At 38.5% G+C, this 121,896-nt stretch overlaps 6 protein-coding genes and 1 long non-coding RNA gene across 22 annotated transcripts in view; 4 read left to right on the top strand and 3 right to left on the bottom strand.

Annotated features, from left to right (window-relative positions):
* Positions 1-700: 700 nt before the first annotated feature.
* On the bottom strand, positions 701-14,487 carry LOC117300327 (little elongation complex subunit 2-like). Of its 2 annotated transcripts, none has more exons than XM_033784076.1 (13): positions 14,218-14,487; positions 13,039-13,230; positions 12,206-12,335; positions 11,580-11,699; positions 10,509-10,646; positions 9,791-9,916; positions 6,966-9,209; positions 6,470-6,599; positions 5,994-6,078; positions 5,845-5,895; positions 4,871-4,960; positions 3,636-3,808; positions 701-1,531 (listed from the first exon to the last, which is right to left on the bottom strand). In XM_033784076.1, exons 1-13 carry the CDS (start codon positions 14,355-14,357, stop codon positions 1,461-1,463), a joined length of 3,690 nt encoding a protein of 1,229 aa, XP_033639967.1. In that variant the 5' UTR covers positions 14,358-14,487; the 3' UTR covers positions 701-1,460. The 2 variants fall into 2 exon arrangements, with proteins under 2 accessions (XP_033639967.1, XP_033639968.1); XM_033784077.1 differs by having other exon boundaries at positions 11,580-11,696.
* A 183-nt stretch (positions 14,488-14,670) lies between these two features.
* Positions 14,671-23,020, top strand: LOC117300328 (transformer-2 protein homolog alpha-like). Of its 4 annotated transcripts, XM_033784079.1 has the most exons (9): positions 14,674-14,801; positions 15,484-15,782; positions 16,644-16,698; positions 17,030-17,057; positions 17,183-17,283; positions 17,480-17,539; positions 18,097-18,212; positions 20,600-20,780; positions 21,852-23,020. In XM_033784079.1, the coding sequence occupies exons 1-8, from the start codon at positions 14,775-14,777 to the stop codon at positions 20,766-20,768; spliced, it is 855 nt and encodes a 284-aa protein (XP_033639970.1). In that variant the 5' UTR covers positions 14,674-14,774; the 3' UTR covers positions 20,769-20,780; positions 21,852-23,020. The 4 variants fall into 4 exon arrangements, 3 of the variants coding, with proteins under 3 accessions (XP_033639971.1, XP_033639970.1, XP_033639969.1); XR_004520159.1 differs by lacking the exons at positions 17,183-17,283; positions 21,852-23,020 and adding an exon at positions 19,116-19,189 and having other exon boundaries at positions 14,671-14,801; positions 17,030-17,158; positions 20,600-20,687; XM_033784078.1 differs by lacking the exon at positions 17,183-17,283 and having other exon boundaries at positions 14,675-14,801; positions 17,030-17,158.
* Positions 23,021-26,272: 3,252 nt separating this feature from the next.
* Positions 26,273-36,588, top strand: LOC117300326 (tRNA wybutosine-synthesizing protein 4-like). The gene is made up of 13 exons (XM_033784075.1): positions 26,273-26,410; positions 27,100-27,303; positions 27,960-28,152; positions 28,755-28,908; positions 30,100-30,198; positions 30,647-30,737; positions 31,309-31,416; positions 31,705-31,789; positions 32,946-33,224; positions 33,552-34,030; positions 34,299-34,483; positions 35,085-35,217; positions 35,844-36,588. Exons 1-13 carry the CDS (start codon positions 26,375-26,377, stop codon positions 35,994-35,996), a joined length of 2,199 nt encoding a protein of 732 aa, XP_033639966.1. The 5' UTR covers positions 26,273-26,374; the 3' UTR covers positions 35,997-36,588.
* A 2,792-nt stretch (positions 36,589-39,380) lies between these two features.
* On the bottom strand, positions 39,381-72,923 carry LOC117300324 (serine/threonine-protein phosphatase 6 regulatory ankyrin repeat subunit A-like). Of its 8 annotated transcripts, none has more exons than XM_033784066.1 (27): positions 72,705-72,923; positions 66,259-66,342; positions 64,716-64,865; positions 63,890-64,090; positions 63,279-63,366; positions 62,983-63,125; positions 60,404-60,529; positions 59,685-59,850; positions 58,539-58,583; positions 56,612-56,635; positions 55,404-55,518; positions 54,868-54,950; positions 54,430-54,496; positions 53,837-54,046; positions 53,236-53,347; positions 52,402-52,476; positions 51,538-51,739; positions 50,703-50,908; positions 49,793-49,997; positions 48,923-49,010; positions 47,865-47,948; positions 47,367-47,512; positions 46,909-46,950; positions 44,582-44,664; positions 43,982-44,064; positions 43,187-43,278; positions 39,381-42,385 (listed from the first exon to the last, which is right to left on the bottom strand). In XM_033784066.1, the coding sequence occupies exons 1-27, from the start codon at positions 72,759-72,761 to the stop codon at positions 42,153-42,155; spliced, it is 3,210 nt and encodes a 1,069-aa protein (XP_033639957.1). In that variant the 5' UTR covers positions 72,762-72,923; the 3' UTR covers positions 39,381-42,152. The 8 variants fall into 8 exon arrangements, with proteins under 8 accessions (XP_033639957.1, XP_033639958.1, XP_033639959.1 ...); XM_033784067.1 differs by having other exon boundaries at positions 54,430-54,493; XM_033784068.1 differs by lacking the exon at positions 46,909-46,950.
* Positions 72,924-73,741: 818 nt separating this feature from the next.
* LOC117300017 lies at positions 73,742-86,488 on the top strand. Of its 3 annotated transcripts, none has more exons than XR_004520131.1 (8): positions 73,742-73,756; positions 77,377-77,591; positions 78,786-78,916; positions 79,969-80,299; positions 82,397-82,550; positions 83,416-83,584; positions 85,112-85,219; positions 86,008-86,488. It is a non-coding gene; the product is annotated as an uncharacterized LOC117300017 (long non-coding RNA). The 3 variants fall into 3 exon arrangements; XR_004520130.1 differs by lacking the exon at positions 73,742-73,756 and adding an exon at positions 75,611-75,648; XR_004520132.1 differs by lacking the exons at positions 73,742-73,756; positions 77,377-77,591 and adding an exon at positions 75,610-75,648.
* Positions 86,489-107,865: 21,377 nt separating this feature from the next.
* Positions 107,866-117,528, top strand: LOC117299974 (bifunctional coenzyme A synthase-like). 3 transcript variants are annotated; one of them, XM_033783605.1, is made up of 9 exons: positions 107,866-108,013; positions 110,442-110,543; positions 111,178-111,855; positions 112,167-112,387; positions 112,762-112,893; positions 113,585-113,771; positions 115,395-115,642; positions 116,193-116,339; positions 116,844-117,528. In XM_033783605.1, the coding sequence occupies exons 2-9, from the start codon at positions 110,483-110,485 to the stop codon at positions 116,919-116,921; spliced, it is 1,752 nt and encodes a 583-aa protein (XP_033639496.1). In that variant the 5' UTR covers positions 107,866-108,013; positions 110,442-110,482; the 3' UTR covers positions 116,922-117,528. The 3 variants fall into 3 exon arrangements, with proteins under 3 accessions (XP_033639496.1, XP_033639497.1, XP_033639495.1); XM_033783606.1 differs by lacking the exon at positions 107,866-108,013 and adding an exon at positions 109,436-109,583; XM_033783604.1 differs by lacking the exon at positions 107,866-108,013 and having other exon boundaries at positions 110,212-110,543.
* Positions 117,529-117,557: 29 nt separating this feature from the next.
* The window catches only part of LOC117299971 (uncharacterized protein C5orf49 homolog), a 6,925-nt gene continuing 2,586 nt past the window's right edge, over positions 117,558-121,896 (bottom strand). Inside the window, exon 4 of the mRNA XM_033783601.1 lies at positions 117,558-118,824. Coding sequence (XP_033639492.1) covers positions 118,666-118,824 — 159 coding nt within the window. The 3' untranslated portion in view covers positions 117,558-118,665. The remainder of the gene's footprint in view (positions 118,825-121,896) is intronic.

Genomic DNA, 121,896 nt, shown 5'->3' with positions numbered 1-121,896 from the left:
GGAGTTACTTTTAGAGAGGTAAAATGTGTTCTAATCTATCCATCATAGTCTCGAGAGTATAGTTTTCAATGCACAAATTCTATAATAAGCAATAAGTTTGTATTTGTAATCATTTGTACAACACATCTGTATCTTAAATGAGGGTAACAGTGATTTATACCTTAATTTTTTTCCATATCGTTTTACTTCAAGATGTTAAGTCTATGTGTCTAGATGAACATGCCATAAAAATGGGACAAAGTGTAAAAAGAGGCGAAGATAAGATGTTTTGTATTCACATCCATATATGCCTTTGAAGCTTTTGAAATTGGTTCTCTTTCTTGTGGAGGTTTTTTATCCTAATGTCTTCGTTCTGCATAATTAATATACCAATTTATAGATGAAAGTGGTACTTTAAGTCGTTAAACAAAACCGATAACAATCAGTGAATAATAATGTGATATACCTTTCTATTGCCACGTCACAGCACAAGTTTTTGCAAACCTAGGTTGGAAAACTATGGAAAGCCATAAATGCAAATCAAAAACAGCTAGCTGTAGAAACGTTACATGAATATTCAAAAATAGGTTGAATTAGTAAGAAACAAATTGAAAAAATCATAACAGATATTTTAGCACATGAATCTCTACAGAAAATTATGAAATTGCTCACAGAAAAAAAAAAAATAAATAAATGCTTGTTTGTCTAATATTCAACCATGCTAGCCGAGGCTTTGTTTAATGGAAAGATCTATAGATGCAATTCATTATGATTGTAATCATGATAAGCCATCATGGGTTTTGTCATGCAGTAGACACCCTTCTCTCCCAGGGCTACAAAGCACTGGGCTAATCCAGACCAATTGTCACAATTTAGATATTTAATGAGCTCTCAAAACCAGCACAAATTAGAAGGGCAAACTTTATTGGTTTGGCTTTGAATAATTTATCAAAATTTGGATCAAAATAAAGCCTTTTTGAGACTAGGGGACACAATACTGTGTCAGTATTAAGTTCGGTTGAATTTATCTGTAAACACCCAAAGCAATCTAAGTGCACTTCTCAAAAATCGCTTATTAGGTTACTAACGTTAATATTGAGCACAAACGCTGCAACTAATTGCAAATTTTATTAGAACTTTGCAATATTCACGCACTATTGGGTTTGGGTAAATATGTCGGTTTACACCCAAACCAAACAGTGCACTCCTATTGTAAGACTTACTTTTTATAATTGGTTGGTAAATAACATCAATAAATAATATAGAGTTGAGACGTTTGCAGCTTTGTTGTAAAAGCTTGAAAGGTTTTATTATTTAGTGATGAGGTTAATGTCTCATTGCGTGGACACACTAGGAATACATCTTCCTTTTGGCTTTAACAGCTCTATCCTTACGTCTTGCCTACTTTCTGATGAGGGTAATGTCTCATTGGGTGGACACACAACGAATACATCTTCCTTTTGGCTTTGACAGCTCTATCCTTACGTCTTGCCTACTTTCTTTTTCTTCTTCTTTTTCTTTTTCTTGGTTGCAACATTATTGGCAACATCACCTGAAGAGAAAGAAAAAATCAAACATTGTGTCAGAAACAAGCCGATCGATAGTTAATTGTAAAGGTATTATACAGGATGATACAGAGCTAACAAAATAGTGGCAGACACACAAAAAAATAGCTGTGTTAGTCTGATAGATAAAACAAGAAAGGTAGTGGCAGCACTCAAAGACTAACTAATTACATGCTTAAAGACACTGGACACTATTGGTAATTACATGCTTAAAGACACTGGACTCTATTGGTAATTACATGCTTAAAGACACTGGACACTATTGGTAATTACATGCTTAAAGACACTGGACACTATTGGTAATTACATGCTTAAAGACACTGGACTCTATTGGTAATTACATGCTTAAAGACACTGGACACTATTGGTAATTACATGCTTAAAGACACTGGACACTATTGGTAATTACATGCTTAAAGACACTGGACACTATTGGTAATTACATGCTTAAAGACACTGGACACTATTGGTAATTGTCAAAGACCAGTCTTCTCACTTGGTGTATCTTAAAGACACTGGACACTATTGGTAATTGTCAAAGACCAGTCTTCTCACTTCGTGTATCTTAAAGACACTGGACACTATTGGTAATTACATGCTTAAAGACACTGGACACTATTGGTAATTGTCAAAGACCAGTCTTCTCACTTGGTGTATCTTAAAGACACTGGACACTATTGGTAATTGTCAAAGACCAGTCTTCTCACTTCGTGTTAAAGACACTGGACACTATTGGTAATTGTCAAAGACCAGTCTTCTCACTTCGTGTATCTTAAAGACACTGGACACTATTGGTAATTGTCAAAGACCAGTCTTCTCACTTGGTGTTAAAGACACTGGACACTATTGGTAATTGTCAAAGACCAGTCTTCTCACTTGGTGTATCTTAAAGACACTGGACACTATTGGTAATTGTCAAAGACCAGTCTTCTCACTTGGTGTTAAAGACACTGGACTCTATTGGTAATTGTCAAAGACCAGTCTTCTCACTTCGTGTTAAAGACACTGGACACTATTGGTAATTGTCAAAGACCAGTCTTCTCACTTCGTGTATCTTAAAGACACTGGACACTATTGGTAATTGTCAAAGACCAGTCTTCTCACTTGGTGTTAAAGACACTGGACACTATTGGTAATTGTCAAAGACCAGTCTTCTCACTTGGTGTATCTTAAAGACACTGGACACTATTGGTAATTGTCAAAGACCAGTCTTCTCACTTGGTGTTAAAGACACTGGACTCTATTGGTAATTGTCAAAGACCAGTCTTCTCACTTGGTGTATCTTAAAGACACTGGACACTATTGGTAATTGTCAAAGACCAGTCTTCTCACTTCGTGTATCATATGCATAAAATAACAAACCTGTGAAAATTTGAACTCAATTGGTCATCGAAGTTGCGAATTAATAATTAAAGAAAAATTACCCTTGTCACACAAAGTTGTGTGCTTTCAGATGCTTGATTTCAAGACTTTAAATTCTGAATCCGAGGTCTCCGTCACTTCAGTAGAGGGAGCTGTTTCTCACAATCTTGTATAAATCAGTCAATCAATCAGAGGGAATTTATATAGCGCCAAAATCAACCAAAGTTGTTCAGAGGCGCTCAACCTCTCCCCATTACTCGTAATCAAGAAAGGTTTTATGATAATAATTATTTTAAGTAATTACCAATAGTGTCCACTGCCTTTAACTGCAAGAGCTTTTAGCAGCAACTTCCGGCAGACAGTGTTCATGTTTTGTGTGATCAATCATGCACATGAAATAACAAACCCGTGCACATTTTGACTCAATCCAGAATACGAGTCAGTAGAAAGTAAAAAACCAAGCAACTTTTTAAGCATGAACACATTGTTCTTAATTTCAACTGTAACTACTTAAATCAGCTTTTGTGTTTCAGAAGGTTTTCAGATTTTTTCTCTAACGAGATTTTAATAGTATGAACTTCATAACTAGTAAGCTTTCAGACTAAATTTAAACAATGATCTTTTTATCCTTACAAATCCTGTATAATACCTTTAAATAATCAACTGAAATTGAACTAGTAACATAAATAACATTAAAACAAAGAAGAAGAAGATATTACTAAGTTTTACCTTTTACATTTTTTGTCATATTTTTTGGAGGAAACGTTGCTGGTATACGACCTGCCGCCATCTGACTTGGTAGTATCAAATTTGTGTCAAGTGGTAACCATGGCAACAGAGGAGGCGGGCAGGGTTGCATCATTGGAGTATCGATGTGCGATTTGTGTAGATCATAGGGAGACCTGAAGAAGGGAAGTAGGACAAATAAAATGTGAAGTGTTGAAGTTAAATCAATAAACTATTTCAAATGATTACTTTAGTAGTAATAATAATAATATATACTGTTTTAAGTACTTGATTTTCCAGTGGTGGTTGTGGGTAAGCCTGTTTTTAATAAAAGGCTTTTAGGTATTTTTTCCTGAAATATAAACAAAACAGCTCTATTTACATGGATTTTCGGATTGTGGATTGTAACATACATTTTTAAAAGGTTCATAAATTTTTATTCTCAAATTTTGATTAAAACCTGATCTAATTACCAGGATTTTACTGTTGTGGTTGTGGATTGTAATATACAGATTTAAATCAGTGATGTTAAGCTTTGGAAAATGCTTCTCTCTTTTAAAACTCAAACTATTATTGTTGGAAAGTAATTTCGTTGAGTATCTTATGTGCATGTAATTTGAAATGAATTGTGTTTTTTTGTTAATCAGTAAATAAATTGACTGTTTTTTAGTGCAGATGAGAAAACCTTTTTTGCTTTTAACTTGAATTGAATTGACTTGAATTGAGTTTCCAGTGGTGGTTGTTGATTGTATACAGTTTTAAAAGGTTCTTAAATATTTATTCTTGGAATCTATTGAATGTGTATTACAGTTTTAAAAGGCTTGGAGATATTTTTTCGTGAAGTATAATTAAAACCTGTTCTAATTACCTTAATTTTCTGGTGGTGGTTGTGGACTGTAATTTACAGTTTAAATAAGAGGCTCATAGAAATTTGTCCAGAAAAATAATAATTTCAAACTGATCTAATTACCTTGACGTTCCTGTTGTATAAAAGGCTCAGATATATTTTTTTTTCGTGAAGTATAATTAAAAATTGATCTAATATTAATTTTGGTTTTTACCCATACACCGATGTGTGTTAGCACTGTATACTCAGTACTTTCCCGAGTCCTGTGAAAAAAATATCACAGGCAAATTACTCGGGTGGGATTCGAACCCACGACCCTTGCAATTCTAGAGCAGTGTCTTACCAACTAGACTACCGAGGTTGCCTGGTAGCTAGAGGCAGTACGAATTACCTTGATTTTCCGGTGTTGGTTGTTGATTGTAATATACAGACGTGCATATCACCAGCCGAATGACACAGCAAGTAGTGACCTTCGGACAAACTGGAAAAGAAAAAGAAATTCATATCAAAGATTTGACTGAAAATTTGGGATTGTGATTGGGCAGATTATCTACCTCTTTGATCTGTGATTGGTCGATTGAGTTGTCTTTACTGCGTTCAAGATTCTTTTGATATAATATCTGTACAGGGTTTGCACTTTACCTTTTCAGTGACTAGTCCGCAGGAACAGTTAGCTTGTCATTTCACTGGTCTGTCAGCTTTTTTTACTAGTCCATTTTTCATATTAAATAGGGTTGCTTTTTAACACTGAACTAGCCAGCTGGACCACTTGGAGAGAACTTTGACTGGTCCTCAGGTGTTTTAGCTGGTATTTGGCCAGTGAGCCAGTGGAAGTGGACACTATAGGCAATTACTCAAAATAATTATTATCATAAAACCTTTCTTGATTAAGAGTAATGGGGAGAGGTTAATAGTATAAAACATTGTGAGAAACAGCTCCCTCTGAAGTGACATAGTTTTTGATAAAGAAGTAATTTTTTCACGAATTTGATTTCGAGACCTCAGATTTAGAAATTAAGGTCTCGAACTGAAAGCACACAACTTCGTGTGACCATGGTGCGACAAAGGTGTTTTTTCTTTCATTAATATATCGCAGCTTCGACGACCGATTGAGCTCAAATTTTCACAGGTTTGTTATTTTATGCTTATGTTGAGATACACCAACTGTGAAGACTAGTCCTTAACAATTACCAACAGTGTCCAGTGTCTTTAAGGGAGAACGAGTGTACATACAATTAAAAACAAAAAACTACTACACTACTACTACCACACAGGACCAGTCAAATGGTTTCTGCAAGTAAAAATCCACTCTTGTAAGAAGTAAAATTTTTGGAACGTGATGAATAAATAGTTTTGAAATGTTACCTTGTAAGTTTATCCAGTACTTGAGATATCATCTTCATACACTGAGACGGCCTGCAATGGAAAATAATATTAATTACATCTTAGATGTTAAATCCCTGAATACAAATATTTTAATAGCGCAAAATCTATCACAAGAAGTGTCTACTTACTGGAAAGATGGCTGTTCCCAAATGGAACTATGCATGTCAAAGTGTTCCAGCAGTATCAGGTCAGAGGTCAATGCGTTCATACGACCTAAAAGTAGGTACAACAAAATCACTAATTATCAAATTAAACCTTGACCTAGATGCAAAAATGTAATCTGTACAGAACAGGCCCAAATATTTGGCTTTGCTTACCATAAGCGAAGAATCTAAGCTCATGGCAGCAGAGAATTATGCGCTAACGTCAAGCGTATTTCATGTTTTAGCAGGGAATCTTTGCTTGTCGCATGTGTACACCAAATTACTAGTCATTCTTTGCTCACACAGCTAGCACAGAAATTCGGCGCTTGCAAAGTAAGCAGAGAATGGTGATTGAAAACGCAGCATTCGGTGGTAAGCAGAGCCATTATATCGGGCCCAGAATGTTCCGCAACTCTTTACCAATATAAAAAATAAATTCCACCGAAGATATGTTAATGTACCTTGAATGACCTTTGACCCTGGTTGTAGCAGCAGGCTAATCCACAGCTTGGTGAGTTCACTTACGCTTATTTGCTCAAAACCAAAGTGAGGCTGAAACTCCATCTTTGAAAGGATGCTTGTCACTTGACCCTGGGGGAAAGAAGACAAAAGTTGTCAACAGGTTTTTTCACAGATGTTTGGTAAAAAAAATTTTCAAAATGAAAAAGAAGAAAATCAGAGCATACTGATTGCAACAACGGTTCTTTTCAGGTTTGCGGCAATCAAAGCACAATAATGCTTACCAGAATAAGGTTACCAGCCAAACTACTCAGTCACATGTGCAGTTTGTGACTGGTATCCTGCTCATCCTGCTGAGCAGAGCATTTGTAAGCAATATTTTCGGCTTGAAGCAGCTCTATAAATTTGGGTCCAGATCTCACTGACACAATGATGGATGCTCTAATTTTTGATTAATTTTGTTTTCTTGAGTTTTTCTTTACATGAAAACATCCTCACCTTGTTGAGATTTGTAACTCCAGAGGGCGCACTCACCGCATCAATGTCGCTCCTCACTAAAATGTTGAGTTTTCCGAATCTCCACAGAGTGTAATCAACCCTTCCATCCATTTCACTCTTATAAGTAGAAGGATCCTCAACACAAAGGTCACTCTGACCTTGAACACATGGAATAGTTATGAGCGGCTTGGGAGGAGACTGGTTCTCCATCTTGCTACTGTGCAGCTTCTGCTGGAGTTTGAGTATTGAGTCCATTGTAGACTCCTCTCCAGTTGTTTTACTCTGCTTGTTAGCGCGAGTTTTAACAGGTAGCCTTTTTTGAGTTTTAGTTTCATGAGGTTGAGTAATTGCTTGGTGGGAAGCTGTTTTAGAAACTTTGGTTGAGTTTTCATTTTCAATGATAGGCGTTGGTTCTTCTCTGGTGGCAGTGGAGTTGTCTGAAATGTTAGCTATATTATTCATTGTGTCTGATGACGGGGCAGGATCAGTGTTGCTGCTAGGGGGATAGTTTTGATTTTGACTATCTGCAGCTTTTGATAAGGCAGCTACAACTGCTTCTTCACTTCCAGTCGTCACATTCTTAGATCGGAGATTGTATCTCTTACAAGGTATGAGATTTTCTACGTCCGACTTGGGCATCTCCTTGTGGTTGGCATCGGGGGAATGGGGTGATGTTTCCGGATCAGATGGGCAACACATGACAAGTGTTTTTCCTCTTTGGTCCTGAAAGGGTGGAGACATGGGTGACTCAGGTACCAAAGTTGCACCCCTGGCTTGAGGTGTGTGGGATAAGGAACCATGATCAACCCCTTTCTGACTGGGTGGGGGCGAGAGGGGCGAGTCTGTTATGAGCGCATCTTTCTTAGAAATAAGAGATGACTCTGTCTTGGAATTTGGTTTTTTGTCAGATGTGTTCTTTACTGATGAACATGCGCTATCCTCTGACTGTGTAGATGATGTGGGTTGAGTTGCAGTCTCTGGTTGGTGAAGTTTCTTGAGGCGACAACTTCTTCTTGGTGCGGATAATGCGTCTGTTGTCAGCTCACTACTTATGTGCCGTTTTCTTGGCCTATTCGCAGTTCGTTCAGATGCGCTCTGCTGATTCTCTTGAGCGCAGTCTGATTTAATTTCTTCTTGTGGAGTATTATCAACAGAATATTGCTTAAATTGTGTTTTGATGCTGGAAAGTGACAGATTATCTTGGCATTTCCTAATCTGTGGGGACTCAGGATCTGAGCTCAAAGCAATCATTAACTCTCCTTCACTGACATCACTCTCTAAAGCAAATTCATTTCTCTCTACCTTGAAAGTTGACTGGTTTAAGATTGAAACTTCCTGCCTTGGTTGTGCGGAGCTATCTGATGACACGCCGAACATCATACTGCGCTGGCAAGATGTCTCAAGATTTGAAGATGTATGGCTGGACTTTTCTTCTTTATATTCCAGCGACTCATGTGCACTTATCTCGCTATCAGATGAAGAAGGTGAAGTCGTTCCTATTTTGTCATGAGTTTTCTTACCATCTGAAGAGATTATATCAGAGGGTGTTTTGTTCAAAACCTGTGGGCGATTATTGTTGGGTGCTGGAGAATGCGGAAGAATGGATCTGTTGATATTTGTATCACCCAAGATCTCCTGAGTCGTCTTGTCCATTGTAGGCTGACTCTCAGTCTTAATCAAACTGGTGACCAGAGCGGGCTGGTGCTCCTCTTTTGCGATATCAAGACATTGTATCTTTACATCACTCTCTTCAGATGCTCCTCCGGGTTTAAGACTTACTTTAGTTTGCTTTAAAGTTTTCTTGTCTGATTTACAAACAGTTGATCCAAAAGTCTCCAGATTGCTCAAATCAAGCTCCTGACTGTCAAAATAATTGTTGGAAATTTCAGGAGATTTCTGGCTTTCATTTGTTACCTCTTCGTCACTCTCAGAGTCATGATTACTAAAATAACTCTCAGTAGTCGCATTTTGAGTCAGGTATGCACTTAGGACTGCGGAGTGGAATGTTCTACTACCTTCATGGGGGTAGTATGCGTTTGTGAGGGGATCGCTGATGTAAACTGTCTTGACAGAAACTTCTGCGTCTGGTAGCCGAGTTGATTTGACGTGAATAGGAATCTGCCAATTCTTATCAAAATCTGGGGCGTGGTTGTCAGCAAGAGTTGCTAGCGATGCAGTTGCTATGACGACATTGGCTTGATATTTTGTAGCTAACTTCACAACATTTTGATCATCGATCAGCTCCTTCAGAAAAAAAAAAGTCAATATTAAGATTAAATGTCATATCTTAACAGTTATACAATAAACATTGGTGTGTCGGTGTGGTGTGTGGAAAACATCTTAGATGGAAAACTACAACTAGGCATCATGAAGGGAATGTGGTAATTATCTTGGGCCCAATTTCATGGCTATGCTTACTGCCAAACTCTTGGCTTATAATCACCATTCATACTGTGCAACCCATGAAATATGCTTGACATAAGCGCGAAATTTCCTTCTTCCATAAGCACCGATTCTTTGCCTCTGGTGTAAGCAAAGCCATGAAATTGGGCCTTGCTTAAAAGGCAGGCAAGATACTTCACCGAGGCAATGCCTCCTCCATTGCCCCTGGTCATTGCCTCTGTGACCCTTGAATGTTCCAATAGAAATTTACAATTTCCTCATAGACGTGCCCTTTACCAAGGAGAAAATTCCTTGGTGTCCTTCTAGGTGCCCTTGCCCTTTCAAATATGAAGCATCAGGCCTGAAAGGTAATGGTGAACAAAACAGGTTTTACAAAATTGTCAGCTTACATCTTAAACATTTACTTCAAGAAGAAAACCAACCTTTGACTTAGTATCAGTATTTCTGGTGGCTGCTGGCTTGGTTTGACTCTGTATCTGGAAAGCTGTTGCAACATTATGATGAAGTTTTCTGTCAATGGTCGACTCATCTACAATCCTTTGTTCTCCCTGTTCAGTCAAAAATCAAAAGAAATTCCTAAAACCAATATTTTATTAAGAAGTAACAGAATAACAGTCTTATATAGCGCACGTATCTACCAAACAAGGTACTCAAGGCGCTGAGTATATACAAACTTTCAGAAAGATAGGTTATTGCAGTGATGGATTGTGAGACCCTATTATGTAGCACCTTATAAGGGTTTACAAGGTGCTACGGCGCATATAGCAGCCACAGCCAGGAACACCAGGGTGAACCCCTTCTCTTTTCGATAAGTGCACTGGGTTCTTTTACATGTGTTGCACAACACATGGGACCAACAGCTTTATGTTCCATCCGAAGATCGGAGCAATGGTTATGTGTCCTGCTTAAGCACACAGGTGTCACAACTGGGGACTCGAACCAACACTCTGCTGATCAGAAACACCAGAGTTTGAATTCGGTGCTCTTAACCGCTTGGCCACGACACTTCCATGACACTTCCACAGAAGCAACTAGTAAACATACCGGTACAAGAATGTTAATCAATCATGTAGGAGTGATGGTTCTGAATAGAGTCAGTGCAGTATCAATGTCATGAGAGTGCCAAGAGGAATGTCTTACCAAGACTAAGAGACGAGAACCAAAGGTGAGAACAGGATCTGATGGGAAGACGTTAGATGAGACGATACCAACAGTCTGATGTAAACTGTAATGTTGCGGAAGATTCTTCACTCTCTTCTCTTGAGATAGCCAGTGCTTCTAAAACAATTAAAAATAATCCAACATTTTGTCAAAAAATTATATTTACAATGCTTTTGTTGGGCGCAATATTTAAAGTTGTATTTTTTAATTCTTGTGGTGCGCTATTTTGTGACGGCGCAAACTTTGTCCCCTGGCATGATTTTAAAATTTGCGCGGGATAGTCTAAAGTGCATGGTTAGCCAAGATTATAGCTCCGGAGTGTTAGTAGACCCCTCATAAAACTTATTTAGGTAAAAAGCAGGCGGTTCTTTTCAGAACCAAGCGGTCTCCCGAAATCCGCTGTAGTAAAATAAAAAGCAAAACCTAGTTCCAAAAGAGCAAAATCTACACAGCTAGCAATTATACACATGGTGTTGCGGCAAGCAGAATATACATTGTTACCTCACTATGCAATGCCTCTAAAACTATATATGGGTCACTCCACCCGCAAACCGAATATACATTGTTACCTCACTATGCAATGCCTCTACAACTATATATGGGTCATTCCACCAAGTTGAGACACAGGACAAACCGAATATACATTGTTACCTCACTATGCAATGCCTCTAAAACTATATATGGGTCATTCCACCAAGTTGAGACACAGGACGACATACAAGGAACAAGTTGTTCCAGCTCAAACTTAATAATAATAATACCATTTATATAGTGTCTTTTCCTAAGGATACAAAGCGCTCAGAGAATGACAGGAAAAAAACAAAAAAGGGAATGCAAACAAAAACCAAGAGGAAAACCACGACTAGGCAAAGCTTGCAGCATTTAGCCAAGAAAGTCCCGCGAAAAGCTGGTCTCTCTTTGACTAGAACTGCAGGCCAAGCAAGGCGAGATTTACTGATTGAAAAGGAATGTTTTCAGAGACCTTTTGAACATGGTAACAGAGCTAGAACTTTTGGTTGAGTTTGGAAGGGAATTCCACATCCTACTTGCCTGTAGAAACTGCATGGCTTGTGGAGACAGCTGCTCATAGTCCTTAGGGTTGCTTCTTGCAACTCGTTCTGCATATTTCATAAAATCCTGTTGTTCCTTGTGAACCGTAATCTGTAACTTCTAAGACAAGACAAGGAAAGAAAAATATAGTTTTCTGTTTTTTAATTGTCTGCTTACTGCCCAGTTAGTCGATTTTTACAATGTTAAATCATTAGCAAAATGTCTGGCCCCAAAAATACAAAGCAGGTTTTTAAATGATGGTTTGTTTTTGGAGGTCAAGACAGGGGTTGCAGAAATTGATCAGCAATTAAGTTTGGTAAGCAGTATTTCCTGCTTAACAAACTTATGCAATTGTGACCTAGAGGCCACAGATCTAGAGGCCATGACCTCTTGTTGCCCATGGTCTTGGCCTTGATGCCCCTTCAAAAGTTTCCCATGGACTTCAAGATTTTCCAATGGAAATGCCCTTTGTAAAATGAAAATGGCCTTGCCCTCTCAAAATTGACATTCCAGGTCTTATGCACTACATGCGCCAATCCTGCACGCCATTATGCAAGGGATCCATATCATGAATGATGGTAGGAGACTTTGAAGAGGTTCAGGGTAGGACGGGGGAATTCTCTTACCCTCAGTTGTTGTTTCTCTGTGATAAGTTCCGGAGATGTTGTATACCGCGACTGGTTGGAGTGTCGGAGTCCATGTTTCTGCCATAGCGCAATGTAGAGCTGCTGTTGAGCATGTGTCAAGGAGGAAAATCTAGAAATGTAGGAAATATAGGAAGTTTTAAGGGATTGTTACTTCTTTTCTTAAGACCTAAAGGTTATCAAAAAAAGTTAAATTTTGGACATTCTAAGTGCAAACTTACCTTCTATCGAAATGTTTATAAAAACTTTTTCAAATCTTGCCATAGAATATAGGTTGGTCAGTTTTGTGAGGGCCATGTCAGGCCTGGTAACCATGGTTACTGTTGCCCCTGGTCTTGGCCTTAGTACCCCTTAAGATTTTCCAATGGAAGTACCCCATTGCAAAATTAAAATGGCCTTGCCCTTGCAAAGATGAAATTCCAGGCCTGCGCTGTCCCAAGCCAACTCATGCAAACATGAGTGTTCTGAGCAGGTTAATCAATTACAGTACTTTGTTATTTTATTCCTACTGCAGCAGCTAAGCTGATCAACCGTTAGGGGGCACGCAGCGCCAGCATAGCTGCACTGTGGAGCTTCCCTTGCTGGCAGCCCCCTGCTGGGTCATTGGGTAACCCGTTAGCCATGGATGCATCTCGTTCGCTCGATGATTGTACTTGCATTGTATCAATAAAAGCAATTGCAAAAAATAGTTAATGGCCTGACGTTTCGACCCTAGCAGAGTCTTTCTCTTAGCCTTTGAGCCTTCTAGGGTCAAAACATCAGGCCATTAACTATTTTTGCATTTATACCCTCGGTCCATTTGGTTGCAACAGTACCTTGGGTATGGACATTGTGGTTTTGGACTCTTTAGAGTCCATCGCTTCGGTTTCAGATGATCCTGAGGGACGACATTGACACCTTTGTGAATCTGGTCAGAGAGTGATCGAGAGCTTTGGATTGGTTGACCTGGTAGTATCACATGACTTCTAGAAGTAGCTGGATTACGCTGTTTGGTATTGGATGGTTTTCTGACAAAAGAAGAAAATGTGTGGTGAATTTGAGAAGCATGTGAGTACAAATTACAAATTGAATAATATGACTGGGCCCCAATACTAGGTGCGTTCGTTTAGCTTCCCTAGGTCCACCCCGGTGTGTGGTAGGTTTTTTTCCAGGACGAACGTGGGTAATTATATCTGCACACGTTTGTCCTGGAAAAAAAAAAGCCACACATCGGGATCGACCCGGGGGAGCTAATTGAACGCACCCATAGAAGTCAAACCATGATCTAGTATAGGTCCCGAGTAGGGCTATATTTATATCATTTTCTTAAATTAGACCCTCGTGCAGTCTTTTGAAATCAGACTTAAGCTATAAAACACAATTTTTTAAAGAAAATTTAGAGGAACTCAAAATCTCATGTTTCAGTCCAACTCAACTCAACCCCCCCCCCCCCCCCCAAGGGCCAAGTCAGATTAATAAGTAATATTGCGATTCAGAACTGCAAAAGGCCCAATGCATTTATGGGTAGGCAGAGGGAGATTCGACACCCGCAGTGTTATTGTCATGTATGACGTGCAAACGCATGGCCTATATCTCTGTGTGGGTTCAACAGCGCCCCCCCCCCCTCTTAATATTTCTAAATTCACGATAAACCTTTTTATTTCTTATTCTTAATAACTTTTTAGCAATTGTTCACTTGGAAGAAATTTCCGTTCACCACTTTTTCGCTCATTTTTTACAAAAAGGGATATCTCATTCTCAATTCTCATTTTTTGAGGTAAATTAGAATTAGATACTATTTCATATTGAATGAAAAAGTGGTGGCGTCATACGTAAACTTTTGCCATATTTGTCTTTCGGCAACCCCCCACCCCTACTTCGTTCTAGAAACTATAAGGCTCCCGTAGTTTCTAGAAGTACCCCCCCCCCCCCCCGCCACCCTCCTTCCAAATCCAACCTCCTGGCTCCACATACCCCCTGACCCTGTCCTGTGCTGTGGGATTTTGATTGACTACCTCTTTTTAAGTGGCGATCCTCCTTCCGCCGCGCGTGCATCGTAGGCTTGAAAAAGCTCAATGTCGAACCGGGGTTTCAAAGAAAAGTTTTCATATTCGTCTTCTGTGAAGAATGCAGAAGCGTCGCGATTTTTTGACATTCTAAAAATCCTCCCCAACTTCGAAGACAAAAACCCCGTCAAGTTTACAAATATTGTTGACGGTATTTAAAAGTCTGGTTCCAATCATCAGAGAAGTTATCTTTGCGTGATCAGACGTCAGGAAAAAACATAGTTAAACTAAAAAAAAAAAACAGACGGCTGTTTTTTCCCCTTTTTTTCGCGCCGTTTCCAACCTCGTTTTCATACATGCCGCTTGGGCCGAGCGAATTGCTATCCTCGCTCGCGCTCTCAATCAAACTCTGGGTACAGTCGTGTCGAGTGAGCAATATGTACGTATGGTCTAGCGTTTTGAGACATTTCGAGAACATCGTCGTCGTCGTCAAAAATACTTTTAGTTATAAATCGTCAGGATTTTGCCGAAGTTTGTTCTGGAAATTTCCAACTTGAAGCCTAAATATGAGTGACAAAGAAGGCAGCAGACGGGTAAGAATAAGGTGTACACAAATTAATTAGAAGAATCAATTTAGTTAGGCCTAGTTCAAAATCAAGTTGTTGAAAAATAAAAAATGCAATTCAATTGTAAGCGTGGTTTTCACAACACAACAGACACGCGCTGCCGAAAGTGAAACTATTAATATTATATTGATAACATAACAGTTATTGGTACCTCTATTTGTATTTCGATACACCGCTATCTATTTGGAAAAGTTTCCGTATGGCGCCACCACTTTTTCATCCGATATGAAATAATATAGAGATAGTATCTTATTTACCTCAATGATAAATCCCCTTTTGTAAAAATGAGTGAAAAAGTGGTGGCGCCATACGGAAAGTTATCCATCTATTTTAGCAGCGAAGCTGTAGCCAATAATGTCCATTTCCCCACCCGGCCCCAGGCCGCTTTTTAATTAAGCCCCATGCAATGCATGCCATGCCCAATTTCCAGTGCCCCCCCCCCAATTTCCAGTGCCCCCGCCCACAATTACCAGTGTCCTCCCCCCCCAAAAAAAAACTCCAGTGGCCCACCTGCCCACAAACAAAATTGCAGTTGAACCAATTTGAGTCAGTAAATTAAATGCAGATCAAATGAGTTCGTCTGTTTCTTTTTTCACAAAAAAACATTTCTCTTTTCTTGTTCTTTGTAAATGTAATTTTGACGTTACAGAAGACGAAGCGCAGCAGGCATCGTTCAAGATCCCGCTCCCAGTCGACTTCAAAGTCGCGCTCAAAATCAAGGTCAAGATCTCGCCATCGGAAGTCCAAATCCTATTCCAGATCTCGCTCCAGGTCACCGATTGCTTACCGCTCAAGATCTCGCTCTAGAGAACGTTACAATCATCGAAGGAGCTCCTATGGCCGAGACCGCGGCTCCTATCGTCGTAGATCACCATCGTACAATTATAACAGGTCTCGTTATCGATCTCCGTCTCGCAGCCCAAAACGGAGCTATGGTCATGGAGGAAGGTAAGATTTACATCTGTAGTTAACCAGAAAACAAAGTTGGTCTGATGATCGATGATCGCTCAAGATGATTTTCCAGACTGTAGATGGTTGTCCCAACTATAGATGATGATCCCAACGAAACATGATAAATCCAAACTACAGAAGATTGTCCCAACTATATATTATTATCCAGACTAAAGATCATCTCAACTAAAGATGATTGTCCCAATCCCGACTATAAATTAGCCTGTTCCAAGTCCTAAGGCACTTTTTGGATTTATTGCTTCAGTCGTAACCCCTTCCACATGTTCGTTCAGTAAATAATAAAATAATAATAGTGGGACTTATTTAGTGCTCAGGTCCGTCACGCAGTGACGCTCAATTGGCGCTTCAACATTATTACCCCTGGTCACTGGGCCTTAAATCATTCCCTAAACCATCTCAGCTCCCTGGGGAGTATACAGCCTGTGCCGCCAAATTTGTAGCGCATCAAAGCTAATCCATTACAAGAACCAACTCTGCCCTCACAGGTACCCATTTACCCCTGGGTGGAGAGAAGCAATTATAGTTAAGTGTTTTGCTCAGAGACACAAGTGTCACGACCGGGATTCGAACCCACACTCTGTGCTCTTATCCGCTCGGCCACGACACCCAGTAAATAGTCATAGCTGTATGAGAATTTATTGCTCCAGCTGGAACCCTGAAAAACCTATTCTTCAACAATGCTGACATTACAGCCAATGACCATAGTCATAGGCGAAGATGTTTAATTTAATTATGGCCTAACTATACTTGTGTCTTCTCCAATTTGTCAGATCACTTGATTTGAGATAGGGCTGCATGATTACTACTTCTAAAGTTGTTGGTTGTGATTCTTTCCAGACGCAATCGCAGCACTTCACCATTGTCCGACAGACGACGTCATCAGGGAAACAGAGTGAGTATTGAAATCTAGTGTTATGCATTTCTTAATGTGTTTGTTATTCAATTTTTGTACAAGTTTGTGTTCAGCAACAAAGGTAAAAAAAGACCAGGGTCCAATCTTATGGCTCTGCTTACCGTAAGCAAAGAATTGGCGCTTGGAAGCATGAAATTACACGCTAACGTAAAGCGATTACACAGATTAGCATAACATTTTACTTGGCATTCTACACTATACACTGCTAGCACAGAAATTCGGTGCTTGCCTAGTAAGCAGAGAGGGGTGATCATAAGCGCAGAATTCTAGGAATACCAAAAGAGTAAAATTGTTGTGTACTTTGTTTCAGGATAACCCAGCTGAGAACCACTGCATTGGTGTCTTTGGCTTGAGTCTGTACACCACAGAGCGAGATCTTAGAGATGTTTATGCCAGCTATGGCCCACTAGAGAGCTGTAATGTTGTCTATGATCATCAGGTAAGATGTTTATTTAAGACTCTGGTGTCTTTGGCTTGAGTCTGTACACCACAGAGCGAGATCTTAGAGATGTTTATACCAGCTATGGCCCACTAGAGAGCTGTAATGTTGTCTATGATCATCAGGTAAGATGTTCATTTAAGACTCTGGTGTCTTTGGCTCGAGTCTGTACACCACAGAGCAGGATCTTAGAGATGTTTATACCAGCTATGGCCCACTAGAGAGCTGTAATGTTGGAAGAAAAACCTTATGGGTTTGATGATCATCATGGCGTTTTTTTTCCTCTTTTCAAAGTTGGTGTTGTTTTTCTTTTTTTTCCAGACTGGGAGATCAAGAGGTTTTGCTTTCGTTACTTTCGAAAATGTTGAAGACTCCAGTGAAGTAAGTCGTGTGTCTTTTTCAAAGATTTGATTTTGTAAGTCACTTTTCCATTTTAAGGATTTGATTTTGTAAGTCACTATTCCGTTTTAAAGATTTGATTTTTGTCGTCATTTTCCGTTTATAAAGTTCTTGAATTCGTACGTAATTGTCCCTTTTTTTAAAGATTTATTTTGTAAGTCACTTTTCTTTTTGTAAGATTTGATTTTGTAAGTCACTTATGTTTAAAAAAGATTTGATTTTGCAAGTCACTTTAATTTTTAAAGATTTGATTTTAATCTCAAATAAAAGCTTAAAAAAAAGAAGCTAAAAACAATAGACCAGATGCACAAGGTGCGTCTCATGTCTGCCATTTTGTGTGTCAAAATGGCACAATAGGAATGGACTCCCCACAAAAGTAAGAAATGGTAGCTGTGAATTGTTCGGAGGTGCGTTGTACCATCCTTTTGTGCACATATTGAAAAATACAAAATGATCGACAGTTGAGGCGCATGCAAGTGCGCTGCGTGTTTTGCAATGGGTCTTTTGTTTCTTAATAATTTGATTTTTACATTTTACAGGCCAAGATGCGGACTGATGGAATGGAAATAGATGGTCGGAGGATCCGTGTGGACTTTTCGATTACAAAGCGAGCCCACACTCCTACACCAGGAATCTACATGGGCCATCCAACCTAGTAAGTACACCCATTATTGATTGCATGGTGGTAGAACAAGAGTGAGAGGAACAGGTGTATCGAACTCCCACTACCAATTACATCTCAAGAAACTCCAATTATGAATCTTGTCAAAGTCCACCTGCTTTTGGTTTTGAGTCATGTAGAATTGAGATGGAAGGGTGAAAGCTGAAAACATTCTATGTTGGGTTGTTTTGTTCAGGTCATTTTGTTTTGTTATTTGTTTGTGGGTTCTTGTTTGTTGTTTTTTGTGTGTGTGGGGGGGGGGGGTTAGGTATCCACACTCAAATCAAGGACCTGTGATAAAAGGGACAATAGGTGCATGTTTTCTATCACAGAGAAAAACATTGTGGTCCACGGTTGCTAAAACCAAGAGTTGAACAAAGGAGGGTCCATGATTGCCGGTATTTACATGCATGTTTAAATGCCACATACGAAGTGTGGACATACAAAGAAGTCCACAAAATGTAGGGACTTGAAACACTATGTGGACTTAGACACGTCCACGCAGTGACTGCAACACTGAGCTGTGTGTGTTGTCAGGTTTTTCTGGGGGTGGGCAGTGTTGATAAGATGTTGGAAGCAAAAATTTGTTGATGAGAGTAAGAGCAAGAAAGGGTACAGATGAAATGTTGCTTTAAACCTGGAAACAAAGTTCACTAAGCGGAGTGTAGAATCTTTCCAGTTCTAGTAAGGTAGTCAAAAAGAATTAAGCTTTTAAGATTTTTTTTCTCAGGGGGGGGGGAGGGACCTAAGACGTTGGGAAACACAATAGGGAGGAAAATGTTTCAGAAGTTTTCCAAGATGAGAAATATGTGTACAATTGGTAAGATGCAAGAGTCAGTCAGTAGTCAAAGTTTAGGAATAAGGAAATCTAACAAACTTGGACACTTCTTTTGATAGATGACTTTATTTGATTTCTGTGAGGAAGAAAGAAGAACAGAAGAATTGAAGAAAAGAAGAGAAGAAAATAAACGGTAAAGTAAATCCATGGGTGTTTTGTAGCAAAAGCAAAACAGTTTGCCCCCGTTGGAAACAAAAATGGATTTTCCCATCAGTGAATGTCGTTAGTGAATGCTGATTGGCTGCTTCATCATGATGTCAGAATGGTTGACAGGAGGAGGCGGAGCTAGGGATTATTGTGAAGATGACTTTCATTTGACAACAGATAAGAAATACTGAAGATGTAACAACTGGAATTCAAGTGATGTCATCGGAACAACGTACTCTGGATGAAAAGAAGGAGTTGGACTGCAATCACCAAACTCTATCTCCCATCGCAGCAGAGCGTGTGTTGAAACACAAAAGTCTTACTGTTACAAATCACCTTTCACATTTTCATTGATAAATTTGCAGCTTTTTGTATGGGATTTGCTATTTTTCTTAAATTACCAATTCAAGTTTTCACACTGAAATAGTTTCATCAGAAAGAAATACTTTAACGTTCACCTAAATCTAAGAAAAGTGTGGTTGGTACTGACTGGTAAGTTTGTCTGTAGCACTTGGAACTCCAGCTGTGAGCTTTATTATAAGACTGCATCATAGGTTAAAGGTCATATTCAAATTGGCGGCTACAGCTATGGCTAGATGTAGATTCTCTCATCATCATGCATTGAAGTGTAGGACTTCCTTAGCAACTCCTTTAGCTACAGTCATAGCCGGAGCTGAAGCAGTCAATTTAGATAGGGGCTTAAGGTCAACCTAATAACAAAAATACCCTTTGGTTTTTTTTTCAGGTCCAAAACTTTCACTATGTTACCAAAAACAAATAGTCAGCGCTTTCAGTTGTAGAAAAACCAAAGAAGTAAAAAACCAAAATAGTCAGTTTCTTCTGTCATTTAATTTGCCATTTAGCAATAGCAAAGCCAAGATTCAGTGACTCTGTCTGTGGCTGTGATTATTAGGCAGAAGCAACAACCTAGCCATAGCCACTGTATTCAAACGTCCCACTCATTCACTGAATATTGCAGAACTGCAGGTCAAAGGTCACCTTCAAAATCCTCAGTATGGTCTCTCAATCACATGCCAGTTTCATAGACCTGCTTAAGCACACAAAGTAGCTACGCACAACAAAATTAGACAAAATTGTACAGTTTGTGACTAGTACCCTGCTCATTTCTGCTAAGCAAAGAATTGTTCAGCAGAGAGCCCGGTTCATACTTCATGCGAATGTGAAGCGAAGTTGAGAGAACAACTCTGTTTTCGCTGCGAATGAGCACAGCTCAACTGCTGTAAATTATTTGTTGTGAATTTGTGATGTCAACATTCGCTTCGCATTCGCGTGAAGTATGAACTGGGCTTTAGCCGCTCTATGAAATCTGGCTCACATTTACCCCTTTACAGATGTGGATCATGACATAAATACCTGTTTGTCCTTTTTTCAATAGCCCAGAGAAACGTGGCAGCGGCAGAGGAAGTAGTAACAAGGAACACTCCCCACAGTCAAGATCTTATCGTACCAAGTCAAGGTCAAACAGCCGCAGTCGCTCGAGGTCTCGATCAAGGTCCAAGAACTATCAACGAGGGAGATACGTTTCACGATCACGATCCCGTTAAGTCCCAAAGGAGGTGAGACTTGTTTTGTAAAGCCTGTAAGCATAAAAACTTACTAAGCACAAACCAAAGCACAAAGGTTACCAGCCAGAATACCATACACTTACCATTGCTGTGACTGGTACCCCACTCATTTCTTGCTTAGCAAAGGGGTTTTTTTGCTTGGCAAACTTTTCTGCTTAACAGCTTTATGAAATTGGGGCCTGATGCTTGCATGGGCACTAAGTAATTTTCATCTTGGTAAAGGGCACCTGTATTTGGGCAATTGTAAATTTCTATTGAAAGATTTAAAGGCAGTGGACACTATTGGTAATTACTCAAAATAGTTATTAGCATAAAACCTTTCTTGGTGACGAGTAATGGGGAGAGGTTGATGGTATAAAACATTGTGAGAAACGGCTCCCTCTGAAGTGCCATATTTTTCGAGAAAAGTAATTTTCCACGAATTTGATTTTGAGACCTCAGATTTAGAACTTGAGGTCTCGAAATCAACCATCTAAACGCACACAACTTCGTGTGACAAGGGTGTTTTTTTTCTTCATTATTATCTCGCAACTTTGATGACCGATTGAGCTCAAATTTTCACAGGTTAGTTATTTTATGCATATGTTGAGATACACCAACTGTGGATGCTAGTCTTTGACAATTACCAATAGTGTCCACTGTCTTAAATGGGGAACCTAGAAAATGAATAAGCAACTGAGGCAGTCACCTTCATTGCCTTTGTGAAGTTTTAGGCCTGCAGGCCTTAAATTAACCAATTTGTTATGGTGCCCTTTGCAAAAATCCATTATGAATTTGATCTTATTTGACCAGTGGATGTAAATGTTCAAATTTATTGTTTCATACTTTGCAAAGCAAAACTTATCTGGACGTATTAGGTTCAAATCCTGTCAATTTGTCTTTGTTCAACCCAAAATTAAATTGTTGTTAGTTTAATTTGTGAACCAGGTGAGCTTCAAATCACATACAAGAAACAGTCTCTTTCAGCCATAATTACAAGAGTTTAAGAGCTAACATATTTTTTATAAATGCTTTTAAATTCCTTTCCGTTTTAAATTCCTTTTTCCGTACATTTTGTTGTAGGTTTTCCACAGATGGGATTCTGAAGCAGTTTCTCTACAATCACTGGTAACAAGAAACCTTCTGTGCGTCAGTCTTGCACAGAGACAAACATTTGTTTTAGTAAGGTTTGCATTTATTCAACGATGTTTCAGTTTTAAGTAATTGAGGATAAATTACTGTAAAAACTTCTCGTCTCTAAATCAGGCATGATTCATGTGTATTCTTCCTACTTTAGTCTGATTTACGATACTTTTGTTGCCCTTGGGAAAAATTGGAAGAAATGTGATAGAAGAGCCTGAATAGTCTTTGAAAGCCTAGACCGTGTGTCATTGGTCAACCCTTGACCTTTTTTCAAAGGACCAATTATCATGCCTGCTAAAAGGAAGGTTTATTGTCTTAAGGTCTTGTTATGATTCATCTAAACTTCATCCTGGTTTGTTATTATATGGTTTATAAATAGTAAGGATGTTCAATTTGAAAGTCTTGTTTGAAAAGGAGCTGACCTTTGCCCTTTCAAGTTAGTTGTGTGCTATATTGTACCTTCAGTGTTTACCCTTCAATTTGTTAGTGACTGGCCAGCATGACTAGTTAACTTGTCATTTCACTATTACGTCGGCTTTTTCAAAAGTCAATATTTCAAATGATATAGGGATGCTGTTCAACACTGAACTAGCCAACCGGACCACGCAGGCCCTTTTCAACACCACGGCTTTGGATTCAGCTTAAGGCTCCGTCCTCTCGTCTGAAGCCCTGAGTGCGTACGCAAAGCAAGTGCAATTGTCAAAAACAGCCGCGGGGCAAAGCTAGCCTGAGCCGAATCCAAACCCAAAGCCGTGGTATCGACAAGGGCCTAAGAGTGAATTTTGACTGGTCTTTGGGTGTTGTAATTGACATTTAACTGACGGATCACTTTTAAGGGATCACTGATAGTTACACATTGTGTGCATTATTTTTATGAAACTAGTGGTAGTAGTTTCTTTTCTTTTTTTAGAGCAGAACTGTTGATGAGTTTTAACATTGTTGGTGTCAAAAATACCGAGAAGAAAACTAGATTTTTAAAATGATGATTCACAGTGTTAGTATTCTACACAAATAAATGTACATATATTGTCTAGAAACAAAAACAGCAGTAGTTAAAGGTACACGTTGCCCTGGATCGGTCGGGTTGGTCTTTGTATTCATTTGTTATAAAATGCATATGATTAGAAAGATATTTTCAAAGTAGAATATAAGGATCCACACAAGTATCACTCGAAATTGCGTGGTTTTCCTTTTTACCTCGTCGATAAACACGATGGGCCATTTATGGGAGTAAAATTTCCATAAATGGCCGACCGTGTTAGTTCGCAAAGTAAAAGAAAAACCATGCAATTTCTAGGCAAATGTGTGGGGATCATTGTATTCTACTTTTAAAACATCTTTCTAACCATATGCATTTTATAACAAACGGTTACAAACGCTTGTCAAGACCAACTCGACTGATCCAAGGCAACGTGTTCCTTTAAATATAGTTGAAGCAGAGCTCCCAACTCGCCCTGATTCTGCAGAAAGTTCCCTGAAAATACAATTATCTTTCAAAGTTCTGGGGAACAAATTTTAAATCTCTCAGTTAACTGAGTTTTGTTGACTCTTATGTTGAGTTAATTCCAGATATCTTCCTGATTGTTGTACACAATGTCTCTGATTGCAAGATGCAAATGGTGGCTGATCTGTTAATGTAGCTTTAAAGTAGAGTTAATTTCATTTTTAACTATTAAGTAGATACCAATATTAGTGTGTAAGTTTTAAATCGTAGAATTATCTTCAATGTTCCTTTTGTTATATTTTAAGGTCATATCTTTCTTGTTTAAATACTTGAAGGCTTCTAACTGTTGATGGGGTTTTGTGGCTGAGCGGTTTAAAGACACTCGACACTATTGGTAATTGTTAAAGACCAGTCTTCTCACTTGGTGTATCTCAACATATGAATAAAATAACAAACCTGTGAAAATTTGAGCTCAATCGGTCATCGAAGTTGCAAGACAATAATGAAAGAAAGTACACCCTTGTCACATGAAGTTGTGTGCTTTCAGATGCTTGATTTCAGGACCTCAAATTCTAAATCTGAGGTCTCAAAAGTACTCCACTTCAGAGGGAGCCGTTTCTCACAATGTTTTATACTATCAACCTCTCCACATAATTCGTTACCAAGTAAGGTTTTATGCTAATAATTATTTTGAGTAATTACCAATAGTGTCCTGCCTTTAAGGTGGTGAATTAGAGCTCTGTATTTTACACAATGTGGGTTTGAATCTTCGCCTGGCCAGTTGTAACACTTGTGTCCTTGAGCAAGGCACTTTATCATAGTTTCTCTCCACCCAGTAGTACAAAATAAAAATGGGGTCTAGCAAGAGCTGGGAGTAACCTCCGATGGACAGGCACCCTGTCAAGGGGAATGTAAATATTTTCTGTCGTTCATGCCAATGGTGAGCCATATTAGCTTGGGACGTCACAGACTTTATTTTCCACCAAACGAACTGAAAATGACATTTTACAAGATTGGAAAAAAGAGAAACGTACATGTAAATTCTTTAACATGGTAACTTTGTTTTGTAGTTTTTTATTTCTGTAATAATTAATGTATGCTGGTGGAAGTATGGTTTATTGTTTACATTAATGTACAGATAAGTTGAAATCAAAATAAAGTCAAGTGTTGAACTTCTAAAATTGGTTTGCAGTGTTTTCATTTTTCTATTGGCTTTGTCTTCCATAAACATGTACATGTACTTGTATTTATATAAACGATGGTTAGTTCCATGCTCTATGGTTAGACTAGCAGCAAAGGTGTAGTCGGATTTTCGATTGTTGTTTTTGATGTTGAAATAATAATAATAATAATAATATCGAAGTCTGATATAGCGCACATATCTACCAAACAAGGTACTCGAGGCGCTGAGTATATACAAACTTTCAGAAAGATAGGTTATTGCAGTGGTGGATTCTGAGACCCAATTATGTAGCACTTATAAGGGTTTACAAGGTGCTAATAACTTATTTTATGAAAAAAAAACTGAAAAACTACATGTATGTCAGCCCTTCTACTCAAGAAAATGTTCCTACTTTTCCCCAATTGCCAAATATCATGCCCATATAAATACAAAGAGTTGACAGTAATGGCAGAGGAGACTGAATAATGGCAGAGGAGACTGAAATGATTTATCTGAGGTCAAAAGGGCCCTTTAAAAAAAAGTAAATATTTAATCTTGAAGGGCGCCCTCATTCGTCTAGAAAAAGTTCAATGCAATTTTTTATTGTGCAAGAAAAAAAGTGCAGGCGCTAGCTCTGTCAAAACATATCCCGTTCTTGTAGTTTGTTTCTTCATGAATCCACAGGTTATTGTAATAATTTGCTACACAGTGAGTTCAACAACTACAATGTTAGGTGAGTATTTAGGGTATGGTTTTAACTTTTAGTTTTGCTTTTTGGAAGAAGCTAGTGGATTTAATTTTTGTCACGAAATAGATGCAACAGGATATCGGATAAGGTAGTACTACTACTAGTACTACTACTACTAGTGCGAGTTGGGCATGGGAAAATGGGAATTAATTGAAGTAAAAGTGGAGGACTGCCAGTTAACTCGCCCCCAGCAAAGTCACCCACCACAAAGTCACCCCTACCCTAGCCTAGGCCTAGCAAAGTCGCTCCCTCACTAATCATCCCCTCTCTCTAATTCAAAAGTCAACTCAAGAAGTCAAACTCAAAGTCAAAAGTGGCCGCTATCCATAATCATGGATGAATTATCATGCCACCACTTTTTCACTAATTTGTACCAAAAAGGGATATTGATTGTTTTAGTTAATTACTAGTTATATCGAATGAAAAAGTGGTGGCGTGATACATAAACTTTGCCGAAAGTCGCCCCACCTGTACGTCACAGATAACTCACTCATTCAGCAATGAGATTGGAAATTGACATTAAATGCATCGATGTCCGTTTGATGAATAATTAATAACCTATATATCTCCTGTTTTTCCTCCTCACTGACACTCTGATTCTGAAGGATGTTGCTCACACTCAAAGAAGTCGTCTATTTGCTGGGAATGACTGTATTTGAACTCTGGATCTACATCATCTCCTTCATCATCTTCACCATCTTCCTGACATTGAAACTTGAACAAGTCTGGGACGTCAGTTGGTGGGTTATATTCACTCCTCTCTTCACCTGCAACGGACTTCACGCCTACTTTGCTACCATTGTTTTCATCCGCCTTTATCTTGACCAAGATCTACGAGTTGCAGCGTTACGTCTTCTGTGGAGTGGTCTCTTAGTTGCTTTGATTTTCATCTTTCAGATCCTTCTTTGTAAGAAACTAGAAGGAGAAATTGATATTGCGGACCCAAAGATAATGACTGTGTTGTTTTTCTTGTTGCACGTTATAATATTCCATACCTGTCAAGTGCCTTAGAAGCTCTTTTGACGAGACTGTAAAGATAAGACATTGAGGAGAAATCACTTTGAACTTGAAGAACAAGTGTCTGTAAGAGACAAAAAGTTTACACCAAGATGCCGAGGTCAGCAAAAGGAGGTAACGATACAAGGGTAAGTATTATGTGTGGACCATTTCTTCCTCCATAGCTTGTAAGCAGTCTTTGAACAGTGGTGTGTCTTCGTGGCTGAGTTCACGACACCCAAGCTGGTGTTGTCAGCAGCAGAGTGTGGGTTTGGTTTCCCGGTCATATGACACTTGTGTCCTTGAGCAAGGCACTTAACCATTAAATGCTTGTAGTAGTTAGCTAGTCACTTTACTCCTGTGTGGTGATTGGTAGATATTCTTTCCAAAGTTGCTTTAACAAGGTCTGAAATCTAGACATTGGCAGTGACCCAATTCTCTTGTATCGCAGAGCAAAATGCCACACAAAGTTTACCATTTGCCACTCAATACATGTATTAGCATTCAGTGTGTAAAAAAAATGTTCAGTCCAAATAATTTGCTATGCAATTTTGCGTGACAAATTCCTTCTCTGATTGGCAATCTTTCTTTTGTACCCACTGCTAAAATACAGGATTGAAACTACCTCTCGCTACTGGGCGAACTCGGTGGTCTAGTTAGAATAAAGACATCTGCTCTAGATTGGCAAAGGTCGTAGGTTCCAAACCCACCCGAGTAATATGCCTGTGATTTTGTTCACAGAACTTGGGGAAAGTACTGAGTATGCAGTGCTTACACGCAACAGTGTATGGGTAAGACAAAATAATATTTGTTATTTATTTATTTATTTTTTTTGAAGGTTCAAGGGACAAATGACAGCAGTATTGTCAGTAAATGTTCCATTACAGCCCAAGGATATTTCCAAGATGAGTATCTTAGACTCTTTGTGTCTAAGACGGCTCGTCGATCACCGCTTATCAACAGAGGTTACTACATCAGGGCTAGAGCAGTCGATGATTACTTGAAACAGTTCCTTGCTACCAATCAGGATAAACAAAAACAGGTAATGTCCCATAATTGGATATTAATGCCAAGCTGGCAATTACCACATGTCCTCATAGGTCTGGGCCCAGTGTCATAGAGCTGCTATGCACACAAATATGCTTAGCACGAAATGTTTGCCTTGATAACAGAAGGATTACCAACCAAACTTCCACGCAAAGTGAATACCAGAAACGAGCAATATGCAACAATGGAAATTTGGTTGGTAATCCTGTTTTTATCAAGGAAGAAATTTCATGCTAAGCACATTTTTGGGCTTAGCAGCTCTATGAAATTGGGCCCAGGTTGGAGTCTTCACTTAGTTGGTTGATGTATGTCTTGACAGACCTTCCTCTGCTCCTCTTATTTAAATCTGACACCACTCGGTCTGTACTTCTCTTGCAATGTCCAGCAAATAAATGAATAAGTTTTCAAAATAAATATGAGAAAAAAATGTTTGAGAAAATAGAATTAGCTGTTGCAAACTGCTTACCAACCAAAAGGACCTGTGGTATAAATGCAATAAATAGTTTTATGGCCAGACCTTTTCGACCCTAGCAGAGTCTTTCTCGAAGCTCCCTGGTTTCTTGTTATATTCCAATGTAAGGCCGTTAACTATTTTTAACAAAAATGTTTGGTCTGCACTATTTTAGTTTGATTTGTTTTTCTTTGACGTAGATCATATCCCTGGGGGCGGGTTTCGACTCTGCGTTTTTCAGGTTACAATCCAATGGACACCTGACAAACACGACATTTTATGAAGTGGACTTTCCTGATTTAGTAAAAAGGAAAGGAACGATTATCAAGAGTAACGAGGAGCTGAGTAAGCTTCTCATAAATGGGAAGAATGTGGAGTCGAATACACAGAATGGTGAGTTTTTATATACATCTGTTCATTCAGGATAAGAAAGCAATTATGAGTGATGATTTCAAATCTATTATCAAGTCCAATATTTCATTGTGACAACAGTTTCACATCCTATCCTAGACTCATCCTCATGCCTGCAAAAGGTTGATAACCCGTTTCAGTGTCAATAAACCATGAATACGTCGAGACATCTTCTTGATTTAAAAAAATAGAAATTAAAATTATGAGAGATTGCCTAACATCACAAGGCCACCCTAAGGTGAGAGCTCCACACAACTGATTTACTGATTTGGGCCATTAACCCAGATCAACTGCCACAAGGGGCACGTTGCCACCTACTCCAGGGGCTGACACACGGTTACCCCCTTCACAGTCCATAAGGATGTAGGCATGGGTATCATCCACTAGGAGCCTGGTTGGTAGAGCAGAATGCACTACCTACCAAGTGGTAGCACACTGCGCACATCTCTTTCTCTGTTGAGGGATGGCTTCACTCTATTTACATAAATTTCCTGTTTTCACCTATTCCTCTTCCCCAATCCAATTATAACTACACCTGTAAAAAACACCTGTTAAATATATTGCATCATCAACCTGTCCTCTAGGTATCTACTTGACATCAGAGAACTACTATCTTCTAGGAGTTGATCTGACTGATCTCAACCTACTCCAAAGATCCTTGAAACAATTGGGCATCAGCAGTGAAGCGCCAACCTTTCTCTTATCGGAGTGTGTTCTGACATACATGAGAGTATCCAGGTACAAATGGGAAACTTTTGAACACTGGGTGGCAGCAGACTTACTAGGTAAATCTCCATTGTTTACGTTTGCGAGCTTGCGCATATTACCAAGAACAATGGATTTACCTGGTAAGTCTGCTGCCACCTAGAGCAAGTTCGAGTGCGCACATTTAGTCCACCAGTGGTCGACCACAGACTAGCAACGCACATGCGCAGTGACGTACTAACCCGAACGACTCGTTTGGTAGTCTAGTCAACCTTCCACCTTTTCGCTAAAGTGTCACTGGTTCGCCTCTGCGCTTAACACATGTTAGAATGAAACATGCTGTTGGGACCAGTGAAGAAACCATGGGCTCGAGGCTGGTTCCAAATGGTCGACCACAGTAGTCAACCAATGGTCGACCAGCCTGGGTTCGAGTCAAAATGGTCAACCTTTAGTTAACCATTGTGCACACTCGAACTTGCTCCAAGAGTCCCGAAAGTCTCGCATTCTGTTTGAATGAACAACAACATTGTCCATAATTACATATAAGCAACAAATATCCATGTTTAAATTCCTAGATGAAGAAAAGCAATATTTTACAATAAGACGCAGTGTGCTTGATCGCCATTTCATTACAGTTCATGCACTTTGAGAAGTAGAAATTACTTGTATAGCTTTTCAGTGAAAGAATGTTGATAACCAGGAGCAGAGATGTATATAATTTCTAAGACTCATTATTTCAGAAAATAGAAATAGCTTTTGCAAACTGCTTACCAACCAAAAAGACCTATGATATAAATGTTAAACAAATAGGTATGTCCTGATGTTTCGACCCTAGCAGAGTCTTTCTCAAAGGTTAAGGGAACACGTTGCCTTGGATCTGACAAGTTGGTATTTTGACTCCCATAAATGGCCGACCGTGTTAGTCGACGAGGTAAAAGGAAAACCGTGCAATTTAGAGGCATGTTTGTGTGGATCATTGTGTTCTACTTTTACACAATCTTTCTACCCATATGCATTTTATAAAAAACAGTTACAAACGCTTTTCAAAGACCAACTCGACCGATCCAAGGCAACGTGTTCCTTTAAGTGACAACACAACACAGGTGCCCAATGGTTCATGTTTGTTGTGTTGTCCTTTTAGCCTTCAAGAATGACTCTGCTAGGTTAAAAAAAGTCAGGCCTTTAACTATTTTTTTTTCACTCACCATTTCATCCTTTTTTCAGCTCTGATGCTCTTATCCAGTGGGCTGCTGAGTCTTTCCCCAACGCTGTGTTCCTGACATATGAGCAGATACATCCTGAGGATGCTTTTGGCTGTGTTATGTAAGCATCTTCAATTAAATAATAAACCACAAGTTTTATCCCAGGTTGTATCATAAACTTGGGTGTGATCCCTGGCTACATGGCAGTTAATGTTTGTATGGCTTCTGACTGTCACCCCCGAACAAAGATATTGACAAAAGATAGGGAGACCGACAACAAAGGGCTAGATAGCTCAGTTGGTAGTTGTGGCTGAGCAGCGTAATGCACTGAAGTCAAATTCTGTTTAGTTTTTCTCCCACACCTAAGACTGAAACGTCCATCCCTGTCTTCCCTCCATTGTGTTCTTGGCTAGTACAGTGATTTAGTTCGCTTGTCTGAGAGTCCTTGGCATCACAACCAGAACTAGTCAATGAAATACTAGGCACAAATCCAGCGCTTTAACATCAAACTGACTCTACATTATACATGCTTTATTTATCGTGTTTTTTTTTTCTTCTTTCCGTTGTAGGCAGAAACATTTTGACAAATTAAACTCTCGTTTGAAGGCCATCGGAACTTACCCCACCACTGAAGCGCAGCTGCTGAGATTAAAAAACTTGGTATGTGTCCGTAGTGTTTCCTTGTTTGTTATTACTAGGGGTTTCTTGTCAATATAATAACAGTCTTACATTATTTTTTACTGAACATTCAAACTGTTTCTTTTGGATCCTATTTGAATCTTCATGTGTGTGCCCCTCCCCCCCCCCCTCCGATATGGTGACACAATTCCCAAACTGTTGAACTCCAGTTATGTTGGTTTGCCTTCCCAAATGCTAAGTATAATCATTTCACCTAACCATTCCTTGGTAAAACAGATTCTAACAAACCGTGCCATCAGGTTCTGCTTACCGGAAGCAATGAATCGGTGCTTACAGAAGTAGACAGAACACTTTGGTCTCATTAGCAAGCATCTTTCACTGGTTAGCAGGAAATTGTTTGCTTATGCGCATGCTTACTCTACGTTACTAGGCATTTTTTGCTTACACAGCTAGTGCAGAAATACAACACTTGCCCAGTAATTAGAGAATGGTGATAGTAAGCGCATAATTTGGCAGTACCAGAGCTATGAAATTGGGCCCAGATTGGATAGTTTGGCATATAATCTTGCAAAGTTTGTTTTGATTTTGTCAGGGATGGCAAGGTATAACTGCAGTGGATATGAACTCTTACAACACCACCAGAGTCTCTCTGACTGAAAGGATGAGAGTAGAACGGCTGGAACCTTTTGATGAATTTGAGGTGAGTCCAAACAATCAGGAGGGATTTCCATGGAGATTGTCAACAAATAACACACAATCGAACTAATAACCCAGATGTACACACTTTTCAAACCAATACATTCTGTCAAACAACTTTTTTTTTCATGCGACACAAGGAAATGTTTTTGTTTTCAATGTTCTGATTATGTAAAAAATTTGTATCAACGTTTATTTGAGTTTTGAGGGATTTAGTTCAGTACTAAGACCAAGAGCTTTTCAACCTGTTTTTATAGTTCTAGTTCTAACATATTTTGTCTTCTTTTCCAAGGAATGGCATTTGCAGTGCAATCATTATGCCGTTATTGCTGGTTATAATGGGGACTGTGCGGAAATGATGGAGTACTTTAAACAAGGTATACAAAATACACTCCAACTCTCGTTATAACAAGATCACTTGGACTGGCTATTGACCTCTTATTCATTAATACCTCAGACAGTTTAGCTATTCCTATTGGTGGAGAGCGCGTCACGTGGGTGTGTATAATCCTTTGGTTATGATCAGTAAAAAGTGTTGAAACATGGGCGTGAAACGCCAGCTTGCACCTGTTCTTATAAGACAGTTTCTTCATTCCTATTGGTCGAGAGCATTGGCTGAAACAGTTGTGCCACACCACGCGATACGCGCGACGCGTACAGCATTCCCTTAAGAGGAGTTGTTTACCCGAGGGCGGCGGAGGGCTTTACCATTTCATAGCTGGAGGGGTGTTGTAATGAAAGAAATCATTGAACAATATAATTTTTGCATTTATTTTACTTTTTGACCAAAAAGTGTTGATGTTTTAACCGAAAAGGTATTTATGAAGGGGAATCAAAGTGTGTTGAATCGGTTTTCAACTAAGGGTTTAAATCCGCCGAGGCCTAGTTCTTGATAATTTACCTCGACTTCATCTCGGTAAACTTATCAAGAACCAGGCCTCGTTGGGGTTAAACCACCAGTTGAAAACCTCTTCACCACACATTGGTTTCCTTATTATAACACATAGAGGACAGCAAAACACAGAATCACATAACAGAAATGAGAATTGGGACTTCAGAATGTACTCTTTATAAACATAACCTCTTTATAACAGGAGTGTTGTTAGAAGAGGACACAAAAGAAAGACAATGTGTATTCTAGTCATTGTAAAATCAGCGGTTACAAACCGGTAACCTTTTAACTGCAAAATACTTCACTGTTCGTTTTGTTTGTTTGTTTGTTTGTTTGTTTGTTTGTTTGTGTTTGTTTGAATGATCTCCCATCAAGGGAACTCGGCAAACGCCCACAAGGGGATACAAACACCAAGCTGGCAACAGCCAATCTCTCTCATACAAACATTGGTTTAATGTCTATGATTATGAATAACACAAATCAAGAAACTGTGATTCAGTAACTAAATGACAATATTTATTCTAGTCATTGTGAAATCAACAGTTAGCTGGGGGATTCAAACCCACAACCTTGTGAAGTCCTGCAGTCTAACCACTTGACTACTGTGACACTGTATCTTTCCTAATCTCTCCCATGCCCAGGACATCAAATGATATCAACCCTGAAAACAAGCTCCGTATCCATCCTTGAAGACTCCACCCTCACACCACTATACTCCCAACCCTCCTCCACCGTCTCCACTAAACCTGTAAGACGCTTTGGCCATGCTAGTGCTTTGCTCCATCTAGACAAGATATTAGTCTCGGGAGGGTTTGGAGAAACAGAAGGAAGACACAATAGACTTGGAGATTTTCTTCTCATTGACTTGAAGACGAAGCGTTTGGATGAAATTCCTGCTTCTCCAAGGATTCAGGAACTAGGTAAGTATTTCTTGAAGATGTAAGAAACAGATCAAGTAAGAAGTGCATTAATGTATTAGTTGCAGGCCTCGAAAAAACCCATGACTCCCACAGTAATTGCTGTCGTGCCCTGTGCTTTTTGTCATGATGCCCTGAGCTTTTGCTGTGGTGTCCTCTGCAAAGTTCCAAACAAATTTACATTTTCATCTTAAAGTGCCCTTTACCTGGCCTGTAATGATGTATTAATTATAATTCATTGAAAGATATAATTTAATAATCCTAGTCACAATTTCCAATCATAACTAAAAAATAGTAACAAACTTTAACAATATTTTCTTTTCATGTTAGGGCCGAGAATGCATCACACTCTCACGGCTCTCTCTCAAGACGCTAGTTTCCTCATCTTTGGTGGACGGAGCTCTCCCACAAAACCAACAAACTCCACTGTCATTTTTAATCTTGACATGAAGTCACCAACTACAGCAGAAGATGAACTCGATCAAGTTAGATCGACTTCATTGGCAAGCTCTCCAAGTTGTCCAAACAAATCAGAAACAATTACTGGGGTCTCTCAGGATGGTATCAAGGAGAACACAGACATTCTTTTGGATGAAGATTTATCGTTGAGATGTCCTGAGACAATAAGTTATACTTATCTTCAAGTAGACTTAAACGATGAAGCACCAAATCCAAGATGGCGTCATTCAGCGATTAGAGCTGTTCGAAAAGGCCAGGAGTGTGTTGTGATATTTGGTGGCAGAAGTTCTGGAGATGTTATTTTTGGAGACTGCTGGTGTTTTGATGTCAATGTTCTAAAATGGAAACAGGTAAATTTTTCAAAAGAAGTAACTAAAAATAGTAAACTTGCAGGTACAACCATGTATTAAATCTCTTTTTTGGAGTGTAAGCTCTGAAATGACCCGGTGTGGTCTGGACAATTTGAACAGTATACTCTGCTCGTCTTGAGGAGAAGGGGAGAACATTTGTTTGTTTTTACCTTATTACAAGTTTGGTCTCGCCTGTCTTTAGGCCAGATTTGTCTTTCTATTTATTGCTCGTTTTCTTGTAACTTTTTTCACTGTTGATTGTTTTTAGTTGGATATAACCGGTGCCCAACCAACTCCACCTCATTCGCACACAGCCTGTCTGTGGCAGGATAGCAGGATGGTGATTGCTGGTGGACTGAGTGCTGACCTTTGCCCTTTGAACTCTGTGTATGTCATTGATGTGGAGAGTTGTGTATCACAAGAAATTGAGCTGACGCCAACACTTTCACCACGGTAAGGGCATGTTTTCACACATACAAATAATCAATCTTCCAAATTTATATTCCGTTTATATTCCAAATTTTTGTATATATCCCACACCCAACTTGACTATACAAGCAGGGAAGCGGCATCCGGGGGATCAACTTAAGAGGGTGCTTTTTATTTCAGATATCAAATAATAAACCACAAGGGAAACTGACTGGGTAAACTTGAAATGATTTTGGGTCGACTAAAGAAATATTGACTAGAGCCGGATTTGAACCAACGATCTCCGGATTAAGCGCGGCGCTCTGCCAACTGAGCTATCCAACCCTATGTTGGCGGTCTCCCTATTTGTTCAATATCTGTGTTCGGGCCATACAACCCAAGTTTACTATCCATGCAGGGAAGCAGCAGCCAGGGGATCACCTTAAGGGGATGCTCTTTATTTCCGATCTCAAATAATAAACCACAACTTTTTTGTTTATGGAAGAGAAACATTTAAAGCTAATTGAATAGATTTGATAATTTTGAAATATGGCACCCAAAGAATTTGTTTCTTACAGCTGGTTCATTATTAATACTTCTTTAGACATGTAGTTGATAATTTAATTCTATGGTCATTTGTTTTCAGATACTCGCATACAGCACATGTAGTTGATGACAAGCTGTTTCTGATTGGTGGAATCAACCCACATGGTGCTCACTGCTATACAATCTCCATCGTTAATCTTACTGCGGCAACATCCTGTGAATATTCCTTGCCAGTAAGTCATCAACCTAGTCTTACTTACTGCCTCTCTATCTAGAAATCTTGAAAGGATTTGGGTACTTTTTGTAACACTAACACTAAACACAATGTCCACTGATTTAAATTATTTAGTGTACACCATTTGAAGATAATGACAGTAGAGAGCTTACCCTAAAGTATTACTAGCTGAGGTGATGTAGTTTTTGAGAAATGAGTTAAATACAATGTCAGGAAAATACGTTTTACATGCAAAAATAATTTTCGTCTTTAGAGACGAAATTCTGTTTGTGACTTGTTTTTACTCTTTTCTCAAAAACTACACCACCTCAATAAGTAATATTTTAAGGTAAGCTTTCTACCATAATAATTTTCAAACTGTGTGAGTTTAATGTAAATCTGTGTACATTATGATTTGTGTCCTACAAAAAGTACCCAGGCCTTTTAAACAGTGATCATGGCATTACAAACAGATGGAATGCTCAACATGCATGATTGTCCTAAAGATTGGACCTTGACTTCAGACCTTTTTCTCTGTATGGACACTCACCCTAACGTAGTCGGCACAATGTACTCTTATATTTTCAAAAGCTGTAATTTATTTGTTTGTATAGACAAAGATTTGACCATTATTCTCTTCTTCAGGTGTTTGACATTGATCGTCCGTTGATGTTTCATGGTCACACAAGTGAGTTACTATCGGCAACCAAGATCCTGATCATTGGAGGTGGAGGAAACTGCTTCTCATTTGGAACACATCTTAATGATACACCAATACTGATGGGACTGCCACTTTAACTTAAAGGGGTTTCAGATTATTAGAGATGGAGGAAGCTGCTTCTCATTTTGACACATCTTGATGGTACACCGGTACTGATGGGAGTGCCACTTTAAGTTAAAGGGATTCGTTATTGGAGGTGCTTCTCATTCAGGACACATCTAAATGATACACCAATTCAAACCAGAGTGCCACTTTAAGTTAAAGGGGTTCATTATTGGAGTTGGATGAAACTGCTTTTAATTTGGGACACATCTGAATGCACCATTACTGCTGATTGGAGTGCCATCTTAAGTTAAAATGATGTAATTTGTCCAGACTAGTATTCTAGATCATATTATTTTGCTATATAATCAAAGAACATAAATTTACTGAAGACGACTTTTTAAAAGTTTTTGTTAGAGGTCGACACAAACGTATCAAAACTTATATTGCTGCTCGATTCTAATAAGTTGAATAAATCCAATGGAACGTTTATTTCTTATGAGGAAAAATCAAATGACAGTTTCTGTTATGAACAGACATATCAAGTATACAAATTTAAAGACTCTGGACACTATTGGTAATGTCAAAGACCAGTCTTCTCACATGGTGTATCTCAACATATGCATAAAATAACAAACCTGTGAAAATTTGAGCTCAATTGGTCGCCGAAATTGCAAGATATTATCTTGTACCCCCCCCCCCCTCCCTTGGAGAAAAACACGGGTTTGATACAAGATATGGTTATAGCTAATTGTTTACAAGAGGAAAATAATGATAACGACGGTGGGGAGGAGGTAGTCTGGCCCATATCGGGGGGGGGAATTATAGCTCTCGGTAGAGTAGTGAAAAGGCTGTTACGCATTGGATACCTTTTTATAGCTTTTTGACTAATTTTTATATAAATGATACACAACCACAGTAATAGGATGGGCCCGACACTTTATGAATAAGCGAAACTTGTTATGGCTCAGTTATATCCTAGAGAAGTGATATGTAAGTCATCTAATAATATTTCTTCCTCTACCCGTGAACCTTATTAAAAAAAACGCCCATAGTTTGTGCATCACAAGAGGGCGCTCGAAACTAATTCGCAGCGCGCGTACTTTATTTTCCATTCACACACCACGTGGTCTTTCTCTTTGATGACGTAACACAAGTCGCCATGTAAAATTCTTCCGGTCACGCACATGTGTGTGTTGTTTTTTGTCGTCCGTCAACAAAGTGCAAGCCGTTTGTGTATTTTTTGCAACTTGTTTTTACATTTGCCACATAAACATGGATGGAAACAGAGTGAGCTCATATTGGTGAGTTTTGTTAACCGTTTAAAACGAAGTATTACTGTTCTTTTGGTGTCAATTTCGGCACAAAATGTTTGTTGACAATTTCCTTGCACTTCGCGAATACGGACCCTCTTACTTAACGTGAGCGAGTCTAACTTTTGCTGAATGATGTGGAATTTAGGCTACTCTGTACGTCGGAGAAGCTTTTGGAATTCATCTTTTTAGTGGGGACAACAAACTTACAAGTCAAAGAGGGCCGGTTGTAAGCGGAAAGCTGACTTGAAGATACAATGCACTGTACAGCAACAATTTAATAATCCTCCTAGGTAGTACTACTACTAGTCAAGCAATTACACAAGTTGTTAAGTAGATGATGATTCGATGGCATACATGAAACAACAATAATGTTGTTCAATAGCATAAACTGCCCCCTCTGCATGCTCTATAGATAGTATGTCGTGTGAGGTTGTAGGTCTGCCTGGCGAGGTATCATCTCCCCATGGGTTTGTCACGGGTGAATGTCCACTCAGTGTCCGAGTGGTAAGACCCCAGTACCGTAGAAAGTTGGAGGGACTCTGGTCAAGTATTGACCATCGGGCACTCGGTCCAAAGGCACCTATTATAATTATCGACTGAGCTCTCATTATTTTAAAACAAATTCCAGCAAAGTTATTACAATTGTTTATTAAATATTCCTTTCAAGGGAGACTTTTTCGTATCCTGCCACCACGTTTTCATTCGTTGATATCTAAATTACTTTAAAAAAAATTGAGATATTCCTTTAGTAAAAAATTTGTGAAAAAGTGGTGGCAGGTAACGGAAATAATGTTTCCCTATCAAAATGTGCAATTTGTCATGGCATAATAATAATAATAATAATATAGCACTATTTGGAGTATTACTTTGGGGCAAAACTCCCTTGAGAGAAAGTTATTTTGAGAAGCAGTTGATTTGTGCCACACAAGGAGGGTCCCAACAGCCGTGGTCACGTGGGTAACCTGTCATAGGCTTATGGGTAGTCTTGGCCTAGACCCCCTCCGGCCGATGGTACAGTTCGGTGGTGATGAGTAATCCAGACTACAACGGTGTGTCAGAGAGGCAGAAATAAACTTTTTTTTTTTTTTATAGATCCCAATGATTTTAAATTTTATAGTGAATCAACAGAATAGTTCACCTATAGCTATTGGGTTGAATCAATCTTTGACCAAACAAATTGGGAGTCAATCTTTAAAAAAAACTTATTTGAAAACGTTTTGGAAATTAATATTGGTAATTTTGTTGTTTCTTTTCATTCTATGCCTTCCAAAAACCCTTGCCAAAATATCCCTTTTAACTTTAAATAATCACTGTACAATAATTTAGTTTGTTTTTCTTCACAAAATCCTCCAGGTAGTTTTTTGTTTGTTTTTGTTTTGCTTTGTTGTTGTTTCCCTTTCTTTTTTTGACAGCATTCATGTAAGTTCTGAAGAAAAATGTCAACCAAAGGAGTTAAAAACCCTTCCCTGTGTCCAACTGGGCGAGTATTCATTTTGTCAAAATTTTAGCAAAAATGGTTGTTTAAAAAGTATGAAGCATTTCTCTCTTTTTATGAATCATTGTTTAAAACGAAGTATTTAGTGGGGAGATTATTTATATTGATGTCCGACTTAGAATGAAAGACAAACACAAAACTCACAAACACTTGTATTGAAATCATATACACTTTTTTTAAATTATATTATTATTCGATGCTCAAGAAAGTATTCAAACTAAATTATGAATATTCATCATTTTAATATTCCTTTTTCAGTCACAAGCACCATTGTGTGGAAATTAATGTACATACAAGTCAATACATAGCCTTGGTTCAAGACGCTCCTGTTGTTTATTATCTTACTACTCCTGCGGTTAAAGGCACTGTACACGTTTGGTAATTGTCAAAGACCAGTCTTCTCACTTTGTGTATCCCAACATATGCATAAAATAACAAGCCTGTGAAAATTTGGACTTAATTGGTCGTCGAAATTGCAAGAAAATAATGGGGAAAAAAACCTTGTACAAAATAGTGTGCTTTCAGATAGAAATAAAAGGCTTCGTGCCAGAAGTCTTTTATTATTTTAGTGAGAAATTACCTTTTTCTCAAAAACTACGTTACTTCAGAGGGAGTCTCTCACAATGTTTTATACTATCAACAGGTCTCCGTTGCTCGTTACCAAGTAAGGTTTTATGCCAATACATTACCCAAAGTGTACATGCCTTTAAATTCCAAACTGATAGAGTCACCAATAGATGGCTCTATCAACCACGAACCGCTATCACCCGAAAACTGCTATGACAGGAAAGCGAACTTGCATGATAGCGGTCTTTGGTGAGAGTGTGCCCTCTTGTGGTGATGGATCATGGTGATGAATTTATAACAGGAGAGTCTTGAACGAAGACTACTCAATACAGTGAGGCTACTATGGGAAGTGTTGCTGAACTTTAAAAAAGAAAATACACTTGTCCAAAACCATCATTAATCTAGCTTTTGCATAAATTAACAACTTACAATATATTCAAATTTGTCAGAAGAATTTAAAAACACAGAAAACAAAATAAAAATGACAAGGCTTTTTGTTACTTGATTACAATGTTAAAATAATGAGGGTGGGTTGTGGAGGGGGGGGGGGGTACTGTTACGTCCCCTGAAAAATATCACACAAATTCCTGCTAACCATTAATTTTCAAACATTTTATGAAAGTTTTAATTTAAGGGTTTTTAGTAGATTGTAAAAGTAAATAGATTTACAAAACATCAGGACATAGTGTTATGGCACAGCCTACCAATGACTTCTGTGCTTACAATGACATGTACAGTGCTGACTGTAGCGGGGCTACCACATATAAATCTATGATAACCAGCGACATGACTTGCGCCAGGTTGAGTTAGAAAATTTTTTGAAACAAACCTATGGATAAAAATAAAATTAAAATTATAATAACTAAATTGTAATAACTGGGTTAAATTTTATGATTCTGCTGACTGCAGAATTCTTTGCGTACAGGTTCTTAAAAATCAAACAATTCTTCGGGTTGTAAGAAGAAGTCCAAGGTAAGGAATTTTTGAGATTTTTTCTCACAAAAAACCAAGGAAGCACTAAGGGTAAAACCAAATTATTCTTAATCCCTGATGTAAATTATGAATGCTGTAATTTCATAATTATCTATTTCTAGTAATGAAACCACAATGCTCGTAAGTGAACTTGATCACTGTGGCTTGCAAGCCTGAGGAAACCTGTATACAAGGCTGCTTACTACGTGAACCAGAAACACTGGGGTAAATTTATACTCTTCCACAATAAGTGTTCTCGGTTCTTTTACATGCACCATCAATACTTGTACACAAGACCTATGGCTTTATGTCCCATCTGAGGGACAAAACAATGATGGTTAAGAGGGGTCAAAACTGGGTTTTGAACCAACTCTGCTGAACAGAAACACAAGACTTCGAGGACGAGCCATAATAATACATCAAAGAAAAAATTACTGTGCTTCAGTCGTATTTAATTCCTGAATTATATTAATGTGTAGAAATAAAACGTGGTGTATTAATGAAAGACATCAATGCAGAGTTTTACTTCTATATTCACAACCAATACCGATACTTCAACTATTTAACCTCTGACATTCAAGCCCCGCCCCTCCCCTGTGACTGTACAAAGCAACATACCTCATATCCCTTCGAAAAATAAAAATAAAAGATGAAAATGCTTTTTCAAGACAAGCCTTGGCTTGTGTGCGATTATAATAATTAAGATATTAACTTTGGTCCAATCATAAGAAAATAATTCTTCCTTTTTTACATTTTCTTAATATTTCAAATAATACATGAAATATAAAAGAGCCGATTACATCTGTAATCTCCTTTTCCCATTCAACCATTTGGCATAATATAATAAAACCATCAAGATGAAATATTTACATTTTCCGCCTAAATAAAACCAAATAATTAGAGCGATCTTAGCTTAGTGGATCAATTATTCAAATCAGTAAACCCATTTTGAAATTCAGAACCATATGACCTCTGACATGAAATAAAAACATAAAACTCACTCATAGTTAATTATTTAGTATGAGCTTAAAAACCACCAATATTTTCTAGTTTAAATCGCTTCCGTAAAAAAGTCCAATTAATAAATCGTTTAAATATATTTTTAATTGATGAATCAGGAAAATAGAAAGATAACATTATTGTTTACATGCTGTACCTGAAAGTTAATTTCATGACCACATGGCATCATATAAAAAGAAAGTTAATTTGGCTGCCATTTTGTTTGTCAATCTGTCTACCAGTTAGCATGCTAGGTAAGAAAAGATGTTGACATGTACCAGAAAAGTTTCCCTGCGTACTTCGTGCCTTGTACTAATAAGCAAACAAAAACCACCATTTATAAGCATGCTAAACGAAAGAATGCAAACAAAATACTAAGCTCGGATTTTGGCTAAGCAGCCGTACAGACCTTGATGTGATCATCAGTAGAATTGAGTCAGTCTTTTTGTAATTAATGACCAACAGCAAGCAATATTTACGCTAAAAGGGGAGATTTCTCCAAGCTTCTAAACTTTGTAGGATGTTTTGTTTAGAGACAAGATCATGCTGGTTAATTTTGAGGCTTGTGAGGAAGTTATCTTGCTTACTAAAAACCATAATTTGTGGATACTCGGGTTTTGATATCCTTCATATTTGTCAGATTACTGGCGCAAAATTCGAATGAAATAATTGGCTAAGTGAAAGGGAGGGTACTGTAATGTTAAGTCATGCTATATCTTGATTAGTTTCTCCCTATTGGGAGCTACATAGTGAAGGGACATTGAGGTCTACAGTTTCTTTGTATAGAAACCAATTAACTTCGCAGGTGTTTTATACTTTGGGCAGGTGTTTTCAAAAGCTCCTTAATAGGTCTCAGAGTCGGATGTATCGGCATTACTTTCACCTCTACTCCTATTCCCATCTGTATACTCTAGGCTTGCATTCCGTAACCGGCCAAGCTCTCCGCTCATAGCTAGAGCGATGCGGGAATTAGTGGCTGTGCTTGCTGGAGAGAATGGCAACATGTGAGCTAAGATGATCGCTAGACAGTCGGCAATCTTGTCAGTTGCTGCGCAACTAAGAGCAGGGGTGTAACCTACAAACAAACCCAGATTATTTGCCATTATTTTCTAAGAAGCCAAGGTGGAGTTTCCGCACCTCCAAAATAAATGAAACTAAAAAAACAAACCTCTTTAAGGACACCAAGTTTCAATCAGTTTTCCCGATTTGTTTCAAAAAGTAGTAAAAAAGATGCACTGATCCCTACTGTAGCTGGTGAATTTTTGAAACCACTTTGTGGCCATCCCAGTTTAGCTTCCTACGTAAGCTCTATCGGGATTACTCAACTCAACTGTGTACTCCTTACCAGAGTAATACTGGAAAACACATACATGTGTCAAGTTTGTGGGAGTGGTAAAATGGTGGTCCAATAATTTTACGCAAGTGCATTTTTTTTTGTAAGCCTCTATCTATCAGTTATAGAACAGTAATTGCAATAAGCAGTTAAAGAGTGGTAACATGGTAGTTAAAAGGCTTCAAACTAAAATATTGAACTCAAGTCCGTACAATAGAGATCAGTGATTGAAATGTGCAGTTATAATAGAGTGGTAAAATGGCAGACCATTGGGATCTAATAGAAATCAGTGGATAAATGCATGCAAAGAAACAGCTTGAAAGGTATACAATGTATGAGGTTAAACAGAAGGTCAGGTACAAGACGCATTTACAAATCAGCCATACACATCATTATCAACCACAAAAAGCAAAAATGTCTTTTCCAATTCATGAAGTAAAAATTCAAATAGAAGCAATTTTTTGTTTCTTAAGACATGCTGCCTCTACCCCCAAATTGTCAAATATCTCCTTCAGATTGACTATATCCTTCACATATTCTCACCTTTGTTATCTAACGCTAATAGACTGGCTCCTTTGGATATCAACTCTTGGACCACAGAAACCAGACCATTCTGTGCTGCTATATGAAGGGGTCTAGCAAACAAAGAAGAAACAGCCATTAGTCTAAAAATGATATTGGATAATAGGGAGACGGCTAACATAGCTAGAGCATGGTACATTACAATAGAGGACCCATAAAATCTTCTTTGTTTAAACCCATTATCTATTCAAACCAGGATGAGTTTGTTTTACAGAGTCTGTTCCTTTTGATGAAAATACCCCACTTTCAAGCAAAGATTTCATAGATAAAATAGCTAAGGGAAACAAGTGATCTGGTAAACGAAACAATTATTGCAAAAAAAAACCAGAGCAATTTCTATTATCAATATAACCCTGTTTCAGCCCTAGGAGTAGGTGGCATCGGCCTCTGGAATAAAATCATTGTAGCCAACACCGTGAAGTGGCCTTCAGGCCTTGTGTGTCTGGCGACTTGCATTAAAAAAACGAGAGAAAAAACCAAAACAATTTGTTGACCTATCTAGCCCTTCACCACCACCATTAGGGCGAGGTAGCTTAGTTGGTGGAGCGCAAGACCGTTAATCTAAAGGTCAAAGGTTCAAGTCCCCCTCTAGTCAATATTTCTTTGTTCATGCCAAAATTACTTTGTTACATCTGGCGAATACAACAAATAAGAAATCAAACCACTCAAGAAATACATCAAATCAACTGAATACCTAATTAACAGCAATTAGTTTTCTTTTAGGGGAAACAGAAAATATAGAATTTGAATACTCACGTTTGGTTGTCACTGTTAGCCATGTTGATAATACTAACATCCTCTAACTTCTCTAGAATCATCAGCGCACAGGCTTCATGTTTCTTAAAATTAAACAAGTTACCATTTATTAACAATTTAAAGGCTTCCAGGAGTCTGACATGGTGTTGGGTTCACTTATAAAATTGGTCCCAGGTAACTTTCCGAACTATAATTGAGATTTGAGTCATTGCCTTTTTCTAATTTTGTTTTGTTGATGAATTGAGATGGCAGACTGTGTTTGAACCAGGGCCCAATTTAATTGTAGCTAATTAAAAGACATACTGCTTAGAAAATATCGTAGCTTAGCAAACAATTAGTGGGGCACCAGGAACAGCAATGTTAACTTCATGGAATGATGGCTGGTAACCTGTTTCTGCTACGCAAGGTTTTTCTGTGCTCAGCAGGTTTATGTGCCCACAGGCTTTCCATTGTTGTTTTATTGACAAATTTAGATGACAGGATGTGTCAAAACCAAGTGTAAGTGACTTTGGCTACAGCTATGGCTACTGGCTGCAGTAAAGGCCTTTTCAGTGATCTAGCCATAGCCATAACCGAAGCCACTAATTCCGCCATAGTTACCTGTTGACAGGCAAGGTGCAAGGCTGTGTTCTTCTGAGAATCCAAGACGTTAAGATCAGCACCGGAGCTGCTAACAACCAACTCTACAATCACAAAAAGTTATCACAACATCAATAAAGGTACCAAACTAACCCTCCAGAAAAACTCACATGGAGTGCATTTCACAAAGAGTAAAGACAAGTCTTATCTCGAGTTAGGACAAGTTACTCACGAGTTACTCATGCTGTTGGACGAGTCCTTACTTAGGACTAGCCTTAAGTTTTTAATAACTCCTACGACTAGCGGGTATGGACCTTTGTGAAATCAACCCCTGGCAATTTTTATCTCTTATGCAATTATTCAATTTAAATCGGCATTCGTGAAACAAGACCTTGTAAGACTACTTTATTGGGTGAGTGCTGGAACTGAAAATAAGAGTTTACCGTTTTTACTTTAACACAGTTTATGTATCACAGTTGCAGAGGCCTACAGAGTGGAAGAGAGGAGTGGAAGCAGAATCAACTGTTTAGAGAAACGACTTGGCTTGTCACATGGAAACTTTTTGTTGGCAGTATTGAGGTGAGTTTTTAATGATCAAGAATTTAAGATAGCGAGCATGATGCATTATTTTGGACCAGTTTAAATAAAACACCAATATAACTTTTTAATATCTGAAGTAGACCCTTGCATTGGTTGCCATTGCAAACAATGGAAATGTGTACGGGTGTGTATGCGCTGTGCACAACTCTCAGTGAGGTGAAGGCACTGTTTGGGTCTTGTGGCGTCATGTGTGAGAGATATAAATCTGCACAAGGTAAAGAATGCGTAGTTTTAAAGACACTGGACTCTATTGGTAATTGTCAAAAAACCAGTCTTCTCACTTGGTGTATCTCAACATATGCATAAAATAACAAACCTGGGATAATTTGAGCTCAATTGGTCATTGAAGTTGCGAGATAATAATAAAAGAAAAACACCCTTGTCACACAAAGTTGTGTGCGTTAAGATGCTTGATTTCGAGACCTCAAATTCTAAATCTGAGGTCTCGAAATCAAATTCGTGGAAAATTACTTCTTTCTCGAAAACTATGTCACTTCAGAGGGAGCCGTTTCTCACAATGTTTTATACCATCAACCTCTCCCCATTACTTGTCACCAAGTAAGGTTTTATGCTAATAATTATTTTGAGTAATTACCAATAGTGTCCACTGCCTTTAAACAGATGACTATGGGTGACAATTTCTATATGAAGTCTGACTATTCGCTATGTGTCAAGTACTGACAAGTAAAACCACAACTTCCACTATGTGCACAAACTACCAGGGGTGCCCTAAACCTGCAGGGTATTTCATAATCACTGGTTAGCGTGAACCTTTAGATTAAAATAGTGGTGGGATTTAGGGTACAGAGACTGTCTTGTGTTAGATCGAAGATAATACAGAGCTAAAAATTAAGAGAAAAATAATGTACTTAAGAAGCTGGCAAATCTGTACCACTAGAGGGCCACAGTGTGCATACAGAGAGCTCTGTATAGTCAAATACACCAATGAAATTATGAGATAGATTTTACATAAGAAAATTGAAAATAAATTTATCAAATCAATCAAACAAAACTGAAACTAAATCAATGACCACTAGTAAAATAAATAAAATTATGAAGAAAGACAAAAGATAAAAGAACGAATTTGAATCTTAATTGGCAGAAACGCTTGTGAGAACTTAACTGAACATAAAACAAAAAACAAAGAAATATTTTTTTGAGCACACATCAAAAGAATTTCTACAGCATAATGATAGCTACATGTATTAGCTACCAAACTAATGGGAACAAAAACCAATACAATAACTTTAACACACAGCTCACCAACATTTGTACAACCAATTAATGAACTAAAAGAAGAAGCGATGACTTTTCCCTCAAAGTTAGGGGATGGTCCGACAAATCATGTTAAATTTTTTTGTGGACATTTTAATCAAGGGAGACCCATGGGTGCATGAAGTCAATTTCCTTTACCGCCTTTATAAATCTTAACACCAGTGACAGATCAGATCTACATTTAACAACCAACAAACCCTTTTTTTGTTACACTCAGTCCTTTCATTACATCATCCACCTCGGCAAAATAAAACAACTACTTTTTACCATTAGTTTGATTGTGAAAGATTACCTCGGCAAAATAAAACGACTACTTTTTACCATTAGTACGATTGTGAAAGATTACTACAGCAAATTGTATACTACCAATACGGCTACAACAACAACAGAAGCTAAAGTTAGGAGCAAAAAACATAAAAAATTGGCAAAAAGAAGTAATTGTGCTAGTGATTTTGAAGATCTTCTGTCCTTACCCAACGATCCGTCAATGGAATCTGAAGGTGCACAGAAGAGTTCTGAACAAGAAACCAGTACAGAGGAACGTTCATTCATCAAGACTTTTAGGACACAAGAGGGCAGTTGACTGATAGTGATTACAAGGGTACGCTAGCTAACATTTTAAAAAAGCATGACGTATGTTCGCAAGAACCAACAGGTGTGAACTTGTGAATGATATGTCATTATTAAGTAAATGCATTGGGATTTCATTAAATAGCAGAGGTAGATTGAGTTGACATTTTTGGGGGTTTGAGCAATTAAATTTGGGAGAACAAATTTTGCCGTTGTTTTCTAACAATTGTTTTACAATTTGGTGATAAATTAACAGAGTGAAGTGCTAAAACCCAATGTCATTATATATGGAGTAAATATTGTCTGATTTTCTTCAGTCTGAATTCAAATAAAAGTCTGAAAAATCTCATGTCCGACTCACCTATAGTTCCAGCAGCTCCACTTTCAGCAGCCACCATGACACAAGTCTTGCCATACTTATCTGGAATGTTGGGTTGCCCGCTGTGTTTTAACATCAGCTGAAGACATTCTACCTGATCATTCAGAGCACTGGCGTGGAGTGGGGTCCTGGAATAGACAAGAGGCAAATTTATCCAAATTCACACTGATGCAGGTAAGGTTCAAGTTTGGCTTGCCCCCTCCCTCCCCCAAATAAAATAAAAACCCACCCCAAAACCGCCTGTGAATTTCACTTATCAACTTTCAAATTTTAAAGAAAATTTTGAACAATCTTTTTAAAAAGAATGTCATATTAGAAGCAAACCTTTTTCGGGGGAAAAAAACGGGCGGGGAATAAAATAAAACCACAATCTACAGTTACACATTTTGCTTATAAATAGTTTATTAGGTGAGGATTTGTCAAACAAACAAAATATTTAAGAAAGTGTCCCACACACAGATGAAATAAACACTATCTGACCTTCCTTTACGATCTTGAATGTTGACAATCTCATCTCCTAGTGTCTCAATCAGAATCTCTGCACAGGATTCGTTGTCATTAAGGCTGTCAAGAGAAAAAGAAGAAAAGAAAGTTAAAAAACATTGATAAAATATTGACATTCGGCTTTACTATCAGTCACAAATAATTGATTCCACTTGTGTCTTAAAGCAAGTCACTTAACTATTATTGCTTCACCTTTCAGATTGGACTAAAATCTGTTGGCCTCATGAATTGTGTAATGCACTTAAAGCCATTATACACTTTCGGTACAGAACAAAAAATAAAAGTTCACAGATTTACAAATAACTTACAGGGTTTACAAAAGGTAATGGTGAAAGACTTGAAATATTATTCCATGAAATGCTTTACTTTTCGAGAAAACATTAAAGCAATATAAATTCTCGATAGCGAGAATTACGGATATATTTTGAACACATGTCATGACACGGTGAAACGTGCGGAAACAAGGGTGGGTTTCCCGTTATTTTCTCCCGACTCCGATGACCGATAGAGCCTAAATTTTCACAGGTTTGTTATTTTATGTAGAAGTTGTGACACACAAAGTGTGGGCCTTGGACATTACTTTATACCGAAAGTGTCCAATGGCTTTAAAAGAACCCAATTACACTTATGGCTAAGCTCCAGTGTTTCCGGCAGCGGCTACTGACTGCACCAAAGCACCTTGTAAACCCTTATATTTTTACCCTTGTATTATTTAAGGACGGCTTTGTGGCCGGCAGGATGGCTTTCTGGAAGTGCTGGTCACCTGTTCCTCCTCGCCACTCACTGGCTTGGTATTTTCAGCTATTTTGCCTTTTGTTTCTTTATGTATCGATTTGTATATTTATATTTTTATGCCAGTATGAAGTCTAATAAAACTAAAACATAATCGGGTCTCATAATTCAAAATGGGTCTCATAAAAAATCTATTTAGAAATAAATGATAAGCGCTTTGAGAAGCCCAAAGATAAAGCCCCTATATAAAAACTATTTATATTTTATGAAAAGGAAATCTACAGAGGATAGACAATACTTACACAGCGCAGTGTAAAGGCGTGAAGGAGTTGCCTTTGAAGAACATCTTAGGATCTTGTTCAAGAAGCAACTCTACACAATGCTCATGACCTGTAAGAGTAAAAAAAGAAAAGATAAAGAATAAGATTTTGACGATTGTGAACATTCCTGAAAAGTAGCTCGTTTTGGACACAGAACCTCTCAGATATGTACAGTTCAGGTTTACAGAATCACCAGAAATACAAAATTACACAATATTGGCTATTTCTTTCTCCTTTTGGTGACAGCTTTACTTCTTTCCGGAATACTTAAGGTTTGGAAAAATCCTGAAATCAGGAAAATTCCTGAAATATCACATTCCTGAAAAAATACCAATATGGTGTTAAGCAAAGCGTAGTAATATTATTGCATGAAAAATATATTAAGAAAAACATTGTAGTTACATGACAACATCATATTATGTAGAATTTGAAACTTTTCGTGGTGGGAGTATAATCAGATGAGGTTTACGGTTGTACCACGAGGAAATCTCTCTTGAGTAGTGTTGGTTCTGCAAAGAACCGGTGGGTGACTTCAAGTTGTAACGCTATGAAAAAAAAAATTGATTTTGTTTTCTTTCAGAGAATAATGCTGATGGTGAAAGATCTAAAGTCACTGTGAAGTACAATTCCTCCTAAGAATCAAGTCAGGGTCCTGCCAGATAATTGTTTTATTTCAGCAGAAATTATTCCTGACAATCGAAAAAGGTAACTAAACTCACCATATAGTAAGGTTTGCGGTAACACCATGTTAAGAAAATCTCTAAATGAGTTGGGGTGGTTCTGAAAAGAACTGTTGGTTTCAGCTCTGATCGTCTTCCACCATGCAAAGTTTAAAATCCTACTTAAACTCACCGTTATAGCAAGCCCAGTGTAGCGGAGTATACCCATTACTATCTAGGTAGTTTGTGCATCCAGCCTGTAACAGCGCCCCCAGTATTCCAACATGGCCGCACGCTGCTGCCATATGAAGGGGAGTACGACCTTTGACATCTGAACAGGAAGTGTTTGCTTGGCTTTGAAGAAGGGCATCTACACATTCCTCATGACCGTTTGCAGCCTGGGGAAAAAATCAATGAATTCACTTTTTTTTCTCGTCACGAATTTATCAGAGAAAATGTTCTATTGGAGAAATATTTTATTTATATCCAAGAAAAGGTTGTCTGTTGCCTTATTCTTGGCCTTGGTGCCCCTTTTGGAAATTGTCCGATCAGATGTTATGAACAAATTAGGTCGCTTGCAGCTGATACTGTAGCCTTTAGTCAAGGCGCACGCGGCACACCGGATGGCACGCACAACCCCAAAAATGTAACGCACGGAAAAAGACTATCACCGCGAGCGGCGAAGCGCCTTTACCAACTCGTTTTGGGGTCCTTATGTTTTTCTTTACATTTGCCAACGGTTTTGGTGGGAGAAAATGTAATGCATAATGCATTAGCGTGGTGAGTTGCTGGCCAATAAGAAGCCACAATTACTTGCATGACGTCACAAGAACGTTCGATGCAAATTCGTTACATTTTCTCCCACCAAAATCGTTGGCAAAATGTTAAGAGAAACATAAGGCCCCCAAAACAAGTTGGTAAAAGCGCTTCGCGGCTTCGCCGCTCGCGGTGAAAGTCTATTTTCGTGCGTTACATTTTTGGGGCTGTGCGTGCTATCCGGTGTGCCACGTGCGCCTTGACTAAAGGCTACTGATACCGACGCTTTAGAAATTTCCATTGTTATTATTATGACTCTGAAATCGTTGTAGGAGAATTCTACTCACCCCGCGGTGAAGTGCAGTTCTATGATGGATATCTTTAGCACTTAGACTAGCCCCATGTTGTAGGAGCAGAAGAGTAGCATCGGTATGCCCGTTACTAACAGCTACCATTAACGGTGTACGCGCTTGATTATCAAGGCAGTCTACTGCCCCCTCTTGGTCAGCATTCTCTAGAAGGATTCTCAGGCATTCTGCGTGCCCGTTATATGCTGTTGAAAATAAGACCCATCAAAGATCATTTTAAAAGACGAAACCCTTGGGTGACAACTTAAAGGTAAAGTTGTACTTTGGTAATAACCTCAGAAATAATTATCTCTATCCGAAAGCTTCCTGGTAGTTGTAGTAAGCTTTCTCTGAAATTATTTAATCTGATTTTCATCTGTGCAGGTACCTTACAAAATGTGAATTTCCAAGTCTTGGACATTCAAACTTCCATGATGTTCGTTTGTGAAGGCTGTAACTCCAGATGCAGCTTGTACACACACCATTTCTCTTCACGTAGATGGATTCAATGTTTTTAACAAAAATATCATGACAGTTTGCACGATATAAGAGGTGTTAAAATTGCATTGGGATAAAGAATATTAATTTTGTTTTACACCGATGTGTGGTAGCACTGTATACTTGGTACTTTCCCAAGTCCTGTAAAAAAATATCACAGGCATGTTACTCGGTGGGAATGGAACCCACAACCCTAGCAATTCTAGAGCAGTGTCTTACCAACTAGACTTCCGAGGTTGCCTGGTAGCTAGAGGCAGTTCGAATCCAATGTTTGCCCAATATTGCGCAAACTACGTTTCTAAAAGGCCGTAAATCAGAAACATTTGTCTTGACTTACCAGCAGCATGTAAAGGTGATCTCTTTGACACAGAGTCATTAACTAAAATAGTAGCTCCTTGCATGACTAGCGCTTCAACACAATCTAAATGACCCTTGAATGCAGCCAGGTCAAGGGCTGTACGACCGTTTGCATCCTGGATGTCCAGATTGACTATTGACCGCATCAAAACATGAAGGACATCTACATGACCGTTATACGCCTGTCAAGAAAAACACAACACATAATTTGTCACTATGTTTACAAATTATTTTTTTCATGCAAGTTTCCCCCACACAAGGCAAATCCTCACAATGGTTTGTATTTTTTAATCCAAATTTGCCCCCAAAAAGCCAAATTATTTGTTTACAAGTTTGCCCCAAACAAGGCTGAAAGTCACTCTCTTTAGAGCTGAAGTTTGGAAACAATTTTCATCTTAAAATTAATTATCAAGTGGACGAAAGAAGAGAGGAAACAATGTGGACAATCATAATAACATGCAGTTTCATTTATACAGCGCTTTACAACAACCAAATGACATCTTAAAGCATTTTTTTTCTTGACAGATATGCAGAGCTGTTTGAATTACGAGACCCACTTCCATCGCACCTTGTAAGGGCTTCCAATGTGACACGTACAGCCAATGATGCCAGAAACACCTGTGCAGTTCCCTTCTCTTTACGGTAAGTATAGCTGTATCTTTTAAGTGCAATACACAACAGACGCTACTTTTGGCTTCATGCCCCTTTCGAAGGACACACGGCAATTATAAGATGAAGTGTCTTACTCAATGACACAAGTCGCATGACTAGGGCTAATTTCATGAAGCTTGTTTGCACAAAATATTGTTAAGCACAAAACATTTTGCTAAGCAAAGTTACTTACCGCAAGATGAAGAGGGGTGGTAAGAGGTGTTGATCCACTGGTGTTTAGAAGATCACTCGCAGCTACGGCTTGGAGCTGAAAACAAACCAAAACCAATCACAAACAATTTATTTTAATAGCAGTATCACCTCTCTAAATTTTCTGGTAGCAGGCCTCCAAATAACCCACGGCACTCACAGCAATTCCAGTGGTTGCCTGTACTTCAAATTGCTGTGTTGCCTTGTGAAAAGTTCCAATATAAATTTACATTTTCCTCCTAGAAGTGCCCCTTGTAGAGAAAAAAATTGCTCCGTCCTCCAAGAGTGTAATTCAAGGCTTGTGATACATTGTAGATATGTTACAATCAAACACGGAAGAAGGAATTAAGCAAATGTCCATAGAAGGAAGAAGTGCAGATCACAAACATAAATTTATAAAGTGACCTTTGAACTTACAGGAAGGAAGTTTTGTAACTATGGATACAAGTTTAAAATTAACTTGGGGACATAAATGAACATTTTATGTGGAATTAGGAATGCACACAGTAACAACGTTAATAAGACAGTGTTTTAGACAATTCAGGGTCTAAATTCATAGCTCTCCTTATTGAAGAATTCTGTGCTTATGATCCAATAGATTGGCATGCTTTACATGGTGTTGTAACCATAGTGCCATAGTTGTATAGTTGTGATATGGTGGACATTTTAGGAGTGCAATATTGGTTTGGGTGTATACAGACAAATTTACCCAAACCTAATGGTGTTATAGTATTTTGCCTGCCATATCTCAAAATGACCAATGGTAATTGTTTTTGTGGAGATCCTAGCTGAGCTGAAGTAACTGGTACTCTGTTACCTTTTCAGCAGCTAAACAGTGTCCGTTAGCTGCAGCGTAATGCAGTGTGTTGTATCCATTGACATCCCTGAGCCTTGGATTAGCGTTGTTATGAAGTAAATGCTCTACACAACTACAGAAAAACAAAATGGATAACAACATTTAGAATCAGATATCCAAACTTATACCTCAATAAATGAATGAAATCACTTCTTGGGGGGTAACAAATTGCTGGCATCCTTTTTATGAAAGCAACATTTCTGTCTGAAATATTTTCAAATTAATCGTAGAAGGTTGGACTTACTTGAGAAAGTGAATAAAAAGTTGCTTTTAAAGATGACTGTTTCAAATCTTAATTGAAATAAAACACACATCCCGCACAGACATTGCCGTGGTGCCCTGTGCTTTGGCTGTGGTGCCCTTTGCAAAGTTCCAAAACAAATTTACGTATTTCTCATAGAAGTGCCCCTTACCAGAGGAAAATTGCTGGCCTTTTCAAGAGCGAAATTCAAGGCCTGATATCACTAGATATCAGTGAATATCAAGAGTGTAGAGCAATCAAAACAAACTTAAGAGTTTAATATATTTACAACCATCGACTTTTTATGTTACAAATACTTACTCTGCTTCCATATCAGCAGCTGCAGCATAGTGAAGCGGAGAGCATTCTCTGGTGTCAAGAGAGTTCACACTTGACTTCATAGCCACCAGGGACAATGTACACTGATGATTAGCGTTCCCAGATGCGTAGTGTAAAGGTGTACGACCTTCTTTGTCCGTCAGACTGAAGTCGGCACCGCTACGGATCAGAAGATCCAAGCAGTCCACATTTCTGAAAATGGTTTCAGTGCAGAGAATTACTCACAAGAATATTTACAGACAGATTTATGCATTATTCATGACTCCAGTGCACTTTATATGAATATTCATTTTCATACCGTAACAAACTTTCACATTAATAATATATATTGTTCATGAACATTACATATTGCGCCAAACATTGCATATTGTGCCACAGCACCTTATAAACCATTACATGGTGCTTTGAAAGGAACTGGTCTCACACTTTAATTGAAGCTCCACCTTGCAAGACAAATACTGAATGTTGTTGTGCCTGAGCGTGACAGATATGAGCTCTATATTTAAGAAACCACTATTATTATAATTATTTTTCATATTTACTCAAATGCATTATTCATTTATGTACATTCTTACCCTGAGCATGCTGCACAGTGGACGCATGTTCTACCATTGTCATCCAATGCATTAATATCACACTCTGCTGATAACAAGAAATTAAAACAACAAAATTCAAGTCACTTCAAAAACTTTCAAATGTGTACTTTACAAAAAACAAAACAAAAGTCTGATAGATAAAACAAGGAAGGTAGTCGTAGCACTTAAAGAGCACTTAAAGAACTACTTCATCAGCAATCAGTTGCTGAAGAGGAAAAAGCCAAGTACTTGTTATATAAAAGAAATGAACAGGTGAATGAATCAAATAAAAGGGCATCTATTTTTTGTAGTGGGACAGAAAAACCACTGTGTCTATTAAGTCCTTGATTAATAAAGTTCAGGTTCTTGATGATCTTTTGTTCAGCAGATTCTCTTTTAGATCTTGAAATAAGAGAGATGAATCTAAGACATTCCTACCTGCTTCAAGGAGTTTCTTACAGCACATCGTGTATCCATTAAGAGCAGCAAGATGAAGAGGTAACATTCCATGGATGCCACGCCTAGTCAAAAAATCATCCAAGAAAATATATTTTAATCATAAAATAACAATTTATCATTTCAAACCAAAGTGGGTAATATTTGTATGCTCAGACAGTATGAGGATTGACTGTGCACCGTGTTCATTCACAAATAAAACAAATGGCAGGGTAAAATAGTTTATCCGTCACTCAACACCACTATGGATAATATTGAATGGTCATTCAGTAGGAGGGTTGACTGTGCCCTTTGTTTATTCAATACATGGTAACTTATTGCAGGCTGACATAGTTTATCTATCACTCAAAACCGCAGTGGATGATATTGAATGGACAGACAGTAGGAGGGTTGACTGTGTATGGTGTAGATGCATTGACCACATGGCATCATATTGCAGGCTGGCATAGTTTATCACTCAAACTACTGTGGGTATTACATGGTCACATAGATACAGGGTTAATAACACTCTGAAATACCTTGTAGGTACAGCTCCATGCATAAGTAAAGTGACAAGGAGTTCTTGATGTCCATTTTGAGCAGCTAGATGAAGGGGTGTGTTGCCATTCTTATCAGCGCAGTCAACGGTCGCACCTAAGAAACACAAGCAAGAACAAAAAAGAAAATTTGGGGTATTGCGATTTCATTAATTATTTCAAAGTTCATGCTGAATTAAGCTTGAAAGAAAGACTACTGAGATAGAACAAAACATAAAATTTGATTATCAAATGACTTAAAAATAACAAAACTTAAATATATTTAGCTATATATTAAATAACTGAGTAATTATATTTGCTAACTGTTTCTGGAAGCATTTTGTCTTTGTGTTTTAGCTTGCCCTGGCTTATTGGTGAACTTTCAAATGCTGCATTACTGATACGCTTTGGGTTTAAAACATTTGGTAAATTATTAATAAGTGAATTTAATTTTTCTTCAACAGTTTTGGAACTGCTGAACCCAGTAGAATAGGCCCAGTGGAAGGGACCAAGTTTACGAGGTGCAAGCGTCAGGGCCCACTAGTCAAGGCTCAGTGGTCAGGACCCAGTGGCCTGGGCCCAGGCAAGAGGTCAAGGGGTGTCATGAAAAGGACAAGCTCAGCCCAACGTTCAACTACGAAGCTTGATGGTTTTCCGATGTAATGTCACAAAAATGTAAGTTCTACTCTACTGACCTTAATATAGATTGTCTAGACTTACATATACTTCTGTGTTTATTACAATGGATTTATTGCCATGGATTAAATTGCAAACTTGTTTACAAAAGAGTGTAGTTGATTTAGCAGCATTGTATTAGTTTTGTTTGAGCAAGCAGAAGCCAGTTTAAAAAAAGATTAGTAGATGGCAGCACGTTGTTACCAAATATTAAATTATTCCAACCATCTCTTTGACAAGGCTGGTTTTGTATGATAACAGTACAACGCATCCCTGTAATTTGTATTCAACTTTGCCCATCATTCAAACACTTGAATGATCAATCAATTAGCCTGCTTTTTGTACTAACAGGGGAATGCGGGGGGGGGGGGGGGGGGGGTTGAAGGGGACAGAGAGGGGAGTGTTATGAGCTGACACAGATAATGGACAATTGAGTGGAAATCTGAATATATCGTCTACATATGATAATATGTTAATTAACAGGTCAAAGGTTAAGAATGATTTTCTGTTAGTATACATAATCAAAGAGAACTCACCATGCTCTATTAAAACTTCTGTTACTATAGTAACGGGTGCAAACAAGAGAAGGAAAAGATGGGTAGACACACGTGAATTCAGTAGAATGGACACCCGATTGAAAATGAACACACAAAATACCCACCACACTCACAGCAGAGAAAACAACGAACCAAGATGCAACCAATTTGAAGTTCAGTAGAATGGACACCCGATTGAAAATGAACACACAAAATACCCACCACACTCACAGCAGAGAAAACAACGAACCAAGATGCAACCAATTTGAAGTTGTGGCTTATTTTATCCAAAGGGTTCTGCCCACAGGTTTTCCCAACCACCACTTTTCCGTTTCCGACCACACATTTTCAAAATGTTTTAAATTACACGTACAATTTCCTTTCAAGGATCCTCAACGAAATGTTAAATTGTCATTAATTTGGGCACTTCTTTGGTTTGTCAGTTTGTGTCTATTTACATGATCTACCATGTAACTGATACATCCTGAATCCAATTTTGATCTCATTTTGTTTGGTTCAGTAAATACAGCACAACACAAACAACAACAACATGCTTACATAGTACAATCCACATCATGCTACATGTATACTGTCTTGACGCAAAATCTTGTTTCACTTTTAAACAAAAAACTTACTTCAAAAGAAAGGTTGGACATTAAGAAGAATCAAACCACTTCAACATAACAAGATACAAACAACACAAAATCTCATGACAAAGTCTTTCAATCTATAATTTCTTTGTGACTTTTAGGCATTGCATGGTGAGGTAACAATGGTTTGTGGTAACACCATGTGAATTTACCTAGTTTGATGTTTAGATTATATTATTTCAAGAACTTGTCTTGCTACTATTCTAATGCAGAAGAGTAGATTTTCAGAATTTGGGAGACTTCTCAGTTCCGAAAAGAACTAACCTGCTTTTTAACTACTACCTGAGCAGAAGGTAGGAAATTGGCCGAGACTACTACCATGACTACTGTAAATTGAGCCTTGGGGAGCAGAACAACAAACTGAACCAATTGCAAGGAATTGCCTTTCATTAAAGCCATTGGACACTTTTGGTAAACAGTATTGTACAAGTCCCACACTTCGTGTATCACAACTTATATATAAAATAACAAACCTGTGAAAATTTAGGCTCAATCGTTCATCGGAGTCGGGAGAAAATAACGGGAAAACCCACCCTTGTTTCCGCACGTTTGGCGGTGTCATGACATGTGTTTAAAATAAATTTGTAATTCTCGCTGTCGAGAATCGATATTGTTTTAATGTTTTCTCAAAAAGTAAAGCATTTCAAGGAAAAATATTTCAAGAGAAGTCTTTCACCATTACCTTCTGTAAGCCCTGTAAATTATTTGTAAATCTGTGAACTTTTTTTTTTTTTTCTGTACTGAAAGTGTATAATGGCTTTAAGCCAACATCGCTTTACATTTACTTTCATGCTTTTCCTGCTCTGCCAACTTTTCCCACGATACACCATTTTCGTAAATTAATTATTACATATTTGACAAACAAACAAAAGACATTTATACAAATTACTTTTTTGTACCCAAAAGCTGCGACAATATTTGATTTAAGTTAAACAGTCTCAGCTTATTATAAATATTATTAACAAAATTCAAGGCCTGTGAGGGAACCCACAACAAAAAATTGCCAAGCTACACTGCTTCCAGCAAGTTTGACCAAGGAGGGGGGTAAATTGAAAGTAAAATCAATGTACAACACAGAGATGGGATATAGACCCCTTGCATATGACGTCACAAGCTCAAAAAGTGACCTCAATGGGGTCAAAAAGCACCCTCAGTGGGGTCAAAGGAGGCAAATGATTGGATGATAGCTGTTTTCTGTGCGTGAAAACGTGTGCGTCTGTGAAGCGTTTCGCATTATGCAAGGGGTATATCAACTACATGTTGATGATGATTATTACCATGTTTAGCAGACTGGGGCGATTTTGGTTGGTAGGTGACTGATACTAATCATGGAAAAATAAATGAGAGAAATGGTACATCAACAATGGACTCTCATAAAAATTTCGTACATGCAAACTAACATGGAGTGTTTTTTTGCGGCAGTGTATTTCAATTGTTTGAAGCATAGTTGTTAAAATGACCTGAAATGAATGGGACTTGATGACTGATTTGCTTCCTAAAGGCAGGTCAGTGAAAATGTACAAATTTTTAAGAGCAACGCAATCATCTTTAACCCTTCCAGAGGAAGGATCCTGGTAAACGACACTGTAGAGTTATGGTTATGGTGGTGCCTCGCTCTGATGATGACTAGTGAAACTAGTCAAAACGTAAACGAAAATTACGTGAGTATTGGCTGTGTTTCATAGAAAATTCATTTAATAAGTTTTACCAGCCTGATGAACTTCTTTCATGAGGTTATGGTTAATGTTATTTAATCACAAAACTCACAAAATGTTATTTAAGCCACAAAAGTCAAGTCAGTGTCATTTAAACTGAGATGGAAAATTGCTTAAGATGAGTCTGAGAGGTTGGCACACTAATAGTCAAATCCTTCCCAAGAATGAGTTTTATTCAGTGAGTATAAGTACAAATAATGAAGAAAAGACTACACTCATGACTACTATGAGTTAAGTACAAGAAAATTGCTTAAGATGAGTCTGAGAGGTTGGCACACTAATAGTTAAATCCTTCCCAAGAATGAGTTTTATTCAGTGAGTATAAGTACAAACAATGAAGAAAAGACTACACTCATGACTACTATGAGTGTAGTACAAGACACTTTTTTTGTGAGAACAAGTTCATTTTTTGTATACAGGGCCAACTTTCATAAGGCCTGTAAGCATAACAAACTTGCTAAGCACAGAATAGTAATGCCTAGCAGAAACAGATTACCAGCCGCAAGTTTGCATTATTAAGGCTGGTGCCTAACTCAATTTGTGCATGGTAAAAAAATGTCAAGCCGTATTTTCTGCTTAACAGCTTTATGAAATTGGGTCCTGGGAAGAAGTACAAATAAAGAAAAGAAGTACTGAATGACAACTGGCAATGTGCAAACCCTGGTATATTTATAATATTTGTTTCAGAATACTCAGAATGTAACCTACTGTGTTCGATAAGACTCTCTGCTCTGGTGTAGCGTCCCTGCAGTGCAATCATGTGTAGTGGCATCCGACCATCTTTACATCGAATGTTGACATCTGCTCCTTCACTTAGAAGAATCTCAAGACACATACCACCATGAGGAGAAACGGCAGCAAGATGAAGAGGAGACTGAAATAAATAAGGTGGATAATAGTTAGACATCTTCAAAAGAAAAAGTAAGTGTGTCTGAGGAAAGATTAAAAACAGGAGGAGACGGAAATAACTAAGATGGACAATAGAAACATCTTCAAAATAAAAATGGAAGTGTGTCCTTAGAAAGAGTGACCCTAAACAAGGTGTTGAGAGCTGCATGTTTAAATAGATGAAGAAACTGTAATACCTCACCACTAGGTGAGAGTAACTTTATAAGTTTTCTCATACCACAATACCAAAAATTATAGTTTGTTTGACCCTTCTGTGATCACTTGGGAGGGAATCGAACCCACAACCTTTGGATTGCTAGAGCAGTTTGTCTTACGACTAGACCACCGAGCTGAGCAAGTCAGATGGCAATTGTTAGCAATGGATTTTGGGGAGATGATTTTACTACAAAGACATGGATCAAACAACAAAACATGGTTCCATTTCCTGTAGAATTTTGCATCAAAGATGAAAAAAAGATTATAAAGGGAAAAATCAACCAAATTATTTCATGTTTTGGTCTTTTTCTAGTTGGTATTACCTGGCCTTTATGGTTGAGTACATTGACATCTGCACCATGCTGGATCAATTCCCTGAGCACCAGATCATTCCCATTAAGGCAAGCAACATGGAGTGGTGTGTTCCCATGGACATTCACTACATCAGCCTGAATGAGTCAAGGAACAAGACAATTTAGGTAAGTTAAGACAATTGTCAAGAATTGTTACAATCAAAACAGCAGATTTTTTAAAGCAGCAATTTCTATTATTAAAATATAATATCTTATAAGCTTATTCAAAAAGAAAATATCTGGGGTTTAATTTTTCAGGAAATGTACCAAAAATTTGTGGCACCCCAAACAAAGATATTGATTGGGAGACTGCCAACGAGCTGGATCGCTCAGTTGGTAGAGTGCAGGCACATTAATCTAGAGTCCGTAAGTTCAAGTAAAATTTTCTTTAAACTTGCCCAGTCCATTTCCCTTGGGGTTTACCAGGATTTATGAAAGCGATGACAATGACAAGTGTAAGTGGGTTTGATACCCAAAGAAAAAATTAAATTGTGACAAATAAAATAATGAAATAAATGTTGATACTTTAAAATAAGGGCAGACTCTTCCATTAACTACAAGAGCTGACCTGATATGCAGGCTTCTAAGCTAATTTCATAATAGTCTTAGTGATTTCAGAAAACACAAAATCAAAAAATAAATGGATTACACATGATGTCACATTCTCAACAATTCTCTCTGGCTGTTGTTAGCCATCTTTGAATATATTTTGTTTAGCTTTCAATTACAAAACATCATTGTTAATAGATTTTGTTTGTACCTTAAAGATGGCTCATTAAAAGAGGATTGGGTGAAATTTGCGACGTTTTTGAAATCCACAAATAAAGTTGGAATGATATCTTGTCTGATGATGTGCAAAGTGTAAATAAAAATGTGCAGACGATTTTAATGATGCATGTGCTTTTAAGCCCGCGGTGCAAAACATAAATTTTGACTCCTAGCAAAAGATCCCAAAGTTACCAAAATACCACCTCCGTGCATTTAGACCCAGGCCTTGAAGTAACCAGAGGCACCCACACCACTTGCTCTTTGCAAAGTTCCATTACAAATTAAAAAAGAAATCATAAAAGTGCCCATTACCAGTGGAAAATGGCTTTGCCCCTTCAAGAGTGAAGTTCAAGGCCTGCAAACCCACTAGAGGTGCGAAACATCAATTTTGACTCTTGGCACATCCTAAAATAACCAAAATACAACCTCTGTGCAAACCATAATCAGTCTCATTGACAGAACCAGGTTGAAGGTTGAAGGCTACCGTACAACCATTATGAACGCTTGTCTACTTTTTGTTTAAATCATTAAGACCGCTTGGAAAAACAATATTAAAGGCAAAATATAACTCTTTTTTTTTTTAATTGTTTGAGAGTTTGAATCCTATATAAATTTAGATGTAGCGTAACGCTTCTCAGATTCAAATTTCAGGAATAAAAACTTTAATCTTTTTCCATATAACCACATTACTTTGAAGTGATATGTTTCTCAAATGCTTTAATCTATCATATGTTGCTGTAGGTTTATAACCTAAGGTTTTTATTTCCATTTATTTTAAGAGTGATAAACCTTCCCTTTATGAGTGATCAGAGAAATTTTTGGAATGATTGGAATGGATGATTTGATTTTGATGTGCATCCTTAGACACTGATTACTTACAATTCGTTTAGTTTTAGACAGTTGACTGTGCACCAATCGGATCATAGTCTGGTATTAAATTAAATCACACACTTTGTTAAACTGAAAAGGGATTACTCTACAGACATATATAAATATTAGAATATGATGAGTTTCGATGAAGAATGAAGAGGAAGGTGTTCTTTTAAAACTGTGTCAATGTTGAGTGCAGAAAGCAAGCAGCAAGTGCATAAAATGTCTGCCTCTACCTGTCGTTATGAAACTTTAAATTCACCTCACACAACTTTGTGCTTAACATTGGCTCCTATAGTTTGACCAAGCCTTAAATTTGTACAATATAAGCAGCAAAGACTGTAGAGTTAACAAATTTTGAGCAAATCCATTATGTGTTCTGCCTGATTTTGTTTCATTCAGAATTAAGCCAAACAAGCTAGCCCAGGTATATCAGAGACCTCTAATCTGTAGGATAATGTAAGATTCTGTGGCATTCTAAGGAATTCTGTAGGAATTTGTGTGATTCTGTAGGATCATTCTGTAGGATTATGAAGGATTTTGTAGGACTCTGTAGGATTTTGTGTGGTTCTGTAGGATAATTCTGTAGGAATTTGAAGGATTTTGTAGGACTCTGTAGGATTTTGTGTGGTTCTGCAGGATAATTGAACAACATAAAAATCTTTATTCTTTTTTGCGACTCTGTAGAATTCTGTAGGACTATGTGGGATTATGTAGGGTTCTGAGGGATTCTGTAGGACTTTGTGGGATTCTGTAGAATTCTGTATGGTTCTGTAGAATTATGCAGGATTCTGAAAAATTATTTGTGACTCTATAAGATTCTGTAGGATTATGTAGGACTCTGTAGGATCATGAGGCAAAAACCCAAACCTTTCAAGGAATTGAAGGATTTGAAATGCTTTATAACTAACCTTAGCACCAAAATCGAGAAGCACTCTAACAACGCTGACCTGACCACTTGCAGCTGCTCCGTGAAGCGGAGTGAAATGATTCCGATCTCTACATCCAATATCTGCATCATTCTCAAGAAGCGACTTGACAACATCAACATGACCTAACAAAAAGCACAAAGAGGACGTTGATGATAAGTTTCAGTTCATACAACTTTTGTTTAAAATCTGGTTTGCATCTAGCGTGTATTTGTCTTGAGTTAACTGTAAATATCGAGTGAAAGTTTCTGAAAACTTAAACAACATTCTTTGTGTACCCATGTAGGAAGCATAGTGAAGGGGACGTCGTTCTTTCTTGTCTTGAGCGTTAACGGTTCCTCCTTTGGATGCAAGAAGTTTCACCATCTGGAATAAAAGGAAAAAAGGTTCAACAAATTTCTTATACATGTAAGTCAAAGAACAGTCTAATATTGAGACCTCTTCATTTTTTTGACGATTGAGCAGGACTCAACTTCATTCAGCAAATAAACAAAAAAACTTGCTTAAGACACAATATATTGCTAAGCAATAAATTGTGTACAATACCAGTCAGAGGTCTCGTACAACACACAACATTTTAGCTGTTAACCTGTTTTGTGTTTGTGCGAAGCAAATTTCTTTCCTCTGCAGTTACATGAAATTGTGCCCTTATACCCCATTTCATAGAGCTGCAAGAGTAGAAAATATCACTTATATAAATATAACAGTGTTCTGCTAAGCAAAAATTGTGCAGAATACCAGTCACAAATGGTACACTTGGCACAATACTTTGGTTGGTAACCTTATTCACTTAACTTTGTTTGCCAAGCTTTCTTTTTTGAGTGATCAAGCAGCTCTTTAAGCCAAGGTATCTGTAAAGTTATAAAATAGCAAAGACCATTTCTCTTACATTAACATGGCCATTGAATGCAGCATGATGTAAACTAGTCCTTCCAGCTCTATCCGTTACGTTCACTGTACTAAGATGCATCATGAGTGTATCTGCAATCTCAATGGCGTTATTTGCTGCAGCTACATGAAGTGGTGTCTGCCAGTTCTTGTCACGAGCGTTGACGTCTGCGCTATGCTTCAACAACATCTTTACTGTGCTCTGCAATGGAAAAGAAATAAAGTCAAGTAAGTTTTTTTGTTTTTGTTAGATAAATGATAACTTTTATGCTTGAAAGGAATATTTTCAGAGCTCAAAATTTACACTGTACTGCATGCACGAGGCAAGTGATTTTTAGTACTTAAAGCCACTCTATTAAACTGGGCACAAAACAGCAATTAAAAAGTCTAGGACCCAATTTCATTAAGCTGCAAATGGTGCTTAATTAACCTAGCAAAAATGAGCAGGATCCCAGCCACAAATTGTGGAATGATATTTTGGCTGGTAACCTTATTCTGGTAAGCAACATTTGTTGTGCATAGCTACTTTTTGTGTTTCAGCAACTACTATGATGAAATAAGGCTCAGGGCCCAATTTCATAAAGCCTGTAAGCACAAAAATTTGCTTAGCATGAAATTTCTTCCTTGATAAAAACAGAACTACCAACCAAATTTTCATTTGTTGCATGTTGCTTGATACTGGTATTCAAATGTTGTTTGCTAAATCCTGAAAATCACGTGAAGATTTGGTTGGTAATCCTGTTTTTATCAAGGAAGAAAATTCATGCTAAGCAATTTTTTGCGCTACAGGCTTTATGAAATAAGGCTCAGGTGTAAAAGTGACTTACCAGGCTCTTAGATGCTACAGCCCTGTGTAGAGGAGTTAACCATCTACTGTCCTTAGTGTTAACTCTTGCACCACTCTGTGCTAAGAAGTCAACAATCTCTGCTTCACCTCGGAAGGCTGCTGCGTGGATCGGAGTCCGACGCTCCATGTCCTAAAGTCAAAAGCATATTATTTGATTTGATTTGAAATGGTTTATTCACAATTAAAAATGTATTCGCAGCCAGAGGCTGAATTAAAACATTTGCACATGTACACATTAAAATAAAAATGGCTTTCTGAAGCTTTGCATGCTGTGAAAAAAGTAAAAACATTAATGGTAAACTCGCAGGTACAACCATGTGTAAAATCTCTTATGGAGGAGTGTTGGCTCTGAAAAGAGCCAGTATGGTCTTGACGTTTCACTAGTACATACTCTACTCGTCCTCAGGAAAATCGTCTTCCGAGTACACTGTTTAAAATGTTGAGACCCCACCAGCTCTTTTCAGAGCCAACACTCCACCAAAATAGACTTTACACATGGTTGTACCTGCAATCTGCAAGTTTTCTATTTATAGTTCATTCTTTTAGTACATTGTGTAAGTGAGAACTTGTGTTGATATCTGAACATAAATGCTGGTGTGTCAAACCTGCAGGCAGAAAAGCATACGAATAGTGTGAAAATAATCACATAGTTCAAAGGTTACCATAAGGTCAAGAATGGCAAGAGTGTCTGAATTGCAAATAATAAAACTGTCATTTTAAGTTTCTAGATTAAATGACACCATTTCATCAAGCAGAAACAATTTTAGTTGTAACACACAGGGTTGAAAACATATTTGGATTTGTATATTTTGCTAAAATTGTTATATTTTATAAAACACATTGTTTTACTCATTTCCCAAAAACTACAGCACCCCAGCAATTAATATTTTAAGGGTAGCTTTCTGCCATCATTATCTTCAAACGTTGTAAGTTTAATGTATATCTGTGGACATTGTGTTTTGTGTTGCAAAATAACCCTTATCCTTAAAGTCACCTGGAAATAGAATTTTTTTTCTTTCAAACATAAGAGTATATGCTTACGAACAATAAAACAATTTTTTTTAGTAATTGTTTGTCACGATTTATATGTTTAAAAAATATATAAAGTTGTTTAGGGGGCTGACTCCGCCTACCCCTTTTGTGACGTCAATCGAGGCAGACTTTGCCTGCAATGCGTATAGTAAACACACGTGCAAAGTACATGTACGTCCAAGTCGTGAGTTGGTACATTTCAAAAAGTGTTTTTCTGCATTCAGCAGCAATACAACCTGGTCGGCAATTGCAATTGTGTTTACTCTACGCATTACAGGCAAAGTCTGCCTCGATTGACGTCACGAACAGCGCCCTCTCGGGTCGGGGTCTACTCTTAAATTTGTAAATAACATAATAACTGATTTTTTAAAACCTTAGTTAACTGTTTATTCACATTCCACTCATCAAAACACATATATTAGTGACAAAAGCTTTATTTTGAAAAAAATACCACTTCCAGGTGACTTTAAAGATTAAGATCTTGAACTTACCGTGCTGTTAACATCTTCATTCATATACACAAGACCTCGCACCTCATCCGCATCACCATAGAACACAGCTTGAACCAAGGGTGGCTGTCCGAAAAAGAAAAGAAAAAAACATTATTATGTAGTTTTACCCTATGCGTGTAAGCATTGTATACTTGGTACTTTCACGAGTTCTGTTTAAAATAATAAAATAAAAAAAGAAGTAAATTGACCCAATGCACCTGACGTTATCATCAGAATCTTGGAGGCTGCTATTTGGAGGTCAATGTCCCTGTATGTTATCCAGCACATAGAGAACAGTGAAGAATCTGTTTATGAACTGCAATATATATGGCATGTTGTGGCTGAGTAGATAACAACACCAGACTCAAGCTCCAAACGTACATGTAGCTCTACAAACCTTGCAGGGAATGCCTTCTCAACTTGCCCTGAGGGCTACTAAAAAAGATGTGCAACCTACATTTTTTTAAAGCACTCAATAATTGTTCCCTTTCGGATGTGTAAATTAAGTATTTAAGATTGTAAAGTTATTTATGAAATGTGTGAGACTGTGAGTTACATGTTTTACTTGACCATTAACCTACATAATTATTATTAATACCAAAATACGCTAATGAGTATGTTTAAAATGTGTGCTCTTAAAATCTCCTTGGGGCAACAAGTTAAATGCAGAGTTTGCTTGCCCAGTGTCAGGCTACTTTCCAAAAAGCTATAAGCAAAACGTCTGTCATTGTACAATGCCTATACACCTCAACATTTGTTATTCAGTTAGTGAACCCACCATTTCCCCTGTCAATGGATTCAATTTCACTTGGATGATCACTCAAGTAACTCAAGCTGAGCCAAGTTGGTTGGCTTCAATCACCCGACAATTGATCTAGTCTATACATAACCAGGCTGTTTCCTTTAGGAGGGTGTCTGGACAGCCAGTAGTTTGTAACAAAAGGGGACACACAACTGATTATAAAAGTAAAAACAAAACAAAAGTAATTAGTTTACATACAGTTTAAATTAAACATGGTGTGTACGTATGTATGCATGTAAAAAAATACTCAATCTTTCTTTTGCTTTAAAATTTTTAAAGGCAAAACATATCGATCTTCTTTTTGCTACATATCTTCTTTATAACTTTTTCTAAACAATTCTCCATAAAACATGTTTTCAACACTTGCTATTATTAAACTCTCCGTAAATTCTTAGAAAGACCTTTTTTTATTAATAGTAAAAGAGTATCAATATAAATTAAATCCCAAAAGCAAATCCTGTTTATTTGATCACAATGAATACTTTTTCTGATGTATCATCCTTTTTTCCTTTTTCCAACTTCCTGTTTAGTTTCCTCCAAGGATTACGTTGAAAGGATCTTCTTTTATATCTATTTTCTCAACTTCCTGTTGTTTTCTTGAAGACGTTTTCATCACCCAGCCTCAGACAGTCCTCCTTTTGACATCGCGTACATAGTAGATCGGTTACAATCACCATGTGATCGACGGTGAGACTCGTAGCAATCTGATGATTTCCTCTTAGACTAACTCTCAGGAAGAATGACTCATGCGTACAACGGGTCCAGTCTACAAAGCTCCCTACTCATTTGTAATGTACATTTATGCAATTCCCATGATGGTCTACCGGCTCCTTCATAATGTGCAGTTTTAAAACCTGCTTGCCTTATTTGACCGACTCTTCAGGTTCAATTTAATGTCAGATTCATAATATTTGCATTTGCGATAACACGCTGTACATGATGTGTATCTACTTGCTGGGTAGATTTAGTCTTGCTATTTTTGTTCCATTTTATCTGCAGCTTTATCACAAAACGAGACACAATCAGGCCATTGAATGTGATGGTAAAAATGCAATCAATTAAATGTGAAATCAGCATCATCAGTAGAATTTACAATGTACTATCGGAAGACAAATGTCAAAGAGTCAAGACTTAACTTGGTATACACATGGAGGTACATGTAGAAATATTTCTACCTCAATGGTATACAGTTGTATCTCACCACTTTTTTCTCTGAACCATCACAGCTTCAAGATAAGAGTGATTGTCAACTGTTTGACGTGCCTTCAATTAATCATCAAATCACCAAATCATACAAAATGCACATTATAAACACAACATTTCAAGTTTTATTTTACCACAAAAACTTAAATGCACATTTACCAAGTATTATAGATTACTTACACAGCGCCCTCTTGCAAGGTCAGCATTGAATAGCAGATCAGAGAAAACCACCGATGGGTCGACTGAAATAGTCAGTCTATCCGGGGCCAAGCTAGACAACTCAACATTAGTTATCATGATGACGATGAGCTTTCCAGCGACTCAAAAGGAAGACAGACTTTTCTGGTAGCTATTTCTTATATTCAATTTGACGAGATGATGACACCCCAAGACTTTATCGTAGAAACTTTAGATAGATGAACTTGTAGCGTAGTCAGATAAAGTAGCGAAACATCTTATTGCAGCATAAGAGCTATTAGTGAAAACATGAGATAAGATGGTGACACCTGGCCCAAGACTTAATCCAAGCAACTCAGGATAGATGTAGTGTAGTCAGATAAAGTAGCAAAATATCTTATTGCAAGATACCAAGAGAAAATTTGTCTGACTATTTCAAGAGGTTTCCTCAGATCTGCTGTTCCTCATTGGTCACTCAGCTACTCAGAAGTCAGTGATACAATTGCTTGACCAAACAAACATTTTAGGACACCAATCCTAAATGCATTTGACAACATTTGTAACGTCTACTTCACCACAACCAGCATTAGAAATTAGTCCAGGATTTTGTTAGTGCAGACTATTCCTTCTCCTCCGATGCTTGTCCAATAATTGCAGACCAAGAAGGTAGAAAAACCCAAACCCTGATCACACCAAGTCTAGACACTCTCTAGCAGGAAAGTGTTATAACTCTGTAGGAGGGATCCAATATGTAACTTCAGAAGATGAGATTAGATCCAAGCAGTAAGCTAGAAGGAGTCGTCGCATCACATCAAGAGATGAACTTTTCTGCGAACCTTTGATGGTGGTAACTTAAGAATGGGCAGGTGCTTCAGTCCAATCACAGGTGCAGTTTATTAACTCTAGCAAATTTCATAAAATGATTGAGTGTTCGCATCATCTGTTACAAGTTAGTAATGTAACCAAGAACAAAAATGAATGTCAGCGACCGTCAATCAGAGCAGCATGTCTAAACATCTTATCTTTGAAGCTTAAGATGCACCAATGGAAAAGTTCAACGTCATGTAAGAAAGTAGCTCAGATTCCAATGAAAAGAATGAACTAAACATGGCCATCAATTCGGAAACATTACACCACTAAATATGTTAAAGACTTGAGCAGCTGTCTGGAAACCCGTCTTGGTGGATGATGTCACAATGAAAGTTGTCCAGATTTCTCAAGCGGCTGCTCCTACTCCAGATAGAAGTTCACCTTACCATAGACAGGACATTGTTATTAACTGTTTCTCAACAAGTGCAAACACCCAAGACTCCTACATTTACCAAATGGGGTAAATCTGTACAACTACTACCTTGCTTAACATGGGTTTCAAGTAAGTTTAGTTTTGAGGCATTGCATGCTGGGGTACAAAGTATCAATGTTTAGTTGGTTTGCAGTTTGCAATGTGTTTATCTACTTGCTGGGTAGATTATGTTGTTTGAGAACTTGTTTTGCTACAAACTAACAAGTTCCTTGCTACAATGACCTTCACTTAAAAATAGTCACACCCTAAAATACAAATGGGAACGCCTTACTACATATCCTGAGGACAGAGTCACTGGTTATTTCAATGAGTATTTATCAACCAATGTCAAATGGACTGTACCACTGGTAATTGGAGGGTTGATAAAAAACTATTTATGTAGAGGACTGTGAGGGGTGAACAGGACAGAACCAGTTTGTAGTTTTAGGGGTGTTTAACATACATTTCCAGGACTGAACCAATTAATTTCAGGGGTGTTATTCATGTAACAACTGAGGGTGGTACATGTACAATGTACTAAAAGACTCAACTATTATTATGGGTTTCACAATAAAACAACAAGTGACAATCTGGATACCAAGACCCCATCTGCTGAATAGAACGATCCATTATTAAGCTCCTTGCCCAATAGTACAAAAACAAAAAATCCCCTACATTAAAAAAAGGAAATGCTTTCTAGTTTCTAGTACTACACGTATTTATTAGTACACACACACGTGATATTTGTTGTGTTGAGTAGGACAGAGTAGGACCAGAGAACAGCAACTAATAAACATTTCTTTATTGTTATTTAATTGCTGACTTTTTAAACTATGACTGACAGTCAGATGACTGATCATGACTATAACAGCTAGGAAGTGACAATTTTGAGCAAGTGTTGGTGCTAACCTGTAGACAATTTGCCAATTAGATCATGCATGTATTGTTTGAAGCTTTGTTATTTCTAGTTATCCTTAGATCATGCATGGTCTGTGTTTCACTCAAACGCATCTAGGCGATTGATTCACTCAAAGCAACAAAAAAGTGAACAGAAAAATATATCTCCATGTAATTAATCATTATTATTGATTGCCATTTTTAATTAACAAAACCATGTACAAGAATCGTTAAATCACTACTCTAGGAGATTTGCAAATTAAAACTTGCTGTGTGTAATGCCAAACACAGGCTTCACGGAGGCAACAAAGGTGAGTGCCCTTGATTCATGTCCCCTGGCCATTGCCCTTGAAAGTAAAAAAATTACAGTTTCCTATAAAGGGTGCCCTTTACCAAGGAGAATCATAGACTATCATAGTCAGTATCTGTTCTGCCATCTTGTTTCTTTTTCATTCAAGTAAATGTCACCAAACTGTAGCTTGCGGAGCATGTGGTACATTGTACATGAATGGGTTAATAAAGAACACGGCACAACAAGGCTTAAACAAAAATAATAGGCTACACATAAAACTGAATTGTTTTTGCAGTTGTTTTACAGGATCAAAGTATCTGGCCTAACACCAAACAAATAACTCCATGTTCTTCCTGCATTGCACATGTATTGTCAATCTTGTTAATAAATAAGATTTGGAACTTTTGCATGGTGAAGACACTTTCAAGTGAGGTTTTCGGAGACACTTTATAATAAATCTCGTCATGAGCTATGATCGGTTTGCTGTGTTCGTAAATTTATCCAGCTGTAGGACCAGAAAAATACCACAGTTGCTTTTAATAGAACTCGTAGGGTAGCTCAAAAGAGTTTATGACATGTCTTTATGAAGATGGAGCTGGCTGTGGGATTGGGAAAAAAATATTTAAATTTTTCTAATAAATATTAGTTTAATTATTCAAATTTCAAAATAAACAATTGTTGTGCAGTTAAATTAAAAGGAACGTTACAGAATTGGTAAGAACACAAAATCGTGAAGATCACAGATTTACATAAAACTTACACGGTCTAATGATGATGACATTTGAAAACATCCCTTGAAATGTTATATTTGATGAGAAATAAATAATCTAACTTCGAGCTTGGAGTTTATCGCTCAGTGAGCGTTTTATTTATTTTTATTTTGGCATCGATGCAATGCAAAATTTGTAATCGGTTTTTCACTACTCTCTCGTGACCCAGATGGCCGATCGATCTCAAACTTCTACTTCTAATATACACTGCCAGCAACTGTTTTGTTAGCAAAAACCAATTCTGTAATGTTCCTTTAAGTATGACAAACAAGCATAATAAAAGCAAACATAAAAGTAACCTTTTCTTCAAAACAAGTATTTCATAATCATACGACTCTCGACTGCTGATATTAGAAGGAATGCCGAAGGAACAGGTGAGAAGGGGGCTGAGTGTCAGGCGTCACCAAACAGTGTCAAAATTTTCCCCTTCATTTTCAATAAATATAACTGCAAACTGTTTGTATATTTAGAATATTAATTAATACTTTGCTCTAGCTGTACTGTAGTCCCAACTGATTTGAAGGAAGGGATAACTTTCCGTATGGCGCCACCACTTTTTCACTCATTTTTAGAAAAAGGGATATCTCATTGAGGTAAATTAGATACTATATTATTTCATATCGAATGAAAAAGTGGTGGCGCCATACAGAAACTTTTCCGAAGGAAGAAACAACAAATCACTGATCAGTTTCATCACATCTCAAAATTAAAAAAACTGAATTCTCATTGATCTCAATCAATCACTTTCTAAAAAAATAAAACTAAAAGGATTACGATTCAATGAAAATGACTGTATCATCAATCAATCAATGGAACAGAGCGAGAAGAAACCCTTCCTAGCCTAGATCCTGATGTCTTGATGAAAGTTAAATTTTTAGGTGTCTCTGACTGATTCTGATATTTATATTCCATTGGTTTTCCATGCCATTCAACTGTGTTCAAAATACACGGGAAAACTTGATCGACTGCCTTGTCTGTCAAAATTTGATCTAAAAACTACCACTCAAAACAATAATATCTCACCTCGTGATCGAGCTGCTGGATCACCATGTCGGACAGAGAAAAGACACCTTGTGACATGAAAGACGATTCCTTTTTTATATCCTAATAAAAATACTTTAAACCCGGCGAAAATTGATCAGATTTGGAGTTAACACACACAAAACACATGACATACAGAAAGTGCTGTGTAGAATTGAGCGCACCCTTTCATCAAACGAGACAATTCATTGGTTGACAGGCTGGGTTTGGACGCCATTGCCGGTTCTTACGTGGTCTTTGATTGGCTATTTGAGGGTCAAATTACTTGCAACTCGGTGAACTCGCTAAAGGTCGGGTCAAAAGCTAGTCATTTTTTTAAGACCATTAAATTATGAGTACGACTGCACGCACGTATAGGCCGTCCAGTTCAATGTTTACAAATAAATTCGAATTGTAATTAATTCTTCAGTTCCGACCTGAGCTTGCTTAAGTTTACTGGATGGAAAATACATGACAAGCCAAGAAAATAAATGCCGTCGAAAACAAAAAATATGCAACTGCTTTATTTGTTTATATGGTGCTTCAATTCAATTCAATCGTTATGTTTTTCTAATTCAAAAAATAAGAATTGTTACTTATTTAGTGCAAATATATGTCAAAGACTACCAAGGACAGATAAATAAATCATGAAAATATAAATGAAAATAATATAATATAATGGATACAGAGCAAACCAATACGGAGGCATTTACAGTCAGAAAGGCTAGCTGTTTTCAAATTCCTGACAAAAATAACAAAATAATAAACGTTAGAGCCCATATGCATTATACACACATGTGAGTTCCGACCTGCAAACTACGACCGTTGTAATCACACGCTCGCGACACACAACGCAAAGCGAGTTCCGACCTGCAATATTATAAGCGACCATCCCATAACCCACGCACCGCCCGATTACGAATACAGTGCCACTTTGCGTGCGTCTGTTGCATAGTCTGGTACCTGCTGTCCGATTTGTCCGTTATGCAATCAACAAAGTCTGTCAAATTTCCCCTTTTGTGAGTTCCGGGGTACTCTTGGGCAGAGTGAAGTGGGTATATGACAACAACTGATTTTTACCACTATCTATATTTAATTCCGGCTGCTTAAATTACATATTTTAGAAAAACAGTGTATTATATTTTGAGTTCCGGCAGATCAGGCAATTCCGGATTTTACCCACACCCGAGGGTGACTGATGGTTGCGGGAGGGTCACTAATCCGTGTTGCAACTTCTCGCCAATTGACCTTGTCAATGTCAGTCTTCCGACGCCCTACAGAGACGTAGACGGGCAAACCTAAAAACAGTAATTTTATCGCGAAAAAATGTCGCCTTTGGAGTTTGTCTTTAACTACTGTGTCTTGTCACATTCACTTTAGCTAAAGATTACCTTAGTTTGTCTATGCCAGAACTATTTATTCTATCAAACAGCTCTTTCTCGGTCACTCCTGCCACATCCATTTTGCAAACCGATCGATCGTGTACGAACGTTGAACGTTGTTTACTTTTTTGAGCGAGGTGCCAAATTTTTCCCACAGTCATTTGCGCGCACATGCGAAGTTGTTCAAAATTGCTATCTGCAAATTGCAGATAGCAAAAATCCGACGTCCCGCAAAGGATTGTGGGAAATATTTTGCGTCTCCAGTTACGGTCGTCACGTAACGTGTTCTACAAAGTTTTTTTGTAAACAATAAGTTTGTAAACATTGACATTGTTTGTGGTGGACGGTCATGCTTCTGTGGCGGAAGACAGTTTCACCCACGAATGGGTGTACCTCCATGCTTTATTTAGCCAAGTCAGATGTGTAATATTAATATAAAAAACTACGACAATAATGCCATCGGACCAGTGTGTGCTTTGCGACTCAACGGAAGAACGAGGGACTGTACATGTAATGTACATACGTGTAGGTAGGTAGGTCCATGCATGTTCTTTTGACTTTGACTGAACACAAAAAAAGTTTAATAAAATATCAATAAAGCTTGTTTATGATTTAATCATGACCGGCGGTCATGATTAAATCATCAAGCATGTCAAACCCAACAAGCTGTAGGCTACAATTTGAGTATTGTATATGCTAGATTTATGTGTGATTTGTGGTAGAAACTAAAAAAGAAACATACATAGGCCTATTCAATTATATATTCCTCAACATTTTTTAGAGTTGACAGATATTGATATTATATTCAGAATATAATATCAATATTCTGATAATGATACTGCTCATTAATTAGCTCATAGTCATATTAGTCATGACTGACTTTCAGGGCAGAGTGTTTGGTTATGATTTACAAGGCAAAAGATCATTCATAAATGCCTCAATCAGTTTCGCTATCTGCATTCCTGTTGTGGGGGAGAGCGCTTCACGTGGGGTCAGGGTGTTTAAAGTTAACGAGTGATAAAGACCAGCTTGAGCTGTTTATAACCGGTTGTTTTGGATATGTTTAGATGCATAATATGTGCTGGTCTTGGTGCTAGATGTTTCACCGATACGGGTGATGTTTGTGAGTTGGCCGCGCTGGGTGTGAAAGCAAAACAAGAAACGTCTTGCACCAAGACTAACTACGCACACACCACACAATGCATCCGAAAACTGTCTCAGTCATTAAAATGCAACACATGTCAGGTCATCAAATAAGATACGTAAAAGAGGAAACAAGGGCTGAACGACCACGACCCTGCCTGTTTTAAACGCCTTTTTAAGAACTTGTAACCACTCATTTATTCCCTTAGTTTTTGTCTGCTTTATCTTTCAGATAATTACTTGTGCATCAACATGCTTCGTGACAGGACTCATATTGGAAGCAGTTATTCTCCCAGTTCTGTGTTCACTCCAAAGATGTGATCTGTACTGTTGTTTTGTGGACTCGACCAACCACATCCTACTTCTTTTGCTGCAGGAGAGCTCATTGACCATCTTCTGAATTGACTAAAGGCTGTGTGTGTGTATGTGTGTCTTCATGCTCTTGAGGCCATTTTTGACTGATGACACATAAATTGGCGATGAAAAGATAAATGTTAATTGCAGAGTGAACTGTCACATCCGAGGCTCTAACCCACTCTCTGACAATGAACACCAGAGCTTGAGTTCGGTGCACTATACTGCTCAGCCATGATACTTCTAAATCAATGTTAAAAGTGGTCGCAATTTCATAAAGCTGTTAAGCAGAAAATACTGCTTAGCAAGTTTCTTTGATGAGCAAAAATTGAGTGGGGCGTCAGTTGCAACAATCCTAACTTGATTGAATTTTGGCTGATACCCAATTTCTGCTGAGCAAGATTGGTCTGTGCTAAGCATATTTTTGTGCTAACAGGCTTTATGAAATGTTGCCCAGGTCTTATTGGTTCCATTTGGACACCCTGATGTTTATTAGTTAGCACATTTCCGCCGTGTCCCCCTCCCCCTCCCACTAGATGGTATTGTTCTGCTTAATATGGGACATACAAGACAACAAATCAAATAATAATGCTGCATTTGCCAGCGTTCAACGCAGGTCCGTTGGCCAAATGCCAGTAGAAATCGCGGCGGACCAGCTGAAACACCTTGCCAACTGGTCCGGCTGACCAGTCAAAAATGTCGGCAGCGGTACTACAGAACTATGGCTATTTTTTTTACTATTTTCAGGCTCGAATAAAACGTAAAAACATTCACTCAAGGAGTCAAGGTTTGGGTAAAACGTAATAAAAATTACTCGAAGTGCCGCTGAACGCTGGCAGACTTCCGACGATCACGCATTTTATACACAGCGCAAAATCCCATCATGCAACGCAAATTCTATTGAAGAGCAGATATAGTCCAACCTTGTCCATTTTTTATTAATAAGGTATATGAATTCCACTCCCACTTGTATTGTTTTTTTGTAAAGGTTGCTTATGAAAGGCTAATATTAAAGAGCCATTAATATTGCTGAGTATTACATTGTTTCTTGCTATTACATTGAGTGTTGTTAATATCTCAGAGTACATTTGGTTGCTGGAGTGTCGATACGAATATCAGAGTAAAACACCTTTTCGCAAATACTGGGGTGCGTGCGTAAAGCTTGGAATTAGGTGCATAGTGGTCTAGCTGGTGATCAAATTTTATCCATATCTATCCCACAATGCACCTCATTCAACAGTCTGCGCTTGCGCAGTGGTATTTGCGAAATGCATCTTGCCATATTGTTGTTAAATGAGCAGTGGTGCCATACTTAACTGCCTCAAAACTTCTGCGTGACAATAGAATATTGTCAAAAGGAAATGCACTACAACAAAGTAATCCAACTAACTCTTAAAGGCAGTGGACACTATTGGTAATTACTCCAAATAATTATCAGCATATAACCTCACTTGCTAAAGAGTAATGGGGAGAGGTTGATAGTATAAAACATTGTGAGGAACGGCTCCCTTTGAAGTGACGTAGTTTTCGAGGAAAGAAGTAATTTTCCACGAATTTGATTTCGAGACCTCAAGTTTAGAATTTGAGGTCTTGAAATCAAGCATCTGAAAGCACACAACTACGTATGGCAGGGGTGTTTTGTTCTTTCATAGTTATCTCGCAACTCCGACGACCAATCAAGCTCAAATTTTCGCAGGTTTGTTATTTTATCCATATGTTGAGATACACCAAGTGAGAAGACTGGTCTTTGACAATTACCAATAGTGTCCATTGTCTTTAAACCTCTGCATTTCTAGGATGCGCAAGAGTTTCTCTGTCAGTGCCTAGATAAACTCAAGGACGACACCGAAAGGGCCAACAAGAGGGCGCTAAACTCCCCCTTGGACGAGACCCCAGGGACGGATGATGATTAAACTGAGGTTTCGCTATCCGCACGACTGCCCGATTGTCAAGAACTTTGAATTTGAAGTCATGCACTCGACGATCTCTCGCTGGACATGCCCAGAAGGAGGTTTGGCAATTATTTTTTCTCTCTTGAGAATACTCTTTTTTTTTTTTACTTTCGGCTCTGGCTCAACAAAGTTCTAAAATATTTTTTCCGTTTTGTATTCCTCCCCGTTTTGTGGCCACATAACATTCAGTTGGGAGGGTTCTGATTTTATGCTATGATATTATTCTAGAACTCTTGTATATAAGATACTCTCGTATCTTGTATATAAACCTTTATATTATTCCTGAGACGATGTGATTTGTTGGGCTGCTTCTAGTGCGGGTGTTGTGCTGACATTTGTTTCCGTTAGTCTTTAAGTGACTGTTTTATTGTGTCCTGTATTGTGCATTGTATTTTTATAATTGTGTGCTATGTTACTGGAGTGTTAAAAACAGTACAGGAGATCTTGTTAATGTCATAATGTATTCCCTAATTTTGATCGATATATTGTGTATTTTGAATATCTTTTTAAGCACGAGATCCAAGGCAATATCTATTGTAATCTGTACATGTATTGAGAATGTTCTCCTTTTTGGATTACTTTCGGCTCTTCCTCAAAGTTCTCAAATGTCAGAATTTTTTTCCCCACATACAAGGTAGACTGGACTTCACTCAGACTCGACTGCACCTCAATAATTCTGTGTTAGCGAATGCATTTATATATCTTATCTATCACTTTTTCTATAATTTTTAATTGTTAATGACTAATGTTTTATCTTTAAATTATTCTAATATATATCATAAACTCTTGATGTCACTTTTTGTTACCGGACTTGTTGTTTGGATTTTTTAATAAAACCAAAAAGAAACAAAAATAATGTGATTTTTGGAGAAGTTTCCTTCTCTATAAAAGTAAATTCATTGCCATACTTTTTCAATTTTAAAATGTTAATTGTCACAATTCAATATTTGTATCAATTGTTTTAAACTTTTCCATATTTCAGTATTTCTAACCCTATCGGGTCGATCCAGGTTGAGGTATAATGCCGTGTCCAAATTGGCGACTTTGGCTACAGCTACGGCTAGATCAGCGCGTCTGTCAGTGTTGAACAATGGCCGTAGCTGTAGCCGAAGTCGCCAATTCGAACACGGCCTAACTTAGAGAGGTTTGCGGTGACAACATGTGAATATCTCTATGTGACTAGTGTTGGTTCCGAAAAGAACCGGTGGTTAGGGACTCCTATTAACGATTGTTATAATTTGTCCATGTTTCAGTCATTCTAACCCGATCGGGTCGATCCAGACGGCGCTGGAGCAGTTCTTCAGAGAGGAGGGTATAGAGTATGCCTGCGGGAATGTGACTGCAAGCAGGCTATAGTCACGCATAAGTTCACTAAGCTACCAAGGTAATAGAAGTTTTTGTTGGGATGTGTTTTTTGTGATGCTGATTGGAAGCTGTTTGTTGCTGTTTTCTTAGCAACTAGGCAGTGCATTCAGCTGAACTTTTACATGTGACTTATAATGTATATTTCTTTATAATTTTGCCTATAAATCAGCATTTAATGGACAAAACCCAATATGAGTGCCAGTGTCTTTAAAGATTGATAATATTGAAGAATTATTTATTTTTGTCATTTACAAAATATTGTTTTTATATTGGGTTATAGTAGCCCTATTTTGTACCTAGATTGAGGATTTATGTATATATATGTCTTGCCTTTTTAAATACCTTTGTTCATTGGTGTTCGTGCATGTTTTTTCATGCCCTGATGTCCATCTGTGTACTGTTTTTTTTTTCACCAACTGTTACCACTGTGCAATTATCCTAGTATAATCCTAGGTAATCGAAGTAACAGAACAGCAAACCCTGTTTTTTTTACCTTCATTTTCCTCCTTGCTGAGAATTTCATGTTGTCAATAGTAATGAGAAATTGGTATAAGAGTTGTCTTCAGAAAACCTTTTTCAATTTATCATCAATTGCAAAGCTTTTGATGGCAAATTGGTCCAATGGTGCTCAATCAAAGGTAGTGCTGTCTTTCATTTTCACTTTTTTTTCCTAAAGAATTGATAAATTTGTCTTCGTAAACCTGTTTAAATTCATCATTGTCACTTACAAAGCTTTCGAATGCAAATTGGTCCAATGGTTTTCAATCAGACATGTTATGTCTTTCATTCTCGCCTTTCCAAAAACCGCAACCTTACAAGCGGACACTGAAGATCGCAAGAACTATGTCTCGAGTCATTCTTAATTTCTGCAACCGTTATAAATTATAAGTGGTGACTGATTGTTTTCCAATAAATCGCAGAACAAACCAATCAGCTTACAGAAAACATTTTCCCAACATGTATTCTCCTGTCCTTGTTTGATTATTTGATCATTCATCACCTCTGTCCGACCTGTCAAACCAAATGAGTTTTCTGGACTTGATAGTGGGGCAATTTATCTTGTTCTTTCAGGGTAATTATCATTCATCTTAAGCGCTACAAATTTGATTTCTGACGCCTTCCAGTACTCCAAGCTCCGTCGCCGCATCCTCATACCCAGGTACTTGTCCGTCCACTACCACTGCACCAAGGAAACCCAGAGTCCAACCTCTCTCCCAAAGTCATTAGTCAACGGGACGTCATCTCCAAGGCCACAACAACTCAATGCCGAGAGAACTCAAAGGTTGTCCCTCACAGCCCCGTCGACGAGGGAATCTAATTGGTCTGCAAGGAGCGAGTCGTTTAAGCCCTCGCGCTTCAGTTTTGCGCCCTCAAGGAAGAGGCTGAACTATGACGACAACAGGTACTTAAATATTTTCTCATCATCGATGTGATTTCATGTCACTCAATTACTATTTATCTACCAGCCTAATCAAGTCAATGACGTTAGGTTGGGTTTTTGTTTTTGGTGTTGCCATGCAAAGTTCAGAATGTAACTTTTGCACTGACCGTATGCGAAGCGTGATACATTGACACTCACAATACTCAGAGTGCAATATGAAAACTGTGATTGGGTTATCGCCTGATATCACACTCTGGTTTGATTGGATTATTAGTGCATACTGGAAGGTAATATAGTAGAAACAATAATACATGGCACCCTGAACTAAGATATTGACAAAATGGAGAGCCCGCCAACACAGGGTTAGCAGGCCTGTATGCTTTGTTTGTGAAAGGGCACCGGCACCAAGGCATTTTTCCCTTGGTAATGGTGCACCTTATGTGGAAATTGTAAATTACTGGAGCATTTCAAAGGCAATGACCAGAGGGGCAATCGCCCTCATTACCTTTCGTGAAGTATAAGGCCTTGAGTGCTGGCACGTTAATTTGGAGTTCGTTGGTTCAAATCTTGCTCCCAGAATCATTAAAAAATTTACCTGATCGGTTTCCCTTGTGGTTTATTATTTGATATTATACATGTACATTACAAGACTTAAAATTGTGGTTTTAATTGATCGTTGTTCATATTGTATACTTTTGTTTGAATATTGTTGAACGTTGATAAGGCATTAATTTATGTAAAATGCCTGTCACATGTCATTTGATTTCTTGTTTATGAAATGTTTCTTATTTTGGTTTGTAAATTTATAAACATATTTTTCCCTCAATACTATTTAAATGGATGCTTTTATCTGTCACCCTCATATTGAAATATGCTTTTTTCATTCATTGTTTTCTTCCAGGTTATTTTGTTAAAATTCAAAACCCATTGCAGACTTCGAAGTTTTGTGTGTTTTTATCTGTCACCCTCATATTGAAACATGTATGCCTTTTTTCATTCATTGTTATCTTCCAGATGATTTTTTGTAATTCAAAACCCATTGCATACTAAGTTTTGTTTGTTTTTATCTGTCATCCTCATATTGAAACATGTATGCATTTTTCATTCATTGTTATCTTCCAGATGATTTTTATTCAAAACCCATTGCAGACTTCTTATATGTTTAAGTTTTGTCCTTTCAGATGACTTCCTCTTTTTGGGTTTTGATTTTCCTCCTTTATATTTCACTTTCTGTGTACAAAAGTACAGGAATATTATCTTTTCCTCTGTTTTTCTTGCCTGGTTTTCTCTTTTCCTCATTTTTGTCATGGATAGTTAATACTAACATGCCTGGGGTTGATTTCACAAAGAGTTAGGACTCGTCTTATCTCGAGTTAGTACGAAACTCGTCCTAACTTAGGATAAATGTAAAGGTCTGCATGCTACAGTGCAGGTTTGGGACTCGTCCTAAGTCCTAGGATTAGTCTTAAGTTAGGACGAGTTTTGTGAAATCGACGGTTGGTATGTCTTGTGCTTCTTTATCAATGTTGTTTTGAGACTCGTATACGTAGTTTGCTTTCTATTGTAACAATCGCTTTGTGTATATTTGTTTATTGTTTTATGTTTTGAGTTGCGCAAATGTTGCCATATAAATGTCTCGTATTATTATTGATACTATAGTTTGGGTGTATTAGCTCATCAATTAGATTAGAATAGGAGCTTTTACATCATTATCCCCCAATTAGGCCTAGTTTAGGCCGAGTGTAAGGTTAGACGTCACATGACATTGATACCACTGCTTATTAAGTTTTCTTCACTTTTAATACCTTTATACTATATCCGATTTTTGTTTTTGGCCTGTGGTGTCACTGTTGGTGAATTTATTGCTGCTTTGTAAATGATAAATAGGTTAAATATGTATATAATGGAGGTTAATATATTTGTTTTCAACCCTTACCTGACAATATGCAAACAATTGCGATAGTAGAATATATAGCAAGACAAGTTCTCAACTTAATGTAATCATGTAACCAGTAAGTAGATTATACACATGGTGTTACGGTAAACCAAATATAAATTGAGAACAAAACATGTGACAATTTGTTAATTGATTTTTTTTCTCCTCACTTTTTGTGGCAGTAAACAACCAAGGCAAACCATTCTCCTGGAAAGTAACACAGACTCAGATGATGACGAGACCAAAAAAGTCTTAGAGATGAGTAAAAAAGAGTCGGAGAGAAAAAAGCGAGAGGCAGATGAGAGGTTGCGGCTTGAGGAAGAAGAATTGAAAAAGGTTTGATGTCCCCCCACCCCCTTCCAAGTTTATTTTTTGTGTTAGCAAGGCAGGTTTAATACCTTGAATAGGAAGAAAGTATCTGTTTTAGAAAGTCAGAATGTTTTTATGTGGACATTAGTTTTTTGCCAGCAACCCGCTTGGGCTTGGGATAAGGCTCTGTTACTTGAAAAACATTTTACTAATATTTGAGATTGCCAAAAATTTCAACTAATTTTAGTAATGAAAATGAGTATTTGACCCACTGCATCATTGTCATTTAAGGCTGCTGATTGCAGCATTTGCCATTATGGGAGTAAAATTACATATGAATTTTATGGTAGGCATTTAAAAATCTGTTTTTAATGGATTGAGTGTCACCTAATATGTTCACTAACTGCACAATCATGGAGGAATTCATTGTACAACACTCTCAAAATGGTGCAACAAAGATTTTCCTGATCATCAAATTTAAGTTCTGGTGGTTAGGTCATCGAAGTGTGTATTCAAATTCCGGTCGGGAAACTATAAGTGGGTACCAGCTAGGGTAGAGGTTGATACTGTGTATGAAAAGCCCTTAGAGCATAGGGTTGCCCAGGTTGTATACCCCCAAGGGAGCTGAGACAGATTAAAAGAATGTTATGGCCAATTGACCAATGCAATAATGTAAAGCGCCTTGAGAGGGTTATTGTGAAATGTGCTCTATATAAGAACTAGTTATTACTACAAATATTATTATGACATCATGTCGTTTGGGTCAATAAGTTGTTTTATCATGTGTTGTATTCTTTATTTATTTTACTTATCAAATAATAAACCTCAAGGTAAACAGACTGGGCATTTTTTTCTTTGCTCAATCCCAATATTTTTTTTGTTTTACTGGTAGGAATCCTTGAGAAGATGACACTCTGAGATGTGCAGGAAGATGTGTGGGGAGGAAGCCCACCTGCAAGGCCTCCCCTGAAATGGCTGCTGAAGAGACACGAGTACATAAAGTGCCATAGAAGCTTTACTGAAATTAGTGAAATATGCCATCATCCTGCAATACACACATGGTAAGTTGCAGTCAAGTTTGTTGTTGTTCTATCTTTAAATAAATTAGCTTACGACAGGGCCCAATTTTATGGCTCTGCTTACCGTAAGGACAGAATCAAGGTTACGGAGGTTACGACACGCGTATTTCACGGGTTAGCGGTGAATTTTGGCTTCTGCGCGTGCGTACTCCCTGTTACTAGGCATTCTACACTTACAAGGCTAGGGCAGAAACTCGGCGCTTGCTCGTAAGCAGAGATTCGTGATCGTTAGCACAGAATTCTGCAGTAAGTAGAGCCATGAAATTGGGCCCAGTACCGCTAACAAAAAAGTTTTACTGAACTCCTGTATTTGAGATTTGCGTCCAGAATTAAAACAGTTTTCATTTTAATGATTTTGTTGTGGCATGTTATGGCCACGTTTCTGCGACTGCATAGCGCCAACTTTATGGTGTGTGCCAACCAATAATGTCTGTAGGTATGCATGAATATATTCAGGGTGTTTCATTGTCACCAATTGAATGATTTCACTGTTTTTCTTTATCAGAATGCCTCGTGCGATCATAACCCCAGCGGTGCGTTTTGGCGGTTGTAACCAATAATTTTTTTGGTTGAATTAGCCAACGGGTAATCACAGGCCAATAATCAAAATTTGTATTGGTTACTGTCGCCAAAACACACCTCTTGAAGTGTAACTTTGAAATATCCTATATTGCTTTTTTAAGTTAATCCTGTGATTGATCCATCTTATGGTGAAGACTATACAGAGCGTACTGTAAAAAGATGCATCAAGAAAGAGCTACTGGTCCCCTCTCAATGTTTTTCGATCTTGCGGAATGCTAATTGCATACAGTTTTAGGTCATCATATAAAAGCATGATTCATTTGAAATGTTTTGCATCAAAACACAGGCAATTTGACACCCATGTACTTTAAACATAAATGTTTTTAATAAATGGATTAAAGGAGCACGTTGCCTTGGATCGGTCGAGCTGGTTTTTGAAAAGTGTTGTAACCGTTTGTTATAAAATGCATTGATCAGAAAGATGTTTTAAAAGTAGAATATAATGATCCACACAAAGTTGCCTCGAAATTTCGTAGTTTTCTTCATACCTTGTCGACAAACACCATCGGCCATTTATGGGAGTCAAATTTTGGACTCCCATAAATGGCCGACCGTGTAAGTTCACAAAGTAAAAGGAAAACCATGCAACTTCGACGCAAATATGTGTGGATCATTGTATTCTACTTTTAAAACTACTTTCCAACAATATGCATTTTATAACAAATGGTTACAAACGCTTTTTATAGACCCACTCGTCCGATCCAAGGCAACGTGTTCCTTTAATGTGTCAGCACTCTATACCAACTGAGCTATCTAGACCTATGTCGGTGTCCCTATTTTGTACATACATCGTTTTAAACTGTCGTGTAGCCAGGGATCATATATGACACAGTTGGTAGAAATGTCTACACGTTAATCTGGAGGTGGTTAGTTCGAGTCCCACTCTAGTCAATTTTGTTTTTCAACCCAAAATTGTTTTCTTTACAGGTCTAAAAGAGAAATGACAAGACAAGCACATAAGAAATGAGATGATGGAAAACCTCTTTAGTTGTTTGTGTTCTGCTCATATGTTGCCTAGCGACAAGGGATGCTCAGGTAATACTGCTCAGAATTATTATCACAACAAATCCTTATGTAAAAGATAAATCGAACATTAGCTATAGGGAAGGTATTTTGATGGTGTTTATATAAAACCTTTGATCAAAGTTAATTGCATCAGAACAACCATGTCAAATCTGCATGTAGATCCTGCAAATATTACGAAAGTGCCCCATGCGAAAACTGTGCAATTTGGTCCATACATTCTCGTTATTTTAACCATGTCTGATGGTGTATACAAAAAAAAGTAAAATCTTATTCAAACTAGCTTATGTTGGCCAACTTACAAACGCTCGGAACAACTCAGAGTATCCATTTTTTTTATGGTCAGTTGGCCATATTATTTGAACCGGGAAATCTATTGTGCTGCATGCACAGGCTAGGCAGGCACCTATACCGTGCGATGCTTTGAATCCCTCATAAAAAAATATGGAGGGTACTTTAATCTCCCTTTCTGGGGGATATTGTGTAATTCCGGATTCCAGACCTTTTGTCCTTAATTTACAAATGATGGAGCAGGTTGCCATCACTGTATTTGGCTCAATGAGAGGTTGTCCGAATGGTAAATTATTAGTATTAGATTATCACCCTTAGCCTTGGCCAAGGTTTTGCGATTAAGAGTGAACTCATACCTTTTTTTTAAAACACAAAACAGAAGTAAGTTCATTATGTTTCCATAATAAAGCTGAGGGGGTGGAAAGTCTCGATTACCTACAGAGGTGAGGTAACCAATAATTATTTCTACTAGTTATTTGTTTTTCTTTGATTTTTTTATTATCTTGCAGTACTTTGATAACATCTTCTCCACATTGGGAGAGATTGAAAGAGAACAGGTGATGAGGAGGGTGACTCCAGGAATGCGGCCCCATTACAATGTGAGCATGAGGCGACCACGGACACATGTTTATGCCAGACTGCAACACTGTACTAATGAAACTCAATGCATGCATCAAGGACATTCGCCAAAGAGCCACTGCAAACAAGATGATGCTTAATGCTGCAAAGCATTGGTTCTTCATTTTACATCAAGATTTTCACACCAGCCACTTCCAGTCATTTCCATCACGGTTGGTGATGTGAAACCACTCAACGAAAGCCAGAAATCTCTGTGCAGTCATGGATGAACATCTACATGTATCACCGAAGGCCCATGTCTCTACCCTATATGCCGCTCTTAAATTACTGTCATCCAAAGATGTTTTAAATTTAGAAAATAATGATCCACACAAATACACCTGGAAATTGTTTAGTTTTCCTTGGCCGTCTTGAACTAACATGATCTGCCATTTTGTTGAAGCAGTAGTTTGACTCCCCAAAATGGCAGACCATCATAGTTCACAAAGTATTTGGAAAACCTCACAGTTTTTAGGATCACTTCTTCCCTGACATGTAAAAAATTCCGAGATTAAATTTTGAATAGTCTACCAACTAGTAGTTTCAAAACTAGCTAAACTTAAAACGTGGTTTTCTCGAAAAAGACATATTTTGCTGCTTTTTTGGCCCTTCGTGAAATTGCTGACAATATGATTGAAATTAGAAAATAATTTTCCACAAAAATATACCTGGAAATCGTTTGTATTTTCTTGTAACCCTCTTGAACTATAACACAACCTGCCATTTTTGTTGAAGCAAATTCATGACTCCTCAAAATGGCAGACTATTTTAGTGCACAGTATAAGTATTATGGAATTTTTGACTCCACAAAACACAAAGTAAAAGGAAAACCACACAGTTTTGAGGCACCTCGGTGTTGATAATTACACACAAATCTAAAAGCAATGTGTCTCTTGAAGAAGGTTTTGATGACTATGTGATTGAAATTGTTGAAATTTGAGATGTGATGAATTTTCAACAAGGTTTGATAAAAAGTACCGAGTTCGACTTTTTATTGTTGAATTATCCCCCATGCCTAAAGGGGACACGTCGCTTTCGAGTTGGGTGTTACTGTTTTGGGCTTTAGAAAGTGCTTGCTGTGAAATGGATATGGTTGAAAATATGTTTTAAAATAAATAAATAAATGATCCACACAGATAAACATGTACCTGGAAATTGTTTGGTTTTCTTTTTATACTCTCTTTAAGTAACATAGTCTGTCATTCTGTTGAAGCAAATTATGGACTCCTAAAAATGGCGGACTATTTTAGTTCACAAAGTAAAAAGAATTTTTGACTCCACAAAACACAAAGTATAAGGAACACCACACAGATTTGACGCACCTTTTAGTGCTGATAATTATACACTACTTCCAAAACATGTTTCCAACCAAGGCCCTATTTCATAAAGCTGTTAGGCATGCAGAAAACACCTTGACAAATTTATTTGCTATGTTATTTTGGGTGGAAACCTGTTTCTGTTAAGCAATACTTTTCTGTGCTGAGCAAGTTGTTTTGCTTTTATGCTTTATTTAACTGGGCCCATATTCATATCATACATGTGGGCAATTCCACACTAATGGACCAAAGGGATAACTTTGTAAGACAGGCATCTTTTTTTGTTAACCACAATCCTCATCTGCTTCTGAATGTACACAGACCAAAATACATGACAACAAACTTAATTTTGTGACTATCCAACATTCCCTTTCCATGTCGCACGTTTTTGCCCATTAGTGTGGATATAATTGCCCATGTACATGTAACAAATAATGTCATAGTCCAAAGCGTTAAATCTAACAGCAATGTTTCTCTTGGAGAAGGTTTTGATGACAATGTGATCGAAATTTGAGATGTGATGAATTTTCAACAAGGTTTGATAATAAGTACTGAGCCTGACTTTTTAATGTTGAATTACCTCACATGCTTAAAGGGATATGTTGCATTTGGGTTTGGTGTTTTGTGCTATAGGAAGTTCTTGCTATGGAAAGAATAGGCCTACATGGTTGGAAAGATTTTTCGATTTTTGAAAAAAAATGACCCACACATAAATATACCTTAAAATTGTTTGGTTTTCTTGTTATACCTTTCTTGAGCTAACAGTACAGTCTGCCATTTTGTTGAAGATTATTCTGGACTCCTCAAATTAGCAGACATTTTAGTTCACAAAGTAAATGGACAACTGAGGCAAATAGTGTGAATGATAATTTTAAAACATGTTTCCCAATTAGATTTATGTCCACAAACACTTCACAGTCCAAAGAGCCAAATATAAAAGCAATGTGTTTCTTAAAGGTTTTAATAAATAATATTATTGTTGAAAATTGAGATGTGATGAATTTTTACAAAGACAAATTTTGATTTGTGTACTGAGCCTGACCTTCTAATTGAATTGGGTACATTATACAGTTGTTGCAAGCTGTGACGGGTCCTGGTGTTTTGTACACCCGAGGGGGGAAATGGAATCCGAGGCGAAGCCAATCAAGTAAAGCAATACTTATAATGAGAAATATTTCATAAAAATTAAGAACCATAAAAATATGTTTGGGCTATCATTATATTTAAAAAAGAGGTATGATAAGATACAAGTAAAATTCCCCTATAATAAATAGTAGAAATTTTCTTACACAAACTGCAAAGGAAAGTTCATTTTCTAACATTTTGTTTCAGTTCACCTGAATTATGCTTTAGAAAGATGTCTTTTTTAAACGGTGATTATTATTAACTTCTGAGATAATGTCAAAAAATCATTCTCATTGTTATTTTAGTTTTGCACTAAGAAACTCATTATTAAGCTTTCCACCAAGTATCCACTATAGAAACAGTTAGTCTACGATTTGTTGTAAAATGTTACATCTGTAATTCAGTAATTGCTATTTAGCCTATTAATATTATTTGTTAAAAAAACCAAAACAGATTAAGTATTTGTTTGGTGTTAAAATTTAAATTGAGCGACGTTAATAAAATCATTTACCAAAAATTTGAACTCTGTGCATGGAGTTTATTATTATTGATGACTTTTTTCCTCAAGCAGACTTTAACTTATATTCTTTCCAATACAATAATTAAGCCATTACCGAAAGAATATTTAATTTCCACAAAGTATCCACCATAGAAACAGTTAATAATTTTCTGGGGGCGACTTCGTAAGGGGGCGACATTGGCCGGGGGCGACATTGTCAGTAGGCTCTACTTTATATTCTTTCCAATACAATATTAATTGAATACACATTGTACTACCGCAAGAATCCTTACTTATTCTCTGGGGAGACTTTGCCAGGGGGCGACATTGTCAGGGGGCAACTTTGTAACGACCCATGCGATGAGCCGGTCAGGGGGAGACTTTGCAGGGGGCGGTGGCGAGCTTGCTGGGTGGCGAGATGATGACCAGCATTCCTGAAGGTATACCTGCAGTTTACACAGTATCAAATCCATGACAAACCATAATACACCATTTTTTATTTGCTTTTGAATTAATTGTGGCCATGGATTTGATGAAGTTTTAATCAATAATGATGAATAAATACAATGTCAAAGATTTTATTTATGATGTGCTTATTCATAGAGCTGAGTCAGCAGAAAATAATATTGCTTCAAAATTTACTGCTTAGCAAAACTGAACAGGGTCAGTACTTGTCACAAATTGTACACGTCTTTGGCATACAGTTTTAGCTGGTAACCTTGTCTAGTAAGCTTATTTGTTTGTGCTTGGCTACTTTTTGTGCTTATCAGCTGCTTCAAGAAATTGGGCCGGGGTCAAACCAACAGAAGCAAAGAGGCACCGCAGTCTAACCGCAGTACATTAATAAGTCTCCTTTGTGATTTTTCTGCGCGAGTTGGCGTGATTTTTCATGCGTGACCTCGGTTTGAATACTAATTAGTCCAAAGGGCTTCTGAAATTCAGTCTTTTTCGGCCTTATCTGAAAAGTATTGACATAAATAATGTAGAAGTACACTGAAATGGAAAGCATATCTGTCGTGTTGTATGAACAAATATCTTGTTGCGTTTGAGTTGAACCGCTTGTTTTTATACATGACGACAGATATGCTCTTCGTTTCAATTTACTGGTACATTTAAATATTTTGGTTGAGACTTTTCAGAAAAGGCTGAAAATGACCGAATTCCACAAGCCCTCTGACTAATTAGTATACACATGATAGAGGTCACGCATGAAAAAAACGATGCATATCCCTGCAGATAAATAACAAAGGAGATTAGTGTACTCCTGCGGGTAGATTGTACTGACCGACAATACTTAATTCTTCGACGACCGACTTACTTGTTTGTCTCCCTCAACGTTCATTTACAAATAGCAATTTCCCGCCATTTCAAAAAGGCTGACCAAGCACTGAAGTAAAGGATTTATCGCTAGCGGTGGAGACGGAACTTTAACTCGTTGTAATTGATGAAAACAAGGTTTATACGGAAACGTTTCAATATCATATGTGGTAACCCTTCTTCTCAGGTAAGAAAACAATTCAGTGGTTTTGGAGTTAGTTAACGCTAGATAAATTGGTGGCGACATGCGGAAAATTATCATGAGGGTAAAATTTAATAAGTGCTGGCACAAGTGGCAGTTGCACTGGCACTATACACAAAAGTTTCCGTATGGTGCCACCACTTTGTCATTCGATATGAAATATGCCGCCATGGAATGTGAATCTGTTGAAATAAATGGCTTGTTGCAGGTAAGATTTTTAGTTATGAAGCTTTGAAAATTTTCCGCCCCAGAAACGGGCCTTAATAATTAGGACTCTGTATCTGTGTACAGAGGAGAGTCCTAATTTAGGGCTACGGTGCCCTGTGCTTTTGTTGTGGTGCCCTCACTCTTCAAGGTTCCAATACAAAAGTACATTTTCCCCATAGAAGTGACCCTTACCAGTGACCCCTTGTTTCAATTTGTTATATTATTTATCGATTTAATTTAATTTAACTTAATTTTTAATTTAAAATATTTGTTTTTCCTATTCTATTTATTTTTCTTGTGTTCTCTTGCTTTGTTTTTCCTTGAATCATCTTTTTGCCCTTGACTAGGTTCGTCTGTTTTTTGTAAGGACCCCAATGGAAATAAGTCTAAGTTATTGGCTTTTTTGGGCTATCCTTGGATAATTTTCTGCAGTATTTCTATCTTGTTTTTTTGTCTTTTCTCCTGTTGTTATGTACATGTTTGTATTTTGAGTATGTTCTTGCTGTGTTTTTATCTGAATAAATTCAATCAATCAATCAATCAATCATACCAGACCAGGGCCCAATTTCATAGAGAGAGCTGCTTAAGCAGAAAATATTGCTGAACAATTTTTCTGCTAAGGGACTAAGCAGAAATGAGCAGGAAACCAGTCACAATTTGTTCGTGTGACATGGTATTTTAGCTGGTAACCAGAGTCCAGTTAGCATAATAATTTGTGCTTAAAGACTATACAAAATACCCCCCTTCAGCCATCTACATTTAAAAGATCTGTATTTTAGTACCTTACCTTATTCCTAGATTTTTACACTCATCTTGTATTTGAGAAGAAAAAAAATTCGCAACATAAGGGCTTCCCCAAACACGAGCACCTTTCACCGATGGTGACAGCAAACATATTGCCAAAAATAGTGACGTGTCTGGACGTGTGGTTTCTTCGGGTTTATTCGCTGCCGCCTGCACACGACCCGCTAGTGCACAGCAATGGTCTGGTTGCCAAGCAATGCCCCTTCATGTACTTAGTTCATCTCTCCATCTTTTGTTTTGTCTTGCTCTTTTTCGTAAAGGATTCCAAAGTACAGTGAACGGCAAAAGAGCGCCTTCCAGATGCGCAAGGAGGAAGGGGGGTCGGTCTTCATGGCCTCATTCCAAGAGAAACAACTGCTACTTGAGGAGAGGAAAGAAAACAGTAAGTAGAGACCTGCATCATACTGCCATCATATCGGTCATGTTCAATGTATCCAATAACAGTATTGAATGCTAATACTCATTGTACAAAAAGGAACCAGACCATACATCTTCCAGCCTTGGTTTGGTTACATTGATTTCCATGGAAGAAAGTCAAGATGGCCACACCATAATAAAAGTCTGTTGTATCTTACAATTTCATTATTGGCCTGTGGACATCCATTTCAATTTAAAACTGTGTGGAAATATTTGAGGTTTCTTATAAGTCTGTTCAATGAGAGGCGTCCTTGGGTCTCATATTTCAAACATAGCGCTCCAGGCATGCAACTCTTCCACCGGTCCGCGGTTTACGCATTTTAGCGCTTTGCATCCTTTGGAAAAGGCGCTTTATAAATTCGGTTATTATTATTAATTATTATTATTATTATTAATTATTATTAATTATTATTGTTTATTACAGCTGTTGCTGTTGCTGTTGCTGTTGCTGTTGTAGTATCAGTTGTGGCATCAGTTGTGGCATCAGTTGTGGCATCAGTTGTGGCATCAGTTGTGGCATCAGTTGTGGCATCAGTTGTGGCATCAGTTGTGGCATCAGTTGTGGCATCAGTTGTGGCATCAGTTGTGGCATCAGTTGTGGCATCAGTTGCGGCATCAGTTGCGGCATCAGTTGCGGCATCAGTTGCGGCATCAGTTGCGGCATCAGTTGCGGCATCAGTTGCGGCATCAGTTGCGGCATCAGTTGCGGCATCAGTTGCGGCATCAGTTGCGGCATCAGTTGCGGCATCAGTTGCGGCATCAGTTGCGGCATCAGTTGCGGCATCAGTTGCGGCATCAGTTGTGGCATCAGTTGTGGCATCAGTTGTGGCATCAGTTGTGGCATCAGTTGTGGCATCAGTTGTGGCATCAGTTGTGGCATCAGTTGTGGCATCAGTTGCGGCATCAGTTGCGGCATCAGTTGCGGCATCAGTTGCGGCATCAGTTGCGGCATCAGTTGCGGCATCAGTTGCGGCATCAGTTGCGGCATCAGTTGCGGCATCAGTTGCGGCATCAGTTGCGGCATCAGTTGCGGCATCAGTTGTGGCATCAGTTGTGGCATCAGTTGTGGCATCAGTTGTGGCATCAGTTGTGGCATCAGTTGTGGCATCAGTTGTGGCATCAGTTGTGGCATCAGTTGTGGCATCAGTTGTGGCATCAGTTGTGGCATCAGTTGTGGCATCAGTTGTGGCATCAGTTGTGGCATCAGTTGTGGCATCAGTTGTGGCATCAGTTGTGGCATCAGTTGTGGCATCAGTTGTGGCATCAGTTGTGGCATCAGTTGTGGCATCAGTTGTGGCATCAGTTGTGGCATCAGTTGTGGCATCAGTTGTGGCATCAGTTGTGGCATCAGTTGTGGCATCAGTTGTGGCATCAGTTGTGGCATCAGTTGTGGCATCAGTTGTGGCATCAGTTGTGGCATCAGTTGTGGCATCAGTTGTGGCATCAGTTGTGGCATCAGTTGTGGCATCAGTTGTGGCATCAGTTGTGGCATCAGTTGTGGCATCAGTTGTGGCATCAGTTGTGGCATCAGTTGTGGCATCAGTTGTGGCATCAGTTGTGGCATCAGTTGTGGCATCAGTTGTGGCATCAGTTGTGGCATCAGTTGTGGCATCAGTTGTGGCATCAGTTGTGGCATCAGTTGTGGCATCAGTTGTGGCATCAGTTGTGGCATCAGTTGTGGCATCAGTTGCGGCATCAGTTGCGGCATCAGTTGCGGCATCAGTTGCGGCATCAGTTGCGGCATCAGTTGCGGCATCAGTTGTGGCATCAGTTGTGGCATCAGTTGTGGCATCAGTTGTGGCATCAGTTGTGGCATCAGTTGTGGCATCAGTTGTGGCATCAGTTGTGGCATCAGTTGTGGCATCAGTTGTGGCATCAGTTGTGGCATCAGTTGTGGCATCAGTTGTGGCATCAGTTGTGGCATCAGTTGTGGCATCAGTTGTGGCATCAGTTGTGGCATCAGTTGTGGCATCAGTTGTGGCATCAGTTGTGGCATCAGTTGTGGCATCAGTTGTGGCATCAGTTGTGGCACCAGTTGTAGCACCAGTTGTAGCACCAGTTGTAGCACCAGTTGTAGCACCAGTTGTAGCATCAGTTGTAGCATCAGTTGTAGCATCAGTTGTAGCATCAGTTGTAGCATCAGTTGTAGCATCAGTTGTAGCATCAGTTGTAGCATCAGTTGTAGCATCAGTTGTAGCATCAGTTGTAGCATCAGTTGTAGCATCAGTTGTAGCATCAGTTGTAGCATCAGTTGTAGCATCAGTTGTAGCATCAGTTGTAGCATCAGTTGTAGTACCAGTTGTAGTACCAGTTGTAGCATCAGTTGTAGCATCAGTTGTAGCATCAGTTGTAGCATCAGTTGTAGCATCAGTTGTAGCATCAGTTGTAGCATCAGTTGTAGCATCAGTTGTAGCATCAGTTGTAGTACCAGTTGTAGTACCAGTTGTAGCATCAGTTGTAGCATCAGTTGTAGCATCAGTTGTAGTATCAGTTGTAGTATCAGTTGTAGTATCAGTTGTAGTATCAGTTGTAGTATCAGTTGTAGCATCAGTTGTAGCATCAGTTGTAGCATCAGTTGTAGCATCAGTTGTAGCATCAGTTGTAGTATCAGTTGTAGTATCAGTTGTAGTATCAGTTGTAGCATCAGTTGTAGCATCAGTTGTAGCATCAGTTGTAGCATCAGTTGTAGCATCAGTTGTAGCATCAGTTGTAGCATCAGTTGTAGCATCAGTTGTAGCACCAGTTGTAGCACCAGTTGTAGTATCAGTTGTAGTATCAGTTGTAGCATCAGTTGTAGCATCAGTTGTAGCATCAGTTGTTGTATCAGTTGTAGTATCAGTTGTAGTATCAGTTGTAGTATCAGTTGTAGTATCAGTTGTAGTATCAGTTGTAGTATCAGTTGTAGTATCAGTTGTAGCATCAGTTGTAGCATCAGTTGTAGCATCAGTTGTAGCATCAGTTGTAGCATCAGTTGTAGCATCAGTTGTAGCATCAGTTGTAGCACCAGTTGTAGCACCAGATGTAGTATCAGTTGTAGTATCAGTTGTAGCATCAGTTGTAGCACCAGTTGTAGTATCAGTTGTAGTATCAGTTGTAGTATCAGTTGTAGTATCAGTTGTAGTATCAGTTGTAGTATCAGTTGTAGTATCAGTTGTAGCATCAGTTGTAGCATCAGTTGTAGCGTCAGTTGTAGCGTCAGTTGTAGTGTCAGTTGTAGCGTCAGTTGTAGCGTCAGTTGTAGCGTCAGTTGTAGTATCAGTTGTAGTATCAGTTGTAGCATCAGTTGTAGCATCAGTTGTAGCATCAGTTGTAGCATCAGTTGTAGCATCAGTTGTAGCATCAGTTGTAGCATCAGTTGTAGCATCAGTTGTAGCATCAGTTGTAGCATCAGTTGTAGCATCAGTTGTAGCATCAGTTGTAGTATCAGTTGTAGCATCAGTTGTAGCATCAGTTGTAGTATCAGTTGTAGTATCAGTTGTAGCATCAGTTGTAGTATCAGTTGTAGTATCAGTTGTAGCATCAGTTGTAGCATCAGTTGTAGTATCAGTTGTAGCATCAGTTGTAGCATCAGTTGTAGCATCAGTTGTAGCATCAGTTGTAGCATCAGTTGTAGCATCAGTTGTAGCATCAGTTGTAGCATCAGTTGTAGCATCAGTTGTAGCATCAGTTGTAGCACCAGTTGTAGCACCAGTTGTAGCACCAGTTGTAGCATCAGTTGTAGCATCAGTTGTAGCATCAGTTGTAGCACCAGTTGTAGCACCAGTTGTAGCACCAGTTGTAGCACCAGTTGTAGCATCAGTTGTAGCATCAGTTGTAGCATCAGTTGTAGCATCAGTTGTAGCATCAGTTGTAGCATCAGTTGTAGCATCAGTTGTAGCATCAGTTGTAGCATCAGTTGTAGCATCAGTTGTAGCATCAGTTGTAGCATCAGTTGTAGCATCAGTTGTAGCATCAGTTGTAGCATCAGTTGTAGCATCAGTTGTAGCATCAGTTGTAGCATCAGTTGTAGCATCAGTTGTAGCATCAGTTGTAGCATCAGTTGTAGCATCAGTTGTAGCATCAGTTGTAGCATCAGTTGTAGCATCAGTTGTAGCATCAGTTGTAGCATCAGTTGTAGCATCAGTTGTAGCATCAGTTGTAGCATCAGTTGTAGCATCAGTTGTAGCATCAGTTGTAGCATCAGTTGTAGCATCAGTTGTAGTATCAGTTGTAGCATCAGTTGTAGTATCAGTTGTAGCATCAGTTGTAGCATCAGTTGTAGCATCAGTTGTAGCATCAGTTGTAGCATCAGTTGTAGCATCAGTTGTAGCATCAGTTGTAGTATCAGTTGTAGTATCAGTTGTAGTATCAGTTGTAGTATCAGTTGTAGTATCAGTTGTAGTATCAGTTGTAGTATCAGTTGTAGCATCAGTTGTAGCATCAGTTGTAGCATCAGTTGTAGGACCAGTTGTAGCACCAGTTGTAGCATCAGTTGTAGCATCAGTTGTAGCATCAGTTGTAGCATCAGTTGTAGCATCAGTTGTAGCATCAGTTGTAGCATCAGTTGTAGCATCAGTTGTAGCATCAGTTGTAGCATCAGTTGTAGCATCAGTTGTAGCATCAGTTGTAGCATCAGTTGTAGCACCAGTTGTAGCACCAGTTGTAGCACCAGTTGTAGCATCAGTTGTAGCATCAGTTGTAGCATCAGTTGTAGCATCAGTTGTAGCATCAGTTGTAGCATCAGTTGTAGCATCAGTTGTAGCATCAGTTGTAGCATCAGTTGTAGCATCAGTTGTAGCATCAGTTGTAGCATCAGTTGTAGTATCAGTTGTAGCATCAGTTGTAGCATCAGTTGTAGTATCAGTTGTAGCATCAGTTGTAGCATCAGTTGTAGCATCAGTTGTAGCATCAGTTGTAGCACCAGTTGTAGCACCAGTTGTAGCACCAGTTGTAGCATCAGTTGTAGCATCAGTTGTAGCATCAGTTGTAGCATCAGTTGTAGCATCAGTTGTAGCATCAGTTGTAGCATCAGTTCTAGTATCAGTTGTAGTACCAGTTGTAGCATCAGTTGTAGCATCAGTTGTAGCATCAGTTGTAGCATCAGTTGTAGCATCAGTTGTAGTATCAGTTGTAGCATCAGTTGTAGCATCAGTTGTAGTATCAGTTGTAGCATCAGTTGTAGCATCAGTTGTAGCATCAGTTGTAGCATCAGTTGTAGCATCAGTTGTAGCATCAGTTGTAGCATCAGTTGTAGTATCAGTTGTAGCATCAGTTGTAGCATCAGTTGTAGCATCAGTTGTAGCATCAGTTGTAGCATCAGTTGTAGCATCAGTTGTAGCATCAGTTGTAGTATCAGTTGTAGCATCAGTTGTAGCATCAGTTGTAGCATCAGTTGTAGCATCAGTTGTAGCATCAGTTGTAGCATCAGTTGTAGCATCAGTTGTAGCATCAGTTGTAGTATCAGTTGTAGTATCAGTTGTAGCATCAGTTGTAGCATCAGTTGTAGCATCAGTTGTAGCATCAGTTGTAGCATCAGTTGTAGTACCAGTTGTAGCATCAGTTGTAGCATCAGTTGTAGTACCAGTTGTAGTATCAGTTGTAGCATCAGTTGTAGCATCAGTTGTAGCATCAGTTGTAGCATCAGTTGTAGTATCAGTTGTAGTATCAGTTGTAGTATCAGTTGTAGTATCAGTTGTAGTATCAGTTGTAGTATCAGTTGTAGTATCAGTTGTAGTATCAGTTGTAGTATCAGTTGTAGTATCAGTTGTAGTATCAGTTGTAGCATCAGTTGTAGCATCAGTTGTAGCATCAGTTGTAGCATCAGTTGTAGCATCAGTTGTAGCATCAGTTGTAGCATCAGTTGTAGCATCAGTTGTAGCATCAGTTGTAGCATCAGTTGTAGCATCAGTTGTAGCATCAGTTGTAGCATCAGTTGTAGCATCAGTTGTAGCATCAGTTGTAGCATCAGTTGTAGCATCAGTTGTAGCATCAGTTGTAGCATCAGTTGTAGCATCAGTTGTAGCATCAGTTGTAGCATCAGTTGTAGCATCAGTTGTAGCATCAGTTGTAGCATCAGTTGTAGCATCAGTTGTAGCATCAGTTGTAGCATCAGTTGTAGCATCAGTTGTAGCATCAGTTGTAGCATCAGTTGTAGCATCAGTTGTAGCATCAGTTGTAGCATCAGTTGTAGCATCAGTTGTAGCATCAGTTGTAGCATCAGTTGTAGCATCAGTTGTAGCATCAGTTGTAGCATCAGTTGTAGCATCAGTTTTAGTACCAGTTGTAGTACCAGTTGTAGTACCAGTTGTAGCATCAGTTGTAGTATCAGTTGTAGTATCAGTTGTAGCATCAGTTGTAGCATCAGTTGTAGTATCAGTTGTAGTATCAGTTGTAGTATCAGTTGTAGCATCAGTTGTAGTATCAGTTGTAGTATCAGTTGTAGTATCAGTTGTAGTATCAGTTGTAGCATCAGTTGTAGCATCAGTTGTAGTATCAGTTGTAGCATCAGTTGTAGCATCAGTTGTAGCATCAGTTGCAGTATCAGTTGTAGCATCAGTTGTAGCATCAGTTGTAGCATCAGTTGTAGCATCAGTTGTAGCATCAGTTGTAGTATCAGCTGTAGTATCAGTTGTAGTATCAGTTGTAGTATCAGTTGTAGTATCAGTTGTAGTATCAGTTGTAGTATCAGTTGTAGTACCAGTTGTAGCACCAGTTGTAGCACCAGTTGTAGCACCAGTTGTAGTACCAGTTGTAGTACCAGTTGTAGTACCAGTTGTAGTACCAGTTGTAGTACCAGTTGTAGTACCAGTTGTAGTACCAGTTGTAGTATCAGTTGTAGTATCAGTTGTAGTATCAGTTGTAGTATCAGTTGTAGCATCAGTTGTAGCATCAGTTGTAGCATCAGTTGTAGCATCAGTTGTAGTATCAGTTGTAGCATCAGTTGTAGTATCAGTTGTAGCATCAGTTGTAGCATCAGTTGTAGCATCAGTTGTAGCATCAGTTGTAGCATCAGTTGTAGCATCAGTTGTAGCATCAGTTGTAGCATCAGTTGTAGCATCAGTTGTAGCATCAGTTGTAGTATCAGAGGGTGCCTGAATACAAGCCACATCCCAGAGGGTGCCTGACTACAAGCCACATCCCAGAGGGTGCCTGCCTAGAGGACATCATCCCATGTGATTGAAGCACACCAAACATAGGTAAATTTCCAAATTCTGATCATAATTAATCAAAAGGGCTTATGTACAGACCCACTTAGAGACATGCAGTGTTACACTTGTTGATTTGACTCGATTGGTATATATTTTAGGAGTCTGCAGTTCTGCTGGGGATGTGGTGCTACCTGCTGCTGACAACATCCCAGAGGGTGCCTGGCTACGAGCTACATCCCAGAGGGTGCCTGACTACAAGCCACATCCCAGAGGGTGCCTGACTACAAGCCACATCCCAGTAGGTGCCTGACTACAGCCACATCCCAGAGGGTGCCTGACTACAAGCCACATCCCAGAGGGTGCCTGACTACAAGCCACATCCCAGAGGGTGCCTGCCTAGAGGACATCATCCCATGTGATTGAAGCGCACAAATCATATGTAAATTTCCAAATTCTGATCATAATTAATCAAAAGGGCTTACGTACAGACCCACATAGAGACATGCAGTGTTACACTTGTTGATTTGACTCGATTGGTATATATTTTAGGAGTCTGCAGTTCTGCTGGGGATATGGTGCTACCTGCTGCTGACAACATCCCAGAGGGTGCCTGGCTACGAGCTACATACCAGAGGGTGCCTGACTACGAGCCACATCCCAGAGGGTGCCTGACTACAAGCCACATCCCAGAGGGTGCCTGACTACAAGCCACATCCCAGTAGGTGCCTGACTACAAGCCACAACCCAGAGGGTGCCTGCCTAGAGGACTTCATCCCATGTGATTGTAGCGCACCAAACATAGGTAAATTTCCAAATTCTGATCATAATTAATCAAAAGGGCTTATGTACAGACCCACATAGAGACATGCAGTGTTACACTTGTTGATTTGACTCGATTGGTAAATATTTCAGGAGTCTGCAGTTCTGCTGGGGATGTGGTGCTACCTGCTGCTGACAACATCCTAGAGGGTGCCTGGCTACGAGCTACATCCTAGAGGGTGCCTGACAACGAGCCACATCCCAGAGGGTGCCTGACTACAAGCTACATCCCAGAGGGTGCTTGACTACAAGCCACATCCCAGAGGGTGCCTGACTACAAGCCACATCCCAGAGGGTGCCTGACTACAAGCCACATCCCAGAGGGTGCCTGACTACAAGCTACATCCCAGAGAGTGCCTGACTAGAGGATATCATCCCATGTGATTGAAGCGCACCAAACATAGATAAATTTTCAAATTCTGATCATAATTAATCAAAAGGGCTTATGTACAGACCCACATAGAGACATGCAGTGTTACACTTGTTGATTTGACTCGATTGGTATATATTTCAGGAGTCTGCAGTTCTGCTGGGGATGGATGCTACCTGCTGCTGACAACATCCCAGAGGGTGCCTGGCTACGAGCTACATCCCAGAGGGTGCCTGACAACGAGCCACATCCCAGAGGGTGCCTGACTACAAGCTACATCCCAGAGGGTGCTTGACTACAAGCCACATCCCAGAGGGTGCCTGACTACAAGCCACATCCCAGAGGGTGCCTGACTACAAGCCACATCCAAGAGGGTGCCTGACTACAAGCCACATCCCAGAGGGTGCCTGACTACAAGCTACATCCCAGAGAGTGCCTGACTAGAGGATATCATCCCATGTGATTGAAGCGCACCAAACATAGATAAATTTTCAAATTCTGATCATAATTAATCAAAAGGGCTTATGTACAGACCCACATAGAGACATGCAGTGTTACACTTGTTGATTTGACTCGATTGGTATATATTTCAGGAGTCTGCAGTTCTGCTGGGGATGGATGCTACCTGCTGCTGACAACATCCCAGAGGGTGCCTGGCTACGAGCTACATCCCAGAGGGTGCCTGACTACAAGCCACATCCCATAGGGTGCTTGACTACAAGCCACATCCCAGAGGGTGCCTGCCTAGAGGACATCATCCCATGTGATTGAAGCGCACCAAACATAGGTAAATTTCCAAATTCTGATCATAATTAATCAAAAGGGCTTATGTACAGACCCACATAGACACATGCAGTGGTACACTTGTTGATTTGACTCGATTGGTAAATATTTCAGGAGTCTGCAGTTCTGCTGGGGATGTGGTGCTACCTGCTACGAGGGTGCCTGGCTACGAGCTACATCCCAGAGGGTGCCTGACAACGAGCCACATCCCAGAGGGTGCTTGACTACAAGCCACATCCCAGAGGGTGCCTGACTACAAGCCACATCCCAGAGGGTGCCTGACTACAAGCCACATCCCAGAGGGTGCCTGACTACAAGCCACATCCAAGAGGGTGCCTGACTACAAGCCACATCCCAGAGGGTGCCTGACTACAAACTACATCCCAGAGAGTGCCTGACTAGAGGATATCATCCAATGTGATTGAAGCGCACCAAACATAGATAAATTTCCAAATTCTGATCATAATTAATCAAAAGGGCTTATGTACAGACCCACATAGAGACATGCAGTGTTACACTTGTTGATTTGACTCGATTGGTATATATTTCAGGAGTCTGCAGTTCTGCTGGGGATGGGTGCTACCTGCTGCTGACAACATCCCAGAGGGTGCCTGGCTACGAGCTACATCCCAGAGGGTGCCTGACTACAAGCCACATCCAATAGGGTGCCTGACTACAAGCCACATCCCAGAGGGTGCCTGCCTAGAGGACATCATCCCATGTGATTGAAGCGCACCAAACACGGGTAAATTTCCAATATCTGATCATAATTAATCAAAAGGGCTTATGTACAGACCCACATAGAGACATGCAGTGTTACACTTGTTGATTTGACTCGATTGGTATATATTTCAGGAGTCTGCAGTTCTGCTGGGGATGTGGTGCTACCTGCTGCTGACAACATCCTAGAGGGTGCCTGGCTACGAGCTACATACCAGAGGGTGCCTGACTACGAGCCACATCCCAGAGGTTGCCTGACTACGAGCCACATCCCAGAGGGTGCCTGACTACAAGCCACATCCCAGAGGGTGCCTGACTACAAGCCACATCCCAGAGGGTGCCTGACTACAAGCCACATCCCAGAGGGTGCCTGACTACAAGCCACATCCCAGAGGGTGTCTGACTACAAGCCACATCCCAGAGGGTGTCTGACTACAAGCCACATCCCAGAGGGTGCCTGACTACAAGCCACATCCCAGAGGGTGCCTGACTACAAGCCACATCCCAGAGTGTGCCTGACTACAAGCCACATCCCAGAGGGTGCCTGACTACAAGCCACATCCCAGAGGGTGCCTGACTACAAGCCACATCCCAGAGGGTGCCTGCCTAGAGGACATCATCCCATGTGATTGAAGCGCACCAAACACGGGTAAATTTCCAATATCTGATCATAATTAATCAAAAGGGCTTATGTACAGACCCACATAGAGACATGCAGTGTTACACTTGTTGATTTGACTCGATTGGTATAAATTTCAGGAGTCTGCAGTTCTGCTGGGGATGTGGTGCTACCTGCTCCTGACAACATCCCAGAGGGTGCCTGGCTATGAGCTACATCCCAGAGGGTGCCTGACTACAAGCCACATCCCAGAGGGTGCCTGACTACAAGCCACATCCCAGAGGGTGCCTGACTACAAGCCACATCGCAGAGGGTGCCTGACTACAAGCCACATCGCAGAGGGTGCCTGACTACAAGCTACATCCCAGAGGGTGCCTGACTACAAGCCACAACAAGATTTGTGAAGATTTCACATTTCGTTGGCCTGTTTAATTCATTCTTGGAAGTATATGTGCTTTTCGAATTGTTGTCAACGTACTTGAAATGAGGTACTTCATTACAAGTATGTAGACAGAATACATGTTAAACTTGTATCGAGGTACTATACAAGTTCATGTATTCACATACAAAAACTGCATGTTTGTAATGAGGTACTTCATTACAATCATGTAACTATAACATGCTTGCAATGAAGTACCTTATTGCAAGTATGTAAACGTTTCATGTGCGTAATGAAGTACCGCATTACAACCGTGAAACAAGTTAAGTTAATTTGTAATGCAGTTTGCTCATTACAAAATACGAAACAACATAAGTTTATTTGTAGTAAATTCATAACAAATAAAAAGAGAACAATATGTTTAAGGAGTGTGTTTAAGTGTTTATTAGACATTAAGTTTTGTATTGTTACTACTTAATTTGTCTTTCAATTATTTATTAGTCTAATTGTTTACATGGTATTTGTTCTGGGGTAGCTTACATGGTGGCCACCATGTTGTTTTGTTGGTAACTCTTAAAGCTTTTAATGTGAAAGGTCATGACATTGTGTTGTGTGAATATGGAGGTTGTTTAAGAGTACTCATTACCGAGGTTATTTAATTACAAAGGTCATGACAATGTCATAGAGTCCTCATTAACGAGGTGATTTAATTACAAAGGTCCTGACAATGTCATAGAGTACTCATTAACGAGGTGATGTAATTACAAAGGTCATGACAATTTCATAGAGTACTCATTAACGAGGTTATTTCAATTATAAAGGTCATGACAATGTCATAGAGTACTCATTAACGAGGTGATTTAATTACAAAGGTCTTGACATTGTCTTAGCTGTAAAGAGTACTCATTAATAGGTTAATATAATTATAATTATAAAGGTCATGACATTGTCTTAGCTGTATAGAGTACTCATTAACAAGGTTTTATTATTACAAAGGTCATGACATTGTCTTAGCTGTAAAGAGTACTCATTAACAAGGTTGTATCATTACAAAGGTCATGACATTGTCTTAGCTGTATAGAGTACTCATTAACAAGGTTTTATAATTGCAAAGGTCATGACATTTTCTTAGCTGTATAGAGTACTCATTAACAAGGTTTTATTATTACAAAGGTCATGACATTGTCTTAGCTGTAAAGAGTACTCATTAACAAGGTTTTATCATTACAAAGGTCATGACATTGTCTTAGCTGTATAGAGTACTCATTAACAAGGTTTTATAATTACAAAGGTCATGACATTATCTTATCTGTATAGAGTACTCATTAACAAGGTTTTATAATAACAAAGGTCATGACATTGTCTTAGCTGTATAGAGTACTCATTAACAAGGTTTTATAATTACAAAGGTCATGACATTGTCTTAGCTGTATAGAGTACTCATTAACAAGGTTTTATAATAACAAAGGTCATGACATTGTCTTAGCTGTATAGAGTACTCATTAACAAGGTTTTATAAATACAAGGCCATGACATTGTCTTAGCTGTAAAGAGTACTCATTAACAAGGTTTTATAATTACAAAGGTCATGACATTATCTTATCTGTATAGAGTACTCATTAACAAGGTTTTATAATAACAAAGGTCATGACATTGTCTTAGCTGTATAGAGTACTCATTAACAAGGTTTTATAAATACAAGGCCATGACATTGTCTTAGCTGTAAAGAGTACTCATTAACAAGGTTTTATAATTACAAAGGTCATGACATTATCTTATCTGTATAGAGTACTCATTAACAAGGTTTTATAATTACAAAGGTCATGACATTGTCTTAGCTGTATAGAGTACTCATTAACAAGGTTTTATAATTACAAAGGTCATGACATTGTCTTAGCTGTATAGAGTACTCATTAAAAGGTTTTATAATTACAAAGGTCATGACATTGTCTTAGCTGTATAGAGTACTCATTAACAAGGTTTTATAATTACAAAGGTCATGACATTGTCTTAGCTGTAAAGAGTACTCATTAACAAGGTTTTATCATTACAAAGGTCATGACATTGTCTTAGCTGTATAGAGTACTCATTAACAAGGTTTTATCATTACAAAGGTCATGACATTGTCTTAGCTGTATAGAGTACTCATTAACAAGGTTTTATAATTACAAAGGTCATGACATTATCTTATCTGTATAGAGTACTCATTAACAAGGTTTTATAATTACAAAGGTCATGACATTATCTTATCTGTATAGAGTACTCATTAACAAGGTTTTATAATTACAAAGGTCATGACATTGTCTTAGCTGTATAGAGTACTCATTAACAAGGTTTTAAAAATACAAGGCCATGACATTGTCTTAGCTGTATAGAGTACTCATTAACAAGGTTTTATAATTACAAAGGTCATGACATTGTCTTAGCTGTATAGAGTACTCATTAACAAGGTTTTATAATTACAAAGGTCATGACATTGTCTTAGCTGTATAGAGTACTCATTAACAAGGTTTTATTATTACAAAGGTCATGACATTGTCTTAGCTGTAAAGAGTACTCATTAACAAGGTTTTATTATTACAAAGGTCATGACATTGTCTTAGCTGTATAGAGTACTCATTAACAAGGTTTTATAATTACAAAGGTCATGACATTGTCTTAGCTGTATAGAGTACTCATTAACAAGGTTTTATAATTACAAAGGTCATGACATTGTCTTAGCTGTATAGAGTACTCATTAACAAGGTTTTAAAAATACAAGGCCATGACATTGTCTTAGCTGTAAAGAGTACTCATTAACAAGGTTTTATAATAACAAAGGTCATGACATTGTCTTAGCTGTATAGAGTACTCATTAACAAGGTTGTATGTATACAAAGGTCATTCCATTGTCTTAGCTGTATAGAGTTCTCATGAACAAGGTTTTATAATATAATAATAACATAAAATAATAATAATAATAAATAATAATTAGAGGGGGTAACATTACAAAGAAGCAATTGTTGTAATGGTTACACACTCAGATGTATTACGATCCCTTTTGTGGGGTGGGAGATGACAACCTTCACGTGGTCCACCCTGTTGTTAACTAATTGTCATCAGCTGTATATACGTATGTATATATAGCTCTATGCATCTAACCAATCTACCCCATCAGGTAAGATGGAATTTGACTCGATGAACTTTCAAGAATGTTCATGATCAGTCCATGAACATGCCTTAAACAGTTCACAACATGTTCATTAGAGCAGTTCATGAACCAAGTTCAAGAACTGTTTATCTGTTCAATTGATGGACATTTGATAGGGGAACAAAAGGGAAGCGACGAGTTCTTTATTGGCCGTTTAAAACCAGCAGGGTCGTTGCCAGGTGATAAAGGCCCGAGCAGAAGGCGAGGGCCTATATTGCACGGCAACATACGTTTAAGAACAAGTCACTACTCTTTTATTCCCATTCATAAATGCCCTTTTGTTAAAAAGCGCGCTTAGAAATAGATATTCGCGCGCGCTTAGAAATAGATTACGCCCTGTTACTAAAAGCTATGAATTGCGTGTTCGGCATGAGTATATTGGCGTACGTAGGCCTGACACGCGGAAGCCGGCCGGTTATAAACAGCTCCAGCTGGGCCCAATTTCATGGCTCTGCTTACCGTAAGCAAAGAATCAGCGCTTACGGAAGCAGGGAATTCTGTGTATACGGCAAACGTATTTCATGGGTTAGCGGCGAATTTTGGCTTTTGCGCGTGCCTACTCCACGTTTCTAGGCATTCTACGCTTAAAAGGCTAGCTCAGAAAGCCGGTTATAAACAGCTCCAGCAGGGCCCAATTTCATGGCACTGCTTACCGTGAGCAAAGAATCAGCGCTTGCGGAAGCAGGGAATTCTGTGTATACGGCAAGCGTATTTCATGGGTTAGCGGCGAATTTTGGCTTTTGTGCGTGCCTACTGCACGTTTCTAGGCATTCTACGCTTGAAAGGCTAACACAGAAAGCCGGTTATAAACAGCTCCAGCTGGGCCCAACTTCATGGCACTGCTTACCGTGAGCAAAGAATCAGCGCTTACGGAAGCAGTGAATTCTGTGTATAGGGCAAGCGTATTGGGAATAGTGTCATCAGTGGTCATTTCAACTTGGTTTTAGGTGGTTCCTCAGATGTTTAACCCAGGAGGGGGGGGTGTCTGGCGGGCCCAATTCAGCAAATCTCAAGTCTGGCGGCTGATACTGGTATTAATTATAGTATTATTGGTCCTTTCTCTATCTGGTCATTTCAACTGCAGTTCCTCTGTTGTTTAACCCAGGGGGAGGGGCGGGGGGTTGCAGGCCAATGCAGCGAAATTATTGTACTACTACTAGCATACTTGTTGTTATTAAATTATGGGCTCTCACGTTTTTAAAGAATACCAGGTCGACGCGTGGGGCCAGGGCTGGAGCTCCAGAAAGGGGGAGTTTTTAGAATTATGTATTTCAAGAGGCGGTATCACTGAGTATGGATTGAATTTTTGGTGCGTCTTCATAAACTCTTGGAGTATCAAGAAGACGATAGCGCGGATTAACATGAGTTGAGATTTGTGAGTTTGGTGTTATTTACCGAGCTTTCTTTGTTTTGATTGACTGTTTGCAGGGAAGAGGTTGAATCAAGGAAGAGGCTGAGTGAAAAGAATGCAGAGGACTTGAAGCATATGGATAAAAGACGAAGAGACAGATAAGTGTTAAACCTGTACAAATTCAGCTTTGACCTCTACAGAATAGATGTGTTAAAACTAAAAATAAATTGTCAAAATCTATGTAATTAGTAATAATTTTCAACAACGCGAATGGCGCAGTGTACGAACAGGCCTATACGATCTACTCTACTACCATGACGTGTTGATACCCTAAGCACCGTAGTAAAACAGAAAACTGCCATCGTTCCGGATTTTACCCACCGCATAACGCACAACGTACGGGTGTACAATCTTCGTGGATTCCCTAAGCGTCGTAGTAAAACATAAAATGATAGTTCCGGCTTTTACCCACCGAATACCGCACAACGTATGGTGTGTGTGTGACAAGCGTCGTACAGAGAAAACAGCAGAATGAAACTGAGATCGTTCGGAATTTTACCCGGTAGTTTAAGGCACTTATTACATCGAGTATAATCTGCTGAACACTGAATAACTCGTGAGTCAATTCCGTGTTTTACTGACAAGAAAATCTGTAAGTGATCGTTACAAATTTTACCCTCAGTTCATTTTTTCACGAGAACCTATTTTGAAGTTAGTAGACGACGACTGCACGCGCGAATTTAGGTTTTAACTCAAATTGCATAAACTTCTTCAGTTCTAACTAGAGCTTGATTTACTGGAAAACATCCCCGAGGAAAAATAGTGTAGATAACATAAAACAGGGATTGTTTCAATTGCCACCCAAAATCTACTGAATTATTTACACATGACGTTACTTCACTACACTGCAGAAATTAATGAGAGTTCCGACCTGGTTTACCGACCTTCGCATTTATACACAACTTGTAGACATACATGTTGATTGGACCCCCACTATATATACGTAATATTTATACATGGGCTGTTATAACCGACATAGAAAAAAAGCTGCCGAATAAAATTTAAAACTTCATAATATTGCAAATAATTATGACCATTATGGTGACAGTGGAAAAAAATTGTTTTTATAACCTCAACTTAATTGTGGTTGTTCTCCTGTGATGTAATATTTTTGTAAATTTGAAATGATTGAATGAATTGAATTTGAACTTGACATTAATTGAAAATAGTAATTTAATGTGACAGACGACTTGACGGACGTTGCTACGACAGCCCACCCAAACCACATTAAGATGCGAAGCCGAACTGAAAGCGCTCAAAATAGTCCAATAAGTATTTACAAGCTGCAGTTCTTTAGCCACATTAATACTTGTTAAAACTGGCTGGAAGGAAACCCTCAAAATGAGCGAATTCGTTTTTCAACAGCGCCCTCGGTGGCAGCTTGAATACCGCCAGGGCCGATAATTTTGAACAATATAAAAATTCCTCGAAAAGTTCAAATAATCTTCTTGATATAATACAATTACTGTTAAACATTCTTTTGTAAAAATTAACCCTCAAATCATATTTTCTGCGAACCCCCCCCCCCCCCATACCATGTACTATGCACTTTTGGTGGTTTTTACTATTCACATTGGAAGAATAAACCCTTATAGCTTAGGATAATTATTCTCATTTTAATGTATACAACAGGGGTATTGAAAGTCGAAACGATTGTGTAATTTTGTCCGTCCCCAATTCACGGACCAAATACAACTTCTTTTTCTCTACTTCTTCTTTTTCTCTTATTTTACTCAGCTACATTTTAAAGAGATATACCCTATCGACAGAGTGAATACCACAAGTCCCTGATACCTTGTTACCTAGTTATTTAACTTTAGAAAAAAAAAGGGACGGACATTTTCTGTGCCTCACATTTTACCCCAAAAATGATTATCACGCTCTGTTGTTTATTCCCTAAGCATCGTAGTAAAACAAGAAACGGCTAGCGTTCCGGATTTTACCCACCAAAATACCGCACAACGTATGGTGTACAAGATCTGTTGTGATCCCCAAGCGTGGTAGTAAAACAGAAATGATAGTTCCGGCTTTTACCCACCGAAAACCGCACAACGTACGGTGTGTGTACGATCTAATTAAATGACAGAACCCGGCTTTTATCCAAGCTTCGGTACGACCCCATATGCTGTGTGCATCGTTGTTTTACCGACAAGAATAAAACTGTGAGTGATCGTTTCTGATTTAATTACCCACATTTTTTTTAAGACCATTAAATTATGAGTACGACTGCACGCACGTATAGGCCGTCCAGTTCAATGTTTACAAATAAATTCGAATTGTAATTAATTCTTCAGTTCCGACCTGAGCTTGCTTAAGTTTACTGGATGGAAAATACATGACAAGCCAAGAAAATAAATGCCGTCGAAAACAAAAAATATGCAACTGCTTTATTTGTTTATATGGTGCTTCAATTCAATTCAATCGTTATGTTTTTCTAATTCAAAAAATAAGAATTGTTACTTATTTAGTGCAACTATATGTCAAAGACTACCAAGGACAGATCTAGAAATAAATCATGAAAATATAAATGAAAATAATATAATATAATGGATACAGAGCAAACCAATACGGAGGCATTTACAGTCAGAAAGGCTAGCTGTTTTCAAATTCCTGACAAACATAACAAAATAATAAACGTTAGAGCCCATATGCATTATACACATGTGAGTTCCGACCTGCAAACTACGGCCGTTGTAATCACACACTCGCGACACACAACGCAAAGCGAGTTCCGACCTGCAATATTATAAGCGACCATACCCATAACCCACGCACCGCCCGATTACGAATACAGTGCCACTTTGCGTGCGTCTGTTGCATAGTCTGGTACCTGCTGTCCGATTTGTCCGTTATGCGATCAACAAAGTCTGTCAAATTTCCCCTTTTTTGAGTTCCGGGGTACTCTTGGGCAGAGTGAAGTGGGTATATGACAACAACTGATATTTACCACTATCTATATTTAATTCCGGCTGCTTAAATTACATATTTTAGAAAAACAGTGTATTATATTTTGAGTTCAGGCAGATCAGGCAATTCCGGATTTTACCCACACCCCATTCATATGCGTGCACCATGTACCAGCAGTGATAGGGCAAACAGGAGACAACTTCTGCACAGAAAAGGTAACAAATTAACTTACATTTTTCGATGTTTTATTTGCAGTTTGTTCAGTTTATGGAAAAGTTTCCGTATGGCGCCACCACTTTTTCATTCGATATGATCTAATTTACCTCAATGAGATATCCCTTTTTCTAAAAATGAGTGAAAAAGTGGTGGCGCCATACGGAAAGTTATCCCCAAGGCCAAGTCCAAAAATTTAAGTTCTCATGTGGTTTTTTGAAAAGTTTTATCACGCCACCACTTTTTCATTCGATATGAAAATAAATAACAATTATTATAATATATAATTTACCTCAATGATATGATATCTCTTTTTGTAAAAATGTGTGAAAAAGTGGTGGCATGATACAGAAAGTTATCCCAATTCTAATTTATTCCTCCATGTCCCAATAGTACCCAATATTTTCCAATATTTTCATTTATTTAATAAAAAAATAAAAATAGTGGTTCGTTTGTAGGCCCTATGTGTTTTTCTGGATTAAAAAAACCATGAAAAAACAAAGCACCAGGCCTTAGCTGAAGGTTATCGTCATCGATGTTCAAATTCATACTGGTCAGCTATGATTGTGTACATCGTTGAATCTCTAAGTCTAAGTCGAAGTTCTATTTAAATTTATATTTGATTTGAATTTGTAGAAAGAAGTGACTTCAAAATGCTACCAAGTTGCAGAGTAGGGCTGCTCGTCCTGACAGCCCCTGTCCACCAGCTCAACGGTAGAATAAGCCCAATTCTTAACTATGCCGCAACTCGTATTCAAGAAACACTCTATGTCCAACTATATCCAGGATTAGAGAGTGATTCTGTTGGACAATGCAAATCCAGTGTTCTTCCTGTGACACAGGACATTTGTGCAACCATCTCAGCCATCTATGCCAAGTCCGCTCTGCTGTCTGGTCAAGATGTCCGTATTCTACTCAATAACTTTGGAAACAGGGCTAGAGTCCTTGCCCCGCCAAGAACCCTCCCGAGGGAAGTCGGGTTGATAATGACAGACTGTGAGGCAAAGGGGAAGCTACAAGACTTACTTACTTCGTGGTTTGTCTTGCCAACAAATCCTGAGCTTGAGGTGATTAGTGAGAATGTGTGGTCTAAATCTCAACAAACTAACGACAACGAGAAGGATGGTTCAAACGACTCTACCAATAGAGGAACTAAACTCGTTGACACGTCAGAGGTTAAGACCCACGGACATGTGGTGCTTGGTGGAACCTTCGATGGCATTCATGTTGGACACAAGATTTTATTGAGTGAATCGGCCATCAGAGCAGAAGATAAAATAACAATTGGGGTGACTGATGGACCTATGTTACAACGTAAGAAAAAGTAAAATAAAATTTGGGGCTAAGCAAAGAAAGTTGTTCAAAGAGTGGAACTTGAACCGATGACCTCCAGATTAATGTGCCAATGCTCTGCCAACTGAGCTAATGTACTAGCTGTCTCCCTATTTCGTCGACTTTGTATGTGGGTGCCAGTTATTATACAATTCTAGTTGTTGAACCCAAACTATTCCAAGTCAATCAAATTAAAAGTTGAGTCAATACTTTGTAGTTATTGTATTGTATATATTGTTACGTTTTCTCAAAATGATTATCACTATGATTATCACATGATTGTCACATGGCAGGTAAGAAACTACCAGAGTTAATCCAAGCTCTTGATTTTCGTCTTTCATCGGTGCGTGACTTCCTCAAAGACGTCAAGCCACACATCCTCCACAGTGACTCTGTCGTCCCAATCACAGACCCCTTCGGACCGAGCATCGTTGACCCAGAGATGAGCTGCATTGTTGTCAGTGAGGAGACAAGAGGAGGCGGGAACTCGGTCAACAAAAGGAGGAAAGAAAAGGTTCTTATATTTCTAACATTAATCAATTTTGATCAGGGGTTGAACAACAACAAAATATACTAGAGTGGGATTTGAACCACTGACCTCGGTAATAACATGCCGGCGCTCTATCAACTGAGCTCTTTAGCCCTATGTTGGTGGTAACTGGTGGTCTCCCTATTCAAGTACTTTCAGGTAATTTCCAATATTTCAAAACCCAAACTGTTTGAAAAAATTAAAATCAGCTGACAATATCAAAACTTGATTCCCGGATTTGGCTATGGCTGTTGCTTTTGGATGTCCTCTACACTTCTGGTGAGGTGATCCAGCCAAAGCCGTAGCCACCAAATTGGACACAGTCTTGATGTACTTGACTTTTATGTTCATTGATACAGGGCCTGTGTGTACTAGATGTACATGAGATCCCGCTCATTGAAGACATAAACCACGCAGCAAATGAAGAAACTAAAATCAGCTCATCCTCTCAGCGGATAAGACGTCTTGGGACTCTTTTGAAGACTCCAGAGGTAAGACAATAAGTTGCTGCCTCCAGTTCCAGATTTACGACTTGTTTTTTTGTATATTCAAAACGATAGTAGACGAAACACCAATTACTAATAAAAACACCCCAGCCTCCTTTCACATTAAATTCAGACAGTTTCTTCCTGATCATACCTCTTATGCAGATCTTAGAGTATCATTCTTTTTGTCAGTTTGCTTGGCCTCATTTATCGAACAATCTCCCTCTTCACAAGCTACCACTGTCACACATTTCCGACATCTCTATGTCTTGACACCCCTTGTGTATTTCCCTAACTCTAACCCTAACCATAACCCTAACCATCACCCTAACCCTAACCATAACCCTAACCCTTAACCTAACCATAACTCTAACTCTAACCTATCGGTTTTCGGAACATATGGGTGTCGGGAATACAGAGCAGTCACCAAAGACTTTTCTTGAACAATTCTGTTCAATTCATCGTACATGTAATTTTCTTTTTCTTCTTAGAGCACTTGGAGGAATCTTCTGAAGGTGTTGTTATTGTTGTTATTTTTGAAAAAAAAGTAGTTGATGACCTGACATTTCGACCCTTGCAGAGTCTCTCTCGAAGGCTTTTAAAAAAACTATCAACGTTTACAACCTCTGCCCTTCTGGTTGGTAAGTTGTTTTCAACTGCTAATTCTATTTTCTCTGTTATTATTATTTTCTAACAGACAAAGGACCTACCCGTTACTCCTTATGTTATCGGACTAACAGGAGGCATAGCAAGTGGTAAATCTTCAGTGTGTAGGAGATTAGAAGGACTAGGTGCTGCTGTGATTGACTGTGATAAACTGGGTCACAAGGCTTACCTTCCTGGTACTCAAGGATTCCGTAGGGTGGTGACCGAGTTTGGACAAGGTAGGTGTTTCCACTCTATACTTTCCTCCCACTCTACCAGGAAACTCAGTGTGTCGATTTGTATTCAAATATTGGAACCAGACAAAGCGATCTAGGTCACCGGACCCAAGCTCTGGTGTTGTTAGCAGCAGAGTGTGGGTTTGAATCCCGGTCATGACACTTGATTTTTCTTGTAAAGCGCTTCAAGACTATTTTGTGTGAAGCGCTATAAAAGCAGTGTATTATTTTTATTATTGTACCCTTGATCTATCTATCTATGCTGGTACTCGTCAACGCCTTTCAGCAGCTAAACGAGGGTTGTGTGTGGTATGTCTCAGTTGTTGGAAACGTGTGTGGTGCTCTCAAATTTACAATTGGTGCAAGTAAAAGTTAACCATAACTGCTTTGGTGGTATGTACTCTATATATACTCTCCCCTCTTGTGATTTGATTGACTTTTACTAAATTCCTATGCATTTTAGTGCTTGTTTGATTATTGTAAGATTTTATGTGTAATTTCTATTTTATGTTTTCTGATTTGTGTGTTTTGTGAAGTGCTTTGAGGCCTTGCATGAAGCGCTATATGAATGCTTTGTTTTATACTCTCCTCCCCCTCTACCAGTAAACTGTATGTCTCTCGTGTGTTCATGCAAACTTACAGATCAGGTGTGGGGGTCCTCCTACCAGTGTTACATTCTGTTATTCCCTTTTTTAGAGAATAATTCATCTGTGGAGACCATGTTGAACAAAGACGACTTTGGAGGGTCTATAGACCGTATTGAATAGACGTCACCGTTCAGATATCTGACCTACAAGATGGCATCTGCGCGCGTGTGCGTGTGTGCGTGCATGTGCCGTAGAAATCAAACCGGGAATGTTGCGTGCTGCGTGCTTCGATGATGTACGCGTGTGGCACACATACGGTTTGCCCTACAAGATGGTGACTTTTCATATCAAAAAGGGGTTATTCAATACGGTCTATTATCCCATTGTGTAGAAGACCCCACAATGGCCCTTCCATAAGCCCAAACATTGGGAGTAGTCAAAATGATTGGTTTTATTTTTATATATATTTCAGTTTCTCAGTCTACCTGAATGTGTTTATAAAAGTGTTTTATTCCCCCTTAGATAGTGTTTGGTGTCTGTATTCTAAACAGTTGTGTAATTTTATGCTACATCTCATGATCTGTATTTGGTTGGCACATTTTTGTGATGTTTAGATTGTATTGCATGGATTTGATGTAGTTTTTACTGTTTGTATTTGACATAATTTTTGAGGGAGTTTGGATTGCTATTTCCACCTTTGAGGAAATACTAGAAATTTTAGAAACTATTATTATTATGGACTTGAGGTTCCCCAAAATATTAAACAAATTTGGAGACTTCCACCTATGTATGTATTCTGATGTAATTATTTTGGTTTTACCTCAGTAAATTTATTTTGTACCTACAGGCCTAGAACTTCCTTTTTAAAGGGGCACAGCAATTTACTTATGGTAGGGGGTTCCTCTTTGAGGAAGATGTAAAGTTGTATTGGAACTTTGCAAAGGGCACCACGGCAAAAGCGCAGGCAATTGCTGTGGGTGCCTTGTGTTAATCTAAGCCTCCTATTAAATCTTTTGTGGGTTGATTTCATCCTGTACAGATGTGGTTGGATCAGATGGCAGCATCAACAGACGAGCATTAGGAGCTAAAGTCTTCAAAGATCGCTCTCGTCTTGATCGTCTTAATCAGATTGTGTGGCCAGAGATCGCTAGTATGGCCAAGGAAGAGATAAGGATCCTCGGCAATGGTGGATGCTTAGTTTGTGTCTTGGATGCAGCGGTATTACTTGAAGCTAGATGGGAGGAATTCTGTCATGAAGTTTGGTCATGCATTATTCATAAGGATGAAGTAAGTCCCGCCTCCTTTTAGCTTTTGTATTCAATAATCAAAAGTAATGAAAAATCATTAGACTTTAGCCCTGTATTCTCTCATCACAAGTATTTCCTATCACTGCTTGATGAACTAAAAAGAGTTTTATGTGAGGTATTAGGGTTTGGACGGCGGAAGTGAGATTGATTGCTGTGGTGATTAAAGGGGTTGTGTAGAATGATGAACTCTCACCCTGTTACTGCATACAGGGGCCGACCCTCCATATCAAATCTATGTATAGCGCCTGTGCAGGAACTGAGTGAGAATTCATAATTCCATGTACAACCACAGGCCTGGGCCCAATGTCATAGAGCAGCTTTGTAAGCACAAAAATAATTGCTTAACAAATTGGTTGCTTAGCAGTTAGGAGCAGGAGTCCAGGCATAGGTTGTACAAGCATTTGTTTAGCTTAGCTTGTTGTGCTTAAGCAGCTCTATGAACATTTTGGCCCCGCTTTGATCATGACGACACATCCCCTTTCTTCCAAAATGTTGTTTTAATAATCCATTTTATCCATTGATTTCATTAGGCGTTGAAGCGGATCCTTCAGCGAGATCGTTTACCTGAAGAGAAAGCCAAGCAGAGAATAGAGTCTCAGTTGAGTAATCAGGAGAGAGTGGACAACTCGAATCTTATCTTCTGTACTCTGTGGGAACCAGAAATCACTCAGAAACAGGTAGGCAGTTTGGATTAGTTCTTTGCTTCTCCATTTTCGTCCCTTAGTAACCCAGTCTTACTCAAAAAAATGAAATGAGAAAAGCTGGTGTTCCATAAAAAAAAAGAGGACAGGATAGGACATTTTGGTTTTACCTTAACACCGATTTGTGTTAGCAGTACTTTTCCTGAGTCCTGTGAAAAAAAATCACATGGATTCGAACCCACAACCGCTGCTAAAGTGTAGAAATCAAACTGCCTCTAGCTACTGGCAATCTCGGTGGTCTAGTTGGTCTAGAATTGCAAGGGTTGTTGGTTCGAATCACACCCGAGTAAAATGCCTGTGCTTTTTTTCACAGGACTCAGGGAAAGAACTAAGTATACAGTGCTAACACACATCAGTGTTAATATTCTTTATCCCTGATGCAAATTTTAAAAATTTATCACATACATGTACATACCTGTTGCCTTTGAAACTTTGAAATGTAAAAAATCCACTTGTTGTGTTTTTGTTTGATTATTTTAGGTAGAGAAGGCTTGGACAAGTCTAATGGAGAGATTACCAGAACAACAGCAGCCAAAACCTAAGCAGCCTAAACTATGATGATGTGTGTCAAAGAAATATTTGACCCCAAAATAGAATTGACTCAAATATCTATTGGGAGACTTTGGAACGCTAGGTGGCAGCAGACTTACCAGGTAAACTTCCAATGTTTCTGTTGTTCTGAGCATAATATGCACATAACCAAGAACTATGGATTTACCTTTTAAGTCTGCTGCCACCTAGCGTCCCAAAAGTCCCCCATTGCTTCAGTGTCACAATTTGGATTAATGGAACAAAAAATCAGCTCAGATTTATCAGAAATTTTAGGAATCATAAGAGCTGAAATTTTGTATTTTATGACTGTTACTTATTAAATGTGCAAATTTAACACAAATGTACAAATATTATTAACATGTGCAACTGATTTTCAAACAATAATGCTTCTTTGAGTTCGTGAGACTTTATGTTATATTTTATATTTGCAAATTTGAAGAAAATGGTAACAAGATTTGATGAACTATGATGGTGAACAGTGTTATTTGGTTTTCTTATTACAGCTTATATTTTCAAAAAGGTAAACTTCTTCAATCTTAAATCAATGACACAAGTATTCTGTAAATGCTGGAAAAAGATGACAAATAAAGTGCCAGAAATGGCAAGACAGAAAACAAAAATGGCTGAGTTTGTCACACTGTGTCACATTTTCAAAACTTTTATTTGTTTATTCTTGTCTATCTACTCAAGTTCATAAATAAGTGAAATATTACAATTGTAACAAGAATCAGGAACAAGATTTTAATACTGTTGTAAATGTTGACATGTACAGGCTTGAGGCTTCATTCTTCTACAGGACAAGACATTTGTCTTCAAAAAATTTCACCTCTGTGAGGAAAGTTAAAGTTTGTACTGAAACAGCTCAAGGAGCAATTGCTCTTGTCACCTCTGTGAAGTAAACATCAAGGTGGAAGTATGAACTTAAAGGGAAGGTATACCTTTGGTAATTGCTCTAATATTCCATCAAAAGTTCAAAAATCTTTGCACTGGAGATGTGGTGATATTATAAAACATTGTTAGAAACCATCCCTTTAAACGTGATATTGTTTAAGAAAATGAGGTACATGTATTTTTTCTTAGGCATCTGAAAGCGCACAGCTCAACGCAACAATGGGAATTTTCTTTCATTATTTACTTGCAACTTTGATGACCAATTGAACCAAAATTTTCATGCAGGTTTTTTATGTTGAGAGACACCAAGTGAGGATACTGGCCTTTGACAATTATCAAAAGTATACCTTGCCTTTGATGCAATTCATCTACTAATTTGAAATTATTATTCACCAAACAACTAAATGTATATCCATGAATACTCTAGCACCAGTGTTAGGTAGTGTCTGAATTAGCGGCTACAGCTATGGTGTTGCTAAGGGTGTTGCCAAGGGCAGCATATGCATGATGACATGGTGGCCAAGCCACAGCCTTAGCCGCTACTTCAGAAACGGCCTTATAAAGTTTGTGGCAAGACTTAATTAGACTAACATCTGAAGACAAAATTTAACTTTGAAAAACAAATCAATTGATTGGGCCTATTTCAACTTTGTTTACTTTTCACTTGTTTAAACATTTTTAACTATTGCACTATGACTTCCAAACAGTCATTTTGTAAATCAAAGGACAACATCACAAAATGAGTTTCTTTAAATTACTTGCAATTTCTTTTCCTTTTTCAGTTTCTGTGCAAAATGGAAAGTAGAAACTTTTTGGTGGCAGAAATTCTCTTTTACTTTTATATCCTTCAGAAATTCAACTAGTTTTCTGAGCCATACTCTGGCAAATTTGTTCCCCGTGTCCGATAGAAACCTTTCATGACTCTTTCAATCCTGACATGTTGACGACAAGGCTCCTCAAGTGCCAAACGATGACCGTAAGCAGATGAGGATAAAACTGGAATCGCTTTTTTAGACTCCTGAATAGAGAATGTAAAAATGATTAACAGTAATTCTTGCTTCCACTGGAAGGAAATTTGTAGAAGCTTGTTGAAAAGAATTGTACAAGAAAACACATGTGCCCAATTGTATGGCTCTGCTTACCGTTAGCAAATAATCAGCACTTACTTCTGAAAGCATATGTCAAGGGTTAGCATTTTTGCTACAAGCGTCTGCGTACTCCATGTTACTAGGCATTTTTGGCTGCGTGGAATTAAGTGGTTAGCAGAGTCATGAAATGGAGCCCTGACATCTTGACTTAATGACTAAGCTGATGGGGTATGTGAATAATGGTACATCTAATTTTAGATTAACCCTTGAACAAAACTTGGGTGGCTTCAAGAACTAGGGCCAATTTTGCTTAGAAAATTGTTCTTGCTTAGAAACAACTTGTTATCAGTGATCAATTCCCTTTATATTGCATGCAACAGGAATATTCTACACAAAATGTATCAATTGCTGCTCATCACTTCTTTCCATTCAGTGCGTACAAAACATGTTTAGTCTAAAATATTTCGCTATACAAATTTGCTGGATGAATCACTCCCTATAATGTACATCATGTTAGTAATAATTTGGAAGGCTAATCATCCTTACAGCCGAGAAGCTGAATTGTAAAGGATGCCGCTACAGCGTGTTCAAGCCGTAACTATGCCCTTGGCAACCAGATATCCCAAAAGCTATAAATTAACAGCCAATAGACCGTATTGAATATGACATCACCGTTCAAATATCTGCCCTACAAGATGGCGTCTGCGAGCGTGTGCGTGTGCATGCTTGTGCTGTAGAAATCAAACCAGGATCATTGTGTGCTGCGTGTTTCTTTGATGTACGCAATTAGACGCGCATACGGTTTGACCTGCAAGATGGCAACTTTCATAGCAGAAAAGGGGTTATTCAATACGGTCTTTAATCCAAGACCAAAAGCATTTAAATTTTTCAGAAGGATGACAACCGAAGGGACCGGAGAAAAACACTTATTTTTTTAGTGGCATACAATAGGAGAGATCCAATGCACAACTCCATTCATTGCCTTAGTCGGGTATCGAACCTGGGTCACAGTTATGAAAGGCGAATGCTTAAAATGCACAAGTTTTTGGCTTGAACCCTGGTTGTACTTGGTTTACCAGCTTGAGAAATTTGGGCTAAGTGTACGGCTGTGTTCAAAATGGCTACTACGGCTACAGCTACGGCTAGATCATGAGTGTCCGCCTATTCTTCAACACTGGCAGACGCGCTGATCTAGCCGTAGCTGTAGCCGAAGTCGCTGATTAGGACACGGCTTGAGATCCAACAATATCACAAGCTTCACTGATGATGTTCGTTAATCTTTTGTCTGAGGAGAATAAGTTCCAGTTTGACTTTCTCTCTCTGCATCTTAAGAAGCTCCTTCTCCAGACATATCTTATTTCTCTCCTCCCTAAGAACTTCTCTCTGTAGTTCTATCACTTGATCATCGCAGATGTGTCCCATCAAACCTTTAGGGCAGATACGCTGATGTGGCATCTGAGATGACTCACCGACTGAGTTTTGGTAAGAGGCCGACGGTTCTTCTGATTGAGTGGCTATCGTCGATGGACAAGAAGTATGCGATACATGAAATGTATTGTTTTCAAGTGATCTATCGTTCTGGATATCACTTAAAGATGCAAAGGAATTGTTGAGTTGGTGGCTATTAGTAACTTGTGTATTGTCTTCGATATGGAGTTGTTGATCGAGTCCAGTGTTATTGCAATTAATCCTTCGATTTGAGTTATTTCCTAAATCATTGTTAAACGACCTCTGCCTGTTCGTTGACTTCACAGGTCTCGCTGTCCTCTGGTTATACATTCTAAAGTTGTTATGGGAAGCCATGATTTTAGGCGGTTTATTTTGTATGACTTGACGAGATGAAAATGTTGATGAACCGTGATCAGCTTGACTGACGGAACTACCAGCCTTCTCTAGCGATACTGGAACTGCTAGCATTGAGCTGGTACTTGCGACGGAAGTAACTATTGGTACATGAATCATTTCTTGATCAGTTTGATTGTACCCAGGAGCTAGCGAGACGGCATTTTGAATCTGAATGGAAAATGGCGACTCCGCTTGATCATTGGTGTCTTCCTCTTTGATTATTTCTCCGCCCAGTTCTACGTTTGATGCATCTTGCTCCACTGGAACGTAAACTTGTTGATTTGATCCATGACTACTATTATTAAGATTCCCCTGAGCTGCGATGAAGCAAAATCCCAATTTCCCTGGATCTTGTCCTCTTGCTTCCATTACTTTATAAACAAGCTTCGGGATTTCTATCAGTCCGTCCGGCGTGCGTCTTGTCGATGCATTGGCTCTTGCTCTAGCGACCTGCTGCTTAGCCATGAATTGTAGCTTCTTCCATTTGTCCTTTAAATCTCGCACTGATCTGGTGACAGCTGGTCGTCTGCTATGAAGACCAATACTCATCTTATACCACATGTCTGCTTTATTCGTCTTTCGAGATCCACACCCGTCCGGTTTTCGACTCCTTATAATCGTGATATTTTTCTGGATTTCTTGAAGCAGGAATTCACATTCAATCTCGGACCAGTTTGGCTTTCGAGGGGTCCGTGTATCATCATATCCATATGTTGCTTTACGTAGAGCAGAACGAACATTGAATAAGTGTGAATTAGCCATCTTGGTTGCTTTCTTCAGTTTCACAGACTGCGTCAGTTGTTAATGTTATTGTTAGTTTACAGCAACCATTCAGATGAAGCCCTTTGTCGTGCAACTGAACTATGATGCATTTTATAATTTATAACCCTTCTTATTAACATATATAGAGAACTGTGGGTCCTTTCTCTATATAAGCAGAAAAGTACAATCACTGAATTGAATCATAGAGGTAGTCTTTAATATATTTTATTAAAATTCGTGTAGTCTGCAGGCAGCAGTGGTAGCGCTGCTACCCAGGCCAAAATACACGTCCACATCAAGTTCCAGCATCAGTTCCTTCACATGCTTTTGTACATTCAGTCCACTGCTTTGTCTGGGGTTTATGTTTCCAACTCAAGCCCACTGCAGTCTCGGGT

Source organism: Asterias rubens, chromosome 15, assembly GCF_902459465.1.
Source record: "Asterias rubens chromosome 15, eAstRub1.3, whole genome shotgun sequence".
In the NCBI taxonomy this organism is placed as follows: Eukaryota; Metazoa; Echinodermata; class Asteroidea; order Forcipulatida; family Asteriidae; genus Asterias; species Asterias rubens.
The sequence above is the reverse complement of the archived record's forward strand: the minus strand, read 5'-3'. Positions and strand labels throughout refer to the sequence as shown.

Coding starts and splice junctions, on each gene's coding strand:
- LOC117299974 (XM_033783605.1), top strand. CDS start 110,483: ATGCGTGCACCATGTACCAGCAGTGATAGGGCAAACAGGAGACAACTT. Junction 111,856..112,166: donor TGATGGACCTATGTTACAAC/GTAAGAAAAAGT, acceptor GTCACATGGCAG/GTAAGAAACTACCAGAGTTA. Junction 115,643..116,192: donor GCATTATTCATAAGGATGAA/GTAAGTCCCGCC, acceptor TGATTTCATTAG/GCGTTGAAGCGGATCCTTCA.
- LOC117300324 (XM_033784066.1), bottom strand. CDS start 72,761: ATGTCACAAGGTGTCTTTTCTCTGTCCGACATGGTGATCCAGCAGCTC. Junction 54,047..54,429: donor CACTGTGCAGCATGCTCAGG/GTAAGAATGTAC, acceptor AACCATTTTCAG/AAATGTGGACTGCTTGGATC. Junction 51,740..52,401: donor CCACCCCTCTTCATCTTGCG/GTAAGTAACTTT, acceptor TTTTCTTGACAG/GCGTATAACGGTCATGTAGA.
- LOC117300328 (XM_033784079.1), top strand. CDS start 14,775: ATGAGTGACAAAGAAGGCAGCAGACGG. Junction 14,802..15,483: donor ACAAAGAAGGCAGCAGACGG/GTAAGAATAAGG, acceptor TTGACGTTACAG/AAGACGAAGCGCAGCAGGCA. Junction 17,540..18,096: donor ATGTTGAAGACTCCAGTGAA/GTAAGTCGTGTG, acceptor TACATTTTACAG/GCCAAGATGCGGACTGATGG.
- LOC117300326 (XM_033784075.1), top strand. CDS start 26,375: ATGCCGAGGTCAGCAAAAGGAGGTAACGATACAAGG. Junction 28,909..30,099: donor ACATACATGAGAGTATCCAG/GTACAAATGGGA, acceptor TCCTTTTTTCAG/CTCTGATGCTCTTATCCAGT. Junction 30,738..31,308: donor TGCTGAGATTAAAAAACTTG/GTATGTGTCCGT, acceptor TGATTTTGTCAG/GGATGGCAAGGTATAACTGC.
- LOC117300327 (XM_033784076.1), bottom strand. CDS start 14,357: ATGTCAAAAAATCGCGACGCTTCTGCATTCTTCACAGAAGACGAATAT. Junction 13,231..14,217: donor GGATCGCCACTTAAAAAGAG/GTAGTCAATCAA, acceptor TTCTTTTGTCAG/AAAACCATCCAATACCAAAC. Junction 12,336..13,038: donor CCACAATGTCCATACCCAAG/GTACTGTTGCAA, acceptor CTACATTTCTAG/ATTTTCCTCCTTGACACATG.